General features: G+C 36.0%; 13 protein-coding genes and 1 pseudogene across 13 annotated transcripts in view; 6 read left to right on the top strand and 8 right to left on the bottom strand.

Annotated features, from left to right (window-relative positions):
- The window catches only part of LOC130747166 (fatty acyl-CoA reductase 3-like), a 4,188-nt gene extending 1,687 nt beyond the window's left edge, over nt 1–2,501 (bottom strand). Inside the window, exons 1-7 of the mRNA XM_057600020.1 lie at nt 2,350–2,501; nt 2,152–2,255; nt 1,114–1,316; nt 862–962; nt 543–735; nt 231–392; nt 1–36 (exon numbers count right to left, since the gene is read on the bottom strand). The exon at nt 1–36 is cut by the window's left edge and continues 46 nt beyond it. Coding sequence (XP_057456003.1) covers nt 1–36; nt 231–392; nt 543–735; nt 862–962; nt 1,114–1,316; nt 2,152–2,255; nt 2,350–2,428 — 878 coding nt within the window. The 5' untranslated portion in view covers nt 2,429–2,501. The remainder of the gene's footprint in view (nt 37–230; nt 393–542; nt 736–861; nt 963–1,113; nt 1,317–2,151; nt 2,256–2,349) is intronic.
- A 13,286-nt stretch (nt 2,502–15,787) lies between these two features.
- Nucleotides 15,788–16,453, top strand: LOC130744982 (stress-response A/B barrel domain-containing protein DABB1-like). Its single transcript, XM_057597137.1, has one exon. The coding sequence runs from the start codon at nt 15,788–15,790 to the stop codon at nt 16,451–16,453; it is 666 nt and encodes a 221-aa protein (XP_057453120.1).
- Nucleotides 16,454–48,974: 32,521 nt separating this feature from the next.
- On the top strand, nt 48,975–50,995 carry LOC130747168 (stress-response A/B barrel domain-containing protein UP3-like; annotated as a pseudogene).
- On the bottom strand, nt 50,752–58,579 carry LOC130747167 (fatty acyl-CoA reductase 3-like). Its single transcript, XM_057600021.1, has 10 exons — nt 58,501–58,579; nt 58,295–58,398; nt 53,651–53,853; nt 53,415–53,515; nt 53,017–53,209; nt 52,759–52,920; nt 52,475–52,556; nt 51,917–52,183; nt 51,186–51,313; nt 50,752–51,095 (listed from the first exon to the last, which is right to left on the bottom strand). The coding sequence occupies exons 1-10, from the start codon at nt 58,577–58,579 to the stop codon at nt 50,942–50,944; spliced, it is 1,473 nt and encodes a 490-aa protein (XP_057456004.1). The 3' UTR covers nt 50,752–50,941.
- A 4,994-nt stretch (nt 58,580–63,573) lies between these two features.
- LOC130747164 (fatty acyl-CoA reductase 3-like) lies at nt 63,574–70,943 on the bottom strand. Its single transcript, XM_057600018.1, has 10 exons — nt 70,853–70,943; nt 70,661–70,764; nt 68,193–68,395; nt 67,831–67,931; nt 66,151–66,343; nt 65,759–65,920; nt 65,577–65,658; nt 64,671–64,940; nt 64,002–64,129; nt 63,574–63,907 (listed from the first exon to the last, which is right to left on the bottom strand). Exons 1-10 carry the CDS (start codon nt 70,929–70,931, stop codon nt 63,754–63,756), a joined length of 1,476 nt encoding a protein of 491 aa, XP_057456001.1. The 5' UTR covers nt 70,932–70,943; the 3' UTR covers nt 63,574–63,753.
- A 7,792-nt stretch (nt 70,944–78,735) lies between these two features.
- LOC130747163 (fatty acyl-CoA reductase 3-like) lies at nt 78,736–97,003 on the bottom strand. Its single transcript, XM_057600017.1, has 10 exons — nt 96,833–97,003; nt 96,486–96,589; nt 90,594–90,796; nt 90,247–90,347; nt 89,869–90,061; nt 81,252–81,413; nt 80,332–80,413; nt 79,945–80,214; nt 79,373–79,500; nt 78,736–79,094 (listed from the first exon to the last, which is right to left on the bottom strand). The coding sequence occupies exons 1-10, from the start codon at nt 96,909–96,911 to the stop codon at nt 78,941–78,943; spliced, it is 1,476 nt and encodes a 491-aa protein (XP_057456000.1). The 5' UTR covers nt 96,912–97,003; the 3' UTR covers nt 78,736–78,940.
- Nucleotides 97,004–104,274: 7,271 nt separating this feature from the next.
- Nucleotides 104,275–109,403, bottom strand: LOC130744981 (subtilisin-like serine-protease S). Its single transcript, XM_057597136.1, has 11 exons — nt 109,264–109,403; nt 108,961–109,052; nt 108,726–108,823; nt 108,195–108,347; nt 108,006–108,117; nt 106,927–107,467; nt 106,746–106,840; nt 106,146–106,385; nt 105,932–106,046; nt 105,195–105,402; nt 104,275–104,822 (listed from the first exon to the last, which is right to left on the bottom strand). Exons 1-11 carry the CDS (start codon nt 109,339–109,341, stop codon nt 104,275–104,277), a joined length of 2,280 nt encoding a protein of 759 aa, XP_057453119.1. The 5' UTR covers nt 109,342–109,403.
- A 360-nt stretch (nt 109,404–109,763) lies between these two features.
- LOC130747161 (protein SUPPRESSOR OF K(+) TRANSPORT GROWTH DEFECT 1-like) lies at nt 109,764–114,302 on the bottom strand. The gene is made up of 8 exons (XM_057600015.1): nt 113,603–114,302; nt 112,697–112,802; nt 112,010–112,208; nt 110,827–110,895; nt 110,681–110,755; nt 110,474–110,572; nt 110,227–110,382; nt 109,764–110,127 (listed from the first exon to the last, which is right to left on the bottom strand). The coding sequence occupies exons 1-8, from the start codon at nt 114,075–114,077 to the stop codon at nt 110,002–110,004; spliced, it is 1,305 nt and encodes a 434-aa protein (XP_057455998.1). The 5' UTR covers nt 114,078–114,302; the 3' UTR covers nt 109,764–110,001.
- A 926-nt stretch (nt 114,303–115,228) lies between these two features.
- LOC130747162 (uncharacterized) lies at nt 115,229–118,728 on the top strand. Its single transcript, XM_057600016.1, has 2 exons — nt 115,229–116,569; nt 118,288–118,728. The coding sequence occupies exons 1-2, from the start codon at nt 115,410–115,412 to the stop codon at nt 118,292–118,294; spliced, it is 1,167 nt and encodes a 388-aa protein (XP_057455999.1). The 5' UTR covers nt 115,229–115,409; the 3' UTR covers nt 118,295–118,728.
- Nucleotides 118,729–120,346: 1,618 nt separating this feature from the next.
- On the top strand, nt 120,347–123,480 carry LOC130747159 (uncharacterized). Its single transcript, XM_057600013.1, has 5 exons — nt 120,347–120,630; nt 120,709–120,815; nt 121,627–122,131; nt 122,803–122,921; nt 123,081–123,480. The coding sequence occupies exons 1-5, from the start codon at nt 120,400–120,402 to the stop codon at nt 123,277–123,279; spliced, it is 1,161 nt and encodes a 386-aa protein (XP_057455996.1). The 5' UTR covers nt 120,347–120,399; the 3' UTR covers nt 123,280–123,480.
- Nucleotides 123,481–123,543: 63 nt separating this feature from the next.
- On the bottom strand, nt 123,544–126,672 carry LOC130747160 (UDP-D-apiose/UDP-D-xylose synthase 2-like). The gene is made up of 9 exons (XM_057600014.1): nt 126,344–126,672; nt 126,165–126,257; nt 125,979–126,080; nt 125,372–125,486; nt 125,148–125,281; nt 124,963–125,064; nt 124,802–124,894; nt 124,080–124,215; nt 123,544–123,992 (listed from the first exon to the last, which is right to left on the bottom strand). Exons 1-9 carry the CDS (start codon nt 126,602–126,604, stop codon nt 123,883–123,885), a joined length of 1,146 nt encoding a protein of 381 aa, XP_057455997.1. The 5' UTR covers nt 126,605–126,672; the 3' UTR covers nt 123,544–123,882.
- Nucleotides 126,673–129,519: 2,847 nt separating this feature from the next.
- Nucleotides 129,520–130,581, top strand: LOC130747158 (zinc finger A20 and AN1 domain-containing stress-associated protein 3-like). Its single transcript, XM_057600012.1, has one exon. It carries the CDS (start codon nt 129,858–129,860, stop codon nt 130,323–130,325), a length of 468 nt encoding a protein of 155 aa, XP_057455995.1. The 5' UTR covers nt 129,520–129,857; the 3' UTR covers nt 130,326–130,581.
- Nucleotides 130,582–133,416: 2,835 nt separating this feature from the next.
- On the top strand, nt 133,417–135,353 carry LOC130747157 (beta-1,6-galactosyltransferase GALT29A). Its single transcript, XM_057600011.1, has one exon. The coding sequence runs from the start codon at nt 133,844–133,846 to the stop codon at nt 135,125–135,127; it is 1,284 nt and encodes a 427-aa protein (XP_057455994.1). The 5' UTR covers nt 133,417–133,843; the 3' UTR covers nt 135,128–135,353.
- Nucleotides 135,354–135,530: 177 nt separating this feature from the next.
- On the bottom strand, nt 135,531–140,507 carry LOC130747156 (protein ADP-ribosyltransferase PARP3). Its single transcript, XM_057600010.1, has 18 exons — nt 140,373–140,507; nt 140,007–140,269; nt 139,715–139,910; nt 139,508–139,624; nt 139,368–139,425; nt 139,201–139,270; nt 138,710–138,884; nt 138,483–138,616; nt 138,155–138,392; nt 137,948–138,075; nt 137,796–137,872; nt 137,559–137,719; nt 137,278–137,487; nt 137,093–137,195; nt 136,909–136,991; nt 136,677–136,820; nt 136,412–136,594; nt 135,531–136,323 (listed from the first exon to the last, which is right to left on the bottom strand). Exons 1-18 carry the CDS (start codon nt 140,376–140,378, stop codon nt 136,255–136,257), a joined length of 2,415 nt encoding a protein of 804 aa, XP_057455993.1. The 5' UTR covers nt 140,379–140,507; the 3' UTR covers nt 135,531–136,254.
- Nucleotides 140,508–143,336: the final 2,829 nt, after the last annotated feature.

Here is a 143,336-nt window from a genome sequence, read left to right as displayed (position 1 = left end):
CCTTTACCAAAAGCAACAAAATAATTGTCAATGGTTCTGCAGCAAGGGGCATCATAAGAAAAACATGGTTATGTATATGCTTACTCTGCCATGGTATTGGAAAGCAAATTAAAGGGACATAAAACTATGATTCAAATTTCAAAATGCAACAATACCAAGTGTAACTGTGATGCAGTGTAATTAATGCATGCACATGAACATTATGAATGATATAAAATTTGGTGATTTACCTTACATCTTCAATCCAACCTGGGAAAGGTTCTCTGTAAGTGCTGGTAACGATTGTAGGCCGCACAATAACAACAGACATGTTTTCCTTCAGAGTTCCTACAAGCATTTCTCCCATTGCCTTTGTAAAAACATACGTGTTTGGCCATCCAAATTGAGTTGCTCTGATAATTTATCAAGATACAACCCAAAACATTCATGTTTTGCTGTTTGTTAGTACATATGATTTTGCCTTTGTAGCAGATTTTATTTTGTTAAAATTTAGTATTGGTTTGTTTCTTTTTCCCCTTAAAAAGTCTTGTAGATACACTGACCTTTTCATACCCAAGTCCTTCATAGCCATTTTAATTTCATTTTCTGAGGCTCCCTCTTCTTGAAGCATGCTCAGCTTCTCATCAACAATTTTCTTTTCCACATCAATGTCTAGTCCTGATATTCCATTTAGCGACATACCCAATTGGTATGGATCCTCTAGTATGAGCCCTCTTCCCTCGCCACATACATATGCTAAAAACATATTGATTCAACTCAGCCAAACGGCGTCAAGACAAAAAGTGAACAGATCTCTCTCTATGGATTGAGAAAAAAATACCTTCACTTTTGATTGAACAAGGAACTAATTCGACTACTGACCTGTTGATACGTGGACAAGAACCTTCAAGTCAATACAATTTTTGGCGAAGTTTAAGACATGCTTTACTCCTAATGTGTTTATACTCAACGCAACATCATATCTGCATACAATAATGAGAGTTAAAGATAAAAGAACATATTTAACTTGTTTGATTGTAATTAAAGGGACAGTGAGAAATTAAACGATAATTTACTTTTGAAACAAACACATATATAGATCAGGTTATAAATACATCATATATATACATATACCTTTCACGGAAGTTAGTTGTGGCAGCAAAATGAATTATAACATTAGTTTGATTACAAATCTCTTGACGGAGAACAGAGTCCTTCAAATTCAAGTCCACTTGAGAGATGTCCCCAGGCACCAAAGTTAACTTTTCTGAGACAAAGGTATTAAAATTTGCACCCAGATTTTCCTTCAACAATCTAAACAAGTCCTTCTCTATAATCTACACATGAAAATAACGTATCAGTCACAAACAGATTTAGCATGGTGAAGTATTACTGTCGGGCTTGAAAATGATATGAACATGGCTTCATTCTCCACAGGCCCATATCATTGCTGTACTACTTACCTTACTACCATGTAAAGCCAAAAACACATAAGGATTCTACAATAGCATGAGTTTCACAACTATATGATAGAAAGAATATAGACAGGACAACAAAATAGTGTGCCTACTACTCTAGAGCAATTATTGCATTAACAATTCAAATATATAAAAAATTTGAATTGTTGCATTATTTGTATTCCAAATAATATAATAAAAAATAAATATACTTTGCGGATGCTTTAATTAAACAAGGGAGTGCATTAATACGTTATCTATAGGCCGACGCTAATAAGTGTTGGCCTCTACAACCGATACTAATTTTTAATAATTTTCGTCGGATGATAGGGTGGTTGTTTCAGCTTAGAGTTAGCAAAACTGAAATTGAATTGTAGCTTCGGCCACATGACTGACATTATGAGTTAGCTTCAGGCCTTTTAATTTCAGCTCCGACGCAGGCGCTGAATCAACATTTGCTTCAAATTTTGCCTACTTAATATTGACTTTGGGCTGACACTAATCAACATTTTTCTTGTAGGGATGAGGTCTATTTGGTAAACTAGTTTCGTTTGACACTTGATTATTCTTGAGGGCGTTGTTCTCAAGTTAATATTCAGTCTAATAAATTTTTATCATTGGCTTTAAAAAAAAGAGCATCATAAATTGGTGAGAGTGAAGAACCAGCCTCTCCCAAACAGATTGTACATGGCTGGTGAAAGATGTTATAACATACCTCATTGTGCAGTCGTTTAGTGGCAGATTCAGCATCTGAGGCCCTCAATAGAAGATAAAGTTTCTTCACATTTGGTTGAACTCTAAGTACCTTCTCCACAAAGACTGGTGCAACGTATATAAAACACAACATCACTAATACATATATCCACACATAAAAATTGCTAGCTTAGAAAGAGAAAAAGAAAGAGAGAAGCACGTTTGGCAAGGAAGCCAGTGGCACCGATGACCAGAACATTCTTGTCCTGAAGGAAGTCAATTACGCTTCCCAACTCCATTGGAAGAAAATTGAATTATGAGGATGATCTTCAGATGAAACACCAAAGACTTTTTGATGCAGGTGAAAAGGGAATGTCCCAAATGGCAATGTTATATATAGAAAAAGAGATCAATCAAGTGATAAAGCATTTACGTTTGAGATGTGTGAAAGTAAATGTGAAAACAGGTAGGATAAAAACTAAGACATAGTTCTATACGTGTAGTTTTTACTATTATCCAACTATAACGTGACATCTTTATTGCGAAAGAGAAAGTTGAGAAAAGTTATCACCTTAATAAAAATATGCAAGTTTTGTCCCATGTACTCTAGCACGCTTTCCATTCTATCTTGAAAGTTTGGTGAGCCTACCTAATCTAGTTGCCACGTTCTTCTATCATTGGTCTACATGAAATTAACTTGTTATGGTTCAGCATGTGTTTCTAGGAATATTGTGCTCTCATGGAGGACCAGATCTGACATTAGTAACTTGTTTACTTTCCAATGCACTACTATATACAAAAGTGAAGCCACTACACCAACAAAGGGTATTTATCAGTGATTTCTGTGAACTTTCAGTGAAAAACACCTTCCAACCCACACTGAATCTGTCTCCATTAGTCGATTTCCTAACATGTTTTCTTAATCGCCGGAAAAAACCCCCCCAGGTGATTTAGCAGCCATATTAGCCCCCGTAAAATAATATTATTTTTTCCTAGCTAGTCATTGCACCTTTTAACGTTTATCAGAGCTATTTTACACAAAAAAAAATAAACATATTAAAAATCATTTGCCCCTGTCTTCAAGAGGCAAATCATTAACAAAATATATTTTGATTCACCAATTATTTTACATTTCATAATTGAATCAACAGATCTATCTTTCCCTTTCTCTATCTATTAATAAACATGAAAATAAAAAAGAACCTCAAAGAATGAAAGAAACATTACCACTGAAAAAAAAAAAGAGACTCACATTTAGACAAATTAAATCTTCCACTGGTTTTAGACAAAAATGGTCCACATTTTACATGGAAAAATTTCCCAAATTGAAGGATTAAACATGGGGAAAAACAGGATTACTGTACACTTGACAGTCTCAGAAAAGAAAGAAAAATTAATCAAATTACATTATTAATCACAGCACCTGTCAGAAACAAGTATTGAAACAAAACCGCAGCACCTGGTGGTATCTGGATGGCCTAAAAGCATGATATCATTGGCATGTTATAGAGGTGTTGCAAAACCTGGTACAACATAGAAAAAGTAAATGTCAAGGTTCTGGTGAATAGAGTAGCAAGATAATTAAGATATTCAAAATATCATTTTTTTCAGAAGATTATACAAAGAGGACTTCAAAATGCAAGAATGCTGTCCTGTTTTCACTTATGATTGAAGATAGGAAAGTACTATGATGATAGAGCTAAATAAAAAAAAACAGACAAATTCAGAAAACTTCAAATATCTTGAATACAATATTAAACATATATATGAGGAAAAGTTCTGAATTTCATGGAACAACATGACTTAAAGTTAGTCTCATGTTTACCTCTATAGGTTCATTTTGCAATGTCCCTGGGGTCCAAAGACCCTCCCATATTGTAGTAAGCTCTAGTTTTTTCATCAAGTGCATGAACAAGCACTTTACCTGAACAAAAAGAAATGAAACAGCAAGGAAATACAAGGCATGAATAGAACTGGAAAACCAAATTTGAAATTCATTCACAACCAAAAAGAAAATAATAATAGAAAAATCAATAATACTGAATATCGTACATTATCTGAAATATATACGTTTTTAAGTTAGATCAGAAAGACACCCTCAAAAGAAACTTAAAGCATTTGGAAGTTAATACTACCTCTACCTTATCCTCATTTTCATCACATCCCCCTGGCCCGAAGCCCAGAAATCTTTCAATCATAAGCTATTTATATCTGCTTGTGATCAAAACAACAGTGTGCGATGCAACTTAATGTTGTACACAATAAAGCATCGGTCAAATTGTTGAAAACAGATAGTCTTTTAAGAGAAAACCAGTTTAATGCTCTTTGGCATGAATATTTAGAAAGGAAAAGAAAGGTGACAGTTTTCACTGTTTGCAAAGAGGTTTAAGAATTTATTTAGCAGAGATCAATTAATCGGTTACCGTTATCGCAACTCGCAAGCCATCATATCTCTGATCAGCCTTGTGAGACAAGAGAAACCATTGAGGTGTTACCAAGATTCATGTCTTTCACTATACATCCCTGCTGCTATTTCTAGCACAATATTCTTGGGTACATACAGTTGTTTGACATACCATCTATGAAACAGCAACAGAAGCTAAAGCATCATAAAATACAAGAGAAAGAGTAAAGCAAGGAGAAAAGACATTCTTGTAGGAGAAATTCTTAACACGAATGAAAAAAAGTCAAACAATTTAAATGTGAATGGTTGGCACAATGGTTGGGATTGCTGGCATGTGACTCGGAGGCTAAGTACCGAGAGAAGAAACAAGAATAGTCTGAGTCTGCATTTGCTCGTAGATACCCCTACTCTCACAAAGAGGCCAGGCCTTGTCTACCATTCTCTCTGAGATGTTAAGGTAGGTAATTGTAGTTCGCAGCACCATCCCATATTCATCCCAATGTTGTTAATTCGAAAGAAGGATGGATCTTGGCACTTTTATGTTGATTATCGCAATTTTAACTGTTAAATATCGCTTTCCTATTCCTACAATTGATGAGTTCTTAGATTAGATGAGTTGGGAGGTGCCACAATCATTTCCAAGATGGACCTGCGTTCTGACTTTCACCAAATCAGGGTTGCACTAGAGAACACCCACAAAACTGCATTCAGAACCGTGGATGGGCACTATAAGTTTCTGGTCATGCCTTTTGGCCAAACTAACAAGCCCTCTACCTTTCAATCAGCTATAATTGACTTATTACGCCTATATCTACGCTGTTTGTTTAAGTTTTTATGACATTATTGTTTACAGTCCTAAGTCCTAATTTGGGTTCTCACTCAGATCACCACAACACCACTTACATGCATGTCATTTTGGACTTATTGTATAATGGTATAGTTTTATGCATTGAAGACAATGTAAAATAAGCTATATAAATAGCTTATTGTTGACATAACCTGACGGTGCCAAAAAAAAAAAATCAAAACAACTCATCTATTCTTTCTATATAATATACTAAAAGAAGGTTTTGCCACGTGTCACCCCCATATCATCCCAATAAAAAATATACAAATTTTGTTATTCAATATTTTGTTTTTTTTCTTAACTTTGAATACATATTCAATATTAAATCTGCAAGATTTTGTTTTCTATTAACCTTAAATACATATTCAATATTAAATCTGCATTAAAAAAATATATATCAATCTCATCCATCCGTAAATTTTTTATTTTTCCTTAACTTTGAATATGTCGATCATATATAAAAAAGTGCAATATTTGTGAATGTTTTATTTATATTTTATTTGTAAAAACATATCCGTGCCAAAAATAAAATATTTCCTCTTTTTTTTTATCTTTACAAATATGTTAATCTCTCACAGTTTGTTTCTTCAACCTCCTTTATGTTGTCGGTTTGAAAGGCTCATCCAACTTCATCTTTGTCTGGTGCTATATATTGCATGAGTAAGTTTATTAATTGTTCTAATCCCTTCTTAACTCTTTTTTTTTTTATTCAGACGAATGTTTTCTCAACTTATTTTAAAAATTGATGGTAGGAGAGCTTGAGGGATGTTTTGACACTTTCAATGAAAGGTCTGATACATTGAGAGGCAAGGTTGGAAAGAATGCATTTGTGAGATGGATGGAGAGGTCAGTTTCTTTGCAGGAAAAAGGTTATGTGTTCTTTTTATATTTTACTTTCGGATTTCACATCCGAAATCTTCATCTTCTTATTTCACTATTATGAGTATTTTTGTTTTCTCTTTGTAAAATTTTGATCTTTTGTTGGTTTGTGTTGTTTTAGATGTTCATTCGCACATGGAAAGTACATGCAACATGTTTTTCAATATTTTCACGAAATAACTATAACTGAATTATCTCTTTCCTAATTCATACTTCCTAGATTTTACTTTAATTTATATCAACAATGAAATTCATATTTACATTTTTTTTTTTGTTAATTGGGTGACTCTAGCACTACCAGGCGAGCGGTCTTACTACCTGGCGTGTGACCCCGGTTACTTGGCGAACAAATCCTTATCACGTGAGCCATCTCACATTTGGCGAACCATTAATCATGACTCAATCACCATATTCCATATATGGGTGGTCTCACACTATTTATGTTTTTCTTACGTCATGTTTGCGATTCATGTATTATTTATCTCATAATAGCGATATATGTTTTTACAGGCTTAGGTGACCCACCCACTTTATGGGCGGATTATGTTTGTATGAGCAATTCTAAATACATGTATCTAGGGTTAGACACCTCTATAAAACATGGATGACTTATTATATTATGAATGTTCATCTTGATAATAAAATAGATAAGTTTATAACTCTCTACTTAAACGAGTCTCGGTTCATGAGTCATAAAAAAAATCATATTTTTTATAGTTAGACTGTAAATTATAATTTGTTTGTTAACTTAATTTTTTACATGAATGCCCTTAATTAATGAATATTTATATTTAAAACATAATTATATTTTATTTTTACTTATGCTTAAAATATAATAATTAATAAATATGAAAGCTATAAAAGGAAGATTATAACTTAATGTAATTCGAATTTGAAAAAGATTCAAATTTGTTTTGATAAAAAAAATATTCAAGTTTAAAACACAAGTATTCATTTATTTTTTCTGAACGTCACAAGTATTATTAGTAAATTAGAAAATATTTTAATTAAAACCAAAGATTCTCTAAAATTCAAAATTTAAATTAACAGACTAAATAAATCATTATCAATATGATCGTAATTACTAGATTTGACTTGATAACCTATTTTAAAAGTCGATGAGATAGAGACTTTCACATCCTTAATTTTCTCCTAGACACATATTTTTTCTCCACTTCTGCTTATTCGCCTTTTAGCGAATGACAACACTCAACACATATTTATTTTCTTCTCTTACCCATGAGATAGTGTTTTATCTTCTAAACTAATCTTTTAAACATTTGTCTCAAGGGTCTACTATTTCTCCATATACAATTTTTTTCAATTCCAATACCATGAACGATTTCAAGATTATAATATTATACTTTAGGATTTAATTTAATTTATAGATGTGATCTATGTCTCATACTAACATCTTAATCATTCACTTTAAAAACTATATGAAATGATTTAAATATACTATTTATAAATGACAAAATATATGAGATTACTTAATTCAATTCTTCAACAATTATTATAAAAAGGTTCAAGTGTTAATATTAGACAAAATATATCATTTATCTTGCTGGTTTCTGCCTAATTATAATCGATTATTAGAGTTAGATCATGGCTTTAGCGTGATATGACTTACGTTGGATCCTATGCTAGCTGCAGGGAGCCTGTTCTTGAAATGGAATATTCATATTTGCTATCCATCGGGGTTTTCATCTCTGGTTTTTTAAACATGTAGTCTTTTGTTGAAGGATGGGCGGAAGTCACCAGTGGCATCACGCTCCTACTCGCGGATGATTGTGGAGGATTTTTTGGACCTTTGTTGAGTTTTTGCCTCCTGCAGTTTGGTTCATGTGAAGTTGTTCGCTAATATGGTGGCAAATTGTATATCAAAGTTAGCTTTATGTAATTATGTTCATGCATGATGCATGGGTTGAGGAGGGTCCTTCGATTTATTTTCTGATTAAAGAAGTCTTACTTTACCCTAATAAAATTTATTTCTAAAAAACATGTCCATTAGAAAGAAATATGGAAGGTCTTACGATTAAAGACATATTTAAACTCTTATATACTATTCATTTCAAAAAAAAACTCTTATATACTATATTTTAAATAAAATTTATAAAAATTAATCAAAAAAAGATATTGAAAAAACTTACGAAAAACATAAAAATTATAATGTTTTTAACACTTTTAACAACAAATGTTACCTTTAAAAAAATAACAAATGTTATTATTAAAAATTCGAATTTGAAGTCATATAATTATTTTCTTTGCCAAAAAGTAATCCTATACAATAAGCTCTACCTTCTTTTAGAAATAGTCAAGTAACCTATAATCTTGGGTTCTTTGGTATGCATAGCTGGGTTAGATCTATTTTGCAGGTGTCGTGTGGCTTGATAGGATCTCATCCGGTTGAACCTGTCGCTGTTTACGATTTCAAATGGGAACTCTCCTAGAGGTGTAGACGTTGTCATTAGGAGTTGTTGATTTGGATGTTAAAGCATGGTTGCATGCTTGTGGGTTTTTTAGTGGTGGAGGATTTTGTTGTAGTAGCTGGAGTTTTGGTCTGCTTTTTTTTGACTTGGTTACTTTACCCATGTTGAGAGGGGTTGTTTCTCAACATTATATATATATATATATATATATCATTTTCAAAAATAAACTTTATCCTAGAAAATCAAATTAAGAAAACAACTTCTTTTTAATTTATTTTATTTTATTTTATTTTTTCATCATATTATGTTAGCTTAAGTGGTAAGTGCTAAAAAGGTTCCGGGATCAATCTCTCGCAAGTGTAATTTATCTTTCCGATGTACAAAAAAAAAAACTATAAATCAACAAAAGAAATGTATATATATTTTTAAAAGATGTTCACAAAAGCAAATCAAGCCCGTGTTCGTCATCTATGGAACTTAACGTGGTCAACAAACGACAAAACGGGCTCCTCATATGAATAAATGCAGGTCACACCAATTTTATATATTGATAATTATGAAAATAATAACCAAGCAAGTTTATCAATCTAACCCCTTAACTTTATTTCTTTTATTATTATGATATTAAATTGAAATATCATACGTAAAATTATCATCCTAAAGATCTTTCCAAATTAACATTAACATCTATTATTTTTAAGAAAAGATTAATATATAAATTCATAAACAAACTAAATTTTTTTTACGGTTTAATTCATTAAACATATATTTCTAACAAACATTTATAAATTTATGCAATTAAAAAGGGATTCATTTACTATACACAAAAAAATACTTGTGCAAAGTTACACAAAGCTAGGTTGACTTGTTATCCCAAGTTTATTAGCAGGTCACCTTTTTTTTTAATTTAAAAGGAGTTAAAAAAAAGTCATAATCTGTCATATCATTAATCTTCTTCTTTCATCTTAACCCAAAATTCATCTTCATTATTCATCTTCTAAATCACATTTTTCATATTTTGGAACCCAAAAACTGAGACCACACCATCACCGTTGAACCAACAACGCACCACCACAACCAACCCTAACCCACACTGCACTACCACCTCAACCATCACCAATTCTATGTCTTTTTTTTCGGATCTGACACTTGTTCAACATTGAAGCTTAAAGATGAGGAATAAAAGGTGAAAGCTTCAAGCTTTTCAACCCAGATCAGAAGAGAAAGAGAAAGCTTCAGATCTATTAGTAGTTGTGTCTTAATATTTAGCACTATTCTATGATTAATATCCACCTGTTTTTTTTTTCCCTTTTTTATTAGATGTATTATACTTTAGCAAAATCCACCATTTTAGTATATATTGTTATCAAATTTACTTTTTTGTGATTTTTAATTTTATAATAATATAGTAAGATAATAAAATCTAATTAAATATTTATATAAAATGTATCTATATTATCTGCATAATTATTAAATTGTTTTGTAAATTGATATTGATAGATGATATTCAAAGGCTATAATTTTAGTCAATAGCATATAATACTATCTATATATATGTAAAAGGTTTTTGTAATTCATAATATTTTTCTAAGATTAAAATACATTCACTCTCTGAAGTTAAAATATAACACTTCATTTCATTCTTATCTAAAATATACCTCATCTTAACTCATTTAAATTTTGCAACGGAATATCAAAATCTGTCATAATAAAAACCTTGGATGATGAGTAACATGAATAAAATTAGTGACATATTTTATGAAGAGATGATTTTCAATATAAAATTTATCATTGATTTAAATCTCTATATTTTGGCGATGAATTTTTTTTATTTCATCTCCAAATTCGTCACTAATACCTACAAAGTTTCACAAATATTTTAAATTATCGTCGGATTTTAAGATGTGAATATAACTTGCCACTAAAGTATGCAGATTTGAATTAGTGACGCGACAAAAAAATATCCTTTATAAAATCTGCCACTAATTTTGTTTCTATTATTCAAATTTTATGATAGATTTCAATATTTCATCACAAAAGCTGAAAGAGAATGATGATGAGTATATTTTAGACACGAATTGAGTGGAGTCTCATTTTTGACAAATTTTGAAGGAGTATTAAATGTCTAATTGTTGAGATTTAACTTAAACTACACAGTCTAATATTTTCATCTAATTTGAGCTGTCAATGGTAATTTTAATGAGCTAAAATGATTAATAAATATTGAAAAAATTGTTTTTCTCTATAAAGTCTTATATATGTAGTCATTTTTCTATTTTGATCATATTTTATAGTAAAATATTTTAAAGAAAAGATGTTTAAATATTAATCAAACATGTTTTATTTTTGTTTTATGTTTTTTTATAAATGAAAATAGGAAATGAACAACAATATTCATTTCTTTTTCGGTGTTAACTAAGACATTTTTATGGCTGATAAATATAGGACTAATCTCTTATTCCACTATTAATACACTATTAATACATTAGAATATAAGGTTGATCTTTTTTTATATTCGCATGAGTTTTTTCCATTGGATAAAAGTGCCCTAATATTTTTCTTGAGATAAGAAACTCTAATTTATCTTGAGAAAAAAGTGTTTATTTTTTAAGCCAGCGTGTATCATTGTATCGGCAAAATCCACAGAAGGAGCACTTTTACCAATACTTGTTTGCCACGTGGTTCTTTTATGATGTCAATATTTTCATGATGTAAAAGGCCCTACTTTTGCCAGCAAACTATGTATTAATAATTCCCTCGTCAACTTAGAGAATCAAACATATTATGATTTATGATGGAAGGTGCAGATGTTCAAAAAATTGTGTCGGTCCTATTATTTAAAAAATAAAAATTACTATATATCAAATTATAAGCTTAATAGAGCTTATTATTGACCAATTCAATTGTTGATTTTTCGCTTAATAAAACTGAGTGAGAGAGATGGATTGTTTTTGGGGGTTTTGTGGATAAGGTGATGGAGGAATCACCTTGGAACATAATGAGGCACTTGATGAGCCTTCAATACTAGCTCCTCATATTCAGATTTTGAGGTTAGATTTGATTTAGATCCATTATGGGTTCATATCCATGGATTGACTTTGGAGGTCATGAATGATAAGAATGTGTTCAATGTTGATGCAATGACAAGGGAAGTTTTTGGGTTTTCGATGCGGAAAACCCTATGGTAAATGGGGTATGATTTAAGCAAAATTTCCCCTTTCTCTTATGAGAGTTATCTGTTCTCTAAGTCTCTAAGTATGATTTTTTATGTAAGTCTTTTTGTTTCTTTTCCTTCTTCTTTTCAAATTAAACCTATGTTTGTTAACCACACCTCTCTCTCTCTCTCTCTCTCTCTCTCTCTCTCTCTCTCTCTCTCTCTCTCTCTCTCTCTCTCTCTCTCTCTCTCTCTCTCTCTCTCCCTCCCTCCCTCCCTCCCTCCCTCCCTCCCTCATTGTCACCATGCCATCATCCATCATAAAGATACGACCGATGCCAACCTGTAGTGTTTAGATAACAGGCTTGCAATTCAGTAACTCCATCAAAGGAAGGGCTTACTAGTGGAAAACATCCATGATCTTGAATTATCTCCATCAAGACAGTGGTGCATTTGGAAAAACAACTTAATTAAGTTTTTATGGCTATAAACACTTATCACATAAGCGTTTTGCATAAGCTATTTTGAGAATTTTTTTAAAATAAGTTTAAAATTAGCATAAGCTCTTATTCATAAGTTATTTTGAACATCTTATGAAAAATAAGCTCATAATTGTTTATAGGCATGTCATGAGCTATATTTACATAAGTTGCATAAGCGCTTATGATATAAAATAAACTCTTATAAAATGCACCAACATAAATGTTGAAGTTATAGTGAAAAGTTAGAGGCTTGAAGTTGTGTTGATGAATGTTCTACTTGTTATTAAATGTTTAGGTTGATTAGAGTAAGCGAGCTTATATTGTACTCCCTCCGGTTCTATTTATAAGCAACAATAAAAAATTCACATAGTTTAAGAAAAGTAGTTAAACCAGATAAAATGCATTAAATTTATCTTGAATCAAAATAAACTTCCAAAATTACCCTTTGTTATTAGTGTTGGAAAGTGGGAAAGAGAGAGAATAATTAATGAGACACATTTTACAAGTTAGAATTAATAAGGGTATCATTGGAAAAAAAAAATAATGAATATAGCTCAAACTTTCATTTGGTTCTTATAAAAAGGACTAGGATTTTTCTTCTCTTTCATGCATACAAATAGGACCGGAGGGAGTATTGATTACTCTGGTTCAATATTTAATTATATTTATCTTGTAATTGGTCCATCAAGTGGGTTGACGTAGTGATTTAACACTTCGTCTATTATGTATGTGGTTGGAGGTTCAATCTCTAACTATTGCAAATGGAAAAAAACTCATTGATCAGCATCTTACTATTTAGTGCACCGACAGTGGAGTGAGAGATAGGTTAGTCTCACAACTATTGTGAGATAGATATGTTTTTTTTAAACTGAGATACATTGGTTAATAAGAAAAAAATCTAGTAACTGGCCGTTGTTCTCATTTATGTATCATTTATATCGTCGCGAACACTGTTGTAGTTTCCATAAATTAAAGCAGATAAAGCAGTGGTTACAAGATTTGAATATTGCATTTGACATATTATGGCCACTGACATGATGGAACCTGAAACTGAATTTAGTAATCTGCCGAATCTAGGGCTGATTGTTTGTTTCTGTTGTAGGTTGTTGGGCGTTCTGTTTTCCTTGTTTTCTGTTTTTCAGTTTCTTCTCATCTCTTGTATTTGGGTTAGCACCCCTTGTGCTAAATTTAAATGCAATTCTTTTGTTTATAAAAAAAAAAAGGTTTCAGTTAACATTGAAGATGATATTGATACCGTGATTGTCTAAGTAATGATCGTGCCAATTTTGAAGGGAATTATGCAATGGGCAATCATTTGCATTTGACATATTGTTTTTCCTTCTTTAATCCCCTTTCTCCTTTTTAGTTTCTTTCTATTTAATTAGTGTTTTCCTTAATGATTTGTTGATATGTGGAGAAATCTTTGCATTGGCTTGTTTCTTTGGGAATTGGGTTGTCGTTTTCAGTTAGAGTGTCAATCAAATTAAACTAAGTTCTGAGATTTTCTTTTGACCTTAAAAAAGATTAGAGTGTTACATACGCTACACCGTTGTCTTTATAAAGTAAGAGATATACTGTGAGTTTGGGCTTTAAGCCCTCCACATTAGAAAAAAAAAATAAAAAAATAAGAGATATACTGTGAGGATTCGGGTTCTTAACTGGTTACAATTTAAATGTAAAATCAACATTCTTATATATTTGATAATTTTAAAATACATATTAGCTAGGGGTGTGGTGGTACATTGCACTCTGAGAATTTAATTGTGCAAAGTTCAAATAGAAGTAGGTCCAATCAAGTATCAGATGCCTAATTGGCAAACCAAATACTATTCCTATTTGTCTCATTTGTCCTATATTACCAATATAGTTTGATTTCTAGCAAACATGTTTAGCTATGGAATATTAGAAATTAGGTGCAAATATAGCAATAGCATAAATTAAGAAGTATATAAGTAAGCTTTAGAATTTTCTTGCAGCTAATTATAGCAAATTTTAAAAATTCTTCACACATTACATATAGGGTTAATGATCAAATTATTTCCTGAGTTTGTAAGCGAATTTGATTTTAGTCCATCTGAAGAAAAATGACGTTTAGTGACAACCATCTTTACAATAATTGACGGTTTTTGACCGTCACTAAACGCCATTTTTTCTCAAATGGACTAAAATCAAACACATTTATATATATATATATATATATATATATATTGTTGGATTATATTAATAAATTTTTTAAGCAAGAAATTTCAGCTCGCTTAAAGTCTATTTTGGCTAGCTTAAAAAGCTAATTTAAAGTTTTTTTTTTACCGCAAAGTGTTTGTTAAATAAGCTTATTTTATAGTATTTTATAGTTTTTTTTTTTAATAAGCTATTTAACTTGAGGTAGCTTTTAGCTTAAAGCTAATTCAATTTATTCTTATTCTTCCTGGATTCTAGATTGTTGCTCTTGCAATGCTTGGTGGTAGAGCTTCGTTGTTGCTGACCTAAGAATGCAATGATGTTGACCTCGAGCGTAGGGGAGTACCTACAGAAGACACTCCGACACCCAAATAATTGAATGAGCAAAGATAGAATCCGTGAGTCTTAGAAGAACTAAAAAAATGTTAAGAATGAATAACATATTACATAAATGAACGAAAAAACATGTATTTATAGACTCAATGTGCATGTTCGAAGTCTCTACAAGTGCGTGGAAAGTCCTTTGAGTGGAGCTTTCGGACGCACAATTGGCTTGATGACGTCGTGCTAAAGTAGTTTTTGGCCCTGTGTAAGGCCGCTCAGACACTTTGCCACTTAAGCCAAGTTGGTCTGTTCCAAAATTAGGTCGTGTTGGCCGCCCTTATGGTGTCTGCCTAAGAGCAAACTCTGGTGGGCCAACCAGAACGTCGTCGGGTCTTATGGCTTAAGAAGTTTCTTAACATAAGAGTCTCCAACTCGAAGAATGACACAACAAGAATCTGCACATCCTGACTATCAGAATTGGCTATAAGCAATACAATCAGCTAGGAAGTTACACTTAGGGGGATCCTCCTCAAAAACACCTAATAATCCTTGGCCAGCAACTCCCTACTCTCAACAATGCTCGGGAGAACAAACTCACTGCTGAGAGCATCCATAGCGTCCAATGGTTAGTTTCACAAATCAAATTCTTGAACCCATTCAAGAATTCTAATTTTGACCACTTAGCTTTTTTTTTTGTTGAAGCACACTTAGCATTATAAATATGAAACTAATTCTTTTATAATGAGATCACAATCACATTTAAAAAGATAGAATAAAAAATTATAAAACTGATTATTAATAATGAAAAAAAAAATATGCATGTCTCAGATCAATTAAAAAATGATTTAAAAAAGAAACAAATCAATTAAAAATTGAATATCTTTGTCACATACATAAATCCATACGAATGAATGAATGAATGTGTGTTTCGTTTTCTGGTAAACAGAGTCCAAGTCCAAGGATGTCAATAATCGAGCATGTGGTGGTTTTCAGGGTGAAACACGACGCTGCACCATCGGAGGTCGATTCCATGGTGGAGCGAGTCAATTCCTTGGTCTCCCTGGAAGAATCCCTTCACCTTTCAATGGGGCCAATCACTCGGATTCGATCCTCCCCCACCTCCTCCTTCGATTTCACCCACATCCTCCACATCCGATCCAACTCCAAGGAAGACCTCAACACCTACGCGGTGCACCCCACCCACGTGGCAGTCGTCAAGGCCAACTCGCCCAACGTCGCCGACACCATGGCGCTTGACTGGGTCGCCGTTGAGGGTGGTGCTTTGGTTCTGCCGCCGGGCTCCGCAGTGAGAGTCACCTTCTTCAAGCTGAAGGAGGGTCTGGGAGATCAGGTCAGAGATGATGTCATGCGGGTTATAAAGGGAATTCAAGGTGAGTTGAAATTGAAACAGAGTACTATTCAGTTCACTAGCGGCGAAAACTTTTCTCCTGGTAGAGCCAAAGGGTTCTCGTTTGCTTCACTTGCTGTTTTTCCTAGTTTAGCTGAATTGGAGGTAGCAGATTCTGATGGGGAAGTAGGGAAATATCATGAGAATGATAAGATTAAGGAGCATCTGGATTGTGTATTGGTCCTTGATTTTGTGGTACCATCACCCAAAGTAGAGTAGCCAGCAACTGAATGAGGTTATGAAACATTTGTATGCATGTAATCTGTTATCTGTTTCTGATGGAAAACTTGTGCAGTTATTAGCTTAATAAGTGTATATATATGAAATACACAGCTCTGATTGACAATTTTATAGTTGGTTTCAAATTGGGGTTTTGAACTTTTGATTGTTTTCCTTCGTTCTATTTGCTGTATATATATTCTTATGTAGAGAAGCCATCTCCAACCGTCGCATGAGATGTGGCTTTCTAACACCACACTTTAAGATCATGTCTGGTGATCAGTTGAGAGCATCCTAACCTCTCCTCTCCTCTTAAGGGCACATGCTGCCCCAAGGCCTACAACAATTTATAGGTAGCCCCATTAAATATAAGGACCAAGTATTATAACTTGAGCCTAATATCACTAAGTAGCGAACATTGCCTCACCCAGTAGCAACTTGGTTGTCCCCTGATGGCTAACATAGTCTCAACCTAATCTAACTCTACACTGTGTTGCCTATATTAGTCCAGATTTCATTCATACATCATTAAAATTAAAATGGAATTGAGAAAAAAAAAAGAGAAAAAATATGATATCATATATGATTGAAAATGAACGTAGAAGGGTGCTTTGAGTTCAAATCTGAACTTTGAGGAGCCTATAGTCTAAGAGTTAAATGTTTGTTGGACATGTGAGACATGGAACGAAGTTTTGTTCATGAGATGTGGCTTTCTAACACCACACTTTAATAAGCCATCTCCAACCATCTTCAACGCGTTCATGGTCTCCTTCGTTTGTGGAGTCGGTCCATTTAAGCCGTTGACGTGAGATATGGTCTCTACCATGCTCGTCACGGTTGAGAAGAAGTTCAATGTACCTTGAGGAGTCGGGCCATTTGAGCTGTTGACGTGAGATCTAGTCTCTACCATGCTCGTCACGGTTGAGAAGAAGTTCAATGTACCTTGAGGACTCGGGAAAAGTTTTACCGAGGCCCCACGGTGGGCGCCAATGTTCCGATAAGGGTTTCCAAAGGGATCAGAAACATAAAAGACTAAGAAAAATGTATGGAGTGTTATTTCAATGTAGAGAATATGAGTTACATAGAGGGGCGGAGGTCTCCCTTTTATAACAGGTTGACCTCCAAACCCTAACTGACACATTTATTACATGGTTGACCTGTGTACCAATCATGTCCGTTAATGGAGCGTAATCATTACAGTGTCGATTGACTTGCGGAACAATCCCGTCCATCAGAGAAGCACTTTATCACATGGTCGGCTGACTTGATGCCAGGCTGTGTTGGTCAGCAGAGGTCTTGACCCTTGACTGTGCGCGTGATCAGCGGTTGACTTGCTTTCTCATTGATGGTTGTATGTCTTCGTAGTGGAGTGGGCCTTCACTTCAGTCTTCTAGCACGTAAGGCCTAGACTTCATCTGTCTCGATCAGCGCCAAGAGGTTAGCCTGGCCTTCCGATAGGGACCTAACTATCCAGTCCAAAGTCTCTAACGGTACACAGCCCCCCAAGGCTTGTGGCTAAATGCTTTAGGCGCAAAGCCTTGAGAGAGCTTGTGTGTGCCACAGTCAGCCATCCCGTAATATCTTCCATCGCGTCCTCTTGCAATTTGGACTTTTTGTGTTCATCTCTGGTTTCTGCTTCAACGGTCAGCTTCCTCCCTACATGGTCAGCCATCTCTCTCCTAGTGCATATGCTTCAACGGTCAGCTACCTTCCTTTCACGGCCAGTCTTCTCTCTCCTGGTTCATGTGCTTCAACGGTCGGCTACCTTCATTTCACAGTCAGGCTTCACCGGTCGATTTCCTCTTTCCACGGTCGACCTTGTCTCTCCTAATTCATGTGCTTCATCTCTTCCTTCCTTAGTTGGTATTCTCTCTCCTCTTTTTCCTCTTTTTCCCTTTCCTTTTGCTCTGTTGGGAGCCATCACTTATTTGACTGCTTGTGTTGGCTGGACACCCTATTTTGATTGGATGCTTTGTTGGGTGTCTGTTTGTAATGAAACTAACTTCGTATGTTTCTCGTTTCCCCATCCTCACCGTTTTCATGCTTATAATTTGTCTTCATTTATTTATTTGGAGCTTTTAATTAAGCAAGTGTTGAGATCTCAGCTTGTGCCTTCGAGTTGGCAACAGCGTGGTGGGCTTGGTTACCCAACCTAGTGTGCGCGACATGCTTAGTTGAGTAGTCGGGTGATGTGATTTCGGCAGAGAAGTGACACACTTGATCGAGTAACCAAGTGATGTGACCTCGACGCCAAACATGGAGTTGGCGGAGAAGCGACGCACTTGGTCGAGTAACCAAGTGGTGTGACCTCGACGCCAAACATCGAGTTGGCGGAGAAGCGACACACTTGGTCGAGTAACCAAGCGGTAGAACCTCGACACCAAACATGGAGTTGGTGGAGAAACGACGCACTTGGTCGAGTAACCAAGTGGTGTGACCTCGACGCCAAACATGGAGTTGGCGGAGAAACGACGCACTTGGTCGAGTAACCAAGTGGTGTGCTTTTAGAGAAGTAGAACACACACATATTTACGGTTTTTGGGCCTCATGAAAAACTCTTCCCCTACGGAAGAGAAAAGATTACTCTATACTTTTATTCAACAAGAAACAAACGTCAAATATAGAAAAACTGAAACAACAAAAACTTAGGGCGTTTTAAAGCATAGAGCACTAGATGTAGTAGAACTTCAGGTTGTTGGCATTCCAAGAGCGGGATATAGCACAACCTAACTGCGCAGGTTAGCATGGTTGTCAGAGTCATGACTGGAGCTCCAATGAAACTCGCACCACGGGTAGGGCTTGTCTGCATTTCTCTAGGAATTAGTACGAAAGGGAAATTTGAACGAATTCGGCTGCGAACGAGTTACCTCCTTCCGGGTTTGCCCGCGAGGAACTTTCAAGGGAGTGAACTCTTAGTCCTTCTGTCTTGTCCAGACATTGCTCCTCACGCTTTTGGTGTTGTGTCGGCCCGGACTAGTTTGGTCTTGACCCTGATTGCCTTGTCGAAGGTTCCCTCGATTGGTAAGGGGATATGTCCGTTTGGGTTGGTTGGTCTGATGATGCGGTCTTTCCTCCTTATCCGGATCTACTTTCAAGCGGTTGCTCTCTTCTTGTATGATAAACGGTGCTGCCCTTCTACGAATTTCATCCAACGACTGCGCATGATAAATGGACAGGTCCTCGTTGAAAGGACCCGCTGACAAACCATTTTCAAATGCCTCGGTACATACTGCTAGATCTTTGTTTCTAGCCTGCATGAAGACGTTAGTGAACCTAAACAAGTAATTTTTCAACGTTTCACCTGACTTTTGACGGATGTTGAAAAGGCTGGCTGAGGTGATCTGGTCGGCCTGCTTGGCAGAGAACTGTGATAGGAAACGTTAGGAAAAGTCACTGAACGTGACTACAGATCTGGGTGGAAGGCTGGAGAACCATGTCAGGGCCCTCTTCTTTAGGGTTCCCGGAAATAGCTTGCACTTCAGTTGTCAGGGTTGCACCGTTTATCAATATCTATGTATTGAAAACAACGAGGTGCTCCTTAAGGTCTGTTGTACCATTGTAGGAGTCAAGAACCAAGGTCCTTAAGCTTTCCGGAATCTCGACGACGGTTATGGCATCCGAGAAGGACTGAAGCTCTGGTGCCAACTGGGTAAGATCCACATCCCTCCTGTGATTCCTTGTGGGATCCCATACCTGAGCTTGTAGGGTTTGGTTTTGTTGACGAAGCTCGTCCACCCCTGCAAGTCATGCCTACATGTTCTGGTTCTGTTGTCGGAGCTCTTCCATTCCAGCCATCTGGGCTTGCATCGCCTAGTGCTACTGCTGCATCTGGGAAATCAACGCGTTCATGGTCTCCTTCGTTTGTGGAGTCGGGCAATTTGAGCCGTTGACATGAGATATGGTCTCTACCATGCTCGTCACGGTTGAGAAGAAGTTCAATGTACCTTGAGGAGTCGGGCCATTTGAGCTGTTGACGTGAGATCTAGTCTCTACCATGCTCGTCACGGTTGAGAAGAAGTTCATTGTACCTTGAGGACTCGGGAAAAGTTTTACTGAGGCCCCCACCGTTCCGATAAGGGTTTCCAAAGGGATCAGAAGCATAAAAGACTAAGAAAAATGTATGGAGTGTTATTTCAATGTAGAGAATATGAGTTACATAGAGGGGCGGAGGTCTCTCTTTTATAACAGGTCGACCTCCAAACCCTAACTGAAACATTTATTACATGGTTGACCTGTGTGTACCAATCATATCCGTTAATGGAGCGTAATCATTACAGTGTCGGTTGACTTGCGGACCAATCCCGTCCAGCAGGGAAGCACTTTATCACATGGTCGGCTGACTTGATGTCAGCCTGTGTTGGTCAGCAGAGGTCTTGACCCTTGACTGTGCGCGTGATCAGCGGTGGACTTGCTTTCTCATTGACGGTTGGATGTCTTCGTAGTGGAGTGTGCCTTCACTTCAGATTTCTAGCACGTAAGGCCCAGACTTCATTTGTCCCGATCAGCGCCAAGAGGGCAGCCTGGCCTTCCGGTAGGGACCTAATCATCCAGTCCAAAGTCTCTAACGGTACACCTATATTAGTCCAAGTTTCATTTACACTTCATTAAAATTGAAATGGAATTGAGAAAATAAAAATAGAAAGAAAAAAGAAAAAAAACATGAGATATGATTCGTGATATATATCATATAGAAAATGAACGTGGAAGTGAAGTGTAACATAAAATAAAGGTGAACGAATCATAGCTCTTAAGTCTAGACCATTACACTCTCAATATGCTCCTATTTTCATTCATGAGATAATGTCATGATTCCCCGTTAGATTCTCCTAGTGAGGGGAGTACCGGAGAATCTAATATTAGTGAAACTATATCTTTACTTAGAATGCTTAAAAAGTCTGAGAAATATAATTATGATTAAGATAATGTAATGTTAATTACAAAGACATGGTATTTTAATGACATACTTTATTTACAATCATATAAATTATATTATTAATTATTACTGCGTCAGAGCGGAAAGTCCATTTTTGAATCTTGGAGTTAGAGGGTTCGATATCTAATGGGGAACTGTTTTTCTATTAACTATAGTTAAGTAATTTTTCTACGTTATTTCAACCAACCTAAGCTGTGCTAATGTAGGAATTTCAAAATTTGCTTCCTCCGTTTCTCTTTAAATATTTCAATTCTTCTACGTTAGTTTTTGCCTTTGGCGATTATTAATTGGTTTCTCTCTTTTTGGTTGTGGACTGGGCGGGGCATACACAATGCTCATGCCCGCCCAAGAGTGAAGACAACCACGGCTGTGGACTGGGCGGGGCATACACAATGCTCATGCCCGCCCAAGAGTGAAGACAACCACGGCGGGAATCATCGACACAGCTAATATCTTTGCCTTCCCTTAGGGGGACCCACGAGCCAGCTGGAAGATTCTCCTTGATTTGTCTTATATGTATAGGAATTTGGGCCCTGGTTGTCAGGCCCAAATATAGGAAAGGTCCATATCATGACCACCCCCTCTATAAAAGGGGAGGTCATCCACTTGTACAAAACCAACTTTTTCAGCATTAATGAGAATATTCCTTTTATGGTAGTTTTGCTATTTTAGTGCTCTGCTAGGGTTTACTTTTTGTCTTTCTCTTACGTAAGCTTGCCCTAGTACAGAACATTGGCGTCGTCTGTGGCTCTGACTTAGCTCTTCCGGTGACAGAAGGAGGAATTGCGAGCCATGGAGACTCGTTCATGCGGCGTGGGTCGACGCGATCATCGCCGGCGCGGTGGTGGTCGACACGGCGGTCGCGGCGGCGGACGAAACAACAACCGTCCCGTACTGGACGAGCAAGAGCAGGAAGCTTCCTCGGAGGGGGTCCACTCAGTGGCGCCGTCGCCAGCGTCATTGGTGAATGCAGCTCCGGGAAGACCTTCAGATCTGATCGCTAAATCAGATCCAGGTGTTCGGCGGCATTCAACGCCGCCTGAATATGTGAACTTGGAAGATCTTAAAACCACTGCTCCACGGAGAGCGCAAGAGGCAGTGACAGGTATCACGCCTGCGGCTTTGCAACAAATGTTAGATACCTTACAGAAGGTGCAGTCCCAAAACGAGCAGTTGCAAGCCCAAGTTGAGTATCTCACTCAGCGGCAGGATTTTAAGCAAGAACAACGCCTGGAGGCGGAGGATGTAGTTGAATTTCAACCTTTTGTTCCAGCCATCACTAGGGTGGACATTCCAAAGCACCTGCAAACCATGGCATTAGACGCCTTTTCGGGCGAATCTGATCCTATGGAGCACCTTAGATATTTCAATACCAAAATGGTGATCGGCGGGGCGACGGATGCGGTAAAATGTCGATTATTGCCTTCCACGTTCAAAGGCATGGCGATGCAGTGGTTCATTCGACAACCGCCCTTCTCCATTGATAATTTCACTGATCTGTCCACTAAGTTTCTGACTCAATTTTCCGCCAATAAAACCACAAAAGCAACAATGTTTGATCTTATCAGCATACATCAGCAACCAGGCGAGAAATTAAAAACCTACATGGCACGCTTCAGCAAGATGGCGGTGCAGTTGGAGGAGGAAAATCCAGATGTCTGTTTGGCGTCATTCAAAAATGGCCTTCGGGCGGGAGATTTGAATAGAGACTTAACAAGGCGACCGGCGAAGGATATGATGGATCTTCGCGCTCGTGTTCAAGAGTTCATATTGATCGAGCAAGATGATCAGAAGAAACAAGAAAGAGAGGAAGGACGCAAGCAGTCTCAATCTAGCGGTGTTTCACAGGACAAATCCAAGGCGGGGAAGGAAACCAGGGTAGCGCAAACCCCCCGTGTACCAAGACCGGGACCATACCAAAACTCTAAACCTGGCTTTCAAAATACATGGCACAGAAATTCACAAGGTCCCACTGCTGCCACAGCTGGTCAGCCTGGTGCTTCGCCAACGCCAGTCCCACTTACTAAGTTGAATGCACCCTTAAGTACCATTTTAAGGGCAGTTGGGCAGACCAACGTTGTGCAGTACCCACCACCCCCACGGCGGCCGCCAGCTAACGTGGACACCAATAGGTGGTGCGAGTACCACAAGGCGTTGGGGCATACGACAGATAATTGTTGGAATTTAAGGCGGGAAATTGATCGTTTGATTAAAGCTGGCCATTTGGCGAACTTTGTTAAAGACACAGCAACGCCGGAGGTAGCTAAGATCACTCAGGAGGACAAAGGTAAAGGTAAAGAGATAGTTGAAGAGTTGGGCGATCCTGTTGGGGAATGCTCATCTATTGCAGGAGGATTTGGCGGGGGTGCAATTTCAAGTAGGGCTAGAAAACGCTACGTGGCGACAGTACATTCAGTACAGGAGTCGAACGAAGGCGAGTGTTGGGTGAATCATTCCCCTATTATATTTACCCCTCAGGATTTCGCGCATGTGATTCCCCATGACAACGATCCAATTGTGGTAACAATTAGGGTTAACAATTATGTGACAAAGAAAGTATTCTTAGACCAGGGATCTTCGGCGGATATCATCTATGGAGACGCCTTCGATCGCCTGGGACTAAAGGAATCAGATTTGAAACCATACAAGGGAACCTTGGTGGGATTCACAGGGGACCGTGTCAGTGTGCGGGGATACGTGGAAATTCCGACCGCCTTTGGAGAATGAGAGTTCGTCAAGAAATTTCAAGTAAAGTACTTAGTATTGGCGTGTAGAGCCAATTACAATGTACTCTTGGGGCGAGACACCCTCAACAAGGTCTGCGCGGTCATCTCAACTGCTCATTTAACTGTTAAATATCCCGCCTGCAACGGGAAGGTCGGGATATTGCGTGTAGACCAGAATGCAGCAAGGGAATGCTATTTAAGAAGCGTGGCGCTCTATGGGCGAAAGGCCGCCAGGGAGAGCCATCGAATTACAGAAATCTTCCCACAAGAAGGATTTAGCTTGGACCCAAGGGACGAGGCTGATGATTTTCGCCCACAACCTCTGGAAGAAACCAAGCAGGTGCAAGTCAAGGACAAGTTTCTAAAGATTGGCAGTGGTTTGACAACAGAACAAGAGGACAGACTAATCACCCTTCTGGGTGATAATCTAGATCTCTTCGCATGGACCATCAATGATGTACCAGGGATTGACCCCAAGGTGATCACTCACAAACTAGCCATACGACCAGGGGCGACCCCAGTCATCCAACCAAGGCGAAGAATGAGTGAAGAAAAGCACAAGGCTGTACAATTAGAGACTGAAAAATTAATCAAGGCCCGCTTCATCCGTGAGGTACAGTACCCAACGTGGCTCGCCAATGTTGTGATGGTCAAGAAGGCCAATGGGAAATGGCGAATGTGCACGGACTACACAAGCTTGAACAAAGTGTGTCCCAAAGATTCGTACCCACTTCCCAATGTTGATAAGCTTGTGGATGGAGCTTCAGGGAATGAACTTTTAAGTCTCATGGACGCTTATTCGGGCTATAATCAGATTATGATGCATCCCTCGGATGAGGAAAGTACAGCATTTATGACCAATCAGGCGAACTATTGTTACAAGACAATGCCTTTTGGTTTGAAGAATGCAGGAGCTACGTACCAACGGCTCATGGACAAAATTTTTTCAAAACAAGTAGGCAGGAATATGGAGGTGTATGTGGACGACATGATTGTAAAGTCCGCCAGGGCTAGTGATCATGGTGGCGACCTCAAAGAAGCGTTTGATCAGTTAAGAACATATCAAATGAAGTTGAATCCTGAGAAGTGTTCTTTTGGGATCCAGGGAGGAAAGTTCTTGGGATTTATGTTAACATCAAGAGGAATAGAAGTGAACCCTGATAAGGGAAGGGCGATCTTGGAGATGAAAAGCCCAACAAGTGTAAAGGAGGTTCAGCGTTTGACAGGGCGAATGGCCGCCTTGTCACGTTTCTTGCCAATGGCGGGTGACAAAGCGGCCCCGTTCTTCACATGTTTAAAAAAGAATTCAAAGTTTCAGTGGACAGAGGAATGCGAACAAGCTTTTACCAAATTGAAAGAAACATTGGCCACATTACCGGTACTCTCCAAGCCAACACCAGGCGTTCCATTAGTGCTCTATTTAGCGGTTACTGACAAGGCAGTAAGTACGGTGTTGCTTCAGGAAGAAGGAAAAAAGCAGAAAGTTATATATTTCGTGAGCCATACTTTACAGGGGGCAGAGTTGCGGTACCAAAAAATTGAAAAGGCGGCTTTGGCGATTCTGAAAACTGCAAGGCGCCTCAGGCCTTACTTCCAAAGTTTCCAAGTCAAAGTCAAAACTGATGTTCCCTTAAGGCAAGTACTTCAGAAGCCTGATTTATCAGGGCGATTGGTTAGCTGGTCAGTTGAGTTATCAGAATATGACATACAATATGAGCCAAGGGGCCAAGTCACTGTCCAAAGTTTAATTGACTTCGTGGCGGAATTAACACCCACTGAAGGTGAGAAGACTCAAGGAGAATGGGTCCTGTCTGTGGATGGGTCCTCTAATAACACTGGAAGTGGGGCGGGAATAACAATTGAAAGTCCAGATAAAATGATCATTGAACAGTCTCTCAAGTTCGAGTTCAAGGCGAGCAATAATCAATCTGAGTATGAGGCTCTGATTGCCGGCTTAAGGTTGGCCATTGAGTTGGGAGTCCAGAAGTTATTTATCAAAGGAGATTCGCAGTTAGTGGTTAAACAAGTGAAAGGCGAGTACCAGGTGAAGGATCCGCAACTGTCCAAATATTTGGAAGTGGTGCGCAGATTGATGATGGAGGTCAAAGAAATCAAAATAGAACATGTCCCGAGGGGACAAAATGAGAGGGCTGATGTGTTGGCGAAGTTGGCAAGCACAGGGAGATTGGGCAACTACCAAACAGTCATTCAAGAAACCCTGCCTCGCCCGAGCATTGATTTGGTAGAAATAAAGTTGAAAGCTGTAAAATCAGTCAGTGAGGGCGAGCTACCTTGGATGGAATCGATTAAGACCTTCTTAGAGAACCCACCAAAGGAGGATGATTTGAACACGAGAACAAAACGCAGGGAAGCCAGTTTCTACACACTGGTGGATGGTGAGTTGTATCGGCGGGGAATCATGTCTCCTATGCTCAAATGTGTCGATACCAAGGACGCCCTCGGAATAATGGCGGAAGTCCACAAAGGTGTGTGTTCTAGTCATATCGGCGGGCGATCCTTGGCAATAAAAGTGATAAGAGCAGGATTCTATTGGCCAACAATGAAGAAGGATTGTTTGGAGTATGTTAAGAAATGTGAAAAATGTCAAGTCTTTTCTGACTTACACAAGGCTCCACCAGAAGAATTAACAACTATGATGGCGCCTTGGCCGTTTGCCATGTGGGGGACTGATATCTTAGGACCATTCCCTGTAGCGAAGGCACAAATGAAGTACATCATCATGGCGGTTGATTACTTCACTAAGTGGATAGAAGCCGAGGCAGTGGCGACTATCACAGCCGCCAAGGTCAGGAACTTCCTGTGGCGAAGGATCGTTTGTAGATTTGGGGTCCCCATGGCATTAGTAATGGATAATGGAACCCAATTCACAAGTAGTGTTACCCGGGAATTCTGTGCAGAAATGGGAATCGAGATGCGATTTGCCTCTGTAGAACATCCACAAACCAATGGGCAGGCTGAGTCGGCTAACAAGGTTATCCTGAAAGGTTTAAAAAAGAAACTGGATGAAGCAAAAGGGCTTTGGGCGGAGGAACTACCAGGCGTTCTTTGGGCATACAACACCACGGAACAGTCAAGCACAAAGGAAACCCCGTATCGTTTAACTTATGGAACTGACGCCATGCTCCCAGTGGAAATAGAAAACCAAAGTTGGCGAGTGGCTCGGTTTAATGAGAATGACAACGGGGAAAATCTGATAGCAAATCTGATTATGTTGCCAGAAGAGCAACGGGAGGCACACATAAGAAACGAGGCGGGGAAAGTGAAGGTCGCAAGAAAATTCTCAACAAAAGTCGTGCCAAGAAAAATGAGGGTGGGAGATTTGGTGCTCCGAAAAAACACAATACCTGATAAGCACAACAAGCTTTCGCCCAATTGGGGTGGGCCTTACAGGATTATAGGCGATGTTGGGGGAGGAGCTTATAAGTTGGAACAACTAAGCGGTCAAAAGGTTCCACGAACATGGAACGCCTCTCATCTAAAGCAGTATTTTAGTTAAAAGAAACAACAAAGGTGAATGAAGCCGCACTCTTTTTTCCTTTCTTTGTAGAGGTTTTTAATGAGGCGGCATGTATAAAGAATGAAGGGACAATCATTCCCATGTAAGAGTATGAAAAATAAATGAAGATTATTTCAACAGAAGTTACTTTTTAATTTATATTACGAGTTTATGCAAAGTAAATCGTATCAAGGTATATAATACTGCGAATAAACCTTTCGGAATAAGAAAGTATCGCCATCCAATATTGCAAGCCTTGGCAATTCTAGTGGCCACTAGAAACCAAGCCTCGTCGAAAAATCGACTAAGGTATATAGACCTAAGCAACAACAATAATTGACAACAACTCAAGGTAACAACAAAATTTAAAACGGTCTTCATTAAAAGCAAGAAAAAGGGGCGACGCCCGTACATAATTTGGAATGAAAAAAGACAAAAGGGGCAAGGCCCCAAAGATAAAAGATGACTCAACAAAATAAAAACAAATTACAAATTCAAGCCAGATTCTCATTGTTGGCGTTGTTGCCCTGGCTTGTCCCAGCTTGAGGGTCTTCCTTCTCGTGATCCTCGTTCTTGTGCTGCTCATTCCCATCCTCGCCATCTTCTTCAGGCTCACTTTCATCATCGAATTGGGGAAGGAGGTCGAGGCTAATGTCATCATCACCAACTACTTGACCATCCTTGATCTCCTTCAGCCACCCAATACGGGAAAGATCAAAGCCCGGCTCAACCACACTAATTTGCTCTTTGGCCGCCAGAAAGCCTTGAGCAAACTGGAGAGAAGCACGCCCCAAGATGGAAGCACTTAGGCGTTCGTACTTCTTTTCCAGTTTTTGACACTTGGCCTGAACAGCAGTGTGTTTGTCGTTGATAGTTTCCTTTAGGGACTTGGTCTTCTGAAGGAGCAAGTCAGAAGCAGCCAAGTCATCAGCTAACTTAGCACACTTCTCCTCGACGACCTTCAGCTTCTTGTTGGCGGTTTCAGCATCGGCCTTCGCTCGCTCATATGCAGTCTTATAATCAGCCGCCTTCTTTTCATAACGGTTCTTGGCCGATATCAACTCCTTCACGCACTGAGCCATTCCCGCCACAGTACTGGCGGCAGAAAGCGCGTGATGGATCGCCACGGAAGCAATGTTGGGGGGGCCTTGACCGGAAATGTCCTTGTGAATCCGGTTGTCAAAAGTACGGGTCATGAATTCCAGCCCATTGAAGTGAGGATCCGACAAGTTCAGCAAGGGGGGAGGAGCCTCGCCACCAATGGCTGAGCTAGGGCCAGCTTGGTTAAATGGAGTTGGTGGGCGGTTGATTAGCGCGCTTGAATCTTGTTGAGGGGGCGGGACATTGTCATGTCCCTTCTTTTTCTCAGCCGGATGACTTTTTGGATCGAGAGTCTATTGGTGGAGAGGCTTACCACCAGCAGCACCTGAGGTTTTTTGACATTTAGGGTCCCTGACGTTGTCAGAACCCGAAGTACCTTCATTCTTCTTCTTTTGCTCAGTTTCGGCGGCCCTCTTCTTCGCCGCCGCAGCAGACTGGGCGAGGTATTCCTTCATCTTGATTGGGTTCGCGTCAACCTTGCTTTTTCCCATCGTAGCTGTATGGAAAACACCAATTAGACGAGATACATGAACAAAGAGAAAAACAAGTTACATGCAAAGATTATAAACTTACTAAAAAATTGATTTAAAGTGCCGAATTTCGACGCCTCAATCAAGTCGTGACCAGAAATTACTGGTAGTGTGCGGAGGTAATCGGCGACGCCTTGTTCAGATTCATCCAAGGCGTCGTATGAAACGGATATTTTTCGGCGAGGGTTCTTTGTCCAGTAAAAAGGGAAGAGAGGGTTATTGTCGGAATCTCGGAACAAGTTCTTTATTTCGGGCGACTCCATAACTTTAAAGTATTTTTTCTGCCATACTTTGTAATGGCTTTTAAGGGCGGTGAACCGACTCATGTTCTTACGGGCTAAGAGTGGAACCCATTTCACAGAAGTAGGTTTAGTGGTGACTGATTTATAGAAAAGGAAGAACAAAGGATAGGTTGGAGTGAAACTCAAGTGTTCACAAAGAATTTCAAAGCAGCGGAGAAAACCCCAGGCGTTGGGCTGGAGTTGGCAAGGCGCCACATTCAGAAAAGAAAGAACGTGACATATAAACGGCGAGAAAGGAAGTTTGATGTTCAAGTCTAAGAAGAAATAGCCATAAACAAAGAAGAAATCGGGCGATTCATCGGCTGGTTCTTTACGCAACAGAACACAGTCATCTTCGCCACATGGGAGGACATTCAACAGATGATCTTCATTATTCGAGGTGGCGGGATTTATCTTCGTGAACCCTTGAGCAGATATTCGAAGCGAATTAATGCTCCCAACGCTGCTCCAGATAGAACGCAACAGACATTTATCTTCAACTAAATGCGTGTTAGAGTGCCATTCAGGTGAAGACAAATCTCCATTAGAGGAGAGAATTGAGTCTACAGAGCCGGCGGGACCGGAATCATCATGGGTAGAAGGCGAGGAGTGAATTTCAATTATAGAGGGGGTGACAACTTCCTCCTCCGTGGAGGGTGAAGAAAGTTCTAGGGAAGAAAGGCTAGCGTTTGGTAAAGACATACGAGGCAGTTTCATAAAAAGAAGAAAGAAGATGAACAGAGTCAGAGAAAAAAGAAGTAAACGAAGAATCTCAGGAAAGAGAAAAACTAACCAGGGGAAGAACTGTGGATTTGAGAAAGGAGAACGTCGGCGATAGGGGAGCACCGCGCAATGACGACGGCCGGAGGAAGAAAAGGTTCACCGGAGTTCAAAGAAGAGAATGAAAGCTGCGGTGAAAAGGTTTTCAGAACAAAAGTTTTAAGAAAGTGAAAAAGGAAAAGTGAAAAGGGGTTTTTATAGAGAGAAAGGAGGAGAGAGAATGAGTGGGGGAAGATCGTGGGATTGTGGGATTTGAAATTCGAAAAGGTAGGAAGCGAAAAGACATTACTCCTCGAGACGCACAACTGAAAATTGCATTTATAACAAATGATGACGAAATCCCGGAAAACAAGGATACGTGCGTCAGTTGAAAAGACGTGATTGACGGTTATGATTAATGGCGACATATCTTTGAAACTGCAACAAAGGTGGCGAAGCGTGAAAATGGCGATGTAACAGCGAAAGTAAAAGGGCGATGTAACAACGAAAATAAAATGGCGATGTAACAAAGATGTGGCGAAAAATAGTAGTATCCTGACACGTCGCAAAGCAAACGATAAAAACGGGCGACAAAGTTGCATATTAAAGACATTTTGACTCAAGTTACTTGAACCTCATGTCTTGGGGGCATGTGGACTGGGCGGGGCATACACAATGCTCATGCCCGCCCAAGAGTGAAGACAACCACGGCTGTGGACTGGGCGGGGCATACACAATGCTCATGCCCGCCCAAGAGTGAAGACAACCACGGCGGGAATCATCGACACAGCTAATATCTTTGCCTTCCCTTAGGGGGACCCACGAGCCAGCTGGAAGATTCTCCTTGATTTGTCTTATATGTATAGGAATTTGGGCCCTGGTTGTCAGGCCCAAATATAGGAAAGGTCCATATCATGACCACCCCCTCTATAAAAGGGGAGGTCATCCACTTGTACAAAACCAACTTTTTCAGCATTAATGAGAATATTCCTTTTATGGTAGTTTTGCTATTTTAGTGCTCTGCTAGGATTTACTTTTTGTCTTTCTCTTACGTAAGCTTGCCCTAGTACAGAACAGGTTGCTTTGGTTTTTCTATCTTATATGTTAACACTAGTATCTATATATTAACAAGGTCTAACACAACTAATAGATAGCTAAGCTTTTTAAGCATCCAGTGTAGAGTTTGATCTCCATGTGGTACGTATTGAGAAGAATTTAATGGGAGAGACATACTCACTTGCACTTGGACACACAATTACTATATATCAATAACTATTTAAAGAAAATAATTGGAGAATTAATTATTAATTATAAAAAAAATAAAAAATGACTAATTCACATAGTGCAATGTTTATGTAATACGTTAACATTATACTTGAAATAAATTCAATTTTATTCTTGTAGGGTTATATGGATATATGTATTGGTTCCTCAAGGTATTTTTACAGCTAAGAATCATGAGATTACATTAAGTGGGTAGGTCTTTCCCAATAAATTGACATATAAAATAATTTTTCTTTTGATTTTTTTATGATTAACATAATATGCATAATATTTGATTTTGTGACACCTAATTTATTTAATTTAGTTTTCAATGTATTTAAATCATTTATTACCATATTGAATAATACGAATTTTTAAATAGGAAAATTACTATGTGATAATTAGAAAAATCACTAATTAATTAATAAAAAAGTATCAAAATATTAATATCAACAAATCATTCAGCGATGAAAAATCCTCAAGTTGTGATTAATAATTAAAAAAATATAATAGTTAATTTTAAATATAAGAAATTGAATTTTTTAACAATTAGAAATTACTGCAATGAATAATATAAAATATTATTAATATCTAATTTTTTATTTATAGGGCAAGTGAAATAATTTATTATTTTTAAGAAATTGCTAATTTTTATTAATAATTAAAATTGAATTAATATTAATCTTAATTTTAATTTTAATATATGAGAAATTAAAAAGTTTTATAATTAGTTATAAATATGGAAGATTATTAAATATTAATTAATATTCAAATCAATAATGTTACTTACACACCTTTTTTTGAGGTGGAAGAGGTGGAATGAGGAGAGAGATAAGAAGAAAAGAAAAAGTAAGAGAGAGAAAGTATGAGATGTGATAGATGATAAAAGAAGAGATATAAACAAAAATATGTGGAAATGAAGTGTTTAAAAAATGAGGTGTGTATATATCATTATTGTATTCTAATTAATGTAAAGGTAAACTTTTTCCTAAGTTGTGATTAATCATTAAAAGTTAAATATTATTAATCTTTAATTTTAAATCTAAATATAAGAAATTGACCAACAAGGTCTGACACGATTAGTACATAACTGAGCCTCTTAATTACTATATAGTCTAGTCTGATTCCTTGGCGGTGCGTCTGGAGAATGATTTTTTGGAAGAGGCGTACCCAGGGGCGGACCCACGTAGAGCTGAGGGGTTCAGTTGAACCCCCTGAAAAAAAAAATTCCTACTTACCCCCCTATAATGATTTTGTTTTGAACCCCCTGAAATTTTAAAATTGCACCCAGCCACCCAGACCCCACTACAGCACTCCTCACTCCTTTCTCTCTCTGTCACGCACTCATTCTCATTCTGCTCTGGTTCTCGCTTCCGTTTACCTCACTCACGAACGCACCACCAATCCACCACAGCACCACAGGCCGGCCGCACAACGCACCAACACGGCACTACCGGCCACCGCCACGGCACCACCGGCACTGACGCCGTCCATCTCTGCTGCTGTTGAAGGTTAGTTAGGTTTAGGTATTGGAAAACCCCAAAATTGAAAAACCCAAAATTGAAAACTCAAAAATTGAAGACCCCTTGATCTGTAGTTTATTGCCTTGATCTGCTATTGAAGTTTATTGCCGTGATCTGAAGTTCAAGTTCAAGTTCAAGTTTATTGCCTGGAATGTGAAGGGAAATGGTTTGATTTTTAATTTAGCAATTGCTGATGTATTAAGTAGTAAGTTCTTTCCTAACTTGCTGTGACTTATTAATTTGTAGCTTATTTTTCCTATGTTTGGTTTCATCTGTTTTATCTTATGTTCATGTCCTGTAGCAAGTTGGCCTAGTGTTATTATGTTTTTTCTATTCTGACCCCTATGGTCCTATGTGAGGGATGAAGGCATGAAGCTGAATTGAATCATATTTGATTCTCAGCATTTGGGTTTGTTTAGAAACTAGAAGTGATGCCACAATGAGGATGAGCAAAACATTCATGACAATTGTATATGGTATTAGGATGTTCTGATTCTAAATTAAGGAAATTTTGTTGAAGTGATTAAGAAAATGTAAGCTCAAGACACATAGCTCTTAACTGTTCCATTTATTGGATTTTCATTCACTGGATGCTGTCTTGCTACCTATATAATATTATGCTTTTTAGCACTTATTTATATTGATAAAGATCCTTTCATACCCTTAAAATATGGAAGGAGTGCAGGGTAGAGAGAAATAGAAAGTGAAAAGAAGAGGAGAAAAAGGAAAAAAGAGAGATGTATGATGTTATAATAAAAGGGAAAATAATGTGGAAAAGTGATTCTTAGAAAAAATAAGAGTGGGACTGGGAAAATAAAAAATTATTTAAATTCATCACCTACTTTGAGGTAAAGCTAAAGGTCATTTTCAGTTTGAAAAGAGCGTGGTTTGTTCAATACATCAGGAAAGCAACATATGATAATGTGTATTGACAAGCTTATCTTAATGTATGTATGTGAACTGTGAACTGTGAAGTCATGGAAGATTAAATAAATTTGATCCCTTTTTGGTTGCACTGGTTTGTGGTGACTTGCAGTTTTCAGCACTGGTTCTGTGAATGCTGCATAGGATCTGCTGCTTGTGCATTGTATCTGTGTGAATGGTTAGTTTTATCTCACAAAATGTGTCAATTCAATCACCTTGTTGATTCCTGTTTTTGTTTGTTATGCTTCATAAGTGCATTGTTAATCCTCTGCGGTTCCTTTTCTGCTCCTTTCTTTTATGATTTTATCCTCTAAATTTCTTACTTAATTGACAGATGCGTGTTGCACCTGCAGCCATTATAGACCCAAAATGGTACTAATAAAACTGCTTCATTGAAATTGAAATTGAAACCCGACCTTAGTTTCTATCAGATTTATTGTAAAAGAAAAGTAGATCAATTCCCTCGGTTAATTTGTAGTTTATTACATTTAACCCCCCTCATTTTGTAATGTCCAAGTACAAAGGACAGTGTAATTTTAGACATGCTGCTTCTATTATTATGCAGCCCATCCTCCTAAGTATGTTTTTATGTTGAATTATGTGTAGGTATCCAATTGTAACTAGGCCATGTTAAATCAACTTTCATTCATTGATTGTAAATACTACTCTTGTAATATGTTTAATATGTATAAACATATTACAGTTGGTTTTAATTATATTTTTATCGATGTGCTCATTTGAAAAATTTGAATCCCCTGACCCTGGGGTCCTGGATCCGCCACTGGGCGTACCCACTTAACATGATCTCATCAGAGTCTCAAGGGATAAGCCTCACAGATGCCAGCTGTGAGGATACCTTGGGAAAAAATGAATTATTTTTTTACAATTAGTAATTAATATAATGAATAATATAAAAGGTTATCAATAACTAATTAATATTTTCTTAATTTTAGTCCATTTTAATTTACCTTATTATTATCATTGTTATTTTTCTCTCTATCAATATATGCTTTTTGTTATCCAAAAAAATTATTGTTATTTTTAATTTCTTTTCTCAAGATGTGATTAATAATCAAAATTTTAACAATAATAATTTTTAAATATAAAAAACTAAAAAATTTACAATTAGTAATTAATATAATGAATAATATAAAATTTAATTGATAAATAATTTATATTTTTATTAATGTATAGGTCAAGTGAATTTTACTTATCTATATTGAGATTGATTGATGACTATGCTAATATAAAAAAAACAATTTATTAAAATTAAATTTTGGAATGATAATAATATTTAATTATATATATATATTATAAATTGTTTTTTTAAAATTATTAATTAATAAAATGTATATTATAAAAGTATATCGACAAATAATGAATATTGTTATTAATGGTCAATTTTTTTTTCAAGTTGTTTCAATTAAAATTTTAAATATATAAATATTTAATTTTTTTATACATATTATAAAATTAAATTTAATAATATAATGGTCATTACTAGGTATTAAATACTTAATTAATGTAAAAATTATTTCACCAGTTTTAGTTACATCATTAAGTATATTTAATATTTTTATAATAATGTGCACGTAAATTGGAATTAATATTGTACATATTATTTAAAAAAATTAAAATATTACTTTTAAATGACAAATTCTGGTTAATTATGCAATTTACATATATGAAAAATATTAATGAATTTCCCTCGTTCAATTTGATAATAGTTAAAATACAAATATTTTATTTATATAAAGTAAATTTTTTATAATTAATAAATAATATTTTCTATAAATCCATATCATATATATGTAAATATTTTCTACAAGTTAATAATATTTAAAATTAATTATAGATTTATATGATAATTGATAATAATATAATGGCCATTAAGGGTCCGTTTGGTAGCCAGGACAAGATAGGATATGACAGGATAATAATCATATGCTGTTGTTATCTGTTGTTTGTTGCACCAACAGGATAGGATAGCGCTATCCTGTCTCCTATCCTATCCTGTCCATCATGTGTAAAAGTTATTATGAGGGGGGGAGCTATGATAGAACAAGATAGGATACCAATTATATTTTTTTTCAGTATCCTAACTCCAAATTAAATTATTTTAATATTATATAATTTATAATAATATTCATAAATAAATATAAAAATATTAATTTAAATAAAATAAAAATAAATAAAATTATTATTCATAAATAGTAAAATAGACTACAAATATTGATGTATTAATAGTAATAGACTAATTTAATATTTTTCAACTCCTATTATTTAAAAATTAATAATAATTTAAATATAAAGTATTTTTGAAATAATAATATTTTTAATTTAGTTAATTTTTATTATTTATCACGTGTCACAACTAAGTGAAAACCAATTGGTTAATAGCATAATTTTATTTAAAATACAAGCTATGTGCAAAAAAATAAAGTAGGCTAATTAGTCAAATTTAAATTAATTTTAGTTATTTTAAAATATAGACTCATTCATGAAAATGTAAAAAAAATAAATTTAATAGAATGATCAATTTTTAAATGTATTTTTATTCAAATATAACATTTTTTTATCATATTCTGTCCTTATCATGTGCACCTCAAACACAGGATAGGATAAGAGTCTATCCTGCTCTTATCCTATCCTGTTACTATCATGCTCACATATCATATCCTATCATATCATATCATAACCACCAAACGGGCCCTAATAATTATTAAGCATTGATATTAATGTAAAACTCAGGCAAATGGTTGAGGGAATGGTCTATATATAACAAAATTCCCTATACAATGACCGACAAATGGTTCATCAAAGTGAAATGGATCTATTTATAAAATGTTTTCTTTTACTATGCATGTTCTTGTTGACATCTGCCAAAACACATGTGACGGTCGTAAATTCTTTGGAGGGGAATTTGGACCTAACCATTCACATCAAGTCTGCAGATGATGATCTTGGAAGGCACATTCTGCATCCTGGTGACTCATTTGATTGGAGTTTTGGACCTGGTATTTTTGTCACTACACAATTCTATGGTACATTTCAGTGGCAAAATGTCACTAAATGGTACGATATATACATAGAAACAAGGGATATTGGAAGGTGTGATAATTGTGTTTGGTTTATAAAGCAAAAAGGACCCTGTTTCAAGACATGGGGCGGTCTATTATCATGTTATCCATGGAATAAATAAGTTGTCTATCAATAAGTTGTCTATCATGGGTTTAATTAAATAAAGGGTGATGAATAAAAATTAACAACTTCTAGTATATATCTCATTTGTTTTCATGTTAGACTAATTTGTCAATTTTATTTTATTTCATTTAGGCTAAAAAGCATATTTTGCCAGATTTTAACCTAGGACCTTGTACTAGCAAAACACACACTTTACGAGTTGAGCTATACACAAGTGATAATGTCATGAACTAAGATTTATTTATATCATGTTTATTCACCAAAATACAATAAACACGAACCCAGATAATTATCACAATTTCATTCCCTTCATCTTCATCCAAACACCACATCCATGGACTGAAATTTTCATCCTGGCCCACATACAACATTTTTCTTCCAAAAACCCACACTTATGGCTAGTTTCTTCTATCTAGCACCATCACTCCCTCATCCCCTCTCATTCTGCAAATCCAAAATCACGCCACCGCTCCCACACTCCAATCTGCTAGTACGAGCCATCACAGAAGAAGAGAGCTCCAAGAAGGGTCTGGTTAACCTTCCAAAAATCAATGGGTGTCCTCGTGGGTGGAAATCACACATCCTCCAGCTTTTGCACTCGCTAAAGTCCTCTCTTTTCTCCCTCTCCGACTATTAATTTCAACAACAAACAATCCTCTACTCAATCATGCTCGCCTCTGCCATCACCATGGTTGCTCTGCTCCGCGCCCCATTGGTCTTCAAATGCGTTTCAGGGGCTCCATCTTCCTCTTCGCCCTCTTGTTCCTCCTCCACCTCTAGCTTGAGTTTATCTTCTGGTATTTTTCCCCTTACTTTTCAATTTGATTAATTTTTTGCTGTATTAATGAATTTGATTGCGGCTTTGTCTGTGATTGAATTCAACACTAGTTTTCATAATTCACACTGTTATGTGTCGTCGTCGTAAGTAATTTTGCTATAATTAGTTGTAAATACTATATCTCTTATATTTCATAATTTGTTGTGAGATTTGTGTTTGTACCCAATTTGATGTATTTCTATAAACGATTATGTTCATGAACTCATGCTTTACTCCATAGCAGAGACCCAAGCTTAATCTACCAAACATTTATTCAAATTTGGAGTTGTACAAGTATGCTCAGTTAATAATTTGGTTTTTTTTTTTGGACAATGGATCATGATTCCATAAAAGCGCAGCAAAGTCTGCTAGAGGATACAATAGTAGCTGGGCCCAATCATACAAATAGGAATACAAACCTAAGAACAAAAGCAGCAAATCTAAGGGGCCCGAAGCTAACACCACTGAAAGTGGGAAACTAAAGATCAGTTCATTCCCTAACTCTGTCTAAGGCCAGAACCCGTTCCTTGGTAGAAAGCATGTCTTGCGTGAGAGTGAGCTTGTTGGTTGTTTTGTCTTGGGGTCCAAAAGAAACCACATGTTCTGAAAGTTGATCTAAGTCTTTGTATATCTCTCAGGAGGGGGTCCACAATCCATTCTCGTTTCCTCTCTCTAATCAGGGATACCAACTTAAGGTTATCCGAGAAGACATAGATTTTGGGGAACTCCAAGTTCATAGCAAGTAGCAAGGCTTCACGCATGGCAATAGCTTCAGCCACAAACGGGTTAGGAGCAAGAATTGGTCTGGAGTGGGAGAGAATAGTTGCACCTTTTTCATCCTTGCATATAACTGCAATGGAGCCTCTGTTATTGACCAGGAAAAAGGTAGCGTCGGTGTTAAGCTTCAGAGTTCCTGGGGGAGGGAGGGTCTAAGGAGCTGAGTAAATGCGCTTAGTGGACAGGGTTGCAGCTCTACTCTGTACTGTGGGATCATCTATCGGGACCAACCTTGCCTTGATCTTCACGGCAGTGGCTAAAGGCTGGGTAGCCCTTCCTTGGAAATGACAATCGTTTCTTTCTTTCCAAATTCCCCAAAGGTAATGGGCCATTATAGCAAGATTCTCATGGTGAGTTTCATTCTGGTTGGAGAGAAGAGAGTCCATAAAAAGAATCTAGTCCTTCAAGGGCATTGCCGCTGCCTGTGAGGAGTCAAATTGAAGTTGAGAATGGTGCCAGACCTCACCTGTCCATTCGCAACCAAGGAGGGCATGAGGGATGTCTTCAGTCGCACTGTTGCAATGAGGGCACGTTGCATCAGGAGTGATATGGCGACGAAAGATAGTTGCTTTGACCGGGAGGGCACCATTGCAAGCCTTCCACAAAAACATCTTGATTTTCTGTGGGACATAAAGGCTCCAGATAAGCTTCCAAATCGGCTCTTCCTCATTGGGGTGGCTAGGATTAGATGTAGATGGTTCTAATGAGTTGATGGAAACCGCCACTTGGTAGCCTGTCTTCACCGTATAGTTACCATCCTTAGAATAGGGCCAACAGAGGAGGTCTTCCTCAGGTTCAAAACCAAGGGGGATTTGTAAGGCTTTAAGCGCAGCTTCCCTTGGGAGGGTAGAGAGCAGCTTCTGGGTGTCCCATTGTTGCTGTTGTGGTTGGAAGAGGGCACTAACAAGCAAATCTGGTTGAGCATTTTCAGGGATTTGTAGAGGAGAAGTCGAGATCCATTTATCGTTCCATACCTCTACTGTATTGCCATCTCCAATTAACCACAAGCCAGCTTTTCTTAGAAAATCTTTACCTTGCACTAGGCTTTGCCAACCCCAGGAAGTACCTCTCCCCTTAGTAGCCTTCATTAGATCAGTCCTCGGGAAGTAGAGTCCCTTGAGGACCTTGACCCATAGAGATTCAGGGTTATTATAAGCTCTCCATGCTTGCTTGGCTAGCAAGGCTAGGTTCATCAAAGAGAAGTCCTTGAACCCGAGCCCACCTCTACTCTTAGCTTTGGATATAGAGCTCCAATCCTTCCAATGAATACCTCTCTCCCGACCGGTGTTCCTCCACCAAAATCTAGCTATACTTGAGCAAAGTGATTTGCAAAAGCCTTTAGGAAAGCGAACGATGGACATGGCATAGGAGGAGATTGCTTGGATAACCGCTTTGATTAACACTTCTTTCCCCGCTTGGTTGAGAAGTTTTTCCTTCCACCCATCAATCTTTTCTAGGACTCTAAGTTTAAGCCAATTGAGTGTGTTGCTCTTTGACCTTCCCCACTCAGCCGGAAGACCAAGGTATTTGCCCGGAGCCTCCCATTCATTCATCTTTAAGATGGCTGGGATTTCTCTTCTTGTTGTTGAGGATGTGGACTTGCTGAAGACAATGCCGGATTTCTCCACACTTAACTTTTGACCCGAGGCAGTGGTGTAGTCATTGAGGATGGTGATGAGGTGGTAGGCCTCCTCCTTGGTAGCTTGGGCAAAGAATAGTGAGTCATTAGCAAAGAAGAGATGGGTAATGGGGGGGCAGCTAAGGGCCATTCTAATGCCCTTGAGATTGCCTTCCTCTTGGGCTTTGGTGAGCATATAAGACATTGCCTCTGAAGCAAGGACAAGTAAGTAAGGTGAGAGGGGATCCCCTTGCCTCAAACCTCTTTGTGGAAAGATTCTTTTACTCGTTTCACCATTGACCTTGAATTTGTAAGAGGCTCCTCGCACACAAGTCATAATTATATCCACCCATGTTGGGCTACAGCCAAAAGTTTCTAGGCAAGGTTGGATGAAGTCCCACTCTAAACGGTCATAGGCCTTGTTCATGTCTAGTTTGAGGGCCATGTATTCCTCTTGTCCTCTTATAGATTTTTTCAGAAAGTGGAAGACTTCTTGGGCTACAAGGATGTTGTCTTGGATTTGTCGTCCACCAATGAAGGCACTTTGAGCTTGAGTAACCATATCATTCATGTAGGGCTTGAGCTTGGTGACCATGACCTTGTATAGGAAGTTACAACAACTTATCGGCCGGAGCTGGCCAATTTTCTCAGGTTTATCCACTTTTGGAACAAGTGCCACAAGTGTTTCATTAATGAAGCTTGGTAGGGTGCCCTCCTGGAAGAAGCTCTTGACTGCTGTACAAACATCATCTTTTATGGTAGACCAATGTTGCTTGTAAAATAGGCCGTTAAGACCATCAGGTCCTGGAGCCTTGAGCTCACCAAGGCTGTCTATAGCCAGCTTTACTTCAGCCTCCGTAACAGGTTCCTCAATGCTCTCATTGCACGACTGGAGAACTTTCCTAGGGATAGCTGAGGTTCCTTTTAAAATCTCCCTCTGGCCCGAGGACCTGAAAAGGTTAGAATAAAAATCCTCAATGGCAACAAGAATTTCAGTAGTACCTTCCTTCCATGTGCCTGACTCATCCATGATTTTGGTAATGTGATTCCGTCCTCGCTTTTGAATAGTCGTGGCATGGAAAAACTTTGAGTTTCTATCTCCCCATTTGAGCCACTTAAGGCGGGAGCGTTGTCCCCAATATTTTTCTTCTTGCCGCCATAGTTCAGCAATGCTAGCCTTGGTTTTCTTTATGTCTTCATTGACCTGGACAGTGGGAGTCTTGTTTAGGAGGGTCTCAAGTTTTCTTTTGAGACTAGAAATCTCCCTATCAGCTCTCTTAAACGTAGCCCTGCTCCACTTTTGTAGGTTTTTGCTACTTCTCTTGATCCCTTGCTCGATAGATCCCCAACCAACATCAAAGTTACTCTCTGGTCTCCAGTTATCTTTGACAATATTAGGACATTCAGAGTGGTCTCCCCAGAAAGCTTCATACTTGAAGGGGACGGGACAGTGGTTTTTAGGTTTAGGGATAACTATAATCGGGATGTGATCAAAGGAGACTGGGGGACGAGCCTGGAATTGGGCATGAGGGAACATCCTCCTCCATTCCTAGTTGGTTGTTACCCTGTCGATTTTCTCCCTAATAGTGACATTATCTCTAGTACCCCCTTGCCACGTGAATTTGCAACCGGAGAGCTCAATGTCCATGAGGCCAGTGTCATGGAGGAAGTCCCTCATAAGAAGCATGCAGTTGGGGTGGGCAGGACGCAACCCTTGTTTCTCATAAGGGTGTAGGACTTCATTGAAGTCTCCTAGGCAACACCATGGTCTGTTAGAGTTTGTTTGCAGGCACCTGAGAACATCCCATTGGTCTTTTCTAACGGTGAAGTCAGGGTTCCCATAAAAGAACGTATTGCTCCAAGATTGGCCATCCTCCTTTGAATACAGGAGGGTATGGATATAATTCTGGGAGTGGCACATGATATCAACTTCCATGTCTTTCTTCCACAATAATGCAAGACCGCCAGAGAGGCCACGTGGAGGGACACAGAACATGAAGTCCATCTTCAGAGAGTGTTTGAGGTTTTCAATCCTTTGCATTTGAACTTTCGTTTCCATGAGGAAGATGAGGGAGGGAGAGAAATATTTACAGAGATGCTTCAGTTCTCTGATTGTCGAGGGAGAAGTAGCTCCTCGACAATTCCAGCTTAAGAATGTCATGGCTGCATTGGGGGCATGGCATGGCCCGCCTCCTCAGCCTTGGTTTTGGGGTTTCCTTCATAGTCACCTTCTTCAGAGAGTGTTCTGGGGACTTTGTGGTCATCTGGATCCTTACACGCACCATCAACTTGCAGGGTCGGGGTAGACTCTCTATTCCTCTTTAGGGTTAGCCTTTCAAGGGCCACACCTGTTGGGCTTGGAGAATAACTGGCTTGGCTCTCTCGCTGGTTTTCCACGCTCTCTTCTTCATCATCAGTAGGGAACTCAACAAAGTAGCTTGAGGGTTGCATGGGCTTCTGTTGGGTGGGACGTGGCTCCCAGACTCCAGCAGGGGTCCCTGACAGTGGGGAGATGTGGGACCTTGGGACATCTTTAGTGTAGTGATGACCCGAGATTTAAGGCTATTTTCCTAGTTTATTTGCATACATTTTAATATATTTTTTAGGATATTTCAGTCATTATAGGACACTTTAGGCTTATTTCATGCATTTTAATATTTTTATTTAGTTTTAGTATTTTTCTATGTTTTATATTATTTTCTAGATATTATTAGGATTTATTTACTTTAATTTAGGATGAGATAAGTTTATTTTAAGGTGTTATCTTATTTTTATCTCTTATATATTTTAATTTGCTTTATTTTAGGAGATGATTTGAAGAAAAATAGAAAAAATCCAAGAAATAAGGAGAAATTCGTACCTGGCATCTTTCCCAACGGACGAAACCGCTGCAATAGCACCAGATTTCACCTGTTGTTTAATGTAGCGAAAATTAAACCGCTGCGATAGGTCCTGCACGGAAGAAACACTATAAATTCCGTTTTGACCTATTTTTTTAGGATCTTTTTCATCTTTCTTTTCTCCAAAACCTAATAAACACCTTTGGGAGACTTTGAGGCAATTTCTTGGTGGAGAGGAAGGCTAGGCCCTTGAGGGCCGGTGTCAGGGCCATGGAGGAGGTGACAGCTTCTCCGGACGTCCATGACTCTGTTCTATTTTGGGTTTTGTTTTTCTCTTCACCTATTTTTATATTTTGACTCTATTTTAGTATTTTGGATGATGTAGTTTGATTTTACTCTTATTCAATACATCTTTATGCAATTATAAGTATGTGTTTCCATTATTTGGCGTTTCTCTCTATGCTTAGTGCTTCTATTGGTCGATTGATAATTTTAAGGGTTTATATTTGGAATGGGCGGGACATAAAGGATACTTATGCCCGCCCGAATCGAGTAATCAGATGAACGAAAGACACCTTGGCGGGATTCACGGAACAACATTGAATCCCGCCCTTCCTTTAGCCAGGCCCACACGCCAGCTGGATGATTTCTTTAGATTTGTCTTATATGTATAGAGACTTGGGCCCCGGTTGTCAGGCCCAAGTACAGTGAAAGTCCACATCATGATCACTCCCTCTATAAAAGGAGAGGTCAACATCTTGTAAAAAGTACCTTTTGAACATTTAATGAGAATATTCCTTTTATGATATTTTTAGTACTCTGCTAGGGTTTACTTTCTGTCAGTCTTTTACGTCAGATCTCCCTAGTACAGAACAATATTAATTCGTAAATAAATTGAGAAATTGATATGAATTAATGTAGCTTAGTTCATAAAAAGAGGAAAAACACCTATGTCTTAGGTTTAATAATTCTCTTTGTGCGTTCATGTATCTTTTACCAATTTGATGCTTTTTAGGATTTACATGACAATTGAGAAGTTGGTGTAAATTTAGTTTATGAGAGGAACCACCCTTGCATCAGTCATCTTAAGAAAGACATGTCTTAGGTAGAGTTAAGGTTTTCTAGGTGACAATAGGAGACATTAACTCTTAGGTATGAATATCATGAGTTGGGAAAGAGATATATACCGAGTGACAAGTCGGGATACTCACCTCTCTAGTATAGGATCATCTAGTAGGAACTATTATGATTTCTTGAGTGACAGTCAGGGATTCTATCCACTAGGACATGAACTTCTTAGGTTAGGAACAGAGCTTGGGAATGTCTTATCGAGTATGTATGTGCTATAATGCTCCTTTATGATCACTAGGAATTAAGGAATTAAGGCTAGGTTCTTAATTGGTAGATTCACTTAGCTAAGAAATTAGTAGGTGAATAGCTCTTATCGGCATCTTAAATGTTAACTTCATCTTATAAGAGTATATTGGTTGAGAATAAGTTGTAAATCAATGAACTCATTTTCCAAATACATTTTCTTCTTTGTTTGCCTCCGTGAAACTTCTTTTATCGCTTTAATTATAGTTTTTCCTAAATTTAAATAAAACACATATTATGTTTAAACTGTTCAAACAATGTTTAGCTAGTGGAGACGACAAAACTCGATACTATACTACGATTGAGTCTTGAAAGGAATTTGATAGTAGCTAGTGGAGGAAAACCTCTTCATTAAATATCCTTTCATCAAAATACCCCTATACTCAACGGCAGCTTGTCCTCAAGCGTAAACTTAAGGTTGCTTGTCCTCAAGCTCAAGAAAATAGTTCAAGGTAAGATGCAAGTATACATGTTTTCACAAAAGATACATGGGATGAGTTCCTCAAAATAGTTCATGCAGAGAATTAAGCTTTAAAAACTGAGTAACCTTTAGTAAGTGCGAACAAGAATTATTGAAAATACCAAGATATGAGGTTTCACATTTCATTCCTATTTCTCCAACCCCATATTGAGAATCCACTAATGATGGCCAACAATTTTATTTTATTCTGAGCACACACATGTTATTTTCTTTTGAATTTAGCCCTTCACAGTTATTACCAACTCAGGGCGAAATTCTTTTCTTTTATTTAACAAGGTCAGGATATGATTGGGGGTATGCTTAGTGGTGCAAATACTTCCCATTCCCTTACTCACATCCTTTCCCTATTTTTTCTTCTTCATTTTTAGCGCTTTAGCTTTACTTTCACATGTGTGCCCCATTTTAATCTAACAACCAAAAAGAGTGTAGACTCAATATAAAGATTAAAATGAAAACTACATATTTTATGCATTATCCCCACTAACCTGGAATCTTAATAACCTTACTGAACTTTCCCAAAACTCACTCAAGTCTCTATCACCTCACTCTCCACATGTTCCACAAGTTTCACTCACACTCATGCATCAAACACTTTTTATTATAACAACTAGCATCAAACCCAGAACAGATATTAAAAACAACAACAAGCATTATTCAAGCATAAAAGTGTGAATACCAAGAATCCAAGGCATGTGCATACTAGTGTGTGCAATCTAAATAACTAAATGCTAAATGCATGATCATGAAATTAAATGAGAGATGAGTGGTTCAATAAAACTCTCTGTACTCAGATTCGGTGCAAACTTGAAAGCACCAGGACATGGTCAGTTGGGCCCTCTAACTCAGATTGATCCCTGTAAAATCACTTAGTCATTGCAAAAACGAGCACACAAATTAAAACACCACAACAGAACTCAAATAATTTAATGAGACACTATGACTCAAAATCCTATGCATCAAATCATCAATTCATGACTAATGAACTTAATTCTCATTAAATCCACTAGCTAATTCATTCTAAGTCAGGTTCATAGAATTCCAAACCTCATATCATGTTATAGTTGATCAGGCCACAACAAGCATTCAGCACAAGAACAAATCAATTGAATTGACATGTAAGAGCATAACAAAAAAAAAATGCCTACTATAATAATGCTCTAAACAACACCCAGCTAGCTTAACTAATACAAGCGGAAGCACAATCCTCGGCAACGGCGCCATTTTGATGAAAGGATATTTAATGAAGAGGTTTTCCTCCACTAGCTACTATCAAATCCCTTTCAAGACTCAATCGTAGTATAGTATCGGGTTTTGTCGTCTCCACAGGGATTGTGTTGCTACGTATTAATTTCACTAGCTAAACATTGTTTGAACAGTTTAAACATAATATGTGTTTTATTTAAATTTAGGAAAAACTATAATTAAAGCGATAAAAGAAGTTTCACGGAGGCAAACAAAGAAGAAAATGTATTTGGAAAATGAGTTCATTGATTTACAACTTATTCTCAACCAATATACTCTTATAAGATGAAGTTAACATTTAAGATGCCGATAAGAGCTATTCACCTACTAATTTCTTAGCTAAGTGAATCTACCAATTAAGAACCTAGCCTTAATTCCTTAATTCCTAGTGATCATAAAGGAGCATTATAGCACATACATACTCGATAAGACATTCCCAAGCTCTGTTCCTAACCTAAGAAGTTCATGTCCTAGTGGATAGAATCCCTGACTGTCACTCAAGAAATCATAATAGTTCCTACTAGATGATCCTATACTAGAGAGGTGAGTATCCCGACTTGTCACTCGGTATAGATCTCTTTCCCAACTCATGATATTCATACCTAAGAGTTAATGTCTCCTATTGTCACCTAGAAAACCTTAACTCTACCTAAGACATGTCTTTCTTAAGATGACTGATGCAAGGGTGGTTCCTCTCATAAACTAAATTTACACCAACTTCTCAATTGTCATGTAAATCCTAAAAAGCATCAAATTGGTAAAAGATACATGAACGCGCAAAGAGAATTATTAAACCTAAGACATAGGTGTTTTTCCTCTTTTTATGAACTAAGCTACATTAATTCATATCAATTTCTCAATTTATTTACGAATTAATATTGTTCTGTACTAGGGAGATCTGACGTAAAAGACTGACAGAAAGTAAACCCTAGCAGAGTACTAAAAATATCATAAAAGGAATATTCTCATTAAATGTTCAAAAGGTACTTTTTACAAGATGTTGACCTCTCCTTTTATAGAGGGAGTGATCATGATGTGGACTTTCACTGTACTTGGGCCTGACAACCGGGGCCCAAGTCTCTATACATATAAGACAAATCTAAAGGAATCTTCCAGCTGGCGTGTGGGCCTGGCTAAAGTAAGGGCGGGATTCAATGTTGTTCCGTGAATCCCGCCAAGGTGTCTTTCGTTCATCTGATTACTCGATTCGGGCGGGCATAAGTATCCTTTATGTCCCGCCCATTCCAAATATAAACCCTTAAAATTATCAATCGACCAATAGAAGCACTAAGCATAGAGAGAAACGCCAAATAATGGAAACACATACTTATAATTGCATAAAGATGTATTGAATAAGAGTAAAATCAAACTACATCATCCAAAATACTAAAATAGAGTCAAAACATAAAAATAGGTGAAGAGAAAAACAAAAACCAAAATAGAACGGAGTCATGGACGTCCGGAGAAGCTGTCACCTCCTCCATGGCCCTGACACCGGCCCTCAAGGGCCTAGCCTTCCTCTCCACCAAGAAATTGCCTCAAAGTCTCCCAAAGGTGTTTATTAGGTTTTGGAGAAAAGAAAGATGAAAAAGATCCTAAAAAAAATAGGTCAAAACGGAATTTATAGGGTTTTAATCGTTCTCTTCCGTGCAGGACCTATCGCAGCGGTTTAATTTTCGCTACATTAAACAACAGGTGAAATTTGGTGCTATTGCAGCGGTTTCGTCCGTTGGGAAAGATGCCAGGTACGAATTTCTCCTTATTTCTTGGATTTTTTCTATTTTTCTTCAAATCATCTCCTAAAATAAAGCAAATAAAAATATATAAGAGATAAAAATAAGATAACACCTTAAAATAAACTTATCTCATCCTAAATTAAAGTAAATAAATCCTAATAATATCTAGAAAATAATATAAAACATAGAAAAATACTAAAACTAAATAAAAATATTAAAATGCATGAAATAAGCCTAAAGTGTCCTATAATGACTGAAATATCCTAAAAAAATATATTAAAATGTATGCAAATAAACTAGGAAAATAGTCTTAAATCTCGGGTCATCACTACACTAAAGATGTCCCAAGGTCCCACATCTCCCCACTGTCAGGGACCCCTGCTGGAGTCTGGGAGCCACGTCCCACCCAACAGAAGCCCATGCAACCCTCAAGCTACTTTGTTGAGTTCCCTACTGATGATGGCAAGCCTGGAGCCAGGGGCCAAGGCTTGGGAGCACCGTCTAAGCTCTTCCTGAGAGAGGTTAGAGGAAAAGTGGCTTGACCCATCCTTGGTAGGGCTAGGGTAGTCCTGGAGGAGGACTGGCCTCCCAAGTCCAATGTCTTCTTTCAACAGCCCAAGGTCATCCACATTGCTTGGGCCTAGACCCGGTTGGGTAGAGGTTAATAATTTGGTTTATGCCAATGTTCTTTGTGGTGTTTGTTTTAGCTACCCTCTGACCTCTGTAACTAGCTAATGGGCCTTAACTCCTAAAATTGGCCTCTATATTACCTACCATCCTTTGGGTCATTCGGCCCATATACTATTAATGGGCCTCAGCTCCTACCTACGGAAACGTGGGAAAAAAGAAAGAGATACATCATTCAGATTCGAATAAAAACAATTACATATTCACCAGTCGCATTCCTGTGGTAAACGATGCAGAGTTTAAGATTGAAACCGCAGCTATCGTTTCCAGTCACATTCCTGTGCTCAACCACCGTGGAGCACATCGTCCTCTTCAAGGTCAAAGACGACACCGAACCCTCCAAGGTCACCGCCATGGTCAATGGCCTCAGCTCCCTCATCTCCCTCGACCATGTCCTCCACCTCACGGTGGGCCCTATCCTTCGCAACCGATCCTCCTCCTTGACCTTCACCCACATGCTCCACAGTCGCTATAACTCCAAGGAAGATCTCGACGCCTACTCCGCGCACCCCAGCCATCTCGGCGTCGTCAGGGGAAACGTGCTTCCAATCATCGACGACCTCATGGTCGTCGATTGGGTCGCCGACGACCTCCGCGGCGATCTCGTCACGCCGCAGGGATCGGCGATGCGACTTACCTTGTTGAAATTGAAGGAGAATGCGGCGAGCGATGAGGTTCTAGGGGTTATCAGAGGAATTCCAGAGAGCTTCAAGCAGATTAGTCAGCTCAGTTGCGGTGAGAATTTCTCCCCGGCGAGAGCCAAGGGCTTCTCGATTGCTTCCCTGGCGGTTTTTCCTGGATAGGGAGAGTTGGATGAGGTGGATTCGAACGGTGAGCTGGTGAGTTATCATAAGGATAAGGCTAGGGATCAGCTTGAGAGCGTGGTTGTGGTTGATTATGTGGTGCCGCCACCGCCTGCTCAGTCTGCTAGCCTTTGATAAGGTTATTGCTTCTCTCACCACTGTAACTGTTCAATCAATGTTTTTGCTTTATCATCTGCATGTATTAAGCCTTCAATGCTTAATATTTAGCACTATTCTATGATTAATATCCACCTGTTTTTTTTCCCTTTTTTATTGGATGTATTATACTTTAGCAAAATCCACCATTTTAGTATATATTGTTATCAAATTTACTTTTTTGTGATTTTTTATTTTATAATAATATGGTAAGATAATAAAATGTAATTAAATATTTATATAAAATGTATCTATATTATCTGCATAATTATTAAATTGTTTTGTAAATTGATATTGATAGATGATATTCAAAGGCTATAATTTTAGTCAATAGCATATAATACTATCTATATATATGTAAAAGGTTTTTGTAATTCATAATATTTTTCTAAGATTAAAATACATTCACTCTCTGAAGTTAAAATATAACACTTCATTTCATTCTTATCTAAAATATACCTCATCTTAACTCATTTAAATTTTGCAACGGAATATCAAAATCTATCATAATAAAAACCTTGGATGATGAGTAACATGAATAAAATTAGTGACATATTTTATGAAGAGATGATTTTCAATATAAAATTTATCATTGATTTAAATCTCTATATTTTGGCGATGAATTTTTTTTTTATTAGGTCAAGTTAGGTTTGTGCAACTTTGCACAAGTATTTTTTTAGTTCTTTAAAAAATATTTGTGCAATTAAAATTACAAAACTTAAAAAAAGATAATACTACACAAATTTAATGATAAAGTAACTCGTGCAGTGCACGAGAATTCAACTAGTATAATACTAAAAGTAAACTACATATTTAATATTAAATAGTGTTTTTTTACGCAAATGTTAGTAGTTAATTATTGGTAAATTAGTTTCTTCATTAAAGTTTGAACCCTGACCTTTGACTCTTTAATAAATACTCTTCATTTCCCTTAGCTCACCATGTGAGCTACTTATCCCCCTATTATTACTTAGTGTAATACACGAATGTAAGTTGATCCATACCATACATAAATATTTGAGTCACTTGATAAAATCTGAAGCACATGCCACATGTAAGATAGATTACATATAATTACGTTCCATGATTATTAACACAACATTATATAATCTCAGAAGCATAGTTTACTCAAGGAACATTACAAGTTTCTAAAGACAAGAGCTATAAACAAATTCAGATTTCAGAGTTGGAATCAATCACTTGAAGGCATATTTGACGAGAGCAGGGAAATGGATATTCATGAAGTAGTCTTCCCAATCAATCATTTTTGGGTCAAAGTAAAACAAATCCATTTCTACCCCACCTTGTTTTGCCGCTATCAGCAACTTTTCTGTGTTCATATTATCAAACCTGTGATCAAAAGAAGCTTAATTGTCTCAGCAAATTAATATCAAATGTGTTAAGTAATTGGCACCTTACTTTTGCTGCTAGTTAACTTACACGCCATTGAAGAAACAGTAAGGCTTGAAGACTTCAACCAACTGCATTACGATCTTGATCTTCCTGTTTATGTCACGACATTTGTGCTCAAAATATTGGCAAAATGCTGCATTAACCAGCTCTAGCCCCTGTTAAAATGCAAACTACACAGGTAAGCACTGTGATCCATGTTAGCTTTTCCATTAATTATTGGGTGATAAGTTAATGCAGAGCCCCATTTCTTCAATTTTAAAAGTTGAGGCCGGACTTAATTGGAGCAATTGAAACTATAGATGTTAGAATATAATATAAAACCATTGATGTGGTCTTTACCCAACAGCTTAAGCTTTTGGGATAAGTGGTTATTTGACATGGTATCAGAGCATCTATGGCCGAGAGGTCTAGAGTTCGATCCTTGCTTCCCTCACTTTCTAATTAAAAAGTAGAATTTAATTAAGCACATGGTAGGTGAGTCTGTGCATTTATCCACGCTTCAAGCCCAAAAAGGCTCTTGCGTGAGGGAGCGTGTTAGAATATAATATAAAATCATTGATGTGGCATTTACCCAACAGTTTAAGCTTTTGGGATAAGTGGTTATTTGACAATAGAGACCAAAATAACGGATTTTGTAAAAGTTTAATAGCTACAAGTACTATTTAGCCTTATTATTATTGTTAAAAGTAAATTTGACAGTGGGTGTAATATGACATGAATAGATGAATCTGAAGTAGAAATCAAGGACTAGAAACAACCTTTGCTGGAAGCACGTAACGAATGAACATGTATCTGTGAAAGCTATCCATGTTGTGCAATATTGTAAGTTTGCCAATCTTGACACGCTTTCCATCTGTGTTTATGTATGGTTTTGCAGTAAAATATCTGTAGATGTAGTCTTCAAACTTGAGGTATGTGACTGGATTTGAAACAGAGGAACCCACATGATATATGATATCACAAGGATGATTTGCATGAGCCACCATGGCTACTAGTATTGCATTCACCACCATGTCAGCTGGTATCTGCATTGGTTTCAGCATAGTTATATCCACTTTGAGCAAAGAATGAATTGGAGAGTCTATAATTTGTAGAGAAAAGTTGGGGGACTGAAATCTCTAGTCACCAAACTGTACATGTCTCATTCTCTGTCATGTCAATGAAATGTTGACACGTCAATTAAAAATCACGACGTAAGTTTGTAATTGCCTCACTTATGTCCTTTTTAATTGATGCGGCCAGATTTTTCAGCGGGACAAGAAATTAAGACATCAATTTGGGACAGAAGATTAAATGTTTAGTATAGGGACACTCACCACGTCACAAACTACATCAAGGTCCCCAAGGAAGCATTTTAACTTTCCTTTACCATAAGCAACAAAATAATTGTCAATGGTTCTGCAGCAAGGGGCAATGGGGCATCATAAGAAAAACTTGGTTATTTATATGCTTACTCTGCCATGGTATTGGAAAGCAAATTAAAGGGACATAAAACTATGATTCAAATTTCAAAATGCAACAATACCAAGTGTAACTGTGATGCAATGTAATTAATGCATGCACATGAACATAATGAATGATATAAAATTTGGTGATTTACCTTACACCTTCAATCCAACCTGGGAAAGGTTCTCTGTAAGTGCTGAGAACGATTGTAGGCCGCACAATAACAACAGACATGTTTTCCTTCACAGTTCCAACAAGCATTTCTCCCATTGCCTTAGTGAAAACATACGTGTTTGGCCATCCAAATTGAGTTGCTCTGATAATTTGTCAAGATACAACCAAATACATTTATGTTTTGATGTTTGTTAGTATATTATATGAATTTGCCTTTGTAAAATTTAACATGGCTTACCTTTCCATACCTAAGTCCCTCATGGCCATTTTAATTTCCTTTTCGGAGGCTCCCTCTTCTTGAAGCATGTTCAGCTTCTCCTCCACCACTTTCTTTTCCACATCAATGTCTAGTCCTGATATTCCATTTAGAGACACACCCAATTGGTATGGATCCTCTAGTATGAGTCCTTTCCCCTCACCACATACATATGCTGAAAACATATTGATTCATATCAGCCAAGCTTGGGAAGAATCTGATTAAATAAAGACTTCTACGAAGTCTAAGATAATCTAAGGCTATGTTTCGATACCCGTTGAGTCGTTGACACAACTACAAATAGACATTAGCACTTATTTCGAGACAAAAAGTGAACATCTCACATTATTTCAAACACACTAACTAATTTGAATACCGACCTGTTGATACATGCACAAGAACCTCCAAGTCAATACAAGTTTTGGCGAAGCTTAAGACATGCTTTACTCCAAATGTATTTATACCCAACGCAACATCATATCTGCATATAATAATAATAAGTGACGAGTAAAAAATATACACAACTTATTTATTCTAACTATCATGAAATTGAGAGACAAACAATAATTTTCTTATGAAACACGTAGATATAAATCTGGTTCTGAATACATGATACCTTTCACGGAAGTTAGTTGTGGCAGCAAAATTAATTATAACATTAGTTTGATTGCGAATCTCTTCCCGTAGAACAGAGTCCTTCAAATTCAAGTCCTCTTGAGAGATGTCACCAGGGACCAAAGTCAACTTTTGAGAGACAAATGTATTGAAGTTTGCACCCAGGTTTTCCTTCAACAATCTAAACAAGTCCTTCTCTATAATCTACACATGAAAATAACGTAGCAGTAACAAACAGATTGCTTGCTTTCACCCAGCCGGAGCAACCATCGAGAGCCGTGCTGCTCCGTCGACGTACACCGCAAAGGGCGCTCCTCCACCGCGCCTCACAGACTCAATGGGCCGAGCCCAGTAAGAGGTTTAGGTTAATTTTCTGTTTTAAATCATATTATCCATCTGTATTGCTAACTGGGCCTTGTGGCCCAACATAGTATGGCCTTTTTTTATTTAGGTTTAATTTGTGGGTTAAAGAAAATTAATAAAAAACAAGTTTTCGGTTAATGTGGGTACACTAGATTTCGCTGAGAGACAACCTAAGCAAGGAAGTTCGCACATGCATTCTCTTCTCGAAACGTATGAGCCAAACGCACCTCTCAAGAACGAGCCGACAAGACTTTAATGTTGCCAATCAAAGAGGCATGCGTAGTGCTGAGGGGATAGAGCTTTCTTAATCAATGTCACTGTAGCGGAAGAATCAGAATAACAGAAGGCCTTTCTAAAGCCTTTAACCCAAAGCGAGAGACATGTCATGCTAGAGTTTACTACAAAGTAAGTCCAAATCTTTTTAAACTAAAAAAAATGTTTTGGGTTAATTAATGTGAGTGTACACCCTTTCTAAAAAATAATAAGTTTGTTTCTATGTGCAAGGAATGTTAGAGCGCCTAGTCTAACTAGAAAACACTAAGGCCCCATTTGCAAAAACAGCTTAATTAAGCGTTTATGACATAAGTGTTTATTCATAAGCATAAGCTCTTTTTCATAAGCTATTTATAATAGCTTATGAAAATAAGCCAAAATTATGGCACCATAAGTTGTTTGCATAAACTCTCACAAACACTAGCATAAGCGTTTATGCTATCAGATAAGCTCAAATAAGCTCTTCCAAATTGGGATATTTATCTTCTATAAAGTTGTCATCGTTGCACCTTTAAAAAATACAAACACTAATTATGAACAATAACTCCTATAAAGTTGTCATCATTACACCTGCTAAAATATTTTATTTAGATAAATATTAAATTATTTACTACTTAAAATATAATGTTATTTTACTATCCTATTAGTGTAATAAAAAATTAAAATATGAAAGCAAGTTAAAAAATATTATTTATTTTTTCTGATATACAATTTGAAATAAATTAAAATATTTGAAGTGATAGTTATTTGATATTGATGTGTAAATAAAGTAATGTTAGATAAAAAATAATAATCACATATATATATATAAAAATATAAATATGTATATTGTGTCGTTTTACAAATTCAAGCTGTTCACGTTTCGCCAAATATTTCTTTGCAATTAGTTAAGTTTTAAGCTTTCAGTCTTCAACTTTCAACTAACTTATAAGCTCTCATCTAGCTTAACAACTAGGCGTGTCATGTATAACCTAAGTAGCTAGAAAAAAATATAATAATATAATTGGAAATAAAATAAGCAAGGAAGTTACACTCATCTATTTCACGAAAATTGTTGTTTAAGGTTGTGGTATAAAATTACAATTATTGGTTGTACAATGTTACTAAAATATCATTATTTTATATTACTAGTACAATGTTAGGAAACTTAATAATTGTAATGACCAAATTTTGGGACCAACTTTATTAAGTTTCCATAATAATAAAGAGGGTTAATATTCAAATTAGTCTCTATGTTCGAGTTTGATTTTATTCCTCATGAGGAAAAATGACGTTAAGATGCGGTCATTTTTGCAATTACTGGCGGTTTTTGACCGTCACTGGACGTCATTTTTCATCATAGAGACTGAAATCAAATTTGCTTACAAACACATGGACTAATTTGACCATTAACCCTAATAAAGATTGAGATCAATGATTTTGTAATTCTATCAATTTATGTTAATTTGTTATCATTATTTCTAAAATTTGAAATATTTATGACATAAAATGATATTTTGAAATATTTGTTATCAAGTAAAAATATGCATAAAATTATACATAACATCATTAGGTTTTTAATTATAGTGTAAGAAAAAAGTAAACTCAAACCTCACAAAGGTGCTACAAAGAAGAGTTGCTACTTTTTTCGTTTTCAAAATAAATAATGGTATAAATGTCATAATGCTAATAGAATACAACTATTTTGCAGAGCTTTAATTAACAACTTTGACACATTCACATCCAATTTATCTTCCATCTCAATTTGAGCTATATTTTCTTTGGGAAATGCTAATTGTTACAGTCCTTTTACGTTACGAAAGTTAATTATGAGTTGATAGGTGGCAATCATACATCACTTTATAGTAAAGAAGGGCACATGATTTATGTTAAAAGGTTACGGTTCAATTAAAAAATTTCAACATTTATGAGTTTCGTTTTCGTACCACCTAGCAATGCTCTTTTATTTTTCTTTATTCTTTTCTCATTACATGATTTTTCATATCTCTCACTTCTGTTTCTTTGTCTCTCTTCGTGAAAGCAGGGTCGGCCCAATATTAAACGATGCCTAAAACAAACTTTAAAAGTGAGGTCTTTTTACCTAAAGAAATATTTACTTATTAAATTTTTTGGGGCCTTTTTTACTTAATAAAAAAAATTTTTGAGGCCTTTTTTTACTGGGTAAAATAAAAATAAAATTGGAGACCTAAAACCCTTACTTGGGTGACTTGGCCCTTGGGCCGACCCTGCGTGAAAGTTACACTAAATTTAACTAAACAGGGTGTGATAAGCAAGCATCATTAGTTAAAAAGTACTTTCTCCATTCCAGAAAGTTTGTTGTTTTGCATCATTTTTCAATATCCCAAAATGTTTGTTGTTTTAGAAAACCAATGCATTTTTTGCTAATTTATTCCACCTCTATCCCCCATTTAATACATTTTCTCTCACTTATCACCTTTAATATTAACCAACCACAACTCTTCTCTATTAATTACATTCTTCTCTATCTAAGTACTCCCTCTGATCTATCTATTTATAAGCATGAAAAAGAAGAAAAATCTTGGTCCTTTTTATAAGAACCAAATGAAAGTTTGAGCTATATTAATTTTTTTTTTCAATGATGCCCTTATCAATTCTAACTTGTAAAATGTGTCTCTTTAATTATTTTCTCTTTTTCCCACTATACAACACTAATAACAAAGTGTAATTTTGGAAGTTTATTTTGATTCAAGACTTATTTAATGCATTTTATCTAGTTTAACTACATTTCTTAAACTATGTGAATTTTTTTTTTGCTGCTTATAAATAGGACTGGAGGAGTATAATTTAATAGTTGCACATCATACTAGTAAAATTAAATAAGGACAATATAGTCAAATTATACTATCAATAATTGTTTTCTTACTCTTTGTGCCACAACCTTAAACTACAAATTTTCTGGAACGAAGGGAATAATTGTGTTTGACACTTGATTATTCCCAACACTCGTGGGAGTTGTTTGTTGGATAATGGCATTTAACTATCATTTGTTCTCTCCATTTCATTTTCATTTCTCTTGTGGTGCAACACCCAAATGATGATTCTTTTGATTACTCCTACCTCTTTTCTTGTCACTTATATGTTTAGGCATTAATTTTCTGTGAGAGCTTCAAGATGTTACTCCCTCCGTTTTAAAATGTATGTTTTAAAATTTGAACTATATTTCAAAATATAAGTTGTTTTGCAAACTAATGCATTTTTACTCTCTTTCTTCCTCATATGACATATATCCTCATTTAATATTATATCTGTTAATTATCACCTCCAATTTTCACCTATCACAACTCTCACTATTCACTTAACCAATAATAATATTTCTCTCTCCTTAATATAACAAAATTTTAAATAGGGGTATTTCAATCAAAATATTTATCAATTAATGAGTTCTTAAACAATGTGCACAATCTAAAATAACCTATATTTTGAAAAGGAGGGAGTATATATTAAGTGGGGAATAAAACTCTTGGTAAAACTGCCTCTTAGAATTTGTACTGGAGTTCGATGAAATTAATTTTACTTTAAAATTGTGGTTATTGCCGCGGAGTGGCTTCTCAGATATTGAGCTTGTTTGATTACCGCCTTTGGAAAGCAGTTTTTAATTTTTTTAAAACTGAACATTTGAAAACTTGCTTGTTTTTAAAAACTGCTTTTGAAAATAGTTCTCAATTTTAGTTTTTAAAAACTAAAATACCATAACATATAAAATATATTTTTTATTTCAATTTAGTTTTCATATTACAATTTTTTAATGTTGAAAAACATCTCATTCAAACAGTCTTATTTTTTTTAAATAACGTTTTAAAAAACAGTGTAATCAAACATATATATACCCTCGTTTTCTAACATTGTTCTCAAGTTAATATTATTCTAATAAATTTATTTCTTTTGCTTTTCTCTTAAAAAATGACATCACAAATTGGAGAGAGTGATGATATAGCCTCTCCCAAACAGAATGAGCATGGAAAGGTGAAAGAAAGATGTAATGACATACCTCATTATGCAGTCTTGTAGTGGCAGATTTGGCATCTGTGGCTCTCAAAAGAAGATAAAGTTTCTTCACATTTGGTTGAACTCTAAGTATCTTCTCCACAAAGACTGCAATATCCGGTACAAAGTATATAAAAAAAACAACATCACTATATATATCCACACACAATAATTGTGAGCTCTGATAGAGAAACAGAATGAGAGAAGCACCTTTGGCAAGGAAGCCAGTGGCCCCAATGACCAAAATATTCTTGTCCTGAAGGAAGTGAGTTATGCTTCCCAATTCCATTGAAAGAAAATTGAAGTATGAGGATGGTCTTTGTAGTTGAAACACGAAAGACTATTTGATGCAGGCGAGAAATGATGTCCCAAATGACAATGCTATATATAGGAACAATAATGAAGAGCGGTGTTAGTTATTACCAAGAAAATCAAGTAAGAAACACAAAAATTAATAATTAATTATTGCGCCAATTAAAATTGGTAACTGGAGAAATCATGGAGGAATACCAGAATATAAGTTTCTAACCACACATAACAATTAGTTTATTAGTGTTGAACCCGTGTCACAACTGGTATATAAAAGACACAAATTTGTAATAAAAAGATAAATTGAACACACATGTTCGTCCTAAAAATTATCAAATATAATTTTAGTCAAATTCTAGTAAAAAAATTTGTTCGTCGTTCTGGGAATAAAGTTGTGGACTTCCTGACTAGGCATGCCTCTTCTTTTTCCGGGTCTGTCTGGATTGACGAGGTGTTAACCCGGAGATATAATGGTATTTTTGTAGGTCTTTTATTTTATTTTTATTTTATTTTTCTGAGTTTTAATTAGTTTTTATGGTATTTTTTATATGATTTTTGTATTTTTAATTAATTTAGGATTTTATGAGTTTTTATTTTGATTTGCTAGATTTTAGTAGTTTTTATCTTATTATTAATTAGTACTTTTTAAATTATAGATTTAGTTAGAATTTAGGTTGTTTATTTTTGGATTATTATCTTTTTAGTATTTTATTTTAATTTATCTTGTTATTTTATTTAGGATTTTCAGAATAAAAAGAAAAGAGAAAGTCAGAAAAAGGGAGTTGATCTGGTGCTGCTGGTCCACGGAGCTTCCATGCCTTGTGGCGCGGTCCTGTAAGAGGTTCACCATAAGATGGTGGTGCGAGAAGCGCTGGATTCCACCATGCCATGTGGCGTGGTCTTGGAAGAGGTTCACCGTAAGATGGTGGTGCGAGAAGGGCTGGATTCCACCCGTTTAAAGCTTGGCCAATCGTTAGCTAACACATGGCAATGGTTGTTGAAAGAACATATATTGAACGTTACTTTTATTTTGAAGGAGCTTTTGGTGATTGGAATTGAGCACAAACTTCCTAGGTTATGAGAGTTTTTTCAAGGTTACTCATGGAGACTTTAGGTGCTATTTTTTCTTTCTCTTGAATTCTCGATTATGACCATGCTTGGCTAAACTTCTTTTAGTACTTGGGTTGTAAATCCGTTTTGAACTATGTTTTGATTTGAATCGTTATTTATATGAATTATCTTTTCCAATCTTCGTAATTGAATCAATTTATATTGTTTATTCTTGAGTGCACGCAAGGAACTTGCTAATTTCTATGAGAACGGAAGTTGATTAGGAATTAGGGAAATAAGAATTTGATTCGATTAGGCGTTCCCTACTGCTTGATTCAAGAGTATAATCTAGTTGCGTTGACTAGTTTAATTATGACTTAATCTTCTATTCTCTGGTGTAGGTGCTCGTAAGACAGACTTAGTATTTGAATTGGAAGTCTAGGGCGTGTGAGTTATCAACATCCTAGAATAAAAGCTAGATCGCCGAAGGGAGGTTTATTGAGTTCATATAAATATTGTTAAAACTGAAACATAGGACAAATAGGTAAAACATACCCGAATGCTATTTTTCCCAACTGAATTCTCAAATCTATTTAATTTTCTGTGTTACTTATTGCGTACAACATCACTACTTCTAAAATCAGAAATTGGTTTTTACTTTTATAAATCTAAATAAGAGAAATAATAGAAATTATTATTGAATCACAATCAGTGGTGAATATAGGACCCCGGAGTCAGGGGATTCAAATTTTTCAAATGAACATATCAGTTAAAATATAATTAAAAACATCTTTAATATGTTTATACATAAAAATTATACAAGTCAGAGTTGTGCAAATAGGTCGATCTTTGGTGCAAACAGGTGTAAAACTTAATCTGCTTGTATAATTTAAAATTTTCAGGGTGTTCAAAAAAAAAATTACATAGAAAATTAAGTGCAATATTTTTTGTTCAGGGGGTTCAGGTTCAGATGAACCCCCTAAATTACACATCGGTCCGCCCCTGATCACAATTCTCGAGGGATCGATAATTTATTACTACGGGCAACTTTGTACACTTGCAAAGAGGCAATCAGGAGGTACCGCCAGTGTTGATTTCGATTGTGTCTGTAAATGTATTGGCGTCTATGTCAGCTTCCATTTAATCAATATATTTGATTTCTTTAAAAGAAAAAGTAAAAACATTCCTATAAACAACATTTATTGTTGAACATGCATTTCTTTCATGATCAATTGCAAGAATCTTCAACCTTTATTTGTGTGTAACTCTTGAAAGTGACACATACAAAATCAATGAAATACTCTAAAGTAAAAAATTACGTAATTGGTTAAAAAAATTATGAGCAAGCAAATAATATTAGTATTGATTTCAAACTATTAGGTTTTGAATATATATATATATATATATAACTTATCACGAACATTCCCAAACAATTTCTACTATCGTTTGATATCTGTGTTTGTCTCATAAAAGAAATCAAATTTGATTTTACCTTAATTTATAAATGGCGTTGAATGATGTTAGGAAACTTAATACTTGTAATATATTAGACTTTGGGATTAAATTTAGGGTTAACGGTCATATTAGTCCCTGTGTTTGTAAAAGTGTTTGATTTTGGCCCCTTAGCAAAAAAATGACGATTAGTGGCGGTTTTTTTTACAGTTACTGACAGTTTATAATACAATTACTGGCGGTTTTTTGACTGAGGGACCAAAATCAAACGTTTTTACAAACACGGGGACTAATATGACCCTAACCCTTAAATTTATTAAGTTTCTATAATAATAAAAAATGAGATCAATAATTTGTAATTGTATCAACTTGTTATCATCATCTTAGGACATCATCATTTTCAAAATTAATTTGATATATTTATATAATAAAATAATATTTCAAAATATTTATTATTAAGTAAAAAATACGCATAAATCATATATAGCATCATCAAGTTACTAATTATAGTATGATAAATGAGTAAAATAAAATTAGGGAGAGACCGAGATAGTGCCACCTAGAGAAGTTGCAACTTTTTAGTTTTGAAAAAAGATTAGTTATAAGATACCTACCATCTGTTCCACCAAACATTCTCTTTAATGTTATGAAGGAAAGTTGCAAGAAATGCCACAACAAGATTTTGGGACTTTAGCCTTCAAATAAAAGTAGGATATTTTCACCAGTAAAATCCTTGTTACATAACCTTTATGTTCCAAAATTAAACTTAAAATAGTTAAACTTCTAAAATAACACATTTTCAACCCACTTTTTCTTCTTCACGACATGCAGTCTCTCTTTCTCATTTGCGACACGCACAATCTCTCTTTCTTGTTCGCTTTCTCTCTGGAGGGTTCTCGATCTCTCTCATTCTTTTGGATCTGTTCGCGTTCTCTTTCTCGTACGCATTCTCGATCTCTCTCGTTCTTCTTAACCTGGTTTGCACTCTCTCATTCTTCTCGATATGGTTCACATTCTCGATCTGGTTCAAGGTGAGTTCTCGATCTTATTTGCAATTCTCCCTCATTCTTCTTGATTTGGTTTGCTTTCTCTCAATTTCACTTCGATTTTGATTTTTGTTCGATTTTGATTTTTGTTAATTAGGTTATCTTTTGGTTTTCATCTCTTTTTCCTTTTTTTTAATTATTGCAATGATTCAGGTTTCATGTTATATTATTTTTTCTTTCAAAAAAGCTGAATTGGATTGATATAAATAACCTTGAGACCAGATCTCTCAATATTCATGTTATATTATTACAATCAATGTCATTTGATGGACTAAATTGAAATATTAAGAGAAAAACTAAACTATGAAATTCCTCTATCAATATGATTTTAAAACATAAAAAATTAGATACAAAATAGAAAATAAAAAAAAATAATTATACTTGTAACCACATTCAAATTTGATTTCATGTTTGATAATAATTCTAACAAAAATAAGTATTGTCAATATATTCAACTTTTACAGTATTAATTTATTAGCTTATACTCTGTCCGTGTACCTTTTTATAAGATCTAGTTGTACATTTCTCATGTTCCTAAATATAGGGGTGGGAAAAGTAGCTCACTTGGTTGATCTAAGGGTAGAAATATGTGTTGGAGATAGAGGTCTAGGGTTCGAACCCTGAGGAGGAACATTTGTAATTACTAACCACCAATCACTAACATTCGCCTATAAAAAAAGTTCATAACTATAAGACATTTTACAATAATCCAACAAAAAATATTGTACTCTTCCATATATACCCTTATATTAATTGAGTGTTTTCAATTCTAAAATTTTAATTATCACCTACTATTAATCACTACTCATTCAACTAATTATGATTTTTGGTATATGAGTGGTGAGTAAATCCATTTATTGGTGGAAATCAATAAGTATAGTAAAATATAATTAATGCAATGATTACTAGTGAGAGAAAATGACAAATGATAAATACGGAAGAATGTATATTTTAAAAAAAAAAGTCAATGCACTAATTAGACCCATTTTAGTATTTAGTGATTCTTAATAATAAGCCCAATTTTTTTGTATTACTAGAGGAGTATATTGTATGAGAAGTATGTACTCGCTTGACTTCTCTTTTTTAACATATTAGGTTGCGTTGATTGATGTTGGACTCCAAAATAGTGGTATGCAAACCAAAGGCATTGGCAATGTATGCGCCCTTAAGCATTGAAACTGGCCATACAGATTGGGGCAATGGTACTGGATTGAGGAGCGACAATGGTACAATTTCTAGCACTACTCATGTGTGAATTAAGTGAGGGGGATGTTCAGGTTGTAGTTAAGGTGTTCGATAATTAAAATGCCAGAGCCGCATGCCACAAGTTTTCTGTGCTTTCTTGTTGCTCTTGTTTTGTTTTATGTTGTATCATAACTTATTCTGTTATCTAATTGAGTACATCTATCTTCCACTCAATTCTTCAATAAACTAACAATGAAATATTATGAGTCTTTTTTATGAGAAGTTCAAATATTTGCTATATATATAAATAAATTGGTACCACACCAATGCATAATCTCAGATAGCATAATGTTCAATTCAATGGGGATTCTAGCTTCTAAGACAAAAGCTACAAACAATATCAGATTCCCGAGCATGTGTATCACTTGACAACATATTTGACGATGCCAGGAATGTGGATATTCATGAAGTAGTCCTCCCAATCAATCATTTTTGGATCAAAGTAGAACACATCCATCTCTGCTTCCCCTTGTTTTGCTGCTATTTGCAACTTTTCTGTATTCATGTTATCAAATCTGTGTACAAATCAAACAAGCTCATTGATGTAAGTGAATTGATATATAAGATATGTTAAATACTACAAAGTAAAGTAAGTGGTGGTTAACTTACACGCCATTGAAGAACAAGTAAGGCTTGTAAAGGTCAACCAACCGCATCACAATGTGGATCTTCCTGTGAATGTCAAGATACATTCCCTGAAAATATTGGCAGAAAGCTGTGTTGACTAGCTCTAGCCCCTGTTAAAAATGCAAACCAAGTTAGCATCTTTTTTGCTTAAAATTTAAGTGTATGTTTGGTTTACTGTTAGGAACCCTGAAACTCAGTAAAGTCACATTTGGATATAGAGATATTTGGGAGTCATCATGCGGAATTAATTTCACATCCAAACTCAAATTTGTGTTGAACATAATCAATTGTGGTATTTAACAATTGGATTTTACATTATTCCCCGCAAAAATCACTTAGCATAAATGTATCAAAACGTTAATCACTTCAGTTTCAACTCTGTGTGCGCTTGGATCAACGTTAGCACATAATACTAAAATTGCATATGGTTAATGTGTGTTAAAATGATGTGATTATGTTTAACGCAGAAACAACTATTTGTTGTGGCGAATGGATCCGACTCCACATGTGAAATCAATTTTACAGGTACATCCAAACATCAGCTGAGTCTGTGACAACGTTGATCCAAACATGTAGTAACTAAAGTTGACCATGTGTTAAGCATTGCATGAATCAAAGAATCCAAAGCAGAATCTACGGATTAGAATTGACCTTTAGTGGAAGCAAGTAGCGGATGAACATATATCTCCGAAAGCTAGGCATGTTGTCCAATATTGTGACTCTGCTAACCTTGACAAGCTTTCCTTCCTTGTCCTTACACGGTTTTGCAGAAAAATATCTGAAGTTGTAGTCTTCAAGATTAAGGTATCTCACTGGATTTGCAACAGAGGAACCAACATGGTATATCATATCACAGGGGCGCTGATCTGCATTACCCACCATAGCCACTAGTATTGCATTCACCACCATGTCAGCTGGTATCTGTTAAATTTCAAACTCAGCATAAATTAATACATCCATTTTAAGTAAATAATGTATTGCAATGTATAGAGTATTTTTGATTTAGAACATTACACCATTAATTAATAGTCTATATATGCGCTTGCTCTTTCTTAATGTATTGTAATGTACTAAGTAACATGGTGTTTTCTAAATGGAACTGATCCTCTTCTAAACATGGTGTTCAATCACTTGATACAATAGCTGGTTAATCTTTTACAAAATCTTGTTTTTTTTCCATGGGTGGGTGGAATGATATTCATCTTCGGAAGTCTTAGAATTTGAATATATATCTTCTAATAGCATGTTTGAAAATTCTTCTATATTTGATATTAAATCCGAAATTAATTCTGGTAAGTAGCTTCTGTATGTAACTTCAGCTTACCAGAACTTATTCTAGGGAAAGAGAAGCTAATTCTAACGTGTTATGAGTTGTTTTCTCCTTCTTTCACATATTAGTGCATGATTTCCCTCAGTTTTCATTTCCTCTGTTGTTTTTAGCATTTTTTTTTTCAGGTCCATTGGTGTAAATGTGGGCACAAACATCCCTAGCTAGTACTTAGTCAATAAAAGTTTGGCCTATAAAGAAAAGATTAGAAACTTCATCTAGTGACTTACCACATCAAAAACCGCCTTAATGTCCGCAAGGAAGCATGTCAATTTTCCTTTACCATAAGCAACAATTAAACTGTCTATGGTTCTGCAAAAAATGTCCCAAGGTATGAGAAATCTCGGCAATTAATGTGGTTACATTACAATGCACATGAACATACTGAGTAACATAAAATTTAGGGATTTACCTTACACCTTCAACCCAGCCAGGGAATGGTTCTCTGTAAGTGCTAGTAACAATTGTAGGGCGTAGAATAACAACAGGCATGTTTTCCTTTAAAGTTCCTACAAGCATTTCTCCCATCGCCTTTGTGAAGACATAAGTGTTTGGCCATCCATATACACTTGCTCTATAATAATTTATTGAAATAAATTAAGTTACAATTAGAAATATAGTCATTCATGTATCATTTAATCAACCGCATAAATATTTGTAATAATTAGTTCTTAACATGTATTAAAGCTCTATAATGAAGTAGTTTAGAATTCGAAAAACTTGAATATTTTCGACACGTAATCACATTGTATTGGACAAATATAATTTATGATATAGTACAAGGAAGCTTAGGTAGATGCTTACCTTTTCATACCTAAGTCCTTCATGGCCATTTTAATTTCATCTTCTGAGGCTCCCTCTTCTTTAAGCATCTTCAATTTCTCATCCACCACTTTCTTTTCCACATCAATGTCTAGTCCTGGCACTCCATTTAATGACACACCCAATTGGCATGGATCCTCTAATATCAGCCCTCCTCTCTCGCCACAAACATATGCTGAAGCCATGTGAATTATATTGATTAATCATGGTGAAGTTAAGTTTTTTTTGAACACATGGTGAAGTTATTTAATCTCACTCATAATTGTGAAGAGGACTCTGATTAAATTAAAGATTTTGACAGGACCAGAGATGGCCAGTATATATCGTCATTTATTTAAATGCTTCATTAATTGATTTGATTTGACAAAAAGTGAAGGATTGCATAAGAACTTTTGTATATCGAAAAGATTAGACTGCAATAAAAATTAGACCCCATGTGACCCAAGTTTTTTAAATTTTGTTGGTTATTGTAAATTTGTACATTCCTAATGAGGTTTTTTTCTTTGATCTTTTGGGAGGTGGTAACCATTAGTATTTTGGTGGTGCTCGTTGGTTATTGTAAATTTGTACATTCCTTCCTCTTCCATCTCTACTTGTAGTATTGGGTTGAAGTACCACTTGTACTTCTTTTTAATATATATGATTCATTGCTTATAAAAAAACTTTATGTATTTTAATTTTTAACTTTATGTATTTCAAAAGTAGCCCTGCCATAAACATATGCGGTATATTATTTTTAAAAGTATTTTTTTAATATAAGTCATTTTATATGAATAAAATATATTTTTTGTCAAACTTATCCTTATATTTTTTTTGAAATAACTTATCCTTATATTTAGTATGAAAGATATAGTGTGATTTTATTTATTTATTTTAATTTGAAAAAAATTTGTACATTCCTTCCTCTTCCATCTCTACTTGTATTGGGTTGAAGTACCACTTGTACTTCTTTTCAATATATATGATCTATTGCTTATAAAAAAAACTTTATGTATTTTAATTTTTAACTTTATGTATTTCAAAAGTAGCCCTGCCATAAACATATGCGGTATAATTATTTTTAAAAGTATTTTTTTAATATAAGTCATTTTATATGAATAAAATATATTTTTTTTCAAACTTATCCTTATATTTTTTTTGAAATAACTTATCCTTATATTTAGTATGAAAGATATAGTGTGATTTTATTTATTTTTTTTAATTTGAAAAATGAAATTCATGAAAAATCTAAAAAAGTTAATAAATTTATTGGTACTGACCCCTTCTTTTACTTTCAAAAGAAAAACCCTTCTTTTAATTCCAAAAAATAGGGAAATGTGATTTATAATTAGTGAGGGATGGAGAATTGAGTAGTTAATCAATCTTTGGCATCTCTTTATATTAAAGGTTGAAGGACCCATTTTACTCTCTTTTAATGTAAATCTTATACTTATAAAAAAAAAACTCTAGCAATGATATATTAAATTAATGTGTCAAACTCACAAAGTGAGTCCAACACATACAGTAACTGTGAAAACTGAAAAGGACTGATTAAATTAAAGAGTTTATGTATCATCCTTCTCTTAATTGCTTCATTAATTGTTTTGATTTGACATAAAGTGAAGGATTCAACGAGACAAAAAGTAGATAGGAGTGGTTCAGTTTAAATTTTAAAATACTGACCTGTTGATACATGAACAAGCACCTTAAGGTTAATACAATTTTTGGCGAAGCTTAAGATATGCTTGGCTCCAAATGTATTTATACCCAATGCAACATCGTATCTGCATATAATAATGAGTGTAATAGAGAAAGTTGGTCAATTTGTTTCAAGAAGTAGAAAATGCTGTTTAGTGTTTATCATTAATATAGGTCAAGTTAATTAGTCCAAAATTGATGTTTTTTCCTGATCAAGTGAACCAATTTAATCAATATTTTACACATTTAAGAACTACATGAGTATTTTCTAAGTCTGGAGATAGGCTAGCTAGTGCTGAACACTTCCGTGACTAATTTGATATATGTTTTATATGATCCTTAATTACCTTTCGTCAAAGTTAGTTGTGGCAGCTAAATTAACAATGACATCAATTTGATTGCAAATCTCTTGACGTAAAACAGAGTCCTTCAAATTCAAGTCCTCTTTAGAGATGTCCCCGGGCACCACAGTCACCTTCTCAGAGACAAAGTTATTGAACTTCAAACCCAGATTTTCCTTCAACAATCTAAACAAGTCCTTCCGCATAATCTACATGTATGAAAAATATAATTATCATATGTACATATATATAGCACCAGTTATGTGATCTGCCAGAGGAAAATTGATGTAATTAACTTATTTAATTTGTAAATTAAATTTCATCACTTAATTAACGGTAATGATACTTAGGTAGTGTTTGACCCGACTTTTTTTTGTCTTAAAAGTTACTTTTAAGTAAAAGTGGAAAATAAGATCTTTTAAAAAAAAGTAAAAATTATTTGTCAGCTTTTTAATTTTTTATAACTTAAAAACTGCTTTTAATTTAAAATCTATTAGTTAGTTATTAAATTCACAACACTAGGTGGTTGAGGTGACATGATGGTGGAGGGTCAGCTAGCGCTGGTGTTGGAGGTGGGTATTACCTATTGGCAGTGGTCGCGGTGGCGGTGATTGTTACCGGTGGTGGAGGTGATGGCAGTGGTGGTGATGGTGGAGGCGATGGTAAAAGGGGTTATGAAGGAAGAGTTGGCGAAAATGGCGGTGGTAGTGGTTTGGAGGCGGCAGTGGTGGTGACGGTGCATGTTTATGGCGGTAGTAACGGTGGTGGCGGTGAACGTTTGTGGTGGAGGTGATGGTAGAGGTGGAGGGTGGTGGTAACAATGGAGGTGATGTTTGTGGTAGCAATGAAAGTGGTGGTGTTGGTGGCAATGGAGGTGATTGCGGTGGTAATGGTGGTGGTGAACGGTTGTGATGGTAGAGATGGTGGTGGTGGTGATGACGATGGAGGGTGGCGGCAACGATGGTGGTGGTGAACGGTTGTGGTGAAGTGGATAGTAGAGGTGGTGATGATGGTGGTGGTGGTGGCAATGGAGGTGGTGGCGGTGGTGGTGAGGGTTGTCGTGGAGGTGGCAACGATGGTGGTGATGGACAGTTATGGTGGAGGTGATGGTAGAGGTGGTGGTGGTGGAGGGTGGCAGGCAGTAGTAGTGGATGTGATGGTGGTGGTGGTAATGGCAGCAGCGACAGCAGTGGAGGTGGTGGCGGCGATGGAGGTGGTGGTCGTGGTGGTGGTGGACGGTTGTGGTGGAGGTGATGGTAGAAGTGGTGGTTGTGGTAGAGGGTGGAGGTGATTTCTCTACAACTTATTTAAAAAAAGCTCCCTCATTTAACTTTTTACTTAAAATTTACCTTTTCATATTTTCTTTGTAAAAGAATAAGTAACTTATTTTTTAAGAGCTTATTATCAAGTGTGTTTGACCAAACTTTTCTTAAAAGTAACTTAATAGTTAAAAATAAGTCGGACCAAACGCTACCTTAAACATATAAATGAAATCTAAGCATTAATTTTTTTCAAACGACCACAATTTTACTAAAAACAAGAGCAAAGTACAGATACAAAATTCGGCAAAGTACGGATATATACAAAAAGAATTAGGAGAACCAAAACTTAAACATTGGCCACAAGATTTTTTTCCTAGTACAACCTTGTTTAGTCAGAGCATCAACGGTATGTAAACATTTAAGAGACCCCTTTTTTATCTGTCTCTCTTCTATCAACTATTCATTTATGTCATCACAACAAATGCTAAACAACTTTTTTTAAGAACACAAACACAACCTTTCCTGATTGTCAAACACATTTTTATGTCTTAAATTTTCAAAAAAAAATTAATCACGATGAGTATGTTGAAGTGAGCCATTTAAAGAATCCGTTGCTAGTAATCAGTATCACATCTATTAATTCTCTTTCTTTCTTTTTTCTTTCTCACTATGAAAGTCTCTTAGATCTATACACTATATGGATGTTTAGAAAATTTTCCTTTAATTTTTATTGTACTCTATTATTTTAATAAAATATTAAATCTCATTATATTACAATGTAGGTGAGACTTAGCTAGGATATTAATCTAGATACAAGTTTAGGATAATTTATTCATGATTCAAACAAAGTGGACATTATAATTATTTTTTATTCACACCGCTTTTTATTGCATCGAACTCATTTTCATCCACAATATTTTTTTTATTTATCACTTCTTCTTTTTTATCATATAAGTCACTATATCTCATTTCTCTTTTTATCTCATTTCTCTCATTACTATTCATATATTTTGCTATGAGTATTCATGGAACTGAGTAAGACCAAAATTTTAAAAAATGATTTATAGATAAAGTGTGAGAAACAAGAAAATAGAAAAGGTGATAAATGTGATATATAATGAATGTGTGGTAAGAGTACAGCTATTTGGAAAAATAAGGTATTTATTATATTGGGTGTCTGAAAATATTTTTTCTCCCTATTTTAGAGCAAACCTCATTGTGCAGTCGTCGAGTAGCAGATTCTGCATCCGTGGCTCTTAAAAGAAGATAAAGTTTCTTCACATTTGGTTGAACTCTCAATACCTTCTCCACAAAGACTGCAATACCATACAAAGTAAACCCACATTACATACACAAATATATACACTCACAACATGCAAGTGAAAGAGATAGAGAAGCACTCACTTTTGGCAAGGAAGCCAGTGGCACCAATGACCAATACATTCTTGTCCTGAAGAAAGTGAGTAATGCTTCCCAATTCCATTGGAGAAAAAACAATTAACTATACGATGACACAAATGTATGAAACATGAAACAAATAAACTTTGGTCGATGTGAAGGAAAGCTATACCCCCCGATGGCAATATATATGAAATATTCTGAGACATGATTGACCGAGTGATAAGGCATTTATTTGCATGTAATAAATGTTTGTGGTCCCTATATTATCAAAATATATCTAAATAATAAGTTTTGAGATTATCCTCTCAAAATAGATTTGAATATTACATTAAGTGAGTATGTCTCTTAATAAGAATAAATAATTTTATCGTTAAGAAAATAAGTTATAGACTAAATATTTAAAAAACTCAATTATCTATCAACCGTGTGCTGAGACTCGTTGGTACTGTTGTCCTAATTAATTTGAGTGAGAATTGTTAGTGTGAAAACAAATCCTCTATCCTCTTTATTAGTATATTATCTTTTCTACCGTCCTACATAAACTATTCCACATGCCAAGAGCAGACATCTCTAAATTCTCAAACGTACGGTTAGTTGAACTACCATAGCTGTCACACCCCTTCAGATATTAATGCAATAATGTTTGCGTGTTGTTCCTGCAAATCTTTGAGGACTAATTCTCAGTCTGGATACAGATGAATTGGAACTTGAAGGTTTGTGTATTTCTAGAGGGAGATGGGATAACAAAGAAAATAAGGACACGGCAAATCCAATAAGCTAACTATATTTCCATGATGCCGCAACGCTCAACTACATAACTCTAAATACCATAATATTGCTGTTCAAAACATGTTATGTGAGATTTATGGGAACCAATATTTGGGCACATGAGACTGTCGGTATAACAATCCTCTCTCTCTCTCTTTCATGAAAAGAGTAGAGCAACATTCCAGTTGATGTAACAGAGAAAAAAACTTCAACTGTTTGTTTTTTTTGGTAACAAGAGCCTAAAAAGATAAAAACAAAACAAAAACCTTCAACTGTTTGTTTAGTACTAGTAATTAATTAAAGGCTTAAAGGCTAAAATGGGCCCTGTAATTACAAAGGGAATCAGTTTCATGACATATAAATTTTTTTCATCAAATTAGGTTCTTAAAAAAAAAATTAATTTAATTAAGGCCAAATGTTGCCAGCATTCAATTTTATCCTAGTCAGCAATTCCACGTGAAATTTCTATTTTTTTTAAATTGAAAAATTATAAACCTTTATTTTTTAATTCCAACTCATTTATATAACAGAAAAAATAAAATAAAATCACTAATTTAAATAAAAACCTAATATAATCAATCCTAATCCCTAATATAATCATTCATCATTCATAATACATAAAAATGAATGATTTTCCTATTGTAATATATCGAGCTCTCCGTTCTGTGACTTCTGTCTCCCCCCAATTCATCATCTCCCTCAATTCATCTACACAAATTGAAAAATTGTTTTTAATTTCCCCAATTCATCTAATTAGTGGTCCAAGTCCAACCAAATTTTAGTCAAAATCTTTCCCCTAAATCTCACCATGCTTACACTGAACTATCACACCATCCATTCAACAGCAAAAATGATGAAAAAGAGCATGCAGAGCATCTCAACGCCATGGCTATGGCGACAGGGGGTGGTGTGGATAAGGGGATTTTCGAAGAAGAAGCTGAAGCTGAATGAATTTTCTCCATACCCACTTCATCTCTTTCTTCTGATGTTTGGTTTGCTGAGGGTGGGGTGAGTTTATGTGTTCGGTGGTGGCTTTGTTGAATGCTACCATCTCTTCTCCTTCCTCTCCTTCCAGATCCAGATCCAAATCCCTAATTTTGTGTTCAACCTGCGAGCTCTTCGGAAGCAGCAACCCATGTTTCCGATCTGAGGGTTTGCTATTTTTCAACTTTGGAGTGGGTATCTAGGGTTTTTGGTGGATCTTTCTTCTGGGATTGTTCTCTTGCTTTATGGGATCATTCATCATTTTTCTTCGTATGGGTTTTTTAGTTGATTGTTCTTCTTCTGGGTTTTTTGGTTGACACTTCAGTTGTAAGACCAGGAACAAGAGTGAAACGTTTTCTTATGAGCATACACAAGGAACAAAAGCCACTTTTTAGATGAGAAGAAAAAATGGAGGGAGAGGTTGAGAATCCGTACTCCTCGTTCTCGTTGCAGTCGCTGAAAGCAGAAGAAGATGATGAACCAGATGAGGGATCTAGGGTTTTTTTTCTTCTTTCGGTTACAGATCTTGGGTTTTTATTCATTAGATTTAGGTGTTTTTTGGATTACTTTAGTTTTTTTAAGGGGTTTGGGGTTATTTAGGGATTTTAATTTAAGGGGTTTGGGGTTAATTAGGCACTTAGGAATTTTAATTTAGTTTGGTGTTAGTGATTTGAAGATAAATGAGGATGAAGAGGAGGATAAATTTCTGAGTTTTCAATTTGGGCCAGAAGAGGGATGGGGATGAAGAGGGTTGAATTTGGGGCTGGAGAGGAATTAGATTATGTATTTGATATTATTAGATTAGGGATTTGATTTTGTATAGTTTAGGTTAATGTTTAGATTAGAGATTTTATTTAGATTAGGATTTTATTAAGTTTTTTTTTCTGCTTATATAACTGACTTGGAATTAAAAATTTAATTTTAATTAATTTTTCTCATTAAAAAAATAAAAAAGCCACGTGGAAACGGTGGCTAGGACAAAATTTAGTTGTGACAACATTTGGCCTTAGTTGAATTAAAAAAAAAAATTTAGGGACCCAATTTGATGAAATTTTTTTCTAGGTCCTAAAACTGATTCCCTTTGTAATTTCAGGGGTCTTTGAACCATTTAAGCCTTAATTAAATGAATTAAGTGCAATGTAATCTCCAGATTATTGGTCTGCTGCTATCAACAATTTTTTAGCTATTTAATTGACTAATGATATCAGAAGCAATGGTTGTTTGGCCCGGCCCTTTAATTGACTTACCAATGATATCAGAGCCGATAGATGTCTGAGACTCAGAAGCACAAGCCAGAATGACGACTTCTGAGGTTCTGCTTGAGTACAAGCCCAACTTTCGTTTGAGATTGACTCACACTTCAGGGGAAGATTATTGTGATATCAAGTGTGTGAGTAAGTCCCACATTAGAAGATAAAAATAACTTTGAGTGGTTTATAAGGGTGAAGACTCATAAATCCAATGCCTTAAAATTTTGGATGAAAGATGTGGTATCTGGTATACTTGTAGTAGTTTGCTCTTTAAAGTGTGAAATTTTATCTCTAAATTTTAAACAATCTCTTTTGTCTGGCCCTTTAACTGACCCAAGAGAATAGACTAGAGCTAGGTGCAAGTGGAAGTTTATGCTCAAGATAAGTTGGATCTTCCTCCTGCTGTTGAGTATTGATAATGATGGTGGAGATGCAAATGTGGAAATGGAAGCTATTGATAAGGATAATGGATTAACTGATTTGGAAGAAGAATAGGTTAATTGGAATAATATTATGTTCACACCTCTAATATGAGGTGAAGGAGGAGAGAGATAGGAAGAAAAAAGAAAATAAGAAAGAGAAAATATGAGATGTGATAGATGATAAGAAGAGAGAGATAGAAATAAAAATGAGTGGAAATGAAGTGTTTAGAAAATGAGGTGTGTGTATATATCATTGTTAGGTTAATCGGAGTCGCTTGGGGAGATACTATATTAGTAAGAGTCTAGCATATTAGGCGCACTTGAATATTATATTTGAGTTTTTTTAATATTGTACGTGATTTACTATAATGATGCGAATAATGAGTAATTTTTTATGTGTGAAATTTTTTGATGTATGTGTATGTTGTTAAGTATCATCATGGTAGGATCTTACAATTTAGATCCTCAGAAGCATTAAACCCCTTAATCTCTCTAAACTAGTGGGTCCTGGCTTTTGGATTAAATGAAGGTTTTAGATTAGATTTCTCAGACATTTTTTTACCCCTCCAATCATGAGTAGGATCTTTGTGCTGACAACATTGAGAGGGAGAAGGATGAAATGGTGAATGAGAAGGTAAAAGATAGTACTTTAGACACTTTAGACATTTTAAAAGAGGGGAATGATTTGTTTAGATGTGTGAGTAGAGTTTTAGTTGTACACTAAAAAATTTGGTGCAAAAGGTTTGTAGTTGACCAACTTGCCTCCAACCAGCCAATGGAATTCGGTGCAATTATTAAGTCAAATACAAAACTTCTGGGAAAAAAATAGATCAATAAAACTGGCGGTTGCTGTTGTTGCTAGAATTTAGGCCGGTTAAGACAGTTTAATGGAACTATCAATTGTGACCCAATTTATTTCCCGAATGCTGGTATTTTGGAGAAATTAAGAAATAGACAGGTAACCATATTTCTTGAGCTAATATATGGTACTAGACTAGATATGCATTTATTATATTTGCACATGATTTATACTACATATGAACAAGGGAAAACAAAAAATTGAAGGCTTAAACATGTTGGAGGTCCCTCTAAAATATAGGTCATTTGGTTAAGACTCCTATAAAAATTTTTGGGTGGAATAAGCCCCTAATGTGAAAATAATATATAGTGATAAGTCTCTGCCGTGAGTTCCGTATAATTTTTTATGATTCTGCAAACGGTAAAGTGGATTATATTTTTTGAAAATTATTAGAATGTCACGTAAGTAAATTAGGATTGAAAAAATAAAAAATAAAATAAAAATCCAAAGTAAAAAACCAAGTAAAATCCTGAAACGTACTTGGGTTTTTTACTTTGGGTTTTTATTTTAATTTTACTTTTTTCAACCCTCATTTACTTACGTGACACCCTCTTTAATTGAATAATTTTCACAAAATATAATTTATGTCAGCGCTGTTTGCAGAATCATCAGAAATTAAACGAAACCTCACAGCAGGGGGTTATCACTAATTCACTATATATTATTTTCACTTTAGGGGCTTATTCCACCCAAAAAAATTTGTAGGGGCTTTAACCAAATGACCCCTATTTTAGAGGGACATCCAACATATTTAAGCCAAAATTGAATGACAAATTGTCAACCCATGATTTAGGTGCAAAAGTATTGAGGTGAGTGTGAATGATTAAATTAGTTTTTAAAAGTGTTGGGCGTTAATAAGTTCATTATAAAAGAAGAAAATACTCTCTCGTGTAACATCTCAATTAAGTTAGTTTTAGAATTGGTCTCTGAGGGTTTCAAAAGAAAAAAGATTGGTCTCTAAAAATGTTTGATGCTAACAACTTCGTCATTAGAAAAAAGAAATATCTTGTGGTTTTTGATTGCGCAAAATGTTGTCATGTTAATCTATGTGGCTAGATGACAGACTAACTATACCAACATTTTGATCATTCACTCTTTTCAAATTTTATAAAATGATAAATAAATGATTGAATCAATAAGAACTTTTAATTTAATAGTTACATAGTATTCATTTTCTAAAAAAGTTGTCCCCAAATGATAAATCAAGTGATAAGAGCTTTGAAACATATAAGTTGGGGTGTGGAGGTTCAGGGATCGATCCCTGGATGATGTAATTTATCTTTCCGACAAAAAATATTATGAAAATGTTATTAAATGGAATAAGATTGTGAAAACATACTTCAAAGGAAGTGAATATTTATTTATCTTTACATCAGATAAATAACACTCTCCAGGGTTTAATCTCTCCCACCAAACATATATATTTCTTAAATCTTACCACTTGAGCTATCATTCCGGGGTATTCATCATATTAAACATTATATAATAAATAAATAAAGACTCGAGTAAAAATTGAAATTAATATGAATAATATGTTTTTTGTGACACAAAAATCAGATGATAGCGTTGAAGTATGTATTAGATTTTTATTTCGCCATCTTTTTTCTTTCGATGAATCCTTAAAAAATAAACTAAAAAGTATTTGTTTTACTTATATTCTTTGGCCCTGTTTAGAAACACAACTTAATTAAGCGCTTATTCATAAGTTGTTTTAAAAATTTATTGAAATAAATTGAAAATAAACTATATATAAGCCTAAGGTTTTTTTCATAAGCTATCTTGAGTAGCTTATAAAAATAAGCTCAAAACAGGTTTTGACCTGCCATAAGCTGTTTACATAAGCTCTCACAAACACTGACATAAAATCTTATACTATCAGATAAGCTCTTCCAAACGGGGCGTTATGATCACTAGCTTTGAGTTTTCACTGAATTTGAAACATCTAACCGAATTCACTTACTTTTTATTTCAATTTTTATCATCGCCAATTCACTACTATATTTTTTCATCACTTACCTTTTGATGCTTCTGCTCATTTCTCCTTATATTGATACCACATTCAACTCAAACAAAACTTCACAGAGGAATCACATGCCCCAAACCGGTAGCTTCTTATATCTCACTAACTTATAAACTGAATTTATAAGACTAATTATAAATAGATAACTAACAACTTAACTGAAAAAATTTTACTAGTATGTGGTGGACCTTCAGACCTTAATATATTGCTAGCAGGTACTTAATTAATTAGGGGTACATTTGAATGGTGTCTTTAATGTTGCTACACAAGTGGTCAAGCAAAGAAAAACAAGTGGAGTCTGATTTTTGCTGTATGATAGGTAATTGAGTTATATAGCAGCCACACACATAATGTTTCCTGGCTAGTCCTATTGATTGTTTCATAAGATCACATGTTCAATAGTGTTCAGTATGCTACTTATATCTATATGATATATCTGGGATCATTTCTGGTCCTTAGTTTTTGATGATCTTACTCGGATTGGTTGGTGAAGATTATTGATTGTTTCAAATGAACTAATTATGGATAGATTACTTATATGTATCTGTATTTGAAATACATTAATCTAAGTAGCAACTTAGGCAATGGTTCAAAAGAAATAGAATGTTCTTGCCTTACTTACTGCAACTTCAAATTCATTCAAACTATTTGTTTCTTTTGCAAAGAACATAACCTCTGGTCAATACAAACATAGGACCTTTTATCTTATAAAAGAGCGGGAACAATTGCTAAACTAATCGAAGTTACAAATTGTAAATACAAGTTTTTCTTAATAAGTGGGTTTTATATTGGAAGACAATGGGCCTCAATGTGTGAGGCTGAAACTTTATATCCACATGTAGTGCTTTAATCATTCTACAGCTGCAATATCTGTATTTTTCAGCAAACAATCTAAGTGGGCCTATTCCAAATGACCTTATATTCTTGAAATCGTGTATGAACCAGTCAGAAGTGTTGGATAGGCCTATCTGTGGTCTGGCCCTTCATCTTTTTTTTTAATCGGCGAACGTTAGTTGTTAGTAATATTAATTAATTAGTTTCTTCGTCAGGGTTTAAACCCTTGTTTCTTCACCCTTTTATCCCTCCCAACTCTTATGTTCTTAGCTCTTACCACTTGAGCTAACTCTTGGGGTCTGACCTTTCATGAATCCAACAATCTTTGATCAAAAAGAAGTGTTGGATAATGGCAAAAAGAAAAAAGATAATGGCATTCCTTAAATTTTATTAACAATTAGAATCAAGTCCTCCCTCCCGCCACTATTAATATATTTAAAATTCTCAAATTCTCATTTGTCAAGATTAATATTCTTCAAAAATTGAATAAATCTAATCAATGTAGACATTCTTTCGATCAAAATTTACTAATCAAAATATTAAATTTGAAAAGAATGAAAAACCTAAATTTCCCTTTTTCTAAACCTAATCCCATGTTCTACAAATTTCTTTAAAAATATAAGGGACCTGATTAGCTTAAATAAAGAGATTAAAATCACTGATAATCCAAACTAAAGGGATAAAAAATGCAAGTAAAATCATGATGTTTCTATCCAACTTAAACTAAAAAAGCATTTGAACCCTTGTAAGACACAAGTAACATATATGATATTGGATAACTTGATCAAAGTTTTGAAACATAATTGGCACAACATCTATACCTGCCATCAAGAAACAAATGCAGAACTGTAATGTAATTCTTCTACCATAAATAATCTGAACTTATTAAAGTTACAAGGTTCACAAAACAAATGAAAGATGTATATATATCTATACTTGTCTCCCTTTATGACTTCACTTGAAAATGTACTTCACAATACCAGGGAGGTGGGTGTTCAAAAAGTAATCTTCCCAATCGATCACTTTAGGGTCAAAGTAAAACAAATCTGTCTCCACCCCACCCTGTCTTGCAGCAACTCGCAACCTCTCTACATTCATGTCATCAAATCTGTGTGCCACCAACATTTTTTGTTAAGCTTATACTTCATGAAACAACACATCTTACAATAGTTAAAAGGGCGGCAGCCAGTCGCCCCGAGATAAAAAATTTCCTTAATACAGTAGTATTCAAATCTTATATTTATTGCTTAAAAAAATTAAATTACTCATTGATCATTTTACTTATGGTGTTAAATTTTCACCATTTAAATAACAATTTTCTGGTTCCGTCCTTGAGACATGAATTGAACTAAAGCACATAGTTAAACTTAATCTAATAATACTTACACGCCCTTGAAGAACAAGTAAGGCTTGTAAAGGTCCACTAATCGCATCACAATCTGGATTTTCCTATTGAGATCAAGATATGTTCCTTCGAAAAACTGACAGAATGCAGTATTAACCAGCTCAAGACCCTGTTAAATGTAAAATTTGACAACTTATTGTGAAAAGTTTCCCGTGAAATTTTAGTGATTGTAAATAGCAGCCTTGTAAATAGGGAACACTAGGCAGATTAAAGATCATGTGACATGATAATGTGAAGCAGAACATTGTGTCTATATTTTTGTTCATAAAGTTTCAAAGGGTCTCACATATTTAATACACAAAATTTAAAAATAAACACAATTTTAACAGAAGCAGGGAGGTACATATTAGTATATAAATGTTGTATTTGCCCCCTAAATTTTTTTAGTGTCCTGTTCACTTAGACCTTCTTAAATTTACTTAGAGTATGAAATTTCCATCTCCCTTACTCATTTTTCCTAGTTTGTCCCTGAACATCAGTAAACATAGACAATTTTTACATGAGAGGATCCCGATCCAAAACTAGGGTCATAAAAATTGCTGTATCTATATACCTTTAACATAAGCAGGTAGCGAATGAACATGTATCTCCGAAAGCTATCCATGTTGCTCAATACAGTAACTTTGCCAACCTTGACAGGCTTTCCATCCTTGTTTATCCATGGTTTTGCTGAGAAGTATTTGAAGCCAAAATCTTGAAGATCGCCATATCTGAGAGGTCTTCTAATAGAAGAACCGATATTATATATACAATTATCACTAGGACCATTCGCATGAGCCACTATGGCCACTAGTATTGCATTCACCACCATGTCAGCGGGTATCTGCTTATTAAATTTGTGATACTCAGAAAAATGTTTGAAGAATAAAAAAGATGATTTCAGAACTGGAGAAACAATTAAACAGAGTAATTAATTGGGTTCATGCAGATTGATCCTCACCGCATCAACCACTGCCTTGAGATCTCCAAGGAAGCATGTTAATTTTCCTTTCCCATAGGCTACAGCTAAACTGTCAATAGTTCTGTACCAAAGAAAAATGAAACACCAAGGAAAGTAGCTTTTCCAGTTGACATTTTCACTTTGACATTGGACTTGCTGTTACAAATTTCACTAATTATTCTTGTATGAGCACATTGCCCATACGTGTAACCAATTGAAATATCAGAATACATTCCGATAAAAATAAAATGTAAATATTAAATGGGGTTGATTAAATCACTTATGAGGGTGATCTAACGCAATTCTTGGTGGACCAATAGAATTTAATATAGATAGGTAATGAATTTCATAACTTTTTTCTTTACTCTTTTTTATCAATAATCATATTAGTCCACTCGGGTGGGGCTAAATCATTCTCATGAGTAACTTCGACAATTATATACTGATACTTTTAGAAATATAATATAAATTAGTTAGAGTCGATCATTTACCCAATAATTGGCACTCTTGGAATAACTGGTTTATTACATGAAATCAGAATCTCTATGACTAATTGGTGGTTTAGACTTTAGAGTTCGATCTCAATTGCTTCAATTATTCTAATAAAAAGTGAAATTTATGCACATGATATGTGAACATGTGCATTTTCCACATTTCAAGCTTATATCAACTCTTGCATGAGAAGGTATGTTAAAAAATATAATATAAAACCATTGAGACTCATTTACCCAACTGCTTAATTGGTTCATTACATTCTAATAGGTGCAACAATTTTACTGCAAATGGTAGTTTTTTTCCCCTCATCAGGCTCACACAATAGTTATTCATAGAATTTTATTTTTAACTTTATACTAGATTACTCAACTCTTTCCCATACATGGTGTTAACATAGATTTAAGACAAATTAAGCAAATATTTACCTTACACCTTCAGCCCAACCAGGGAAAGGTTCTTTAAATGTACTGGTAATAATGGTAGGACGAACAGTAACAACTGACAAGTTTCCTTTGAGTTGACCCACAAGCATCTCTCCCATTGCCTTGGTGAATACGTATGTGTTTGGCCATCCATAAAAATTAGCCCTGAAATGGTTGGCTTTCATAATTCAATTCTTCTCAATGATCAAAACTACTCACTGTCCTTGACGTGACATGACATATTGTTCATAAATTTTATCTTCAGTGAAACGGTCAACACGTTTCGCTTTTGGTCTTTTAAACCAAGTTTTTTTTTTTTGACAGCATGGGCTTTTAAACCAAGTTGACTTGAGACTTTACTTTCTAAATAATTAACACAAACGTTAAGATGATTGATCTACCTTCTAAGCAAACTTAAATACTATATCTTATAAGAAATAATACATATTTTTATAAAAAAAATAGAAAATGAGATAAGACACATTTAGACTATCGGGTAAGACACCAATATCATGTTAGGAAGACCAACAGAGGTTAACTCCTAAGTAGAAGCGTCAAAGAATCTCATCAAGGAGGGTTGTCCAATGCCCACCAACCATGTCCCTAAATCTTTTTCTTCATTTTCTAATCCTTAATTTTAATTATTACTCAAATAATAATATGCAGGCACATGCATTATGAGTCGTGGTACTAAAACTATAGCAAGAGACCCATAAATCATGCCGGGGCAAACCCTCAAATTTGCATTGTTTTGGGCCAATAAAGTCTAATTTCATGCACGAAAACCACCATAATGTCAACTTCATCTTGTAAACAAAAAAAGATTTATCACATAAACAATGTGAAACATTATACTTTTTCCAAGAACGTAAATCTCCCATGTCACACGCACCCTCATTGCTTATAGAAATAGAGAATTAACATACTCTCTTTTTCAACAGTACTCATGTCAATACACAGTTACACACTTATTTATTGATCGATATTGATATAAAATGGCGTACATAAAACACCAGTACTTTGAATGTTGCAACGAAAGGGTCTCATGTAGTCTGTAGAGACGTCGTTTTCACTATCGTGTCTTTGTTCATCAATATAGAAAAAGATGAGTCAACTCTGTTTGGTAAGAAATCAATTCAGAGTTTTAATATGTACGGTCTTCCCTTCCGTGTGTCAGTTAAAAACTGATTCACGGTGATACACTTAAAATTTTTAACTGTAGTTACAGTAATGCCCTTAACTTGTTTATTTTTGGACAATAATATCCTCACCTCCTCCACTTCTCCTCTAAGCTTGGCACTGTGCTAGCAGATTCACTCTTACAAGTTACAACTCCACAAATTTCACTACCATCATCTCCTTCTTTCACACAGCCCATTCAAAATTGAGAAATCTTTCCACATAAGAAGTAGAGGAACTCAGATAAAGCATAGAAGAGGATCTGGGAAAAAAAAAATCAGAAAAAACTAGCCAAGGTATTAATTCAATGCCATTTCCCCAAGACATCCACTAGAACTGTTTTCTACTTGACTAAAACGAGATCCCATTGTAACCGTGGAGAAATCAAAGAGACATTTCTCGATGCTCTCTTTATTTGTGGTGGGGGGACAATCGATTGGAGGTGCTAGCGGCACCACGGTGGTGGAGAGGTGGGTAGAGTGCTGGCTCGAGACGGCGGTGCGGCTTGCCGGTCAGAGAAAAAGGAGAAGGAAGGAAAGAATAGTGGGGGTAAATGGGTAATATGTGAATGGATAGTTTTGTAAACTAACATTTCATTCTCAAACAATCTCAGCTGTTCAGTTTAAAATTGATATATCCAATGGCTATTTTTCAACTGCACCATGGTGGGACAGTTTTTAACTGTACCACCGAAGCCAACACCGTTTTAATAGAGTAAAGATAACTCCCATACTTACAAACTGTGTTGTTTCCATCTATTTTTTTTTATGGGAGTGTTGTTTTGTTTCCATCCATGAAAAGCTAAATACAACATCAAATACCGCAGCTTAAAATACTTCTATTGCTAAGGATAACACACCACCAACATGAAGGATAGACTTTAGAAAGAAATGTTTCATTAAAACTTTACTAGGAAAAACATCTCCTTAACATAAAAACTCAGTGAAGGAAAAAAAGTTTTTAAAAAAGTTGCAATAAATTTGTAGTTTTTAAAAATAACTTTTCCAAATTACTTTCATTTAAAATTCTCTTTTTATATTAATATTCAACCATCTCTAAATAATAATGAACTTGGAAATTAAGAAAAAAATTAGAAATAATAATTTTTTTAATGTTGAGTATTAAGTAAAAGGATTAAATATGAGATACATATTAAATATTTTTTAATGTTGAGTATTTTTTAATTAAAGTTTCATAAAAATTATAAAGTGATTTATATTTTAAAATAAAAAATTCATGAAAAAAAAACTTAAAATAAGGAAGTAGTATTGAGCATGATCATTAAACTTCAGGTGACCCCTAATGTGGACCACTTTTAAAGTGGTCTAATTTTAGACCACTTTTTTTAATCAACTATAACAGGTCAACACATCTTTTTTTAAAGAAATTTAATATATAACAAATTTTTAATGATATTTTTTCTTTAAAAAAATAATGTATTAACCTACTATACCCAGTCAAAGTAGGTGGTGTAAAATTACACCACCTAAAAATGGTGCATATTAGGTTCCCCTTAAACTTCAATGTCTTATTGTAGTATGGTTTTGATACATTCAAGATTTTCTTTCGGTGCCCACTAGGGTGGGGAAGTTTCAAAATGGTCCACCGGTGGACCAATGATCAAACACCATTAGATCAAAGATTCTTAGAATATTCCTTAAATTAACGGTGGAGATGAAGTAGAAGTAAAAATGGCATAAACGTAAATGACAATTGATCCAACACCCAACATGTAAGACCCAAGATTTTAGAATTAAATAAATAATTAATTTCCAACTCACGCATAGGATTATGTGTAAGCGTGAGAGGAACTTGACTCGTGTTTAATGTTTGGATTAGCGTTATGAAGAAAAAAGTTCAGGAAATGGTTAAGAATAGTTATATAATCGCTATAAGTTATAGCACGAGTTTCATTCACTTCCGCCTTAGGGCGAAAACGTTAGTAAACGACTAATTTGCACTTAAAGACACGATGGAAACTAATTCCAAAAATCTTCAGAGAAATATTAGAACTTCTCTTAATCCTTCCACGACAAGCATTTCGATACGAAACCCTAGATTGTACGAACGATCGATTTCGATTCTCGGAAGTTGCCGAAACCGAGTTCCTGTTAGCTCAAAAACCTTAAAGTAAATTGTTGATGAAGACTTTTTCTATTCGGAGCTTCAAATGAAGATTCCACACGCGTTCACCCATTTCATTCGATGTTTCCAATCTTTTTTCAGAAGGAAGTTTCTGCATCTGACATTCGCTGCAAAAAGTAGTTTTTCGGGTAAAATAGATTTACACCGACTTTGGATCGTTTGCTTTAATTCTGAGAAACCTGTTTTGAGTTCTGGAATTCTGTCACCAGAACCTATCTTAGAATTCACGGAGGAATGTGCAAGAAAAATCGGAATCGCGAAATATTCATTTTCCCGCGTTTTCCATTTTCTATAAATAGCTTGAAAAATGAAAAAAAAAACAAAAAAGATCATCACCATTTTCACCATTGTGGCCGTGGGTTTCAAGGAGGAAGGAGGAGAAAAATATTTTCGCCGATTCTTGTCTGATCGTCGCACAGTTCGTTGCTACGCGTAGGCCTCGAGGTACTGATGTTTTTCCTTACCTCTGATCGTAAATTCTATTGCTTTTCTCTATGTTTTTCTGTGCTCAAAGTTTCGAGCTTTTTGTAAAACTGTCTAAATAACTTGATTTTAGTGTCTAAACATATTCCCTACTAACCCAATAGTACTTCTAGCGGATTACATTTCGCCGAATCTCGCCGAACTTCAATTCTGCTCAAAATACCCATTTCTGACAAAGGTTCCACCTTTTGAATCAAAAACTCTCGTCTGAGCTTAGCGTCAGTAGGATTAGTTGTTATAAATGTCGTTAGGATCACGCTCATCCAATTTATTTCTCAAAATTCTGATTTTGAGTTTCCGAGCTAAAAATATTGACCAAAATACCCCTGCTCTAGTTTTCGATCCGATAATTTTTCCGAGAGTTTCCCTGGCCTAGATATTGCCTAAGAATACCTAGGAATTAAATTAGATTGAAGAAAAAGTTCGGAAACCCTATTTTTTAGAGTGGCCGAAACCTGTTTGTTAGGGTACCGTGTCCAAAAATAATTTTTTTGTCTCTATGACCTGAGCTATAGCGTAGCTCTTTCGATTGTCGAAATTTTGGCTCCGGTTTCGTGTCATTCCGAGTTCTGTAGCACGAGTTATGCTCGTTTTAGCGAACGAAGTCTTCGTTGTCCATTCGTGCCAAAAAGTGAACTCTGAAGCTTTAAAAGCCTTCTTTACGATTTCGATTAGTATTATTAGATCGTGTTGCTCCTAGTGAGGCTTTGTGTTGATGATTGTGTTTCTTTGTTCTAGGTTCGCAATTTTCATGCACAACTTCTACTCACGAAGGTAAGGGTAACTCAGTTTTAGAGTGTCCTTGAGTCTTGCATGTATTTATCGCACTGCCTGTGCTTGAGATGAAGATGTTTATATTGATTGGCAGATGATTATGATTATTATGTTGAACTGGGAAAATGTTTTCTAGAGGCTTCGGCCGAGTGAACTTATTGAGACGTGTGTCTCCGTTTTCTAAGAGGCTTCGGCCGTTTACTGGTTTCTGTCATTGAACTGAGTTGGTATACAATTGAATTGAGTTATGTTCGTTGATAATAGGAATACGTGTGGTTATTATGAATTGATCATTTTCTGGGCATTGTTGTTGATTGACTTGACATATAGGCTTTGGTCCTTAAGTGGCAATGAGGTGGGTGTGGTCCCGCGTGATTGTCCTATCTTTCGAGATGTTCTAAAGTGGCGATGAGGCGGGTGTGGTCCCACGCGATTGTCCCGTCCGTAGTGGCGCTAAGTGGCGATGAGGTGGGTGTGGTCCCGTGTGATTGTCCCGTCTTGAGAGACGATATTGATCGATCCATTTTGGTAGCAGCATATAATTGCATTATAGGGAACTAACACCTGACCCTATGTTGTTGGATTTTAGTTATTGGTTTATTGATATCAGATTTGATGTTATATTATTGTTGAGGTTATTATTATCTGAGCTAATCTATGTTAAGTTGTTGACATATGAGTTTAGTTATATTGCTGGTTTTGTTGATATCTGGATTAATTTAAGTTGCTAGTTTATTTTCCATGCTAGGTAATTAAATTTGAATAACATGATTTTCTCCTTTATATGTGGTAATTGCATGGAGTTAACCCTTTCTATTTGCTACTTGTTATTTGAGCGCTTAACACTATTAGGCGATGAAGAGCCTTCTGGCGATGCTTAGCCATGCTGAGATGGAGGACGGATAGTAACCGGCGGAACAAGGATGGAAGAAGCTGTATAGTTTCCTCTTAGTAGTTTATGCTTTGAGTCTTATTCGTTATCTGAAAACTCTGTTACTAAAACCTTGTTTTTGCCACTGTTTAAGTGTGCGTACTTATTTTGGGAACTTGCTTATGCTAATGTAAGACACTATTATTATATGTCGGGAACGGGTTGTTTAATTAAGACTATGTTATGTATTAAACTGTGTTTAGTTGATTTGAAAAGGAAAAAAATTATCGTATTTTCTTAGGATTACGAAATAGTCCTTAGACTTTGTTAGGTTACTAATGTGACTTCTCAGTTGAGAAATTGGGGCGTTACACAACCACCCTCTCTCACAAAGCTTCTGGAAGGCACTATGGTGGGCGGCGATGAAGGTTTGCCTTCGCAAGAAAGAAGACAGAGTGCATCAAAGAAGGATCAGATCTTGTCCAGTGGCGTCGAGGCGAGAACTCCGGCGTGGTTGAAGGCTTGAAGCTTCAAATCCCCTCTCTCACCCAACACCACCACCACCGCCGAAACCCTCTTCCACCAACACCAACTTCCCTCAACCTTCATCTTCTCCCACCAAATCAGATCTCAGATTCGGAGAAAGGTTTTGGGTTGAGTGAGAGGAAAGAGTTTGTGGAAAGTAGGAAAGTTGAGAACTTCGAGATTGCAACAAGAAGAAGATGGGGTTTTGAAGAGAAAAAATTTGAACAAGATCCTGTTGTGAAAATCTGAACAGCATGGGTTAAAAGCTCTCATTGTGAAAATTACGTCATTGTTGAAGTTTACTGGGTTCAATTTGTCAAGAAGTTTGAAGCTTTTTGGATCTGAATCAAAATTTTGGGGTGAAGATGATTATCACCACTTAGACAAACCACACAAAGTCCCCTTTCAAAACTCATCAATTTTCTATCTTAGACAAACCACACAAACCACACCACGTATACTATTTATCTTGATCTGTATAACTAGTTAAATTTTCTTGATCTTATTCAATTTTTTGTTCATGATTATACTCTGTACCACTGTTTAGGTTCATACATTTGATACTGTATATGTTAATTTTCAATTTCATCATAATATCTAATTTCTGAGGTTGATTTGTGGATATAGCATAAATGTTGATTGGAAGAAAGCTATGATCATTTACATATATGTTCTTGTTGAATCCAAACTGTGTTTTGTGTTAATAGATAAATCTTGATTTGGCTAATAGAAGTGAGTAATTTTGATACATGGAGGTAGGAGACCCCCAATTGAGATTGGAGGTACACCACCCAATATGAGTGCTTGTTCTTCCATTCAGCTAACACCCTGTTGTTGTTCCTGATCCAGATCCTAAGCCTCCTACTGGGTGGGGTGAGGGTTTTTGGGTTTTTGAGTTTGTTGGGGTAGGGGTTGTTACTTGTTACAGCCAAATCTGAGAAAGAAAGAGGTGGGGGTGAGGGTTGGGGTTGGGTTAGTGGGGTTGATGGTGGAGTGGTGAATGAAAGTGAATCAAAATTACATTGTTTAGTTTATGGATTTCTTTGTTTTTGTTGAGATGAAGATGGTGTTGAAGATGATGAGGAAGAAGATGATGTTACATTGTTTCTGTGCTTGGTGTTAGCAGTTGAACTTTTCCTAAAGGTGGTGCGGCAGTGTTTGAGGTGAGTGAGGACTGAGGAGAGAGGGTTTTTTTACAATTTAAATTTTTTAATTTTTTTTTTAAATTACTACTATGACCCTTGGTCCACCGGTGGATCATTTTAAAACTTCCCCACCCTAGTGGGCACCTTTTCTTTCCATGTCATTTCTACCTAATTTCTATTTCTATTTTTTCTTGTGATATCATTCACCATCTATTATTTCTCCCTATTCTATTTCTATTTCTCTTTAGCTATGGGTGGATTTTGAATGTGAATATTATTATTATAACCTTCCTCCCTTGGATAGATTCACACGCAACATTATAATGGAAAAAAGTTTGGTGATTCGACAACACTATAATTGTAGTTCTCACTATGAAGAATTCTTTATTTCCTTTGGTACATGAGTGTAATGCTTCATATTCCATATATACGAAAGTCATTGCCCATGCCATCACCTTTCCTAAGATTGGTCCTCACCTCTCTCATCATTCGTTCACATGGTATACGTGTCATGGGTGTAATGCTTCCTATTCTATCTAAACAAGTCATGTGTGCAATGCTTTCTATTCTATCTAAACAAGGGTTCCTAAACAAGTCATAAGTCACCTCCTTTTATCTAGGATTGGTAAACTAAGGTATATATATACTTTCTTGCTTTCCGCCCTTCCCTGCCCTACATGGCTACATGGATAAATTAATAGGTACATGTTTTCTATGGAAAGTTTTAGGTATATGATAGTTAGCTATACACATCGATTTATTTCTCATCATAGGATCTCAAGAAATGGATATCTATATTCTTCTTTACACAGTACTTATAGAAATTGTTCAATTAGTGAGGATATCAATATAAATCATTGTATTATCAACTTGTCTGCTTGGCTTATAAAAAAAAACATGTCTGCTCCAAATCCAATTGAACTCTTGCGTGATAGAACGTGTTAAAAATATAATCATTACTTTTTACCCAACAACTTAAGTTTTTAATATCTGATAAACCTAAGTTAATATCAGACAACAAAAGTTAATTGGTTTGGCATGTAACAAGCTAAGACTAATTATGATATGATAGACTTTCATATAGGCGCTCAGCTTCAAGGCCCAACACTATTCTATATGAAACATTTTATTAGTTTCAACATTTTATTAGTTTTTAGAATATTCCCTTTACTAAGATGGTGTCACTTGTAGGGTATTCATTCTTGAGGGTAACCCTATATTGTGGGTTTTGTACCCAAAAAAATTGAGCATTGCTCTCAGATTTTTATGTTTTCTTTACTTTTCTGCAATTAACACTCTAACTAGTAGGAAATTACTTTCTATCAGATAAATACAAAATCAGTTTTAGGTAAAATGAACATGTTAGGATCAATATCTCATTTATCAAATCAACTCTGTCTAACCACATAAGCTTATAATAAAGAAATGGGCATGATAATTAATAAAAAGCAATGTATATGAAAATTAGCATGTAAAACAATCTTAGAATTTTACTAACCTGCTAATGCCCAAGTCCTTCATGACCCCTTTAATTTCATCCTCTGATGCTCCCACTTGTCTTAACTCAACCAATTTGTCCCTCACAACTTTCTCTTCTGCATCAATGTCTAATCCAGGCACTCCATTTAGTGACTCGCCCAAGTGATAAGGGCGCTCTAATATTAGCCCTTCTTCCTCACCACATACATATGCTGAAATGAAGTTGTAACATTTAACAACCATTGGGGTTGATATTAATCGATCCGGTACTATTACTTTTTTGTTGTTGATAGAAGTGGTACTAATACTTTTAACAACCATTGGGGTTGATATATATATATATATATATATATATATATATATATATATATATATATATTAATTGAAACCAACTAACCTGTTGATACATGCACAAGAACCTTGAGTTTTGTACATTTTTTGGCAAAGTCGATTACATACTTAACTCCAAAGGTATTTAGGCCCAAGGATATATCATACCTACAATTTCAGGGGAGAAAACATGAATTGAAGGAAGAAAAATCCATTTTGGTTATGTAATGCTAATCAGGGTTTTAAATTGGAGCTGCAATATAAATGATTTTGGAGTCCATGCAACAGCATCGTGACTGCAAATCTGCAATTGCAACCGTATCAACTCGCAATTATCCATTCTGTGAATTCGAGCCCGATACATAGCAATTTAAAACCATGATGCAAAAGGGTCTATGATGATTTAGCACATACCTTTCATCAAAGTTAGTAGTGGCAGCTAAATTAACAATAACATCTGTTTGATTGTAAATCTCTTCCTTAAGAATAGAATCCTCCACTCCCAAGTCTTCAAGAGAAATGTCTCCAGGTACCAGAGTACACTTTTCCAAAATTAAGGGGATAAAATTTGCACCCAAATTTTCCTTTGACAATCTAAACAAGTCCTTCCCTATTATCTGCATACCAAATTCCCAATTTTAGCACATATTAGCTTCAAGCTTAATTGGTTACTTTTTATTCTAGAAGGGGCTTAGAAGCCCCCAAAGAACTAGTACTGGTTCCTGACATACAGTGTGTTACAAGAACCAAACTAAGACCATCCACAATGGATGGTTGAATCCTTTGTTGAAATGTGTTTGATTGTGTTTAATAGGTTTAGTGGTTTGTTGAAATTGGTTGAAAGGGGAGAGAGATGGTGATTTTGTTGAAAAAATTAAACATGTTGAAACAGCCTGCGGTGTGCCACGTGGCTCAAGGCCAGTGGCCACCGCAGGCGCGTGGCCTGCACGCCCAGACAAGGCGCGTGCAGGGGAGAGAGAGAAAAATTTTCAGGCCCTGCCATGTGGCTGCTTCTGGTTGGTCCGTCCGGATTTCGTTTTTCCTTATTTTTTGAACTCAATTATTTCATAAAAAAAAATATTTTCTGAAAAAAAAAATTATACCAAAATTCATGATTTTTTTTCTCTATAAATAGAGACTTGGTTCGTTTGATTTGGACATAGAAAAAAAACCAAGTTTTTTCACTCTCTTATTATCTCTCTCACCATCTTATTTATCTATCTATTAGCATTTGTATTGAAATGGATCCCAACAATCCCCATTTCAACACCCAAAATTCTTCAAACAACCCATTTTACAACCAAAACCACAACAACTATGAAGATCCAAATCAAATTTCTTACCAACATCCTCAAAATCCCACCAATTATCAAGTCCCACATCAATTGTTCAACCAACGTCCTCAAAATCCAAACTATTATCAAGTCCCCCATCAATTCTCCAACCAATGTCCTCGAAATCCAAACTATTATCCAGATCCGAATCAATATTCGTACCAACCTCCTCAAAACATACAAAATTTTAACCAGTCATCAATTGTTCCAAACTCTCATCCATCTTATGGATCTGTGAGATATTCATCTCAAACACCTCAGTCTAGTGGTTATATGCCAGTGGTTCCTGAAAATGTTCCGAGTGTTGATGTAGCGGAATTTCCGGAATTTTCAACACAAGTCAATCTTGGTGGCGGGTCAGCTGATAATGAAGTCAATGAAATCACTCCTAAGAGCAAAAAAGCCCATTTACCCGCATGGAACACTACACAAAATCTAGTGCTAATTAGTGGGTGGATTAATTGCGGAACAAACAGTGTTGTCGGAAGAAACCAGAAAGGAGAAACATTTTGGAGAGATATTGCTGAGTATTGTAATGAGCATTGCTCATTCGATCCTCCGCGCGATTGGGTTGCCTGCCGAAACCGTTGGAATTATATGAACACAAGACTGGGTAAATGGATTGGCGCTTATGATAGCGCTAAGCGTGAGCATCGAAGCGGTTGGTAGGAGGATGATGTTATCGCAAGAGCGCAGGAATTATACGCAAGTGGGAAGATTGGTCAATTTACTTTGATGGAAGAATGGCGCGTTCTCCGTGATCAACCACGTTTTTGTAGTCAGGTAGGAGGAAATAGTGGCTCGAGAAGTAGTGGATCTAAGAGATCACACGACAGTGATGCAAGTGGCTCAAACTCTATAGGATCAATTCCTCGTCCAATGGGTAGGGAGGCAGCTAAAAAAAAGAGTAAAAAGAAAATTAGAGAAGATGCTGACGAGGTGGTGGACAAAGAGTGGGATTCTTATATCCATATCAAGGAGAAAGAGCTTGAAAAATTGGAAAAGATAGCATCGGTGCAAGCAGAGACTAACGAATTGATGAAAGAGAAGACTAATGCGATGAAAGAGAAGACTAATGCTAAGAAAGTTAGTATGTATCTAAAGCTAACTTCGGAAGAGCATCTCAGTGACCGTAAGAAAGAGTTGTTAGAGCAGTTGTCCAAAGAGCTATTTGGAAATTAATTTCAAGCGAGTCTTTGTCTGTAATCGGTCAAACTTGTCAGTGGTGTGAAGTCTGTAGTGTTTGCTTTAATGTTTGCTTTAATGTTTGCTTTAATAATTTTCAAGTGGTGACAGCTATGTAATGTTTGCTTTAATGTATGGGTAACTGTGTTTGAATATGTACCACTCAATTCGAATCTTGTCCTTTTCCGACAACTTGTTTCAAATCCACCAGTGGTGTCAAGTCTGTACTGTTTTCTTTAATAATTTGCCCGTGGTGTTAGGTCAGTAGTGTTTGGCTTTTATGATTCTCGGGTAACTGTGTTTGAATATGTGCCACTCAATTCGAATCTTGTCCTTTTCCGATAATTAACTCTGGTTGATAACTTATTTCAAATCCGGCACTCAACCACCATTCAATGTACCTACTTATATGGACTCATAGATCCATTGATGTACCAATATCCCAAATCTCTTCCAATCTACTTCAAATTTCACAAAAAATGGATCCATCTGAGTGTCCTTTTGATCTTGCAGCATACATTCAAAGTAGTCAAATTGAAGAAGCTTATGTACTCAACCGATTTAGAGAGCGGCGAAGAAAAATTCGAGAAGATACTGCACCTCGTAGTAGAAAATATCTCGGTAGAGATCATACAGAGGCAAACCAGAGGCTAATTGGCGACTACTTTGCCAATGAGCCTACATATGACGATGCAATGTTTCGTCGTCGGTACCGGATGCAAAAACATCTTTTCCTTCGAATCGTTGGTGACCTTTCAAGTAGTGATAACTACTTCACCCAACGCGTTGATGCAGCCAATAAACAAGGTATATCACCCTTAGCAAAATGTACCACAGCAATGCGAATGTTAGCATATGGTGTGGCAGCAGATGCGGTCGATGAGTACATCAAAATTGGAGGTACTACAGCATTGGAGTGTTTACGTAGATTCTGTAAAGGAATCATACGATTGTATGAGCAACAGTACCTGAGAGCACCAACCCAAGAAGACCTGCAAAGAATACTACATGCTAATGACATGCGGGGGTTCCCAGGCATGATCGGGAGTATTGACTGCATGCACTGGGAGTGGAAAAATTGTCCTAAAGCATGGGAAGGTCAATTTACTAGAGGGGATAAGGGAACCACAACAGTTATTCTTGAAGCAGTTGCAACTTATGACCTATGGATCTGGCATGCCTTTTTTGGATGTCCTGGAACGTTGAACGACATCAACGTTCTAGATCGGTCACCAGTGTTTGATGACGTGGAACAGGGAAAGACTCCAGCTGTGAATTTCTTTGTGAATGGTCGTCCCTATAATATGGCATACTATCTAGCCGATGGTATCTATCCTTCTTATCCAACTTTCGTCAAAACGATTAGACTTCCTCAAAGTGAACCCTGTAAGATCAAGATTTGGTCATGTGGTACAACTCTATGTTTTGATGATAACAAGTATTTATTTGTGGATGAACAACTATGATACTCTAATGTTTGTCTTGAGTGTTTTGACAAACAGGTTCTGATTCTGACACCAGAAGATATATTCGTCAGAAGTTTTGAAGATCAGAGGATCTGAGGATCAGAGGATCTGAGGATCAGAGGATCTGAGGATCAGAGGATCAGAGGATCAGAAGATCTGAGGATCAGAGGATCTGAAGACCAGAAGCTCTGAGGGACCAGAGGCTCTGAAGGTCCAGAAGCAGAAGTTACGAAGGTCAGAGGATCCAAGCATCCCTCTGACTCTGATCACCAAGCTTCACAAGTTCCAACACGAAGCATAACTCTGATCAGAAGTCATTGGTTAAAGGCAAATGTCTCTATCAAGAAGTACAAGAGCAGTGTACTATTCTGACAAGCCTACCTACCAAGGTTCAGCCACAGCAGGTTCTGGAAGTTCCAGAAATGCCCTCCAACGGTCATATTCTCTCAACAGAAATATCCTTTGCACCTTGGACTATAAAGGCTGAAGAAAAGAAGAAAGCTAAGTGAGAGAAACCCAGAGCTGCAATACAAGAAAAGATTCAAGCCTCTACTTTCTTCATCTGTTCTTATTTAGTTTACACTCAGCTTATTTAGAAGCAAACCTTTGTAAACAGCAACCTCAAACAGTTGTTTGATTTTCCTTAAGGGACCGGGTAGGTCAGTATCCTTAAGAAGACTAAGAGAGTGAATCTTAGTGGTGATTCCTTTAGGAGATCAAGGTTGATCGGATCCTAGAGAAGACTAAGAGAGTGAATCTTGGTGTGAGCTAAGTCAGTGTATTGTTAGTCACTTGTAGGTTTCAAGTGCAGTTGTAACAATTATCTGATTAGTGGATTGCCTTCATTCTAAGAAGGAAGAAATCACCTTAACGGGTGGACTGGATTAGCTTGAGGGATTTATCAAGTGAACCAGGATAAAATACTTGTGTGCTTCTCTCTTCTCTCTATCTTTATCCGCTGCACCTTCTATCTCAGAGAAACCGAAAAGATTTACTTTAAATCTTAAGGGGAAAGTTTTATATTCAAAACACTATTCAACCCCCCCTTCTAGTCGTTTTTCACTCCTTCAAACCCGATAAGTTATTTGCAAAAGTTCAGGAGGGATGTCGGAAGGACATCGAACGTGCATTTGGAGTTCTTCAAGCTCGTTTTAAAATCATCCGTGAACCAGCTCGCTTGTGGGACATAGATGACTTGAGTATCATTATGAGGTCATGCATCATATTACATAATATGATTGTTGAGGATGAACGAGATTCATATGCTCAACGTTGGACCGATTTTGAGCAATCTGGAGAAGGTGGATCTAGTACACAGCAACCATACTCGACCGAGGTTTTACCCGCTTTTGCAAATCATGTGCGTGCTAGATCCGAGTTGCGTGATTCAAATGTTCATCATGAACTGCAAGCAGATCTAGTGAAGCACATCTGGGCAAAGTTTGGAATGTCTCAGGATTGAAGATGATTTGTATCGTACTATTTACGTTATTTGTGTGTTGTGTGCTTAGTTTTCCCTTGTCTTGCATTTTAAGATATTGTGTGCTTAGTTTGTTATCTTGCATTTTATTTTAAGAAAATAAAATAAATTCTTGCATGCTTAGTTTGTTGTCTTGCATTTTAAGTTAAGAAAAAAAAATTATAGTCTATATTTTTTTTAAAAAAAGTCTATATTAAAAAAAAACAAATTGTTAAGTGTTTATTGTTTTAATTTAATTTAAATCGATAATTGAAATTTTATGTAATTATAAAAACAAAAATATAAAATTAAATAAAAATGTGAAATAAAAAAGTGGTGGGGTAGGGTGAGTGGTGAGTGGTGGGGTAGGGTGTTGAGAGTTAAACAAAACCATTGGAGTGGGTAATTGTTGAAAGTTTGTTGAATTGGAGAGAGAAGATGATGTGGAGTGTTGGGAAGAGAAAAAGTGGGGTAGAAAAGAGTTAAACAAAACATTTTTTATTTAACCATTGTATATGGTCTAAAAGATGGAAGACTGTCATAAATTTTCAGACGCATAAGCTTAACTGATTATGTCAGGGTGAGATAACAAGCTTTAGAGGCCACTGTTAATGATTGTTAAAAGTCTAGAAAATGATATAATGCTAGACAATAAATCTACTTTAAGTATTTAATTCCGTGCATAGACAACAGTAAAAAATATTAATGAAAATAGGAAAAGGATAAAAGAAAATTTTGACAAAAAAAGAAAAGGATAAAAAAGAATTCACATCTTCCAAACCAAACATGTGAGAACATGAAAGGAAAGTTAAGATTTGGCCCTTTCTGCACAAAAACAGTGCTATAGTTTGTGGGTTTTTACCTCATTGTGCAAGCGATGAGCAGCAGATTTGGCATCTGCAGCTCTTAAAAGAAGATAAAGCTTCTTTACATTTGGCTGAACTCTCAATATCTTCTCCAACAAGACTGTAAAATACAAGTGAAATTAAAAACATCACCAACTTGATTATATTATAGGCTTAAATAAGTTTTTGGTCCCTAACCTTTACCATATGTTTGGTTTTCATCCCTCACCACCCACCTTTACTCCGGCGAGGGACTAAAACCAAACATATGGTAAAGGTTAGGGACCAAAAACTTATTTAAGCCTATATTATAACAGCACAGCAGAGCAGCATTTGAAGGAGAAAAAAATAGAAAATAGAATACTTTTTGCAAGAAAGCCAGTGGCTCCAGTGACTAAAATGGTTTTGTCCTGAAGAAAGTGGAGTATACTTCCTAACTCCATTGTGGAAAAAATAAAAGCAATTAATGAGAAGGAAGCTGGTAAAGTAATGGGTTTTCAGAGGAAACAGACACACAATGATGAAGTGGGTTGAATGTGATGATGCACATTTGGCCATTTGATATAAGCAGAGAAATCAACACATAGTAACTATTATGAGATGGAGTGTACGCAAGCTTGCTATTGTTTTTGTCCTAGGTACAGACGCACAGTGAAGTTAGGTACAGAGAAATCAATAATGAATCTATTTTCTCTGTTGCTGTGTTTATGGGTGGAATTCCGTGTTTATGGTTGAACAAAGTCAATAAAACAATGTGAACCACGGTGGTGGTGCATATTTTTTTATACATAAAAAAGGTAAATTGCACTATTTACATAAAAAAAAATAAATTGCACCATTCAACCTCTAGGAATTGATACTAGACTTTTCCCACCCAATCCATATCTCCTAACTTTTTTTTTTTTTTTGAAATTTTGATATGTCCTAACTAATATCACTTGAGTTATCATTCGAACACAATGACTCACCACGGTAGATATCATAAAACCCAATGTGAAGAAGCACTTTAAAAGTTGAACAGCATGCCATCTTAAAATTAACATGTTCAGATCAGATTTAGGTGGCAATTAATTAATTGCCACACAAGATAAGGTTACATATCAATTTCAGTACTGATTATGTATTCATGGCAGCATCTACTACTTTGGGTTACTTTAAAAGTGACTCACAGTGGTACACTTTAATTTTAATAGTCAATAACAATAATACTTATAAATATTTTTCATCTTCTAACTTGTTATTTTTTTATTTTATATGAATCATAAGATTGCCGGAATCAATGGAGGAATGAATTGTGCATCACCCCATGCCTCATCATTGTTAAAATCTATTTTTTTCTGGCAAAATCAAGGGAGAGCAACATTTACAGTGGCAATTTCAGGTTTTACATAATTAAATGTTACATCTAGTTACAACTTATAAATCCACCCTTCAAATTTCATCTAGTAAACGAACACTTATATTCTTCCTTCTCCATCGACCTCCATATTCTCATTGAGTATGGCAAATACGATTAATTTTATTAGTGTTAAAATCAGAGTCTATGAGTATGAGCAATGTGAACTTAAAAGTAGGTGAAAGAAGGGCCTTGGGCAAGCTGGATTTGGACAATAATAATGGATGTTACTTCTGGGGTTGCAAGAGGGCCATGGTTCTGCACTAACGTGAACTCCATAACTCAATTATTTTACTTTTCTTTCAATAATGGATGTTACTGCATATCTTATTGGTGTATGGTATAGCGAAAGAGTAATTAAAAGAGTGTTAAAAGTGGGCCACAACCACACACAAGCAAGTTACTCAATTCAATTTCTTGTTTTGACCAAAAAAATTGCTAGGGGTGAAAATTACATTTGCCGTGTCATCATTTTTTAGAAAAATAAACTACAAATGTAATTTAATTTTGACCTCGTAAAGTAAGTCAGCTTATTTTGAACTCTTCTTGGGGATAAAATTAAGACACTGTATAGTGTAAGCATTCAGAGTATTTCATTCATATTTTTTAAAAATGATCGGGCGGATGACACTTTTTGGAAATGTTTTTACAGTAATTTGTAATTGGCACAAAATGTAGAAGTTAAAAACCGTCGCAAATGTGTATGTCTGAAGTATGTTGTCGTGTAGGACCTGACCATCACACATGGTACATTTATAATCTTTTTTTCCCGCTGTTCCGGTATGGAACCACTGAGCGGGCTAATCGAAATAGAGAGCGAACACAAAGTAAACAAGATAAGTAAAAATGCGTAAAAAATGATAGGATCCCTGCCGCTTGGGCGGTCCTTCTTTATTTATAGTTGGGTTTTGATCCGGCTGGATCATGGGTTACCCGGCCCATTTAATACATGATTCGGTCAGCCTAAGTAATATACATATTGATCAGCCCATACCAGACCACCCGCCATGACCAAAGTTATCTCAGGCGGTGGTTGTGAGACTAATATCACTTTACGGTCAGTGCACTTAGCGGTAAGAATTTTTCAATGGGTTTCTTTCATTCACAACAGTTATTCACAACAGTTGAAAATTGAACTCTAAACCACTTATTTAAGGGTTGAAGTGTTGAACCACTACATCAACCTTCTTGATATAATTGATTAGAGCATCTTCAATTGAGTCCTTATTTTGGGATCTTAAAATAAGATCCGGATCTTATTAGATCCCACAATTGGAGCTATTTTACGTGACATGAGATCTTAGCTTTTGCTAAGATCCGTGCCTTAGCTCAGGTACTCTCAAATGTGAGATCTTAAATAAAATAATATTTTTTTTCTCTCTCCTTCAATACAAGAACCAAAGTGAAAAATATGGAGGGAAATAAATAGTATAAATATATTGGGTATTGTGGATTCAGTCAAAAGTAAAATAAGATTTCATCCATTAGAGCATCTCCAATGTAAGGTTCTTAGTTCTTATTTGGGAGTTAAGAACTAAGAACTAAGAACTTTACTATTGGAGGTGCTGACATGGACTCCTTAGTTCTTAAAAATAAGAACTCAGTTCTTATATAATAAGTTTTTCTTTTTGAGTTCTTAGCTTAAAATATTAATTATTTCTCTCTTATTCAAATTACTTTATTACTTTATGAGTTTTATTTTATTATTTTATGAAAATAAAAAGTATAAATAATGTGGTTGGTGAGACCAACTGAATAGTGGTAAGAACTAAGAACTAAGAACTAAGAACTCATGGTTGGAGCAAAATTGTTTGAGAGTTGCTTAAATACATGTGGCAATACATGCCCACATGAATAGTATTAAGAACTAAGAAATAATAACTAGCATTGGAAATACTCTTAGAGTAAATGTGCATATGAACCTTATGAGTGTCTTAAATCCTATGTGGCAGTCTGGGCTCACAAAAAGTGAGTTAAGTCCCAAAATAAGATCTTACAATTGAAGATGCTCTTATATTCACTGCAAAGATTAGATCTTAGCTTAGCTTCAACCTCAAATTAATTTTAAAAACTAAAATCAATTAATTTTGAAAAGAAAAACAACATTTTAAATTATAGTTTTAGTTTTTATAAAATAGAAAATCAATTATATTGTTTACAAATATGCATCAACTACCTACTGATTTTTTTAAGATACCTACTGAAATTAACCTTTAACATCAACTATTTTGGAATAGATGAGTATGTTTTTACACATTCCAGCGTTACAACTACCTAACAACTTTATCTAAGGTATTGTTAATTACCTAAAAATAGATCGTCAAGATGCCAAAGCTTGAACCACTTTTGATTTTTTTTTGGCTTTCACACTCTTCCCCCCTTTTTCGATAATTTTGTTTCCTATTCATTGAGTTTTATTTTATGAATGATTCAAAGGGTGAAAGCAGGGTCGGCCCAAGGGTCAAGCGACCCAAGCAAGGGCTTTAAGCCTAAAAAAAATATTTTTTTCAAAGTAAAAAAGGCCTCATATTTTTACAAATAAGGTCTCAAATAAAAAAAATACTATTACTCACTATTACCTGCCACTTTGTTAGTTGTTTCTTCCCTAATTTTTCTCAAAAAATCTTAATTGACAATTACTAGAAATTAGCAATCTTCATTAACAATTAATTGATGTTACCTATTTTTTTTCTTCACCTTTTATTCTCTGACCTCCCCTTTTCTCTCAATTAAATCCTAATAATGTTTCTACACTCCTTGCCACTCTCTCAGTCTCTCCAACCATCAAAGGGGAAAAAATAGAGCCTTTGTCTCTCAAACTCTCATATCCTTTATAAAAGAATCCTCCTTCATAATTTATTTTTTCTTTTATTAGCCATTGAGAAGAACTAGAGAAGATCAATAGAAAGACAAAACTATCTTTATTGTAAGTAGTTACGCTCTTGCCTCTTTGCTGTGATGGTTTCATGGTTATGTTGAGTTTTGATACAGTAAAAATTTATTTTTTCTACAATATAAAAGGACAGTAAAGTACTAACTAATTGGAATTGGATGCAATACAAATTAATTATGATAATTTAATAAATGATTTTGCATCTCAAAAAGCTCGAAAAATAAAATTTAAATAAAAAATTTAATAAAGAAATTTTTTTAGACAAAAATGCATCACTTAGGCCTCACTTTAAAGTTCGATTTAGGCCTCACTTACGGTTGGGCCGGCCCTGGATGAAAGAGACGGATCACATGAATGAAGATGAAGTAATAGTATTAGTATACATCTATTCAGGGAAAAAACAAAAGCCTTGGATGAGAGTGTGAGGTTGGAAATGGAATGGTGCTAAATTTCCACTTGGCCTGTGAGGGTTCATTTATGAGGAACGGTGGGGCTGCACAGGGAAGTTAATAAGTGTTGGCTCCCACTTTAATAATTTATCATTTCAACTCTCACTCTTTCTTCATCTTTAGTATACATCACAATGTGCACATATATTAAAGGCTTGAGTACTCTAGAGGTTCCTGAAATTGTCTTTCATATGATAATCAGTTCCTCAAAAAAAGTTTTCCGATTCCGAATCCCTGAATTTTTTTTAATCAAAATAGGTCCCTACTCGTGTTTTCAGCTTATGTGACCTAATTTTTGCTGAGTCAAATATTCCACGTGACTTTTATATTTTTTTTAAATACACATGGATTAAAAAAATAAAAATAAACATTTAAATCTAAAATTAAACATTGAAATATTAAATATAAAATTAAACATTTAAATATTAAATATAAACATTTAAACATTTAAACATTTAAATATAAAATTAAACATTTAAATATTAAATTTTTATTTTTAAATGTTTAATTTTATTTTTTTAATCCATGTGTATTTAAAAAAATATAAAAGTCACGTGGAATATTTGACTCAGCAAAAATTAAGCCACATAAGCTGGAAACACCTGTAGGGATATATTCTGATTAAAAAAAATTACAAGGATTCGAAATCAGAAAAAAAAAATTCAGGAACTTATTTTCGTACGGGGACAATTTCAGGAACCTCCAGAGTATTTAAATATATATTAAATGCATATCTACATTATGTGTGTGAAAAAAATTCATAGGTCAACCTCCTACTATCTAACTCCTACTATCTAATACGCTGACAATTGGTTTGAGAATAGTTTTACGGCTATTAACGATGAGAATATCTGGGTAACACCGGGTAAAAAAATCTAATCTAATTATTTTTTTTTATAAGCAATCTAATTATCTAACATATTAGTCAAAGAAAAAAAATTGGAAAGCTGTCTTTTTCTTAATTTCTCCAAGATACCAGCATTCGGGACATAAATTGGGTCACACAATTGATAGTTCCATTAAACTATGTTAAACAATTTTCCAGAAACAACCAGATTTTTGTTGACCTTTTTGTTGTTTTCCCACAAGTTTTTGTGTTTGACTAATTGCACCAATTTCTATGGATATGGTCAAGTACGTCAAGTCAACTAAGGATTTGAGTCTTAGAACCACTTTAAATCGTAAAATAACTTATCACAACTATTAACTATTAATGAGACACTTTTCTTATAATTTTTCTCTAAGGAGGTGGTGGGTGGTGGGTCTATGAGCTTAGTTGGTGGTTTTTGATCTAGTTACTGTAAAGTTGATACATTTATTTTTTCTTTTTCTTGTTCCTACTTGTATTGGGTTGAAGTACCCCTTATACTTCATTCAATATATTTTATCCAGCTTATAAAAAAAACAACTATTAACTATTAATTACTAGTGATTACATATTTAAAATGTCAATAATTAACTCAATCAATTGATTTGATAACACTCAATTTAGGGAGTCGCATCTCAACTATAAACCATTTACACCAAAATCATGTCTTTATTTTTGTTCCATTTTACCCACTTTTTTGACACAACATAAAATATTAACAAATTTTAATGGGTCGAAGAGACTATCTTACTGAACTCGTTTCAAGATAACGTAAACAATATATATCTAGGTTCGATAACAAACAATATATAAGTGAAAATTTACTTACTTCAGGAATAAATTTTATAATATACACTTCACTTAATTTTTTTTATAAAACAAGAATTTAATAAATATAACAATTAAGTATTTTTATTAAATAGATTAGATTAGATGTAAAAAGTAAGGTCTATCTATGTGCTCTGTTATATCATGTTAGACCGGATTTTGAACAATCCTAATTACATATTCGTTATCTCAATATAGTTTCATATGTGCCTAATGTTTTATTTTGTGATTATCTAAAATAATTTTCATCTGCAATAATTCACATATATACTAGCCATAGCTTATGCACTTGACCTTCAAATGACATATTGCTTCCGTGAGTTCCGGCTCCATGTTACTAAATTTGCACCAAGAAACATGCAATATCTTATAGTGAACCGTCTAATGATTGACCCTACATAATCTACATATGTATAAACTATAAGGTTTCATAGACAAAATTTTCCCTCTTCTTCTGAATAACAACCTACTTCAAGGAAAGACACAGCAAATTGACCCTTAATAGTCCTACTTTCCACCTCCCTATATAGTAGATTCCTCAATAGGCATATGCTTCCATAAAATCAGCCATTTAGTTAATGTTCTGCCTTGACTTTTGTTTTTATGGGTAGCTAAGATCATTTCTACCACAACAGGAATATGATCCTATACTTCCAGGCTATGAGGCAAATCAAACTGCATACGAATAATTCCCAAAATCCTTCTGGAGTTGGGAGACATGAAACATATGATGATCAATTGGTATAATGAGGTCCAACTTGAACCACCTCTTTGATGAAAATATTTGCAACATTCTTTGATGTAAGTTGGTATTTGACAGGTTCAAAATTGGCATACTTTGAAATACAGTTGATTACAACCATGATAACTTTGAACACCTGAGATTTAGGACAAGTTTAAACTCGTCCTTAATATTACTCAGATCAACCCAATATTACTCGAGATAAGGCATCAACAACCTTATTTTCTGGTCCTGATTGTGTGTATATATATATATGACTTCAATTGATGCCGCATAAATTTAATTAGCTAAACAATATTGTTGATCAGTGCTGGCAATTCATAGTCAGAGAAAATGTTTCAAGTCTCATATGATCAACAAAGGCCTCAAAAGGTTTAGGAATGAGGTACATCTAACACCAGTGCCATGGTTTCTTTAACTTTTTCATATATCAACTTGCATACATTATTAGCTACCAAAGCTTTACTGAAATATGTGATACCCAAACCAATGTCCTGATGATGTATCACATCAGTATCCTTGAGTGATCCTTAATGTCGTCTTTTTTTTTTAATTAATAAGTGATATAAATCCATCTTCTTAACGTGTAAACATGATATATAATAATTCAGACCAGGAATAATGTAACTCTTAAGTAGATAGTACATTGAGACCAATAGGACTTCTAACCCTTTGTTTACCATTGTTCCAAGTCAAGGCACCAAACACAAAGTTTCCATTGCTATTCTTGAAAGGGGTGAAATCAATCCTGAAAGTTATCTTCTCTCCAGCTTTCCAGAACTTCAGTTTTGCTGGTGTAACTCTAACAATCACACCAGATGGTCTTTCAACACTTGCAAAATACTCTGTTGGTTCCTGACCATAGTAAGTAACTGTGCGATAAACAGATAAACTTCCATTCAAGTTGGACACACCAATTGAAGGATAGTTGAAGTTGTAGGAAGCTGTAGGAGATTTCTGACATTGAGTGAGTTCCCCTGTGAGGTTTTTAAGTTGTGCTGGGCTTGCCCCATTGCTGCAGAGAAAATTGAGAACATCTTGGGAACTAAAATCATATACTAATCCAGGATTTAGCGATGCAACTGGGTTAACATGTCCAGATCCATAGTCAAATGGTGTGGCTTGAGTTCCATTTGGATCTCTTCCTATGAGGCTGTGTGTGTTATCCATAACTGTTGCTGTAACACCAAAAGTAAATGCATTGATTTAGTATAGGAGAATCTGGTGTAAGAGAAATTATATCTCTTCTGAGATTTGGAAATATATTAACATGTAATTAGGGTACTATATCTCTGTAATTAGGATTATATTATCAAGAAATATAGGGTAACTTAGATTAGTTTCCATGTGTCCTTATATATACTGACAATATAATCCTAATTACAGAGATGTATAATATCCTAACTACATATCAGATATATTTCCTAATCTTAGTAGAGATATAGTTTCTCTTGTTCTCAGATCCTTCTTTATTTAGGATCATTACAAAAACATCAATGCTCATGTTTTTTATTTTTACGCCTGGAACTTTTATAGCATGAGCAACTTACCTGATGTCATTATTGCAGACATTATGGCTGCAGGACTCCAGGAGGGGTGGTGAGATTTTATAATTGCTGAAATTGCAGATATATGTGGGCAAGACATTGATGTTCCTGAAATGATGTTATAGTTGACAGATTTTTGTTCAACTGTGGCTTCAGTTGCCACTGGAGACCATGCTGCCAAAATATTCACTCCTGGTCCTGTGATATCAGGCTGCATACGATAGAACGCTTCATAAGTATATTATATTTTGGGCTGATTCTAACTAGCTATACCTAGAAATCTAGCTTAGATGCGAAGGTTGTCTTCCCATTTATAAGTACTTCATTGACCATATTTATAGACAATGTGAGACTAAGCACTTCCCAGCACGCCTAGGACTATACATTTCGAGCATGGAGATCACAAACTTTATATTCATCTGAATGTTCATATCCTTATCATGGAATATCTATCAGGTGGTTGAGGTCAAAGCCTTTATCCCTATCATGGGTTATCTATAGGGAAGTCAAGTCAATTCTTTAATTTCAAATTCCAACAGTTGGTCTAACAATGTATCTAAGATTCACACTGATATCACAAAAGAACTTGGACTGAGGCTAATTCTACCGAAAAAGCTTAAGGATTATGAGATCAACCTTTAACAATGTATCTTCTTTATCCATTTGTGCCAATAGAGAGTTTAGCTAGGAAGAATCTGCTATTCATGAAGGATTAAACATAGTCAACTGTGTAAACTTGCCTTAATAATATCCGGTGTAATTATATTTGGTCCCACGGAAGAGAAAGCTGCGGATTCTGGTGCAGGTTTGGTACCAACAAGAGTTAATGTTGGGAAGATTGTAGCAGTGGGATTCCTGGCACAATAAAAGCATTAGCAAAAGAAAATTTCATTGATCAATCTTTTGCCAACAAAGTGTGACTAAATTGGATATTGGACATTTTTTGAAACTCACTTCTCAGTCTTCATATATGCTTGAAGCTCTTCTACAGCATCCTGACCAATCATAGTGCTTGGGATGACAAATTGAAAACCAACATCTCTGGCATTGTGATCAATAAGAATCATTCCAACACCCCCACCTTGCTTTATTATTATGGCCTTCTCTCGTCTGTTATCAGTGAATTTTTCAACTGTGCAGATCACAATTTTACCCTTGATTAAGGTAGGATCTAGAGTATGTTCCTTGCAGAAGCTGGTAACAAAGAAACCAAAGAATTTGGATGAAAAAAAAATCTTGGGTTCAGTCATTAGCCATCACCTTAAAACTCTTCCCATGCATTTACGCAGAATATGGGAACTCAGAACAATTACAATACAATATGCGTATGAAACGACAAACAAATTCTGAGAAATATGGAGATTTTAGACATTTCTTTTGGGAGTCAAACTACATGTGTGGTTCTAGTATCCACAAAATTTTTACCAAGTTTTAATGATCAAATAGCAGAAGTTAGACGCCAAGAATGTAAGAAGCAGTAAGTTGTACAAAATTTGAAACACTTATCAGCAGTAAGTCTGTGTCATTGTGTGCTTTGTCATCTAATGCCTATACCTTGCATTTAGTGCTGCATCTCCAGCGGCTGCAGCGGCACTTCCATATATCAAACCATAAGAACCTTCCATTTTTATTGGATTCAGAGAAAGACCCTGAACATAAAGCAGTCATAATTTACTAACTGATGCTGATACTATAGATTAATATTTTTGTAAATGGTTTGTGTTTTCAACTTCACCTTCAAAACTTTTGAATTTCCAAGGTAGATATCTGATCTGAATTCCCTGTCTACTGTGCTAGCAGCAACAGTGAAGATCCAAGGAGCAACATTGCACGCAGTTCGTGGGAAAACCGAGTTTCCAGCAGAAGCAGAAACAAGAATTCCCTTTTGGAATGCATGGAATGCTCCAACACTGATCGCGTTCTCGAAGTAAAGTGGCTGAGGAGGATCAGGGCCAAGGGAAAGAGATAGTATGTCAACTCCATCATGAATGGCATCATCCATTGCAGCGAAAACATCAGCGTCACTGCAAAATCCAAACCAACAGGCCTTGTAGATGGAAAGTCTTGCACTTGGAGCACCACCTCTTGCAGTTCCTTTGGCCATGCCAAATAAGCTGACATTGGAAACAATGGATCCTGCAATTGTGGAAGCAGTGTGTGTTCCATGTCCATCGCTATCTCGAGGCGACCTGAAGAAAATGCTGTCGACAATGTTTTCTAGAGGACCAATTTCTGCTTCAAGCCCTTTTGAATAGAACCGGGCACCAATGATTTTCCTGAAAGATATAAACTTCAGATGAGTGAGATTTCAATACATGGTTGGCAAATCATAATCATTTAATCAGTATATTTTTATAGCATACTGCTATGAGTAAGCTTCAAGTTCATAATGTATTTGCTTGAATATATAAACTTTTGTTGAGGTCTCACTTTTAACTAGAGATATGACCAAATAAATTCTTATAAATGGTAGAGCAATCATCATCCATGAGCTAGATTTTGGGATAGAATTAAGCACATTCCAAATTCTAATATGATATATTAGACCCATATCTGTTTATTGGATCGCCCACACATGTATAGTTCTGCAAATTTCACACTCCATATGTTTAAATCTAGGCGTGAGAGGTGTTGAGGTCTCACATTGACTAGAGTTATAGTCAAACAAATTATTATAAAGGGTATCAATCTTCCCCTCTGAGCTGGCTTTTGGCCTAGGGTTAGACTTTACTCGAATTCTAATAATTTTGTTCGTCAATCCTAAAAACCATGTCTGATGGATTTCTAATTCCAATATTTGCTCCTAGTTCTTACTTGTTGCAATTGGCAAGTGTGAAATTATCACCAGTTACACATTCTCCTTTGAATTTCTCAGGCACAGGACCTAATCCATAATCATTGAAGCTTTCTGATTCTGGCCACACCCCTGAAAACCAAAGTTAAGTAAGCCATTGTAATCCAAATGAAAGAAGAAAAGGTAAAACTATGAAAGGAAGTAATTACCAGAGTCAATTACACCAACAATAACATTGGATGCAGAGTCCAGAGCTGAAGGGTTGTTCTTGTAGACAGTGTCTAATCCAAGAAAATCCCAAGAATGTGTTGTGTGGAGCTTATTCATTTTGCTCTCAAAAACTGACACAACTGAGTTATGATCTGAAATATTGTGCAAAACATCATCAGAGCAAAGAAAATCATTAATTGTGTGTATACAGTCTTAGTGCAATGTGAACGGAATTTCAACCAGAAAGTATTTTTTTCACTTTTTATCTTGAAGTGCGTCTAAACATCCGTTTGCACTGATACAAACAGATTACCAGACACGCCCTAAATATGGATTACACTCAGTTGCTGGGTATATACAGCTTTTAATTGGAGTCACCCCTTTTAAATTTGAAAATTTGTTATCAAATGGCTTTGATTGGTGACCCCATTTAGGTAAACCAAAAAAATATTTAGTCTTCGTCGCTTCCTTGTAATGGAAGGAAAAAGATAGAAATTATACTTGAGAGAAATAATACTAGATTACAATACCTGCTAGTTTTTTAGCTTGCTCTGGGGTAATCATGGCAGAGAAGCCTTGAAAGCTTCTACTGTAATGGTGGATTGCTGCTGCCTTTGCATCATTGAGACTAAAAAATGAAAAGAATTTTTGACAAATCAAGCTATTCTGTTTTTGAAATGTTCACACACATAAACTAAGCTTAAAAGACATCATCATGAGTAGTTATAAATGGATCAAGAAATTGTCTTAAATTGACTGTCATACCTTCCAGTGACTGAAGCTAGTATCTCATGGTTTGCTCTGACTACAGATTCTGAATTGGGGTGTGAACGATCTCCCATGTAAACTATATAATGCTGCGTCAAGGAAAATCCTAAAGTTAGTTTTGTTTTATCAAAATAGTTAGTATGGTACTTGTTTTATAGCTCACAAAAACACTAGCTTGATATATGGAAATATAAAATGTTATATGGCTTTTAGGCTGTAGATGCATGCAGCTTATGTAGGCAGCATGGATCAAATACGTCTAGTAACTTGATCAATATCTACATTCAAAATACTCCTTACCTTTGGGGTGGATCCATGGACCAAAGTATATCCAACAAACAGGAGAAGGGTGAAACTTAAAATTTTGGCAGACCCCATGATATGCAAAAGGGTTGAGGACAGAAAGCTAGACGTGGAAATGGTGACTCTTATATGGTAGGTGACTCGTTTATTTTATAGCCAAAACAAACTTAAATGTCATCATATAAAAATTCAGATGCCGGCTTTACATGTTTTCTGTTTATAACTTAGTGTGCAATTGGGATTCTTTAAGAAGTATAATCGAATTTAAAAGAGGATATAATAAGAGCAGTACATGTTTGTACATGTTCAACGAACTAGTGGCACTTGGAAGACTTATAAACGGCTATTGGATTCGTACTTGAATTATTCATAAACACACTCTCGTACGGCAGTAACTTGGTCAAGTGTACCAGCTGAAATTCTCATCCATTTTGGAATTGGAAAAGCACTCAATACTTTAAATTTGTGAAACATGCGTTCAAAATACAGAGCGAACATAAGAAACCAGTATCACATACAATTTATTTTTCTGATGAATTCAGATTTTTTTATACACAATTTAGGAGAAGCAAATAAGTGTATCCACTTCTATAAATTCACTTTCGTACAGGAGGGGAATTCACATCCCTAATAACAAATAAAAAAGGTGCATTTACTTGATCCAATAGCTCAGTAAGTTACAGATCATAACATTATGTTTAAAACAGTGGATCTTCGATGCAAATCCCATCACAATTAACCTTCCTCTCCAAACTCCTTTGTGAATCTCTCGTGGACTTCAAGGTCAGACTTGCTTACTGTAGGCCTTTGTCTGGCAAGTACTTTGTCAAAATCGGTTCTTGATATAGGTGGCGGAAGGATCTGGATAGAAAACAATAACATATAAACTCTCAGATACCAGTTATCATTTTGAGAAGTCCTACTTTCCACTGTAATGAAAATCTACAGCATCTTAAATACCTGAGAAGCAAGACCTTTTGTAGCAAGGTCTTGCATTGTTATTTGTATTGCACCCTGTTGCTTTGGTCCGCATGGAATCCACATACCCTCAGGACTCTTAAAGAAAAACATGGCATCTTGGGTTTTGCGAACAGGTTCAAATAAAACATCTTTCACCTATAGAAGATGTACAAATAACTTCAGCATCAAACTCATCCATATAACATGAGAACTGCAATAAAGCATTTCATATAGAAGTCAAACTTACACAGACAGATATATCTGAACCAGAAAATCCCTCTGTCTTGCGAGCCAAGTGTTCAAAATCACTTTCAGCCAAGTTATGGGGAGTATCTCCTAAATGCACCTGTTCAATTTAGCAAGCCCACAAGAAAAACATGGTAAGATCATTTGCTAGATTATAACCCAATACGTGCTATCCTTCAATACACATAATCACGACTCGTGACCTTGCCTTGAACATGTGTTGGCGAGCCTTCACATCTGGCAGTGGAATGTATATACGCTTATCAAAGCGCCGCCTTATTGCCTGCAATTACAAGTTCATTCATCAAAACAGAATCACACATTAACAAACAAACAGAACTATTTTCTTCTTACCTGATCGAGAGCATAAGGTGTATTTGTTGCTGCAAGAACAAGAACTTTCTGATCATTGTTTCCTACACCCTACAATGTGAAGTGGATAAACTACATTATGATTGGACTTGGACATAAATACAAAAAGCACAAAGAGGACTGACACCAAAGCTGTTGGGAACCTTGACTTTTATGAATTAGGAAAATGCTGGAGCATAATAATAAATTACCGTGAAGAAAATAATAAAAATGTGGCAGACATGTTTCAACATTAACATGCATTAAGTGGATGAATTTATTGTGTGGGTGAGGGAAAGGACAGACAGAATTTAAAAATATATGAATACCAGTTATCTGTTTTCAGCTTCAGAAAGAAAAAAAAGAATTAAGACAGGTTGCTTCTAGAATAACAAAATTGAATAGAGAATTACTAATCAAAATGCGTGTGCAGTTTTCTGGATGACTAAAAACCATCAACCAACTAACTTTGAAAAATCTGACATGATAAAAAAATAGTCTACGTAATAATTATGGACACCAAAAGAAAAGGTAATAATTGCAAATGCTTAAACAATCAAAAGACCGGGCAATAACAACCCTGGGATGGTGCTCTGATACCAATTGATAGATGAGGGACAAGAACCGACTATTATTCAAGAATAGCAATGAACTACAATGGTCACTGGTTGTTCAAGAGAACCAGCACTCTCCCTAGAATTCCCACAATCACCCCAAAAGATTACCATACTCTCTAACTGCCTCTTATTAAAAATATTCCCTCTCAAACCCTCTAACTAACTACGTCAACATAACTAACAAACTACGAGTATATATCAGAAAGCTTGGCTTGTCTTTTTTCATCCAAAAGACTGGAACACGCAATGTGAATTGATATGTACCCAATACCTCTGGGTCCTTCAAACTTCAAAAACATTTCTGTCAAATGTAAAGGCACAGCCAAGAAACCTACTTTTGAAAATGAAAGTAGTTAAGTGTTGCCAAAATGGTTAATACCTACGAACTTATGAAACTAATCACATTTGACTATGGCAAAAGAAATTTTCATGAATAATTCATATATACTACAGCTACATAAAGTGGGACTCAGGCTTCTTGACTTGCTCAGGATAATGCAATACAAATATCAACTAAAACTAGTTATTGTTCTATGAACATATCCCCGCCATGAGACCACAAATTGTACCTGCATCTGCACTAGAAGTTCAGTTTTAATTCGTCTTGAAGCTTCACTCTCATTGCCCTCTCCACGCTGACCACAGAGAGAATCAATTTCATCAACAAATATGATAGAAGGTGCACTTTCGCGGGCCATTTGAAAAAGATTTGAAACCAGCTTTTCACTTTCACCCATCCACTTTGAAACCAGGTCTGATGAAGAAACACTGGTGAAGAATTCAAAAGTTAACATATGTTGCAAAGAAAATATTCACCTATGGACTTAATTATAATTATAACAATATAGAAGACCTTTCCCACATCAAAATCATTGTCAAATATAGAGGACATTTTCCACAATAAAATCATTTTCAAGGCAGAACTCAATAAAATTGCATGCCCACGTGTACATGAAAGTAAATTACTATCATGCATACAAAATAAAAAACGAATTAAAACTTGGGCACCTAAGACTTTGCCTAGATACTGAAAGCAAAAGGAACACAGTTTTTTCAGAACATACTAACATTATCAAATGAGTCATTTTGACACTTTTATTTCATCAGCCTCTTAATTTTTCTGCTTGCAACTCAAACCACAACATAAATAAGGGCCAGAAAGTCTATACACATTAGTGAATGCTGCTTTAGAAGTGGAAAAGTCAAATATGAACTTAACATCAGTACACACACTATACATATCAAAACAAATATACCTGAAAAATGTAGAATCAGCTTCTGTTGCAACGGCCTTGGCCAAGTATGATTTACCTGTTCCAGGTGGTCCGTACAACAAAAAAGCTCTCCAAGGTCGTCTTTTACCTGAAATACACAATGGCAAACCATATTAAACAATTAGTCTACGTTTGAACTTTGAAGGTATTGGATGAAAAGGGGATAAGCAAAGATAAATTTTAATTTTTGAATTAAGAGAACTGTGTAATGTAGATAAAAAAGAACTAGAGATTAGAACATTAAGTTTCATTTTAACCCATCATTTTATTCTCTTCAAGCATTCCATTAATGAACTATATGATATCTTAGTTTATCTTATAGCATAAGCAGTCAAGCAAGTGTTTGATTTAGCTTATGAAAATTAGTTTATAACCAACCTGTAAACTCTTAAGCTTATCTCGATAACCTTCACGTTCTCAACACTTATACCAACATATAAGTTCTTATTATTTCAATTAGCTTCTTAAATAAGCTTGTAAGTAAGGCCTTTTGAAATAAAGTTGCATTTGGGTAAACAACTTAATTGAGTGCTTACCACATAAGCTAATTTGAGAAGTCTGTTGAAATTAGCTTAAAACAGCTTATAGATAGGTATAGCCGTATAGGCGCTTATTCATGAGCAACTTACCGAAACACTTGCATAACAGCTTAAGTGATTAATGACAAGCTTAATTAAGTTGTTTAATCAAAAGCACCCTAAATCATGAACACAGATAATATCTAACATTCTAACTACGCCGAGAATCAAATATCACTAGTTCAACTCATTAGCTGTAATAAATGCCCAATTGCCCTCAAACGCCGTGGCGGTTTAATAAATCTAACCATGATTATTGTTAACTATAAACCATCATTTCATTTCATTGCAACCATAGAAGAAAACCCACCAGTGAAGAACTGAGGGAACTTGACAGGCAAGATAACCGCCTCCTGCAAGGACTGTTTAGCGCTCTCCAACCCCGCAACATCATTCCACTTGATATTCGGCTTCTCCCTGATGATAGCAGAATTCAGCCCAGCACGAAGCTTAGCCTGCTCAGGATCCTCCCCGCCGTCGCCTTCACCGCCGTCCTTAGGCTTCGTCTTGGGCCGCGCAGCAACAGCGGCGTCCCCGTTGGAAGCCGGGCCGGGGCCACCATCATCAAGCACAGCACGGATCTCCTCGGCGCGGCGGAGATACTCGGTGAAACGCTGCGTGATGGCTTCTTTGATCTTAGGGTTCTTCTCGTATTTGAGATGCGTTTTGAAGTACTCTAAGGCGTTCATGTAGAGAGGGAAGGCTTTTGCGTAGTTCCCAGCATTGTCTTCGTGTACCGCTTGCTTCACGTACTCGATCGCTTGCTCCTTGAAATTGCTATACATCGTCTTCTTCTTTGAATTCGGATTCGGATTCTGCTACCTGCAGATGATGATGATGATGATGATGATCGAGAATCGCAAACCCTAGAGGTGGTGCTGCAACGACATCGTTTTGGGGGAAATTTAATTGTGATCGGTGTTTGTTGATTGGAAAAGTAAAGGAAGGAGTCAGAGAAGGTTAATGTGTGGAATCTAACAAGACAGAGTTGAAACTTTGAATGCTCTCAACTTGTTCGAGAGATAATGGATTTTTATTTAGGATTTAATTAGGAAATAAAGGGATTTGGAAATTTAATTTAATTGATTTTTAAAATAAATATTCAATCAAAATTAAAATTCTGTTTTCCAATAAATATAAACCGAGTGCCATCACTCAATTTTAATTTTTGGATTTTATCTTTCTTGCTTCTAATTATGGTTTGTGTGTGAAAGAATTTAGAACTATGTTCACCAAACCTCATTTTTTTCTTGTAACAGCTTCTAGAAGAAAACATCCAATCCAGCTCCAATCCAATCCCCTCAATTCTCCTTTCCCTTTTGAATATGTTACCAAATGTGTGATTATTAGAATGAACTATAAATCTTCCTTCACCTTAATAAATCTTGAACAAAACCCTTTCCAAACTTTCTCAAATCTCAACCATCCCCTTATACTCACATGTGATGCCCAAAGTTTGGAATGTTCACAAGCTTCTTTTTTTTTCTCTCCATGTTCTTAGAGTTAGTTTGATCCATGTTGGTGCCACTAAAGCCAGAATGCGGACTTCCTAGACAACCACACAATTTACAATCCCAACAGAGTTGCATGAGTTTTGCTATGTGAAAGATAAATTTCTCTGCTCAAAATTCAATTTGAAACTCTATTAACTTGGACTGTTAGCAGATTTTGTATGATCTTTTGGGATGAGAAATGCTAGTAACACTCTCTTTTAGATACTCTCTTAAACACTCTCTACGATTGGTTAAAATATACGTGGATCTCATCACTTTGGAAATGGAACCCATAGTTTAGTGGGATCACATGAATTTTAACCAATCATAGAAATAGTATTTGAGAGAGTCTTCAAAAGATAGTGTTGTTAGCATTTTTCCTTTTAGATTTTTACTTCATGCTTCTCTCATGAATGATGCTTAAGTGTATATTTCACCATGATATGGACCTAACTTTCGTAAACCAAGCCCAACAAATGAATAACTGTTCAGGGCCCACCAAAAAAAAAACACGACCGAGAACAAGAACCTCGTTTTCCATTTTTCTTCTTCTTCTTCTTCTTCCTCTCCACGCTCATTGTTCACTGCAACTTTACTTGCATCACCATCACCGTCACCGCAACCATGGAAGAAGAATCTCACCACCACCACCACCACCACCATCACTCACCCAACTCCCCATCCTCACCACCCACCACCGGCACCTGCTGCAAGTGCGGCGGCCCCACCACCTTCGCCCCACCTCCTCCCTCCCCTTCCTTCTCCGAAATCTCCCCTCCCCCAACCTACCGCCCCATCCGCGCCCCCGCCGTCCCTCCCGACCCCCACTCCCAGCGCGCCATCATCCTCGCCCCTGTCCCTCAACCCCAGCACGTCACCATCGCCTCACCGCCCTTCCACTTCCAAACCCCCATCAAACGCATCACCACCCCCGACGACACCCGCCACTTCCTCGACTCCGACTCCGGTAACAACTTCCTCGGCTTCGTCGCCGCCCTCTCCCAATCCGTCCGCGGCCGCAAAATCTCCGACCCCTGCCACCTCTCCGACCCCGTCAACGCCGTCGTTCAAGCCATCGAGACTCTATCCCTCTGGGTCGACGAGATCCCTCCTGTTCAGCAAGCCGCGCGATACGGCAACGTCGCCTACCGAACCTGGCACGAGAGAATGGAAAATTCCGGCGAATCTCTCATGCACCGGATCCTCCCGGAGGAACTCCGGGCTGCCACTGTTGAATTAGTCCCTTACTTCGCCGACGGCTTTGGGAACTCGAGCCGGATCGATTACGGGACCGGGCACGAGACCAATTTTGCGGCGTGGCTGTACTGCTTGGCGAGGCTAGGGGTGATCAAGGAAGAAGATTACCAAGCTGTGGTGATCAGGGTGTTTGTGAAGTACCTTGACTTGATGAGGAAGTTGCAGTTGGTGTATTGTTTGGAGCCTGCAGGCTCACATGGTGTTTGGGGGCTTGATGATTATCATTTTCTGCCATTCATATTTGGGTCTTCACAGTTGATTGATCATAAGTATATGAAGCCGAAATCGATTCATAACCAGGATATTTTGGATAATTTCTCCCATGAGTACCTTTACCTTGGCTGCATTTCGTTTATCAAGAAGGTGAAGAAGGGTCACTTTGCTGAGCACTCTCCCATGTTGGATGATATCAGTGGGGTGCCTAATTGGAACAAGGTTAACAGTGGCTTGCTTAAGATGTACAGAGCTGAAGTGTTGGAGAAGGTCCCCATCATGCAGCATTTCCTTTTTGGGTCCCTTATTAAGTGGTATGTAGTTGCTGCATCTATTGCTTTGACCATGCCTCCTGTTTTAGTTTATCGTTGTAGTTATACTGGTTAGTCTTGTGGTTGAATGGAAGGTGGTGGAGATTAGGTCTAATATGATAGATTAAGATGAAACTATTCTCTTAAAATAGAACAAATCATTAAAAGAGAATTTAATGTTAAGTTTATAATTGTATGCTCAGTGATAAAATAAATCGTTTATGAAAACTTTAAATCTGCCTTCCCTGCCAAAAATAATGCATTTCTGGATCCGTCCCTTACTGTTGAACTTGAACAAGAACAATATGATGTAGTTATTGTAATCTATATGAGTCTCGGAGATCCCGTAAGATTTATTATCACTAAGTCATTTCAGGCAGTGATCATGTCCTATGAATTTGAAATTTATAATTTGTTAGTGCTTTCCTGTGGAAACTAGAAAGAGTTTATAATTGAAAGTCAATATTTTTCTTTGCTGCCCCAAACAGCTTGAGTGCTAGACTTTGATTGTTTTATATGTTTGTACTTTATCGTTTAAGGGTTAATTTATGTAATGAATTTATGTTCTAGCACTATCAGGGGTCTGCCTTGATTTGTTGCCTAAGTTGATGCATGTCGATTTTCCACTAGCAAACATAATTGTTTGGTCTTGCATTTGTTTTCTTTATTCTGTTCACTTTCGGATGAGTTTTGTTGTAGTGATTTTGCATGGGCATGCCTCAATTTGAAAAAGATAAGAAATACTGCTGTACTTTTTTCACCAAAAACAGTTACACTCTCCCAAGCATCCTCTGTTTTGTCCCCAAAGCTCTTTTACATCTGTTAATTAAAAAAAAAGTTGATGTTTCTCTCTCTAATTCCAGTATTCTGTCCATGTTATTGAGCAAAGGATTAGTTATTATTTAAGTAATGAAATCATATTAAGTGTTTTGCAATATTTAGTTGGACAGATAGTGGACACAATTACATAATCTTCCAATTGTTGTCATCTGTTGAGTTTTCAATTGCTGAAGATTTTGAGCATAAAGTAGATATCATGTGATTAAGTGTTATTTGAGTGAATTGATGCACAGAAGAGCTACTGTCCCTATGTTTTGGCTAATGGAAAAGGATAGAATGGAATTGATTGGAATGCAATGCAAAGCTATGCTATGCAAAATGCAATGAGTGATCTTGGGTTCCATTGTTTGAAATAGGATGGAATGAAATGGAATATAATGGAATGGATATGCCATACTTATTCTTTCCCTCCAATTTAAGGGGTGTGGGAAGAATAAGCTTTTTTTATCCCATCATAAAAAAATCCTGAAATAGGAATGGAACTTTTATTTCACATCATTCCATTCATTCGTGTTCATACTCCATGTCATTCCTTTCTTGATAATGATACATTTGTTGCTGTATAATCTTATGTTGATGCATGACTGTCTCATTCTATGGAATAATCTCACAGCTTATACATTTCCTACTAATTATTAATTAAGAGTTGTGCAAGGTGTTGGTGTGAAACTTAACATCCTCTGCTTCTGGTGAAGAAACTGGAAGAAAGTTGAAATGATTAGGAGTATCTGCATTTATTGGTCTATTGTTTTTTTTCCCGTTTATGTTTTCATTGTTTCCGGACTTCTGTGAAAGTATAACTTGTGTGGCGGAAAACTTCCCTTGTCTTCCTTTTTTTTTTCCTTCAGTTTCTGACCTTTTTCCCATTTATTTCCTACCAGGGATTAGGGAATGGTGCGTGGAGTGACTTTGCCTGGGGGCATTGCTGTGTTGCCCCGCTCTGAATCATGTTGATGAAGTCAAGTATTGGAAGTCATTAGAGGGGATTTATGTTTATAGCAGTTCATTCATTTGATCTTTTGATACTCACTTTGTTGACCTACTTGTTCACTGTCAACTTACTTATTCTAGATATACTCATGTTCGTGAAAGAAAAAAAATGGAATGGAGTTTCTTCGTTTTGCCATGACTGAGGAGATTGTTTGCTACATGTGGAAGAATAGTTAATATACTTCAAGAAGATCTAGTTAATGCATGCTTGTGCCACTGGTTTCTGGCTCTTACATTACGAACAGCATAGAGTGTAACCCCTTTATCTTTTTGATGAAATTTGGAAACTAACAACTTCTGTAGTGAATCAATATATTTGAATTTTTATTTCACACAGTTTTCCAGCACTAAATTTCTGATAAGTCAGACATTATGTCCCTCCAAATCTAATGGTTGATGTAGGACAAGTCTAGAACTATCCTGCAGATGATCATGAGTTCCCTTTATGTCATCATAGTTTGTGAATATTCCTTCCTTTACCTGAAAAATGAAAGCCGGCTAATCAAATAATTGGAGAAGAAAATAGCTGGTTCATTCCATAGTAAAATAGGATGAGGTTATATACAAGGATTATCTGGAAGAGTATAATAACTTGTATGGCTAATTTTCCAAAATGGGGTTTTGCTAAAACCTATTTACCGAATAAAATGAGAGAAGACTAACCTCACTATTTCTCTTATTTTTTCCGACATTTATATCTTACTAAATAGCTTATAAATTCTTCTTTTTTCTCATCTATTTCTCCTACCATCTTCTCTCTTCTCACTTTTTTTCAAACAAAACAAAACATTTGTACACAAAGAATAACAAAGCATAACTTTTTTTTTGACAACAAGCATAGCTCATTTACAAATACACAAGCGAATAATAGACAAAATTCATTAAGAATCCAAACAACTCTTATTTTTATGAAATATACGAATCAAGCATGGACATGGATCACACCTCTCACTCCACCATGTATTTTTTTTTTGTCAATGATGATTAGATTAATGTCACAGTGGAATTCAAACGATACTTACATCATGTAAATGATGGACAAACTCTAGTACAAAAAAGCATATTACAATGCTTCAAGAATACACACTAGAACAACACATAACATGCTTGCTCAAAAAGTTACCATCTAGAAAGAAAAGAAAAAACAGAAACATACTAGCAAATACTAAAAAGGTATACTCAATTAGATTTATAACAAAATTAAACCTCAAGTTAATCTTCTTATATCAATACATAGCTTTCTTGCTCCTATTTTCATGCCACTCCACTTCTACTAGCTCTGTCGATACTCTTCCAATGGAGGTCAATCAAATACCAAGTAGCTTAGCTACGTTAAATCTAAGCTTTACAAAGGCAACATGATATCGAAATCTAGTAGAGAGAGGTATAAGGATAAGAGGGGAGAAAAAGAGGGGAAGACGAAAGAGGGAGAAAAAAAATTCAGGGCGAAAAAATGGATGTGGTGGTGGATAAGAGGTAAAATATGATGTCTTAGAAAGGAGTGAGAAATAAAATATATAATTAAAAAATACGATATAAAAAACCCTATCATCTTCATTAAGGAAGGAGAGAGCCCAATTGAAATGGGTAGAAGAAGTAAAGAAGCCTCCGTGGGAAAGAAAACCCTCCACTCCATCCTTCGGTCAGGTAGGAGATTGCTCGGGCTAAGGCGACGCTTCTACTCTTTTCTAGCCCATTAGGTCTTAAAGTAACATGTTTATATGAAAAACATATCCATATTTATCCAAAATTCCGAATTAATGGATGCTGTCAAAGGGAATAAAGTGCGGATCATACCAATCAAATTCTATTCACTGTAAATTAAAATAATAATGTTAGAAGTCATAAAAAAATTCATAAAGCACTTGGATAAATTAAGTATAGTTCTTATTTTGTGTAGAAATAAAAAAGTAAATAATGAGTCATACAAATATGCCTGAAATGAGGATTTTAAGGTTTAGCACTAGCTAGTGGGAACTGGAGTCTATTTTTTTTGCGGCGGAATGGGAAAACGAGAGAAGCAGAAGGTGAAGGAAAAGCATGGAAGAAGTCAACGAGGTAGAGACTACTACCTTCAAGATGAACAACACGACGGTGATGATGAAGATAAACAACACGACGGTGATGCTTACAACAGCGGGGTAGAAGAAACTGAAGACGGTGAAGCCAAAAATCACCAACACCCATCACATGATTTGCCTTCGAAGTTCCTTCTTTATCAGCAATCTGTGCAGGTTTGTGCTAAAAAATTGATGGGGTGTTGTGTGTTTTTGCTCTGATAGAAAAGTTCATAATGTCTCTTGTTATTGCAGTCTCCCAAAGGAGACATAAGTTATTTGCAAAAGTTCTTTCTCATGTACGTCGGTGGAAGGATGCCCCTCCATCTCCAAGAAGATTTCTGTGGCACTGCGTTTCTTAGGTACATTGTACCATTTGTAATTGTGTTTTTTTTTTTAATTCATGCCTATTCAATTTTGTTAATATTCCATTTACAAGTTTGCTTTTGACGTGCTAAAATTGGTTTCTCTTGTGATGAATTGATGCCTTGAAGTTTTCCTTTAAACATTTATTAACATGTTTACTGCATGTTTGAATCAGCATTGTGAAAATTGATTTTGATAAAATTGATTGAGTTAACATTGAGTTGAAAGTGAAGTGATTTATGTTTGGATACATTTATGGGAAAAATGATTTATAAAGGGTAATGTTGTGAAACTTAGTTACGAAATCTCATAATTGATTACGTCCACGGTAGAAGCTACTCTCTATTTTCTCCCAGAATTGGTTTTGGGACTAAAATCAATTCTCTATGTGAATTTCCAAACGTCTATGCAATCACCTAAAAGTGATTGTGGTCAATCAGAATTGATTTAAAGGATCCAAAACATAGAATCAAACACACTTAAAGAAAGGCATGGTTCAAGATCACTAATATTACGGGTAAATTAAATGGGTAATGACCACTTGACAGGTATTATTACCATGACTAAGTAAAGGTGTATTATGCACTTTCACTAGTTATGTGCATACGTTTGTATTCTGGATGTCATCTTATTCCTTAGGATGTTTCAGTTCTAAACTTCTAATTGCTGCTTCGTTTAGGCTTAAAATGCCAGATTAGTATGATCCATTTCAAGGTGGGGTTTTAATTTACTTAATCCTTACCTGATATGTCTTGTTATTTTATGTCGACCCCAGTCTACCTAATTGGCAAAGGTTTTGTTTGACAGTATGGAATGGCTGCGCAGTGATCCAAGAAAGACAGCAATAGGATTAGATTTGGATCTTGAGGCACTTAATTGGTGCATGGAAAACAACATACCTAAAGTTGGGGCTGATGGGTTTTCTAGAATATCTCTCTTTCATGGGAATGTCCTACAACCTCTTCAATCTAAACTCGTGAAAACGGATCCCCAGGAGATGGTGAGGAACATTTCGCTCTCACAGAATAGTGAGACTCTGGAGACTGGTGTGCTGGAGTCTGACACTCAAACAAGCTCTGTTGCTCAAGATGTGGAGTTAACAAAGAGAAACTTTCCACTTCCTGGAAGAGATATTGTGTGTGCTTTTAACTACAGCTGCTGCTGTCTACATAAACGAGCAGATCTGATTTTGTATTTCAAGCATGCCCGTGATGCCTTGTCAACTAAAGGTGGAATTTTTGTGATGGATTTGTATGGGGGTTCATCTTCAGAACACAAGTTAAGGCTTCAGAGAAGGTTTCCTAATTTTACGGTATGATATTCTTGATATTAATATGTAACAATTCATTAGACTAACCAAAAGATGTTGCCATCTATTTGGAATTTCCTTTCAGGGATAATGCGGGTGACTCCACTTTGGTGAACTTGAAAAAAAATTATGAATACACTTACATGGGGAAATACGGAAACAGTACAGATGGTTGATCCATACAGTATAATCACTCTATTCTTTACTAAAATGTTTTCATCCTCATTAAATTTTGTTGCCCTATGATCCATAACTATCCTGCATCCTACGCTTTCCTTGATTTTTTAAACTCATTATAAGTTTTTCTTAATTGACCTATTGAATTTTACAGGTATATCACAGTTTCACTTCTAACTTTCCAATTCCAGCTCTCTTTTAGCTTCTTATGCTATTGTCTGTAGTGTTTGCCTGACTTCTGTGTTTTTGTATGTGCTTATGATTCTTTGGGCATATAGCATTACATTACATGATACCAAATTTGAGGAGCATACAACGCTTCAAACGGTGGCACAAGAATAATGTTTTATATTAGAATGACACGTATATATTTAGTACATTTAAACGAGTATAATCTTGCTATATTTCTTTGTATCAAATATTCAGTAGGGGATTTGAATATTCTCCTGGTCATGGATAATGTTTTTTAATGTGAAATTTGTTATCAAAATCTGCAGTATGTGTGGGAGCAAGCTGAATTTGATATTATTCAAAGGAAAACAAGGATTAGTCTCCATTTTCATCTCAAAAAGGAGCAGAGAAAAATTCGTCATGCATTTTCATACAGCTGGCGACTGTAAGTTTTTTTTTTTTCCGACCTTCAATGCATAAAAAGGATATTTTCCATTTTTTGGTGAAAATTGTGCTCAATAGTCAATAGCTCAAGCTTTAATTGTATTCTTTGTTTAGATATAGTATTTTGGTAGTTTCTTACATCATAAAGGGTGTGACTCAGGTGGACATTGCCTGAGATCAGGGATTGCTTAGAAGAGGCAGGATTTCGGTCTGTTCACTTTTGGATTCGAGAGATGCCAGACACTTCAGAAATTACAAGAACGGAGGGATTTGGTACGGGAAAAGATGTTAAATATGAAGAGACAACAAGTTTTCAGCAACAGGATTCATGGAACGCTTACATAGTTGGTGTTGCATAGCTTCATCTTAGAAAGTTCAATTTAGTTTCTGACTTTCTGTTGCATTATCTTGTCATAATGGAAGACAAGAATAACTTGTAACCAGTTTCCTTGCAAGGAGTTTTTTTCTTTTTTTAACTATCTAGTTTCAAATTTAATTTAGTTTGAGATTTTGAATCTTAACAAAGAAACTTTACATTAATCTCAAGTTTGATATGAAAACACTGAGCATGTATTAGTAGTACATATGCAGAAGGTAGAATAATGCAGAGTCCTATGTAATCCAATGAAAATGCCTGAATAAAAAAAGGAGGCAAATGCCATAGCCCCTAAGAAAAGGCAAAAATTTGTATTCAAAAAGCTAAGTTACAAGAAGAATTAACAAAACTATGACTATAGATATACACTTGATTTGTGATTTAGAAGCTCACAACCAGTGCAACATTAGTCAGTATCATCTTTACAAAACAAAACAAAACAAAACCGAGTGCATGTTTGGAAAATCTTCTACAATTGATTTTAAAAGTAAAATCAATGCTGGGGATATATTTATCAGAGTAGCTTTTAGGTGTCAAAAAAACATAGCGATATTAACATGCTATGTAACTCCAAAGGAACTTGGAGTCAAATTGATGGTTTTGAGAGTTCTTTCTTGATAGCATGAGAATATGTCTCATGTTGATATTTGAGGGTAACTTGCAACAGTTCATCAAGAGGTGTCTTTGGCTTCCAACCTAAACACCAGAGAAATATACATTTATAAGAATGTTAACAAGAATGCTGCAGAACAATACCACAGATTTAAAAGAATCAATGAATACCAAGCTGCTTGGTGATAAGTGTCATATCAGGGATGCGCCTATCACTGTCATCATAGCCTTTACCATAGAAATCCTCTGAACTCACATCCAGAGTTGATAGACTAGAGGCTGGCACACCAGACACATTTGCATAAACCTTAATTTTAAAGACAAAATAAGGCAAGGTTGTTAATTATTCTTTGAAACAAAGCATAGAGCCTATTTAGAGACTAGTTTTAGAAAGAGGAAAAAAGTGTGAATACTTTAGTCCCTAAAAGCTATAGGGTGAACGACTTTCATACTCATACTATGAAAATAAGCAAAATAGTCTCTCAACGATAAGATTAAGAATTTCAGAAAAAAAAAATGGAACGACTAAATAAGCAAAATAGTCTCTCAAAATAAGCAAAATAGTCATTTTTTCATCTTTCAAGGATTATATTGATTTGATTTTCATCTTTTAAGGACTAAATGTTTCTATTGCCATTCACCAAAAGGTAAACAATTATTTATCTAATCTGTCAAATTCGTTACTATGGAAAAATGTACATTGGAAACTGTGTTTCTCCGTTGTGATGCTTACCAACGGTTAAACAAACACTATAAATTGAATTTTTTTAATCTTTTATGGACTATTTTACCTATTTCAATTTTTGAGTTACTAAGTTGACCGACCTATATTTTTCGGGTAAAAATGACTATTCACTAAAAAAAAATGGAACAACTGTTGAAGCTAGAGCTACCTGTATCATAAGCTCAGCAAGTTCCTTCACAGAAGCTTCATTGTCTGGGTTTCCGACATTAAAGATATGTCCATTTGCTCTCTCAGGGTTATCCTGTGACATGAAGCCATATACATTAGTCCATGCTCATCACAGAAACACAAGCATACTTTTGAACTTACAATCATTAACATAACAGCTTCAATTGCATCTTTGATATAGAGAACGGTTCTCTGGGATTTTCCACCATCCACAAGTTTGAGCGGCTCGCCGCGAAGGAGATTCTGGAACAAGAAGAAGCTTTGAGAAAAATAGTAGTGTATTGACATCATGAAGACATGAAACAGAACCAGCTAGATGATATTACATTACTGAAGCAGGCTAAGACTCTAGGGACACCCTCACTTGGGCCATCTACACCAGGAATGAAGTCCATTCTTGGGCCAATCCAGTTATAAGGTCTCACAATGGTGAACTTGAGGCCATTCTCCGCATGCTCAGCTACAATTCAGTGCTCAAGACTAAGTTAAAAAAGAAGAAAGTATAATCATAATAATCATAATCAAAAGTAAAATACAGCTTGTTGTTTACCATATATTAGCCTGTCAGTCATTTGCTTTGCACAAGCATAAGACCACCTCTGCTTCTCAATTGGACCAAAAATACAAGGAGTTTCATCTTCTTTGAGTACGAAATATTTTGGGTCCTATATCAGGCAAATTTCCATTACATTGTGAAGGAAATGATCAAATATATGATTGCACTGATTTCATTATTTCTTTCAGATTCTTAAAAGTAACAGATTCATTCAAAACAACACAACATACTTATAATTATCAATAAAATCCTATCAGTTAAACATGAAAAATTGAAAATAAAACAAATTCCACCTAATTGATTAACTTTTTGATTACACCTAATTGATTAACTTTGAAAACTAATAATGCAATGATGTCCTAATTTAACACTTCATATGATATAATGCTGAGGACTAGGCATCTATCATAAACAGAATGTTCATTTTCATCAAGTGACAATATAAACTTCTAATTGTATGTTTGGATACCAATGCAAACAGATTTTCATCTCAATTCATATGAAGAGTTCAGTCGGAGCGAGTGCTAATCTTTGTTTACACTAGTATCAACGAGCATCGAAAAATAACTTAATTAAAAACTCATGAAACAAAAATCGGTACCTTCCGATATTCCTCAGGGAGAAAGCTGCCTATGGTCTTCCCAAAGACCTCGCACGTAGAAAAATGGATCAAACGCTTATTGTTCTCAGTGCAAAACTTAATCTGCATTACACAAACAAACACAAAATAATAATCCAAAATTGAAAAACACACATTTCAAAAAACAGCTCAACCTGGAAAACCCACCACCGGAATCGCATCAATGAAATTGCTGTAGATCGTATCCAACGGGCGAGTGTTGTAATCCGCCGGCGTACAAATTGCCGCAAGATTAATCGTCTGCAACAAAAAATTGGAAGATTAAATAAAATTGAAGAAGAAGAAGGAAATTGAGGGGAAAATGGAAGAATGATTAATGGATGTACGAGATCAGAAGCTTTGACGAGGGTTTCGAGGCGAGAATCATTCTTGATGTTCATGTGATGGAACTCGATGCGATCAGCCCAGGGGAGAGATTTGTCGAGGAGGTTATTGATTTTCTCGGAGGAGACGTCGATGACGACGGCCTTGTGGGAGGTTTCGGCCATGAGCTTCTCGCAGAGGTGAGATCCGATGAAGCCTCCGCCGCCGATGAGGCATATTGACAGCGGCGGGATCGGGTTTCCGTCCAAGTCGACTCGCGCCATTGGAGAGTGAAATGGGAAGCTTTTTGTGAGAGGAAGAAGAAAAGATTGAAATCAGAGAAGGAGAGAGGGTGTGGCAGTTATAACTGTTTTTGAAGAAGGAGGGAACTTAGAAAGCGGTGGCATTTTCGTAAATTAATTATTGTTTCCGGTTATGGATGTTAGTTATAGTTATTTATAGCGCGTAGTTTGTTTCTCTTACTAGTGTTCCCATGAGTGTTCTCTAATCTCTATACATAAATGGCTAGCTACATTCTAATTTTGTAGTGTCCTATTTGCAAACCCAACATATTTGGTGCTTTTTTATCAAAATCTTGTTTTGTAGTGAGGATACCAATTGAAGATTTTTTTATAGGCGAATGTTAATTGTTAGAAATGTTAGTAAAGTAATTCTTCCTCTGGGTTCGAACTCGGGATCTTTCACCCTTCATCCCACCCAACCCTTATGTTTCTAACTCTTACCACTTGAGCTATCCTTCGGCGACGATACCAATTGAAGATGATTGCAAAGATTTTGACTAAATTAAATGGTTATATGTCTAAATATAGGGTTTGATAGAAAATTTAACATAATAATAAAAATAACTCCAGGAGATATGTAACGGATAATAATATTTCCAATTTGCAAAAAAATGTGACAAGTAATCACAACAAATAAAACTTCACATAAATGAAAACACTAAGATTTTAGCGTGGGAAAACCTTCTTATTTTGAGAAGTTAAAAAACCACGGACACAATCCAATTAATCAAGCTCCACTCTTATTAAAATAAGGGTATAACAGAGTCTCAAATTATAACCCAAATCATGTTCAACAATTAGACAAACAACAACAATGGCGGAGGGAAATGGGTGACATGTCCCCACTTAACCACCCCTGTATTTTTTGACCAAAAAAAAAAAAACCACCCCTGTATTTTAGAAATTTCAAAAAAAAAATTGAAGCAGTGATAGCACCCAGAGTGTAGAGTTCCACGACACGGTGACCTCTTGGCTATTGTCTCATTTGAGACAGTTTCAAAACAGTCTCAAATACAACCAATTAAGACATGACACGTGTTAATTCTATTTTATTATTTTTTATTTTTAATAGTAACTAGATATTCAATCTTTTAACAACATCATTTTACTAAACTAAATTTTAGTCCCAATTAATCTACACTATTATACTTTCTTCTCAAGATATCATAAATTATGATTTAACTCATAACATTTATCAAATTATATTTTAAATCTTTAGCAATCAATATTTTATGTGGTATTTCAAAAACTATCACAAATCTTGACTTTGTAACCGTTAGTTCAAAAAAAAAACTTAACAACCGTAAAAAATAATTCAATCACGTTAAAAAAAAAAGAAACTTTGTCCTTAACATCATCTCTGCTAGTTTACCGCCGCCTCTCGCCATCGCCACTCGCTGCAGACCGCCGCCAGTGACGCTAGCCTTTCGCCTACAAACCCTCTTTTCACAGTCGAAATTATAATTTATTACATCTTGAGAAAAAAGTATAATAATGAGAATTAGTTGGGACTAAAATTTAGTTTAGTAAAATGTTGGGGTTCAAAGATTGAATATCTTGTGACTATTAAAAATAAAAAATAAAAAATAGAAAAAACATGTGTTATGCCTTTATTTATTGATTTGAGATTGTTTTGAAACTGTCTCATTTGAGACAATACCAAAAAATTACCCCCACGACACCACTCTACCATCCCCTACTTTTTTTTTTTTGTTTTTCTTTTAACTAAACACATATGTGGGGTGGGACCCACCCTTGCAAGTTCCTACAGTTTAAGAAACGTTAGTGACGGAAACGAACAAAAGCATAAGAAAAAAAAAAGGCAAAGAGAAAGAAAACGTAATTGGATTTTGCTTAACCGGAGAAACAACTCAAATAAGGCAAAGAAAAAGAAAGAAACAAGAGATTTTGCTTAACTAGTTGCAACATTTAGAACACAAAGGTAAGTTTTCTCTCTTGCTCTTCACTTTTCAAGTATGACTTTTTATGATATTCAAATTTTCATGAGTTTAAACTCGAATTTATTGGTTTAATTCTCTTTTCTTGTTGCTTAATTGGTTTGATCATATGAGATTGAATTTGCAGTGCTTGTGTTTAGCTTGGAAAAAAGTGATAAAAATTATGCACACTAAGTGTTTGTAAAAAGCCCCCTTTAAATTTTAGTCTTCAACAAATGGGTTTTTGTTGTCGTTCGGGTTCGGGTGCTGCTTCTTTCTTGTTATGTTTTTGCTTTAATTTGCTGTTTTTTCATGAAATTATTATAGTGTTAATGATATAGATTTGAAATTAATTATTTATTTTATTTTATTAGCTTGAAAAATGAGGGAGGAAAAAACTATTGAGTCTTTCTTTAAGAGAAAATAGAGAGATCTAACCCCACTCCACTAAAATAAGTGAGGTGAGTGACCTTACACATATTAGGCATTTCTTTGTGGATCAAACTAGAAATTTTATTAAGGCAAAAATCAAGGTAAATGTGAGGAGGGTGACACATAGGAGTTGTCACTTTTTGAATTTGATTTTAGATTATAGTATAGGATTATGACCCCGTTTGAGAAAACAGCTTAATTAAGTGCTTATGGTCACAAGCGGCGCTTATGACATAAGCGCTTATTTATAAGTCATTTTAAAAAGTTTATTGAAAGAAATTGAAAATAAACTATATATAAGCATAGGCTCTTTTTCATAAGCTATCATGAATAGCTTATGAAAATAAGCTCAAAACAACTTATGGTAGGTCATAAGTTGTTTGCATAAGCTCTCCCAAACACTGACATAAGCGCTTATGAGATTCTTGATTTGAGATTAATTTTTTGATGATCTTTTTCTTTCTTATCATGATTAACCAACTAACATCACTAAAAAAACCCTATAAATATATTAAGAGCAACATGGAGAAGGTGTGTGGAAAATTCTCTAACCGGCCTTGGTGTTTGTTTTTTGTGGAGGTGCTTTTCTTTGGGCTCTTCCTTTTCTCTCTTTTCTATAATTGGCCAGATTCCAATTCCAATTCCTCATCATCGCTTTCTTTTCCTCTCAATTTCCCTCACCCACACCTTCAATTTTCCTCACCTTTTTCACCCCTTTTATAACGTCTTCGATTTTCCTTTCTTCGTAAGAACAAAGGAAAATCCTAGATTATTTCTTTCCTCTCATTTTCTCTCCGTTCTCCACAATCCCTTGATTTTCCCAGGAAACAAACAAAACCTTTCTCCGATCTGAGAAATAAAAAAGAATGGCGGAGGAACACCGGTGCCAAGCTCCGCGCCTCTGCGCGAACAACTGCGGCTTCTTCGGGAGTCCGGCGATGCAGGATCTCTGCTCAAAATGCTACCGCGATTTGCAGCTCAACGAGCAACAATCTTCCTCCGCGAAATTGGTCCTCAACCAAACCCTAGCCCCTCCGTTGTCGCTGTCTCCGGCGATCCCGCAGCCGTGCTCTTCTTCGGCGACGACGACGGAGCCGGTTGTTGTTGTTGTGGCTCCTTCTGCGCCGTCGGAGAAGGAGGGGCCGAGCCGGTGCGCGACGTGCAGGAGGCGCGTGGGGTTAACCGGGTTCAAGTGCCGGTGCGGGTTGATGCTTTGCGGGTCCCACCGGTACCCGGAGAAGCACGAGTGTGGGTTCGATTTCAAGGAATTGGGGAGGGAGCAGATCGCGAAGGCGAACCCGGTGGTGAAGGGTGAGAAGCTGAACAAGATCTGAGAACGTGGTGGTGGTTGTGAGGGTGTTATGGTAATTTCAAATATGCTGATTCGTTCGGAACATGAAAAAAATGAAAAATGAAAAAGAAAAACCATTCGGGTCTGGTATACAGGTCGGGTGATCCGTGTTGTGTCGGGTTAGGTAGGTGGGGTGGGTGGGTGGGTCGTTGATGTCATGTGTGGTTGGTTGGTTGGTCTATTATCATGTTATTTGTAAATTGATTTAATGAACGCTTTTAATTTCAATTGTGTATAAACTAGTATAATCTTCTTTTTCTTGTGTTAGAATTTTTTTTTTCTGGTATGGGTTGGTAAAGACAAGTAATTGGAATTTGAAAACTAGTGGTGGGTGGATTATGGTTGATGGCATTCACCAGAAAATTAATTGGTTTATTGGGGATGGACATAGACCGTGAGCTACATAACATGTTAAGTGCGTCAGGGAGAACATAAACACAAAATTTAGCTTAACTATGGTTTGTCTTCAAAGTATGATGTTTTTTATTTAGACCAAAAAAAAAGAATGATGTTTTTCCAATTAGTTTTTATAGTATTTTTTTTATTAGATTGCTGTTACGTACAATTTTTGACTCGGATAGATGGATATGGTGAAGGTTAAATTTCATTTTAGATTCTCACGAATAATTAACAATATGTAATAGTATTATTTAATTGTAGTGGTTTAGTCACGAAGTGCAATTTTTTTTATAGGAATTGAACTCTCAATTTAGAGTTAAAAGCAAGGTAAAAAATCAATCATATTCAAAAGACATTCCTTGCTTCTTTATCAATTTTTTTAATGAATTATTGAAAGTCATGTACCATGCCTAGACAACATCATGGTAGACGGCGCCTCTTTTATTCCCTTTTATTTTTCAATTATGGAGATCGCTTTCATGTAGCATAGCAATAAAATTAACCTCATGTTTCCATTATCTTTAGTGGAGCTAAGATAGTTAGCTTCTAGATCTAGTCTATGCATTGAGTGACATAATGGACGATTATCTTACAAAGAAGATGCCAATCCCCTCTAATCTCAATTATTTATATATATGAACTCACATTCATCTTCAAATCTAGTCTAATCTATACCAAGGAAGGTTAGATCTATGATTTTTACTCACAACTCAATAATCCATACCAATGAAGGTTAGATCCATGATTGCTACTGACAACACAATAATCACATGACCCATCCAAACCCCTCCTCATTCTACACCAAACCAACCACACTATCATCCATTTCCCACTCCCACACTATAATGGCCTTTCCCCATAAATACAACAATGCACTCATTGTCCTTTCCACATTTCTAAATCTCAGAGCCATGCCTTTCTAATGTGCTCCATCAGCAACATGCATTTTTCTAATAGGTTGTGTTCCCCACAAACACACTAGCCTCTCTCACACACAACATATTTTATTGGCTTAAACCTCATATTAGTCCCTGTCTTTGTGTCGCCGTCTGAACTAGATCCCTGATCGGAAAAATTTGTGGAATCAATCCCTATCTTTCAAAAACGTATGGAGTCAGTCCTCGCCGGAGCTCTGGGCTCCGGCGAGTGATGAGGTAGCATGCTGACTGTGTTAATGTGGCTTACGTGGATTTTTTAAAAAATAAAAAAAATTAATTATTAATTAAAAATATATAAAAAATCCAAATATAATTTAAAAATAAGTATTAATTACAACAACTTAATCCTTAATTTAAAAAACAAAACAAAAAACCTATTACAAAACCTTAATTATGGTACATCTTCATCATACAACTCCAGAATTCCAGAATACCTATCATCTTCTTCCTCCAAGAAGGAAAAAATTCCAGAAATTCTTGTTAGTATCCATACAAAATGCAACATCTCTAGACCATTTACTTCACGCAAACAAGGAATTTTGGCCCAGCAAGATACACAGCAAATAATGAACCTCTCAAAGATTAATTCATTTACCACATAGGAATCCCAGGAAATTTGGCCGAGCAAGATACACAGCAATTAATGCTTTCAGAACCCAACCGAACAGGAAACTACAGCAAGCACAGTACCTGGCAAGCAAGGACGACCATCAACACCAATTGAAGAGGGATTTCAACCAAGAAACCCCAAATCCCTTTCCATATAATCTCCCCTTTAATTTCAACCTAGAAACCCCAAATCCAAAACCCTAACCCAGAATCCAGAAACCCCAAACCCAAATTTCTGCTTCATCTGCTTCAATCTGAGAGAGGAAAATGAATGGCTTCGGAGGTCTCTGGTGTTGGTGCGAGGTCGAAGAAACCATGGAAGATGAAACTCAGATCCAAACTCTCTTCTCCTTCTTCTCAGATCAAAACTCAGATCCATAACGAATAAACCATTGTGAATCTCGTTCTATGTTCCTCTCTCACCCTCTTCTCCTTCTCCTTCTCTCATAAACTTTGACTCAAACCCAAAATTTCGGATCCGAACCCAGATTTTCAGAACCGAACTCAAGCTTCTTTTCCTTGGGTTGTTTCTTTCTTTCTTCTCCCCTTTCTGGTGTTGGATTAGGGTTGGGGTTTCGATTGGTGGTGGGGTTGAGGTTAAGGGTGGGGAGTGGGAGGTTTGGGTTTCGGTTAGGGTGAGGGTTGGGGGTTTGGTGGAGGGTGAGGGTTGGGGGTTCGGTTGAGGGTGGGGGTGGGTTTGTATGGTGGGAGAGGGAGGAAGATGAGAAGATGGAGAAAGTCTCTTTTTTGAAAAGAATTGATGAAGAGGGTAGAGAGTTTGTTTTTCTGAAAAGTTTTTTTGTGATTTTTATTTTTTAATTAATAAGTTTGATTTAATTAAGCCTTTAATTAATTAAGTTGGGGTAATTTGCATTTTTAATTTTCTGATATGTAATTTTATTTTTATATTTTAAATCCACGTAAGCCTCATTAGCACAATCAGCAAGCCATGTCATCACTCGCCGGAGCTCTGGGCTCCGGCGAGGACTGGCTCCATACGTTTTTGAAAGATAGGGATCGATTCCACAAATTTTTCCGATCAGGGACCTGGTTCAGACAGCGACACAAAGACAGGGACTAATATGAGGTTTAAGTCTATTTTATTCTTCTCTGAAAATCTAGATTCCCTCCCACTAGGGTTTGCCTCTGGTTTCTCCAGCTCCATTCACTCCCCTCTCTCTCACTCATATCTCATGATCTAACTCCCAAGATTCCATTTTACCCAACTGGGTCTAAAAAAAGCAACCCTCATAACCAAAACACAAAACTTCATCTTCTTAGCTCAACCCACTTCCACATTCAACTGCACTCACCCACTCACTCACTCAAATGTTCAGTTTCTGCAACTACAGCAAATTCCTCATCTTCTTCCTCTGCACCATCCTCACCTATTTCAGTGCTTAACCTTTCAAAAACCCCAATTTCCACTTTTAGGGTTCTATTCAACTCTTCATCCCTAATCATGAAAACCCAGATTCAACTCTTGCATTTCCAATGCAATAGTTCATTCTCCTAACATTCACATTCCATAAATTTCACACCTTTTTCTTCAACCATGCCGAAGGTTCCAGAAGAAAAAGATGGATCTGAAAAGGAAACACCCAAAATCTCCATCGATCCCTTTCCACATTTAGCATCAACCAAACCCTATTTTCTTCCCTGGAAGCCGATGAAACGCACCGTTCGGCCTCTATTCGTTCTCCTCCTCCTTCTCGTCTTCATCGCCACGCTCACCTCACGCGCTGTCGTCGGCCGTCGCCTCCTCTCCATCGAGCTCGAAACCCGCGTCATCAACCACAACCCGCCGCCGCAGCTCAACACCACGCTCCTCCACCACGCCGCAGTCGAGATCGGCGAGGCAAAGCTCCGGCAAGAGATCCAACAGCTCCTCGACGGCAACTTCGGCAGCCAGGCGCGCCACCGTACTTTCGTGTCCTGGCGGCGGTTTATTCACCACGACGTCGACAACAGGAACGGCCTCCCGGCGAATCTCCGGTCGCCGTTGTTCTACCGATACTGGCTGGACTTCCGGCGAGTGCTCCATGACTGGTCCCGGAAGCGCCGGTTCCAGCCCGGAATCATGTCGGAGCTGACCCGGTCGGTGAAGATTCCCCTCGACCGGTACAACAACGCGGCGGCGGCGGCGGGTTCCGGTGAGAAAAGGTACTCTTCTTGTGCTGTTGTTGGTAACAGTGGAATTTTGCTTAACAGTAACCATGGTTCCTTGATTGATGCACATGAAGTTGTGATGAGGTTGAACAATGCAAGGGTTGAAAATTATGAGTACAAGGTTGGGAAGAAAACCAGCATTTCGTTTGTGAATAGCAACATCTTGCACTTGTGTGCAAGAAGAGCAGGGTGTTTTTGTCACCCTTATGGTCCAAATGTGCCTATTGTCATGTACATTTGCCAAGCCATGCATTTCTTGGATTACACTGTGTGCAATGGATCACACAGGGCGCCGTTGTTGGTGACCGATCCGCAGTTCGACGTGTTGTGTGCTAGGATTGTGAAGTACTATTCATTGAAGAGGTTTGTGGAGGGGACAGGGAAGGGTTTGGAGCAATGGGGTTCTGCTCATGATGGGGCTCTTTTCCATTACTCATCTGGGATGCAGGCTGTGATGTTGGCTTTGGGAATCTGTGATAGAGTTAGCATATTTGGGTTCGGGAAATCGAATTCGGCTAAGCACCATTATCACACTAACCAGAAGGTTGAGCTTCACTTGCATGATTATGAGGCTGAGTATGAGTTTTACCGGGACCTTGTAGATGGAAACAAGCCTATTCCATTTCTCTCGGACAAGTTCAAGATTCCACCTGTTGTCATGTATCATTGATGCTGTTTCAAGTGTTGAAGTTGAAGGGGTTGATTTTTTTCCCCATTATGTCATCTAGAGTGAAATCTTGTTGTATTACTTGTGAAATACACATATAGTCGAAAACATTACACGGATTGATTCATTGTATTCTCAACTTGGAAATGTCACAATTGTAGCCTCAAGTGTAAATTTTGGTTAGATCAATACAAAGCAAGCTCATGTCTGATTTGTGTGTTGAAAATTCTTTCCTTGGATTATCTTTAAATTGTTGGACTTTGTTTCACTCTATGATGACTTCCTATTTCTAACCATTTCTATTATCCAAACTCCAAGCTTTCAAATTAAACCAAATGATTTGTTGAAGATGCTGGGCATTTAAGTGATAAACATCGTGTTCTGCTATCATGGTCTGCTCATTTTATCATCTAATCTTTTGGTGGTACAATGGTCAATTTGAGTGCTTGTCATCCCTTGTCCTGATAGGCTAATACTGGTCTCTTATGTGGATTTTAAGTGCTCTTATTTTGCAGCTTATAACATGCTTCTTGGTTCCTTCCATTCAAAATAATGCAGGATGTCTTGCCATATGGGGTACATTTCACAATGATAAAATTCAAAGACGACCACTGTAGAGAAATGCTATTTAGAGGTACGAACTTGGAAACACTTTACGCACTAGAGGATTTTTGTATTGTAGACAAGATTTAGAGCCTTTTCTTAATCAGAAGTATTATTGATAACCATCAAGTTACTGTTAAGCAGAAATTTAAGCTACATAGCTCAAACTTGCATTTCTACTACTCATTTTCATTCATACTGAAGAGCAGAAATTTAAGGTACATAGCTCAAACTAGCATTTCTACTACTCATTTTCATTCATACTGAAGAGCAGTCAACTAAAACTTAACATGGTGTTAATCTGCTGTAGGGCAACATTTACATACATCAAAACGGGACACCACATACTAACACATTCTATCATATGTATATAATATTCTTGTACACATCAAAATGATAAAGATCTTCCTACATAAACCTCTCTGTTGAAACTTGAAACAGCAACAGCTTCAGACGTGATAGTCTTGGATCATGTATCATTCTTATGCACTACAAAAAAGTTTTATATCCATCTTTTTGTTGTTCTTTCACTCTGCTGTGTCCATCACAGTGCCTTTCTCTTCATACTTCACTCCCACCAAGTAGCTTATACGTACCTGCAATGCAAAACAAAATTGTGGAGATCAACGAGAAGTGTTTCTCTCAATTGAAAATGTAGCTCAAACTTTAAGATAAAGGTTATACCTGCTTAGGATCGTAGACAGCATATTCATTATATTCCAGGGGGCTATCTTCATGCTCTGATGGAATTATTCGTCCACAAGGGACTTTTATGTCATCTTTCCAAACAAAATGTTCTGATTCATCTGTTTTCTTCTTCCCCAACCCCTTCACTCCAAGCTTCTTTTCCTCCAAAGGTGTTGTATCCTAAATCATTTTCAAACCATGTCAGTATAACAATTGTAAGAGATAAAATAAGAATGGACACAACAACTCTACAAGCGGCTACCTCTGGTGGGCTTTTCAACTCGGTAATCTCATTTCCTAGAGAAGCAATGGCCAAAACCAAGAACCCTTCTGGCCTGTCCACAGCAGTGAAACCATACCTAGCAGCCTCTGCTGCAGCATCGGAGCAAACAATAGCTTTGCCAAACTGATGACAAAATCACATAAAAAGCAATGAGAAAATAGAATCACTATCATTAGAATAGAAGAAATTATCATTTTGTATTTCTTGATACCATATAACCCGGAACTGGTAGCGAGCATATTGCTGGCAAGAACCCCTTGTGCAAGTGCCTCAGAAGATTTGAGCTTCGTGATCCTTGCATAACATAATCATAGAATTTTGTGTGATTATTGAGAAGAACCAAGAAAATCACAATCCTACTTTTGTACAATGTGGAGAATGATCTAGTGTCTTACCACACCATAGAAGAACCTTATTTGGCATCTTGACTATGTCTTCATAGGAAGGACCAGCACTTGGTTCCACAGCAAAAATATTTTCAACTGACACCCCATATTCCTGAAATTCATAGGAACATTGAAAAACATTCAAGATATTCACATTCACTCAAAACATCGGAAGAGTAGAGTTCTAATCTTACACAGTCACCAACTTTGACTGGTTCATAAGTTTTTTCAAGGTACTTCACAATCATCTCATAATCATCTGAATTTTTCTCCAAGGGAGAAATTGAGCAACCCAATTTACTATATGTGTCTGACAATGGGTCATCAATGGTAGAGCCACTCATATCTCCTATGAGGTGAGAAGCAAGGGTTATGTCTCGAACACTCTCCAAGGCAGCAGCAGCCTGGAAAACCAGGGAAAAGTCTCAGTCATAAGTGGTTGAAACAACATAGGTGGTGATTATTTGGGGCTTACATGATCTGCAATCTCCTGATAATCCCTAAAAATGAAAGGCCTTGTGGAGTGCATCAGTGTGAACCATCTCTGGCTAAAATCAGACCAAACAGCCTCAGCCTTTGGCCCAGTCTCTTTCAATGACTTCACCTTCTCTATGAATTCTAACAAGACTTCCTCACCTGAGAGAGTTAATATTGTCAGTCTTTCTGAATTATATAACTTGAATTAAAAAATGAAGTGTTGCCATGTACATACATCTTTTCAGGTGAAGATTTGTAACCATTCCTATTGGAAGGTCTGGTGAATCATAACCCATCTCCATCAATGCATACCTGAATTCAATGCAAGGTTATTTTGGATCTTTAAATTCATACAAGTTTGTGTTAAGATTTTATGATTTTACTCACTTATATATCCCCTGGCTGCACAAAACCTTCATAAAATTTGCAACCATAGGCTCAAGTTTGCAATGTGTTGCTGCTATTCCTAGCTGCCTAAGTCCAAGTGCTCCATGTCTAACTTCAACTCCATCATCCTATGCAATACCATAGGATTACTTGTTAGCTGAAAGAGAAGTGACATATAAATCACCATGGGAGGGAATAGATATGTACCATGTCAATAGGGTAAAACTTCAATGGCTTCTTCTGGAACTTCTTCTCTCTTTCCCATGATTCAAATTCATTTCCTGTTATTTCCTCAAAGAGCCTTACAAACTCCTTAACAGCATTGTCAACATTCTCATGCTCTTCTACTCGCTCCTCTGCTTTTGGATCATCTCCAACTCTACCCTTTTTAAAGTAGAGGTGCAAACGATTCTCTGGGACCATAATCAGTTGCATGACACAGTAGCTGCCCCAAATTAACAGCAATAATTAGCCTTAGTTGTCTAATATAAATGTCAACATGGACTAAAATTGTAATTGATCTTAATAACATTACTCATTTAGTTCTCGTCCTTGGTCACAAACAGAGAAGGCACAATTGTACAATATCCCATCTCTTTCAAATATCTTTCCACCTTGATCCTGCAACTTGGAATCTTTATAGACCCCTCTCTTCCCAGATAGCTTGAGCTGTTAACAAGCACCAAATTGTATAAAAGGGTGTTCTTTTTTCAAAGAAATATAAAAAAACAAAGCAGTATAATAAAATATTGAATTATGTACTTCTGCTGAGAGTGATTCAATAGCCTCCTCCCCAGGGTCTTGTTTGTCCCATGGGATTCCCTTGCCAGCCACAGAAAGATCAGAGACAAGATCATAAGCTTCTAAAGGTTGTGGTTCTTGCTTCTCCATGCTATCAGTTAACCAACCCTCCCTAACCACAGGTATGCCCCTCTCCCTACAGAGAAATAGCTTAATAGTTAATCAGACATGCTTATTGTGTCCAAAGCCAAGAGTGTTAATTTTATTTTATATTATATAAGATGTCATCTAAAGGTGGGTTGTTAATGTTAATGATGTGGAACCAAACAAAACATAGTGCAGGTTTGGAAACACTCATACAATTCCAAAATTTTATGGGAAATAATTATGAGTGGGAAATAATTATGAGGACAAGTTGTTAGTAGCTTTTGAGTTTCAGAATTGATTCTGATAAGGGGTTTAACCGTTTAAGCAAAGTAATAGTGTTCCATAAGAGCTTTTACAGAACTCACATGGCTTCTGCAAGTTTGGATGTGCCACCTCGGTCTCGCTCAGCTGGTGAAGCCACCAAACAAGTTGCCCCTGAACAATTTAACACCCCGGGTTATAACAATTCCTAGCAACAAACTGATGACAAAAGCCAAGTCTGTCACATTCAGAGTTGCAACTATCACATTACCAATGATAGAATTTGCCACCTTCCCTCCATGCTTCTCAATAGTTGCTTTCCAATAATGCTACAAAAACAAAAACCAATCAATTAAATTCAGCATATGCCTAAATAAATGAAGGGAAGTTACTATTGCAAGTGGTTCTTACATGTGTCCTACTAAGACGACCCATCAGAGATATCATCATTCCAGTAAAAGGCTTGTCCAAAACTGAGCTTAAATCTCTCTGAGGCCTTTGACTCGGATCCTGATATTTCTTCAGCAACTACAAAACACACACCAGAAACAAGCCAGTTTAAAAAACAAGAGAATTTCTTAGGTGACAAGTGACAACAAGACAGAGAAGAATGGTCACATCTGAAACCAAAGAGTTCTGGACAGAATCTGGTAGCTTAATGGGTTCCTCTTTCCTTGGAGGGTCCCTGGTGCTGAAAGTGCAACTACACCACTCACTATAGAACCCTTTGCAAGCATAACGCCTGCCATCAAACTCCAAATTGCCATTGCAAACAGAGCATTTCTCCAATGCACCAAAAAACATCAAGTCTTGGCTGTTCAAAAGGTGAAAATTGAATCACTAACATGAAGAAACAAACAACATCACTGAAAACAACAAGTTACAAATGATCTAATCTAATCTAACCAACCATCTTCGTGTAATTTCTATATTAGAGCCAGAGGAATCAAGTCCATTAGCCTCCAAAATCTCCTTCATTTGCTCTGAAGTGAGGTGCTCCTTTGTGGCTTTACAGAACTCATCATATTCTTCTAAAACATCAGTTGCAGATTTTCCATTGGTTTGACCATCCTCAGTTTCCAACTTGGCCTTCTTAGGAGAGTGTTCTGCATCATGTGACTTGGACTCTGCCTTCTGCTTCCTTGTCTCATGAACATGCGACCTAGTCTCAACCTTAAAAATTTCCAAAAAGAAAACTTGTTAAATCAAACTAAACAAAAAAAAAAAGAACCCCATTTGAGGTAAATCAAATGTCAATGGAACAAGATGAACAAACCTTCATCTTGGTGCTTTACTGAATGAAAGAGCTTTGTAAGTTTTTCTACACAACCAACCAGAACAAGCCAAAACCAAGCATGTAGTTTAGAGTGTTTAGACTTGGATATGGTCTGCACTAAATAACCTATGATTCTCTGAAACAACTTCACGTGATCATAGATTGTAGCTGAGACAACAACATCCCTGAATTGCCACGTACTTGGAGTTCTCACATGAAACCAAGTTTTTCTGTCATCACCACATCATGCCACGTCAGATAAGGCTTGCAAGCTCTTGACACGTGGCCAGCTATGTATGTTGAAACGCCCTACAATGCTGACAAGTGCATTGGTATGTTAATTGTTCCACCTCAAACTTCTCATCATGTCAATCAATTATTCTTTTATTATCATCATCCTTTTCTGATTCTGTTTTGTTGTTGTTTCTGAACACCATTCGGTTGAGTTTGGAGCCAGAAACGGTGCAATGTTATCGAAGATAGAATGATTTTCTTTCTTTCTTTCTTTCTTTTTTCAAAAGATAAACGAGTTGATATTCTTCCAAAGAATCATGGATTCATGAGGAAGTTTATGTGCAAACAAAAGATGAAGTCAAGCTCACAGCTGATTCTTAACTTTCGGTTAAGTGTGAAAAAATAACTGTCGGCATGCATAGAACTTCAACATTTTGTGGCGATGAGACACATGTTAAGTGATCAATGACAAATAATATGTTGGTGTTGGTCACAGGAAATAAGATCTAAAATAAAACCACCTTGTTTCTCAGTCATGTTACTATACTTCTAAGTTTGAACCATGTCTATAGGGAAAGTAATATGGTTGCATATTCCTAGCTAAGCATGACATTTTCTTTCAAAGGGTTATTAGGATTTTCAATTTTTGCCTTCTTTTTCTTTTTGTAGCATTCCTTGACTTTGTTGTTATCTCTTATAGGAGGGGCTTGAAAAAGGTTCAGTTTTTTGGGCTTTAGCTCCTTAATCCTTTAATACATAATGGCTCCTAGTACATATGTCCAACTATGTTCATATTATAAATAACAATTAGTACTAAACTATCCATATTATGCCTCTACCTAACAATGGATTCTTGACAGATATGCAAAATGACTTCACACAGTAACTACTATCTGAATGTGAAAATAAGTTCTGCCTGAAACTATAATAGCCCTGAAACGTTAATGACAAAAAAAGAACATAGTCTCAAGATTCTCTCCCAAACACTTATACTAACTTGAGAGTCAAAGTGTGCAGGTACCACTTCACTCACACTAGAGTGACAACCACCATACACTCCAAGCTTGAAAATACAAGTTTAATAATGTATGGTGATTCCCGAGAAGATCGAACAAATTGCAAAATAAAGCTTAACATGTAATTTGACATACCAAGTTGGGGACTCCTATTTTTTTCGATTACAAAGTCATTAGGCTCGAACAGTGGCGGAGCCAGAGTTTTAGTTTTAGGGTGGCCGAGACTAAAGACATAGTAAAATTATATATTTCACATACCAATTTTAATATATTTATATCTCTCTTTCTCTTTGGTCTCATTTTCTCTTCTTTTATCAACATATTACTTATCATATATCTTACTTTTCTCTCTTCTATTTATATATCTCTTAAAGTGGAGGTGGAATTAGTGTGAGCAAAAACATTTTCCAAATACAATATGTAAACTTCTTTCATTGCTACAGTCAACTAAACATTTCAGTTTGTTATATGGTCACAAAGGTCTTAAATAAAATGTTAATAATCGGTTGTCAATCTAACAATAGCCACTGCTTCAAAGAATAACTTAGTGAGGGGTAAAAGCAATAGTGTAATATACAGAATAATTCTTTGCAGAATACACAGTATAGGTGTAATTAAACCATTTATTCAGGGTGGGGCCAAGACTCCTATGAGCCACCCCCTCCCTCCGCCACTGGGCTCAAAAGCATCTCAACCGACCAAAAGATATGCACCTAAGCACTTTCCATAAGGACTGACTAAATTACTTGTAAAGGAACACCCTATCTCAACTGACGGCTGATCGGCGATGAGAAAATGGGATCTCTTCTCTTTAAAATTTTAAGAGGCTTAATTCTTTTTTTTTTTTTGAAGTTAAGAGGCTTAATTCAACTTTGCAATGGATGAGTGAAACTTTTTCCTTGTACTTTCCCATTGCTTACCCTAAAACTTTTCTTTTGGTCTTGCAATTTGATATCTTTTTCAAAAAATGATGCATGGATGAAAATAAATTTTCTGATATGAATCATAATTCAATAGCAACACTAAGAAAGATTACACTTTTCAACTGAACAATTTCAAATGACCATTATCCATCTGATCTCTTGCAACAACTCAATTAAAAGTGACATTATTTGTATCTCCAAATATCAATGAAATTTCATTCAAGTTCCTATTTCTTTTGTCAAATTACAAATGCACATTCTTGTCAGAGGTTCACTATATATTCAACTGTGAACTGTAAAAATCAGGGTACAGAAGTGAGGAGAACAATGCAATACAATAGCAAAGATCTCATACAAATATATATGCTATGCAGTGAGGAAAGTGAGGAGAACAATGAGTAACATTGAATGTTGATGGTGACAAATTGCATCAAATAAAAACTAGAAAACTAGCTGAAGCTCTCACTTCAAAGTTCAAACAATCCACGGGTGGAAATTAAAACATGCTACATATAAAAGTGCATGAACTTAACTATACTGAAAGGCAAACATCAATGTGTTACAATGTAGTGTGGTGTGTTAAGCCAAAGCTAGTTCAAACAAAATCCCATACAAAACAGGGTTTTATTTGATCACTTTTTGTTTGAAAAACCACCATTTCATTTCCCATCCTTCTATTTACTTGAAATTACACACACACACAATAAAGAAAACCCATCACCAAGAATCACCATAATCAATATTCGATATTAACAAAATTTTGTAACTAAGTTTAATTTGAACCAGTTGAA

The sequence above is a fragment of the Lotus japonicus genome, chromosome 3 (genome assembly GCF_012489685.1).
Source record: "Lotus japonicus ecotype B-129 chromosome 3, LjGifu_v1.2".
NCBI lineage: Eukaryota > Viridiplantae > Streptophyta > Magnoliopsida > Fabales > Fabaceae > Lotus > Lotus japonicus.
Note: the sequence above shows the minus strand (reverse complement) of the source record. Positions and strands in the feature narration are given on the sequence as shown.

Bases quoted from the DNA above. Each gene is read 5' to 3' on its own strand.
- LOC130744981 (XM_057597136.1), bottom strand. From the start codon at position 109,341: ATGGGGTCTGCCAAAATTTTAAGTTTCACCCTTCTCCTGTTTGTTGGA. The intron at 108,824-108,960 runs GTATGACAGTCA...TTCATTTTTTAG, and splicing joins CTAGCTTCAGTCACTGGAAG to TCTCAATGATGCAAAGGCAG. The intron at 104,823-105,194 runs GTAAGTTGCTCA...TTGGTGTTACAG, and splicing joins GTCTGCAATAATGACATCAG to CAACAGTTATGGATAACACA.
- LOC130747162 (XM_057600016.1), top strand. From the start codon at position 115,410: ATGGAAGAAGAATCTCACCACCACCACCACCACCACCATCACTCACCC.
- LOC130747160 (XM_057600014.1), bottom strand. From the start codon at position 126,604: ATGGCGCGAGTCGACTTGGACGGAAACCCGATCCCGCCGCTGTCAATA. The intron at 126,258-126,343 runs GTACATCCATTA...TTTTTGTTGCAG, and splicing joins TCGTCAAAGCTTCTGATCTC to ACGATTAATCTTGCGGCAAT. The intron at 124,895-124,962 runs GTAAGTTCAAAA...TTCATGTCACAG, and splicing joins AAGCTGTTATGTTAATGATT to GATAACCCTGAGAGAGCAAA.
- LOC130747156 (XM_057600010.1), bottom strand. The intron at 139,911-140,006 runs GTTGGTTAGATT...CCTTTTGAACAG, and splicing joins ATAGAAATTACACGAAGATG to CCAAGACTTGATGTTTTTTG. The intron at 138,885-139,200 runs GTGAGTTCTGTA...ATTTCTCTGTAG, and splicing joins TCCAAACTTGCAGAAGCCAT to GGAGAGGGGCATACCTGTGG.
- LOC130747163 (XM_057600017.1), bottom strand. From the start codon at position 96,911: ATGGAGTTAGGAAGTATACTCCACTTTCTTCAGGACAAAACCATTTTA. The intron at 80,414-81,251 runs GTAAATATTTGC...TCTTTGGTACAG, and splicing joins GGTTGGGCTGAAGGTGTAAG to AACTATTGACAGTTTAGCTG. The intron at 80,215-80,331 runs GTGAGGATCAAT...TTTAATAAGCAG, and splicing joins TCAAGGCAGTGGTTGATGCG to ATACCCGCTGACATGGTGGT.
- LOC130744982 (XM_057597137.1), top strand. From the start codon at position 15,788: ATGTCAATAATCGAGCATGTGGTGGTTTTCAGGGTGAAACACGACGCT.
- LOC130747159 (XM_057600013.1), top strand. From the start codon at position 120,400: ATGGGAAAACGAGAGAAGCAGAAGGTGAAGGAAAAGCATGGAAGAAGT. The intron at 120,631-120,708 runs GTTTGTGCTAAA...TTGTTATTGCAG, and splicing joins TTTATCAGCAATCTGTGCAG to TCTCCCAAAGGAGACATAAG. The intron at 120,816-121,626 runs GTACATTGTACC...TTTGTTTGACAG, and splicing joins TGTGGCACTGCGTTTCTTAG to TATGGAATGGCTGCGCAGTG.
- LOC130747161 (XM_057600015.1), bottom strand. From the start codon at position 114,077: ATGTATAGCAATTTCAAGGAGCAAGCGATCGAGTACGTGAAGCAAGCG. The intron at 110,896-112,009 runs GTACAATTTGTG...TTCACATTGTAG, and splicing joins AACTTCTAGTGCAGATGCAG to GGTGTAGGAAACAATGATCA. The intron at 110,756-110,826 runs GTAAGAAGAAAA...TTGTAATTGCAG, and splicing joins CACCTTATGCTCTCGATCAG to GCAATAAGGCGGCGCTTTGA.
- LOC130747164 (XM_057600018.1), bottom strand. From the start codon at position 70,931: ATGGAATTGGGAAGCATTACTCACTTTCTTCAGGACAAGAATGTATTG. The intron at 67,932-68,192 runs GTAATTAAGGAT...TATTATATGCAG, and splicing joins ACAACTAACTTTGACGAAAG to ATACGATGTTGCATTGGGTA. The intron at 65,659-65,758 runs GTAAATCCCTAA...CATTTTTTGCAG, and splicing joins GGCTGGGTTGAAGGTGTAAG to AACCATAGACAGTTTAATTG.
- LOC130747158 (XM_057600012.1), top strand. From the start codon at position 129,858: ATGGCGGAGGAACACCGGTGCCAAGCTCCGCGCCTCTGCGCGAACAAC.
- LOC130747167 (XM_057600021.1), bottom strand. From the start codon at position 58,579: ATGGAATTGGGAAGCATAACTCACTTCCTTCAGGACAAGAATATTTTG. The intron at 52,557-52,758 runs GTAAATCACCAA...CCCTTGCTGCAG, and splicing joins GGTTGGATTGAAGGTGTAAG to AACCATTGACAATTATTTTG. The intron at 52,184-52,474 runs GTGAGTGTCCCT...AAACCAATGCAG, and splicing joins TTGATGTAGTTTGTGACGTG to ATACCAGCTGACATGGTGGT.
- LOC130747157 (XM_057600011.1), top strand. From the start codon at position 133,844: ATGCCGAAGGTTCCAGAAGAAAAAGATGGATCTGAAAAGGAAACACCC.